General features: G+C 38.1%; 2 protein-coding genes across 5 annotated transcripts; both read right to left on the bottom strand.

The window, feature by feature from the left end:
* Positions 1-3,150: 3,150 nt before the first annotated feature.
* On the bottom strand, positions 3,151-12,557 carry GPR75 (G protein-coupled receptor 75). 4 transcript variants are annotated; one of them, XM_070379585.1, is made up of 2 exons: positions 12,126-12,557; positions 3,151-7,389 (listed from the first exon to the last, which is right to left on the bottom strand). In XM_070379585.1, the coding sequence occupies exons 1-2, from the start codon at positions 12,219-12,221 to the stop codon at positions 5,746-5,748; spliced, it is 1,740 nt and encodes a 579-aa protein (XP_070235686.1). In that variant the 5' UTR covers positions 12,222-12,557; the 3' UTR covers positions 3,151-5,745. The 4 variants fall into 4 exon arrangements, with proteins under 4 accessions (XP_070235686.1, XP_070235685.1, XP_070235688.1 ...); XM_070379584.1 differs by having other exon boundaries at positions 12,185-12,557; XM_070379587.1 differs by having other exon boundaries at positions 3,151-7,462; positions 12,185-12,319.
* Positions 12,558-15,686: 3,129 nt separating this feature from the next.
* PSME4 (proteasome activator subunit 4) lies at positions 15,687-115,992 on the bottom strand. Its single transcript, XM_014482025.2, has 47 exons — positions 115,729-115,992; positions 94,304-94,444; positions 92,827-92,943; positions 81,162-81,206; positions 79,287-79,436; positions 77,935-77,998; positions 76,827-76,901; positions 75,533-75,655; positions 72,765-72,857; positions 71,777-72,042; positions 69,073-69,259; positions 68,225-68,314; positions 67,448-67,512; positions 66,945-67,095; positions 65,693-65,791; positions 65,399-65,468; positions 64,864-64,931; positions 64,045-64,260; positions 63,434-63,591; positions 62,098-62,193; positions 54,578-54,633; positions 53,631-53,687; positions 53,372-53,427; positions 53,178-53,276; positions 48,959-49,021; positions 48,588-48,683; positions 47,149-47,280; positions 45,446-45,655; positions 43,964-44,100; positions 43,072-43,125; positions 42,811-42,940; positions 42,123-42,204; positions 40,698-40,851; positions 39,614-39,683; positions 38,965-39,090; positions 38,285-38,437; positions 36,145-36,249; positions 35,509-35,600; positions 34,527-34,658; positions 33,756-33,964; positions 32,496-32,581; positions 24,863-24,991; positions 23,652-23,807; positions 21,712-21,874; positions 18,481-18,614; positions 17,640-17,778; positions 15,687-17,211 (listed from the first exon to the last, which is right to left on the bottom strand). The coding sequence occupies exons 1-46, from the start codon at positions 115,968-115,970 to the stop codon at positions 17,644-17,646; spliced, it is 5,532 nt and encodes a 1,843-aa protein (XP_014337511.2). The 5' UTR covers positions 115,971-115,992; the 3' UTR covers positions 15,687-17,211; positions 17,640-17,643.
* Positions 115,993-121,896: the final 5,904 nt, after the last annotated feature.

Genomic DNA, 121,896 nt, shown 5'->3' with positions numbered 1-121,896 from the left:
CAAAAACTTCACCAGTGTATCTCAAGTTCCTGGCACAGAGTATTCATTAAATATCCACTGAATGAATGAATACTGGTATTACTTTACTATTTGGATGTTCTCTTTATCAATATTAATTCTCTTCTTTAATATGGGTTTGCTTTCAGTTCTTCTCTGCTATTAATGTTGTAATGCTCTTCTTTTTGTTCATCAAAGCATGATCTACTTTTCCTATCTTTTAATTTTTACATCAGTTTATCTTACGTTTATCTATTCCAAGCAACAAATTTTGCATATCTTACTTTATCTTATGACTGTGCCATGCGACTTGTGGGAATTGTAGTTCCCCAAACTGGGATTGAATCCAGGCCCTCAGCAATGCAAGTGCAGAGTCCCAACCACTGGACTGCCAGGGAAAGAGAAAGTGAAGTCGCTCGTGTCTGACTCTGAGACCCCATGGACTGTAGCCTACCAGGCTCCTCCCTCCATGAGATTTTCCAGGCAAGAATACTGGAGTGGGTTGCCATTTCTTCTCCAGGAGGCCTTCCCGACCCAGGGTTTGAACCCGGGTCTCCCACATTGTAGGCAGACGCTTTACCATCTGAGCCACTGGACTGTCAGGGAACTCCCTGCATATCATTTATAATTCAAGGACCTTTGTCTTTTGTAAGCAACATAAGGCATTTACATTTTTTTGCTGTCTTATTTCTGTAATCCTGCTTTATGTTCCTTAAGTTTTGTTTTCTTAGTATTTCCTTCCCTCCACTATTTTATAAAAGTTATTTATTTTCTCAGAGGAAGGGATAAGAAGTAGGGAATGGTGGAAGAAGTTACGACTTCCTGATCAAAAGCTAGTAAGGCCTGGGACTTCCCTGGTGATCCAGTGGTTAAGAATCTGTCTTCCAATCTAGGAGATGTGGGCCGATCCCTGATCAGGGAACTAAGACCCCACATGCTGTGTGGCAACTAAGCCTGCACATCACAACTAGAGAGAAGCCCATGCACTGCAATGAAGAGCCACACTCTGCACTTAAGACCCAACACGGCCAAAAATAAAGAAAGAAAGAAGCAAGGCAGGCCTATATTAGCTCCCATGTCTTCTTCCTTATGATACATTTCCACCAAATTCCTGTTCTTAACCCCATTTTTCCTGCTGCTTTCTATATGTGTTTGTTGGTTTGGGAGCTGGACCCTACAGGCCTATAAGGCCTGTGCTTGCCCAGCTTCAAGGCTGAAGAGCCAGGAGTCAGCAGCAGAGACTCAGTGTGTGACAGGCCGGGACCTGGGACCTTTGCTGCAATGTTTGCACCTGGACAAACGTCTCCTCGAACAATATAATACAAAGAAACTGTAAGGGACTAAACGTAACTGCGTGCATGCACAATTCAGGCAAATTCTGGACAAAAATACAAAAAGTCCAAAAAGAAAACCCAACTGCTGCTTCTGGAGAGCTGGGAGTAAAAACAAGGTTTCAGTCCCCACGGACAGAGGAGCCTGGTGGGCTACAATCTGTGGGGTCACAGAGTCGGACATGACTTAGCAAAAAAAAGAAAACAAAACAACCAGGGTGTATCGGGACAAAAAGCAAGGTACTGTGCATGCCCCCTGGACTCAACACCAATAAAGAGGTGAGCAAAACACCTAAGCCACCGCTATGGCCTGACCTCTGGACTACCCCTACCCTCACCCCATATAAGAAACCAGCTCTCCTCACCTCTGGGAGTGAGCAAGGGAACTGTTACTTATTTTCTCTCCCCACTACTGTGACAGGCCTCTTATCAATTTGTGTTGACTAGGGAAGGCCAAGAACCCTGGTCAGTATTAAATGGTTTAATGGATCATGGGGACTGAAGCAAGGTCCTGGAGTGACACCCCACCATGGGCAGCGGTGAGCAGGCAGGACAAGACGGCAGTCTACGCCAGAGCGCAGGGAGATGACCAGTGATGGGGGATTTGACATCAGGTGGGCTCATTAGTTACCAGGGAAACTAGTGGACAGGCACACCACTCACTGCCTCTTTCACAGAAACAATCACCAGCTGGGGCCTGGAGCAAGCCTACTGTAGGAAGGTTAGCCATGTACACAGGGTGCTGGTAGGGCAGGCACAGGATGTACAAGCAGCAAGAGAGCAGCCCTCTTGAGTGGCCTGACCATTCAGTGGTAAACTTTACAATCTCATCCTTATGTTACAGAATATAAAGTTGAGATTTTTCACTGAACTAGAAAAGTTCATTGCAAGAATGAGGGTAGTTGTTTGGACTTTGCATCTTTCCTGTGGAGGAGAGAAGCATGCTTTTGTTTAAATGAGAGCAGTTGTGAGTGGCGCTGTTCTTGCTGGTGTTCTTTGAACGTACAGCTAAAGGAGTGGCTATAAATGTTGAGCACCAAAAAGATGGACCCTTGAGGATGGAGTGGATTGGAACTCATGATCTTTCCTGAACCTCCTTTCAGTTTACCTTTTTTAGTGTAACCACACTTTCCAGATTCTCGGAACCTCAGGTTTTAAAGGCAAGTTGGGTTCTGCCAACTAAAGGTCCAGTGCCAATTTTTTTCTGAGCACTGCTTTGACGTTCAGCATTTGCTTTGGAGGTGTCAGCGAGATTGGCTGTAAAGGCAGTGGCAGTGTAGCAGCCAGTGTCCTTGAAGTCCAAGGTCCAAGGAAATCTCCTGAATCCCTCCCTTCCTGGCTATAGCAGAAGGAGCAGCTCTGCTGGCTATTGGTAGCATTTATTTGGAATTTTCCTGAAGACCCATTGTCAAAGAGCCTTGACCTTCTAATGATTGAGAAGACATCTGACTTCCTATATTCAGTCCTTTTCTTCTTAAACTAATGTTTCCTGATTCTTAAAATCAAACCCTGATTGATAAACTGAAATATCCAGAATTCTATATCTTTTACCAGATTCATGTCATTTCAGAGAAGTGTTTGAAATGTTTAGTCAGAACTTTTCCCTCTAGGTGATAAACCTAGTTTAGTAAATAATTAACCTTTGGAGCTAATTATTCCCAGTTATTCTAAGTATAAATGCATGCTACAAAATGTGGTCAAACAAGCTATTTCGTCTTTTAAGGAAAAGAACTTTCTCAGAGTTTCAACACAGCTATTCTCTGATGGTTTTTAAGTGATTGGACAGGAACATAAAAGTATTGCAATCTGATTTTCAGAAATGTCAGGATTTTCATTATTTTTATTTTCCAAACATCAGTTTAAAAGAACATTAAAAGCATCAGTAATACAAATCTGGCTTAATGGTTAACATCAGAACAATTATAAAATGTTTGAATCACATCTTTGCATCACAATAAAGCATCAAGAGAACTAATTAATATGCCCTGCTTAATTAGTCATATAAGTGAATTCTCATTACTTTTATAAAAGTTTTCATTTTAGCCCTTATGGAGAAGTTATATATGCCTATTTATATCTTTATCTCCAGGTAGATATAGATATGGCTAGACATATATAACTTATGAAGAGACAAGTTACATATTCCTACCTCTATATCTATATCTACATATACCTACATATAGACATAGATATAGAGATATAAAGAATCTAGCCCACTATGTACTTCATGCAAGTTAAATCCATAATTTCTTGATGAGCATAAGGAGACTGAAACCTCATATGCACATGCTTAATTTTCTTTATGCTATGATTTTTACCTGCCAAACATGGGTCAAAATCATCTCAAACTCAAAAGTCACAAAGGAAACCTGTAATTTTTAGTTTTACAAGTACAATAGAAAATTTTTAAAAATATCTTTTAGTGAGTCACATTTGAAATGCTTGGCCAAAAAGAGATTCATACCTTAAAAAGTATGAAATAGCTTCTTGATTAATGTTATTACTTAAAAGCTGTTAGGCTTACTGAAATAAATACCAGGTTCTGAATTTAGATAAATGTTTAATTTCTAATTTGCCACCATTCTTCAAATGATCTTGGGAGAGGATATTAGATTTCCTAATTCTTTGTTAAAAAGAGGTTATATACCAACCTATTTCATGGTAATATTAACAAATGAAAACAGAGTTGTATTAAAAATATAAAAGCACAGTTGAAATAGGTCATAGTGACTTCCAAAAATAGCATTCAATTACCAAAAAAAAAAGTGAGAGTGGATATTTTTTCTTCTGTTATAAAATTTAATAGTAAAAATAAAGGATAGAAGGGAGAGAGGGAAGGGAAGGAGAGAGTCCTAAAAATCGAATTTAAAAACAAAATAAAATCCATATCTCATACTTAAACCTTGGAAATAGAAATGACTGGTTGATACTGGAAGGTCAGAATTATTAGACGAGACTGAGGAGAGTTCTAATTGAGTATTAACTATCTTCTCCATGCCTCTCATAATCTCTGATTTTAGGAACAGCATGGGAGAGGATGCTATAACCTGAACACCTTTCATCCAAAGGGACAAAGTGCCTTCCAATCTGTAGTAACAGTTCCTGAATATAGCAATTTATAAAGATAGGTTTTGTATCTTGATGCTCATCTTTTCTAGAAGCTATAGTTCCAAAATCGTACTGAGTTCAAAAATCAACTACATCATGAAAACATTTTTACATTAAAAAAATAAGTTTACAGTTGTTATGCTAGGCATCACTGAGTATATAATAAAATTAGTTTTAAGTGTAGAAATACTGAATCTATTTCCCCTTACTGCCCATTTCCAGTTTAAGATTCACGGGAGAGAAGTAACACAATTAGTTTGAAAACAGATCATCTTAAGAATTTTTCTACCATGGTAATATATAAACAAAGATCAAAAAAATTTTTTCTAAATAGTTATTTAGATACTCTTTGTCAGGTTGTGAACAAACCATCCTCACACAGAAGGAAAGCATAAGTTGAAACACCCCCATTTCATCCTTACACCTTCTTAGACAATAATTAAAGATTGTCTAACACATACAACAGTCTAGCCCACTTCCCACATAACAGAACAGCACCCTAATGAGATGACCACAGTTAGCGCCTACTCTCCCAGGAAGAGCATCACTCTACTATAGATGCAGTCCTCTTCACTAAGTTTCTTGGGTAAGATCATTCTGAAATAGAATAATTCATTTTTAGCAAGAAAAAACGGATTTCTTTTTGAAAGAACTATACAGCTACTCAGCTGACACAAAAGAATAATATCTATAATTAGAAATGGTAATAATCATAGTACTTTATTCTTAGATGACTGTCTTATGAAAAGAAAGTAACTAATGCTTGTGCATTTTTGGTAAATATAGCTAAAAATAATACATTTCTGATTTAACAATGTATTATTTATTCCAATAAGCCTGCTACCAAAAAAGAAAAATATTGACCCCATTTGAACGCTTCAAAGGATTAAAATTTATAATCCAGTTAATAAAAATAATACCTCAGTAAAGATGATACCTTCATAGTCTTTAAAAAATCCAGCTCATACTTCAAAGAATCATAACATTGGCTCAAATGATCATAATCAGTTCCTTCCCTACTTTAATACAGTAGCAAAACCATTCCCTGGCATCTATTTAAAAATTTAGTACAAAAGATTGGAGTACAGGTCAGGTGTAAAATAATAAACTTTTTCATCAACTCTTAAAATGTCAAGAAACTGCAAAGCAAACCAAGAGATGCCAATACTTCAGATAAAAGATAGTCCTAAGTGTCAACTGTCTAGGTTGTTTAAGTTTTGATGTACCTCTGGTCTCCCAAAATTTTTAAAAAATCAATTAGTATCAGAAACCAAAACAGTTTATATAAGATTCGCTAGCCTCCACGACTCTAAACAGAGGGGACTGGAATCTGCTTGGCTGATGTGCTGTCATATTCTTGCATTAAATCATTAGTGGTGTGATAATGCATGGCAATATATGAATTGGCAAACCCAAAGGAGTTTACTGGCTGTAAGTTATGTGGGATGCTCTCCTCCTGGGATGGGCTGCTGTTGTAGATACTGTAGTACGGCTCAATTCGAGTGTTGATGGGGGTAGAGCTGCTCTGACCATAGTGTTGATGTCCAGCAGACATCTTAGGACTGACCACACTTTCCTTTGAGTGACTTGGGCCACAGGCCTGGTCCACAAATTTCTTCTGGGGCTTTGGAGACAACATGTAGGCAGAATTCGTTTCATGATGGGAGGATTTGTTTCTGTTGACTTCGAGGTTCCCTTTTCCCATGGCACGAAGTCGGGTCTTCTGTTTGCAGCAGAAAAAACCCAGGCCGATGTACTGGAGGCACCACAGCACTTTCCTTCTCAGCCCTGCACTGTTCCGAGAGTATATAAAAGGGTTTAATCCTGACTTGAGAAATATAAGCGTAAACCCCAACAGTTCAAACTGGTAAAGGATGAAGCTTCCATTGCTGGACAGAACCACCTGCACCAAGGAAATCCCCAGCGGAAGACAGCACACCAGGACCGAGAGCACAATGATCACACAGGTGACCACTGCCCTGGAGTCCTTAGCCGTGGACAGATTGACAGCCGATACCAGCTGCAGCCGGCTGGCCGCAGGGGTCGGCAGCTGGTTGGGACTCTTGGTGTATCCGTGGGTCTGAACGTGCTGCAGTTTGTTGTAATTCTGGTTCCTGTACAGAGCCGGCACGGTACACTGGATAGGCTCGCCACCTCCCTTCACAGGGGCCCCCATGAAAGGCTGTGGTCTGGAAGCGTCAACAGTGATCACAGCGGGGCACTTTCTGACTTGAGCATTCTTCCGCAGTGTCTGAGCGATCATAACGTAGGACACGAAGACCACCGCCACACAAAAGGTGAAGTCGACCACGTAGAGAGACAGGATGGCTTTCCCTTCTCCGGCGATCAGACTGGACATGGGAAGGCAGAGGTGCGACTTGCTGGTTTTCAGGGTGGCCAAGGTGGCGAGGGTGAAACTGGTGGTCCAGAGGAGCAGAGTGAGGAGCAAGGTGCAGGGGAAGGAGGCCGTGCGGTTGGGCTGCTTCCCCAACACCATGCGGAGCCGGTGCAGGGCAATCACCGCCACTGTCTTGAGGGACATGATGATGAAGCCCGAGCTGGTGAGGTGGAAGGTGAAGCAGAAAGTGTCCGGTATGCCACTGGCTGAGCTGAAGAACAACACGAAGGTGAACATGGGGGCTGTCACGCCACAAATGAAGAGGTCACAGAAGGACAGGTTCAGGATCATGAAATCAAAGTTGGTTCTGAATTTCCTGAAGGCCGGATCGAAGAAGGACAAGAAGACAATGAAGTTGCCGTAAGAGCCCAGGCAGAAGATGACTGCGAGCAGAAAGGTACAGGTGACCAAGGTGGCCGTGTGGACGGGTTCCTGGAGACCCTCCTGGATACTGGTACTGTTCCCTCCCTGGGCGTGAGGCACGTGGAGCAGGGTGGTGTTGGGCACATCCTGAAGGTGGCCTGTTGAGTTCATCTTCAGAGACGACTCTTCCTTCTGTGGGAAGGCAGTCAGGGCCTCAACTCACAGACGAGCGACGACTGACAAAAGGGGCCCAAGGCAGAAAAGCCTGCGCACGAAAATGCATCCCCAGAAACAGAAAGGAATGAATGGAGACAGCAGAGCGATCTCGTGATCTTTTACAAAAGCACTAGGCTTTTTCAGCTCTGACCCAGTGCCCAGAAAGCATTTCTCCTCCCAAAGCCCCACACAGAAAAGACATAGGTACCTTGAAATATATTTATCCAGCTAAGTTTAGGTTTTAGGACACAGGGGTTTTCAAACTAGTTTAAGCATCAGCTGGAGAGCAGGTTAAAAAGAGAAAACAAGATACTGAGGCCTCGCCCCCTTGAGATTGTAATTAAAGGGTGAGTGTGCAGACGTTACCTTCAGAAATTCTGATACCAGACATTGGACACCAAGAATATAACCTCTCTACCAAAGAGATCACAGTCTAGTTGGAGCAGATCAATCTATGTAATTACAACCAAATGTGGCAAATCAGTTGATGGCAGTGAAGTGTGGAGAGAAGGGGGGATTGATCCAGGCCAGGGAGGAGGCTGAGACAGGCTAAGGGGGTCTTCATGAGGAGGGGCTAGGTGGGTGAAAGGTGAGGGGTATGGAGTGGGGGACAGACAGGCTGGGAGAAGGGAGCAGATCTTCACAGCAGGACTGAGGCAAGAAACAGCATGTGCTTGACATATAAGCAAGAGTGAAAGTCACTCAGTCATGTCCAACTCTGTGCTTTGCCCATGGACTGTAGCCTGCCAGGCTCATCTGTTCATGGAATTCTTCAAGCAAGAATACTGGAGTGGGTTGCCATGCCCTTCTCCAGGGGATCTTCCCAACCCAGGGATTGAACCCAGGTCTCCTGTACTACAGGCAGATTCTTTACCGTCCGAGCCACCGGAGAAACCCATAAGCAAGAGGGTACCACTGAAGCATACTGTGGCCTTTTACAAAACTTCCACACATCACTAACAAATCCAATTTATTTCTCTAGGAAGAATCTTTTATTTTCCATTATTTATATTTTCTCCCTGCTTGTGATTTCTTGGCCAACTCCATATTCTCCTCTGAAAAAGAACTTTGTGTAGGACTATATAAATGGAAGTAATGAATGATGTCAGAATTATATTTGAGATTTTTACCAGTTTGCTCTGTAAACTCTATATAAATGTGAGTTATCATGATCCCAGCAGGAATATCCTCATGATGAAGCAGGATGCATACATTCACCCAGTACACGCATTCACCCAGTTTATATCTACGTGTGTACTCTCTGCCAGCTTTCCATCAGGTACTCTGGGTGCATAGATGAGCACGACACGGCATCTACTTCTTTTTTTTTTTTTTTTAGCATCTACTTCTAAAGCATAATTTATTTTTCATTTTGGTCTTTTAACTTTCTCTTCCCATCTTGCAATGAGATTTAAAATACCTTCACACAGTCTTTTGTTGTTCAAAATCGCAAAGCCCCATTGGCCTGATGTCCACCCTTCTCCCAAAGATGCTTCCAGTGGTACATCCAAAGAACTTGGCAACAAAAAAGAATGTGCTTTAATTCATCATTTTAAGAATAACCAATGGTACTGGGGAGGTCCATGGGTGATGTTCAGAATATTTAACCACCAGCTCAAGCTGAGTCCCAGGGCCTCCAGCGAAGCCAGGGGTAAATCCTTTAGTTGCTGAATCATGGGGTGCAGAGGAAGGGGCCAGATCAGTGAGGGATTACTGGGGACCACCCAATACAGAAGTCTCCCAGCATTCAGCAGTAGGTACACCTGTGCCAGCCTCAGACACATTTCAGTCCTGGGGAGATCCAGAAAACTAACTGGTGTCCTTCATGAAGGAAGAAGATAACCTCTTCTATATTCTCAATGGTCAAAAGGTACAGATCATGAAAATATCATGTATTTCTCCACTGGGAAGTAGGACCAACTTTTCTGTACTTCCCTTGTAAGAGTTCTATGGGAGAGAAGAACTAGTCCTGATCTTTAGTTTCCTGATGATTAGAATTAAATAATAATAATAATGGACAGCTTATTGTTTTCACTTAAAGACTGTGTGCCTGTTTCTGAACACTTTATAATACCTGTGTAGTGAAAGAAAAAAAAACTTTTACTGTTAAGTTTTTGTTAATTGGAAGATTGGGGTTAACCAATGAAAAAGGAAGTAGAAGAGAAAATCCAATTTGTAGAAGCAGAAAGGTGATACTCCTGTTTATAGAAAATTCCCCTGACTCTGAAGAGGGAAGCAGGAATTTGGTTTGGGAATATTAAAAGGATAAAGTCTGGAATTAGGATGCTAAGAGAAATATCGAGTGAGTGATAATAAAGGACAGGGTGGGCTTCCCTGGTGGCTCAGTGGTAAAGACTCTGCCTGACAGTGCAGAAGACATGGGTTCAATTCCTGGTCCAAGAAAATCCCACATGCCTCGGAACAACTAAGCCTGTGTGCCCCAACTGTTGAGCCTGCGTTCTAGAGCCTGGGAGCCACAACTACTGAGCCCATGTGCTGCAACTCCTGCAGCCTGTGCACTCTAGAGCCCGTGCTCCACCAGCGAAGCCATCACAGGGAGAAGCCCATGCACCACAACGAGAGAGTAACCTCTGCTCTCTGCAACTAGAGAAAAACCCCATGCAGCAACAAAGATCCAGCACGGCCATAAATAAATAAATAAATGAAAATTATTAAAAAAAAAAAAAGAAGTGGTTGATGGAAGTTATGAAGAGTCCAGGCTGGGAGACATTTGGAAAGGGGAAAATAGAATGATGAAGCATCAACATTAGCCAAAGATAAGAGGCAGAAGGAAAAAAAAGTTTTGGAGGAGTTGAGGGGCAACTTTTACTTTCTCTCCAATTATAATTTTTTCAATAGATTGATAGAAGAATTCTGAGTCAGGAATTCTGGGGCAGTATCATCATTAGTATGTTCCCTTTACTAAGTGCTTGTGATGTGCCGGGCACTGCTCCCAGTGCTCCACACTATTGACTTATCAGATCGTCACAACCCTAAGACAGACAGTATAACTTATCTCTGTTTTACAGATGAGGAAACTGAGGCAGAGAGAGCACCTATCTTAAAGAGGCAGAGCATGGATTTGAACCTAAGCAGTTACTCTCTAAAGGCTGCACACCACCAAGCTAAACAAAATAGCAATCAAGGCAGGGAGTCCCAGGTCAGAAGACAGTTACAGCAGCTATAATGCATTGGGTGGTTATTGCATGCCAGAGACTTCTACTAGAAGCTTTACATAGGTTATCAACTTTATTTTATTCTCATTATAATCCTATGAAGTAGGTATTGCAATTCCTTCCCAACTCAAAGTTCCATGTACATATCTGTATATATATTTGCATGTACCTTTTTGGCGAGGTTGAAAAATTATTGTTTGGTATAAGGTAATTATAAATCACTCTGATTTGGGATAATTAGGAAAAAAAGGAAGGAATCAGAGACAGGGAAGAGAAAAGAGAAAAAGAAGAAGACATATCAGAAGTAAAGGTTTTGGCAGAGAAACTTTTGAAGTAATAAGGAAGTGAGGGGAAAGTAAACCTATGTCTTAGTACTAACTTTTGAGACTTTAAGAAAAAGGAGGCTGAGATAACAATTTGGGACAAAGCTATGCTGGCAGAATTATAAAACTCAGTTATTTGGGGTGGGGTGTAAATGAATGCATCTGCTACTTATTCCTAAATATTAAATAGAGGTTACCAACATTCTTTTCAATGCAAGCATACAAGCTACTCTTTATCTCTGGGAGCATAAATAGGGCCTGGAAGAAGATGCAATAAAAACAATAAAATCAGAAAACTTTTAAGTTGGAACATCAGTCTTAAGAAGAAGGCATATTGGACATAATAAAAAGGAATGAAATCATATCATACGCATCTTATTACAACTAAGGAGGAGAGACCCTCAAGTAACTAGTAAGCGAGGACTAGTAAGTGAAAATGTACATCAATGATTTTGCATTATGATATGTGTGAAGAGCCTCTGATAATTTAGTGTGTTATCTTAATAGTTTAGTACATATTCAAACATTTTACATGAGCTTCTACAAGTCAACTCATGATCTGGTTTCTTCCAACTCTCCGCACCCCCCAGCCCCGCACCAAATAATGCCTTCAATTCCTCCAGGGCAGGCATTTTCAGACTCTAACCCTCACAAGAGAACAAGGTTTTGTACTACTGTTATTACTCCCACTGGATTTGTATTGAGATATCTGGAAAACGGCAGGGAAGTCAGATGACTTGTCCAAGGTCACTAAGATTCAAGCCAGACTTATCTGCGTTTCAGAGGCCATGCTCTTTCTCCCCACTAAACTACTTTTGAAGCCCGGAGCGGCTGATGGGGTCGGGTCGGGTCGGTTGGTGAGGGAGATGGGAGGCTGTGGAGCATCCTCCTGAGGATGAGGCTGGACTAGGAGACTGCTGGGAGGGCATGGCGACCCCGATTGGGCACTTGAGATGGGTAGGGGCTCCGGGGCTGGAGAAGGTTATGGAGGAGGGCCTAGGCCAGTCTAGGGAAGCATGTAAAGGATTCTGGAAAGGGTCGGTGAGGTGAGGAGGGTTCAGGCAGGGTATGGGTGGTGGAGGAGGGGTTCCACAGGCCCCGCGGGGCCCGGGGACGCGCAAGGCAGGAGCGAGATGGTTTCTCCGCAGGCCTCGCCAGGAGCGCAGGTGCGCGGCGGCCGGGCCCGAACCCACGCGGCTGCTGGCTCCCTTACCCGGCGGCCCTCCCGGTGCCCGCGGGGTCGTCCTCCTCCGGGGGCCCGCGGCCTCTCACCTGCCTGGTGGCCGCAGCGCCGCCCCTCCTCCTCCATCTCGCAGCCCAGACCCCAGCTTCGCCCGCCGCCCCGGCGGATGCCGAGCTGGAGGCATCATGGCCATCGCCGCCGCCTCCGCGCATCCCGGGAGCCGCGGCGAGCCGGGGCGCGGAGGCGCAGTCACGGAGACGCCGAGGGCGCCGCCCCCTCCGCTGGACACTCGGGCTCTGTGCCCCGCCTGCCCCCGCGCCCTGACCGCCTCGCTGGCCTCTTGGTGCACCGGGGCCGGCAGCTCCCGCCGCCGCGACCTCCGTGCCCCGCGCCGCGCGGTCTCAGGAGCGCCGTTTTGCCGCTCGGGAAGTGGGGGCTCCCTGAGGCTGGCAAGAGCTGACATACGGAGGAAGAGGGGGGCGGGCTGGGTGGAGAGGAGGGCAAAGGTGGGGGCGCCGATAGCACACAGCGTGACCCATGGGGGGCCTTGGCCTTAGAGAGTGAAGACCGTGGACAAGGCGGGGTGGCGGCTTCACGTCGGTCTTAGCGGGGTCCAGGGCCTTCCCTTGGCTTCTGGCCGGCCCGCCGCCGCCCACCTCTCCCCATTCCTGGTGCTTCCAAGTGCGCCTGCCTAGCTCCTCTCTACGCTGCAGCTAATACTTTGCTCCTAGATTAAACTGGCGTCCCCTTCCAGGGTGGTACCTGGAGACCCAGAATTTGTAAATCACGTCATTGTAACAGACTTCAAGTCAAACCAACTTTAACATTTTTTTTTTCCTTCTCTCAGCTCACTGGGAGGGAAGTATCTATTAGGAAACAAAAGCAAATTGCAAAAGTACCCATGCAAATGGGTAGGAAATGGGCAAAAGCCAAGAAATCATGGACATCACTTAATGCCATGTTGAATGTAAAACATCTTGAAAAGCCATGTATGCAAAACTAGATAAGCTAGTTTTAGTAAGAAAGAACAGGAACCAAAAAAGTAACCAACCTCCCATCCTACAGTCCAGTGTGTCCAAAATAATGAACTCATTATGTGGGTTGTAGTCTCAAGAGCAAACAAGTAGCATTCCCAAGTATGTTTGCTACTGGGAGACAAAAGGAAGAGGGTTAAGCCCTTTTTTGCTTGCATGCCAGCCTGCTAACTAGGATCTTGAAAATTCCATCAAGCGAAGTACTTAGGGTATTGCCATTGAAACTCTTTATTTTGGCTAACGGTTATCTTTTAAAACAGAACTGTTTGGTACCAGCAAGTACCAAAGAATTTGATTTATGTGTATAATGTATTTTCCCTAAGTCACCGCCCCCCAACTCTGCTTTCATCAAAAGAAAAATCAAGAGGGCTGGATAATTTATGAGGTAGATATTCTGTCCAGGAGTTGATTGTGCTATCAGAATTTACAAATAACTTCAAGGAAAATTTCCAATTCCCACAAAACTACTCCCCTACCACTTGCAGCAATTCTAATCTATGTTGTAATAGTGACCTCAGAGGCTAGAAATAATCGACCAAAAAACATCGTTTAGTATTTAGAGTGGAATTGCCATTCAAAGTGGAAACTAACCTAATGTTACACTCCTCTCCATATAAATTAGCTATTGCATAATTCCCAGCTCGTTTCCCGGCATGTGGCCATATGACAGAAGGATAATGCAATAGGTCTTGGCGAGAATGCCACGAGTTACACTTAGGGGAAAAATTATCTCATACTGGACACACACACAGTCATAAGTTGTAAAAGATCAGACGGTCTAGAAGAGAGAATCTGGAATCACCAGTTCCAAAACTAGTATCAACAAGACTAAAGCTACTATAATTATGTCTACAGAATGTACCAGCAGTGTGTCAAATGGGAAAGGACACTGGCTTCACAGTCAGAAAGTGGAAAATCTACAAATAAACAAGCAGGGCTGACTAAAAATATGTTAAGATAGGGACAGACTATCAGTTTGCAGGGAAACTACCATTCTGGTACACATTGACAATGGAAACTGACACGTGCGCTTTGAGGAAAGAACATCAGAGCCCTAAAAATGTTTAAATTCATGACCCACAAATCTCACTCCTTGGAATTTATCCTAAGGAAATACTTGAATATAAGAAAGTTTTAAGCATGAAGGTATGAAAATGTTCACTGTGGTGTGATCTGCAGCAGAGAAAGCTGAAAACCTTGATGTTCAACTATGATGGAATACTCCAGTTATGTTAACAGGACAGGTGGCCTTTGGCCACAAAAACAAAGACTACAGAAAGTTAATTTTTCCAGTAAGACAAAATACCTCACTGGTCTTTTCTGGCCACATTACTGATCATTCACAGTAAGAGAAGTAGGTAAATTTTCCTCCCAAATTTTGAAACACAACTTGCAAAGTCTTTCTTTTTTAAAGTATGCATTTGGAAACTAAAGACGATTTATTGGCTCTTACAACATTAAAAATGCAGGCTTTCTCTTTCCCTTACTTCTACCTACCACTCGCCCCACCCCAAACTGGCCTTAACTAAGTTTTCCAGGCCCAATCAGCAGTTTGGTCTGCCTTCACACACCTTTCCCCAAAGTCTTAACACTCAGTTCAGTTCAGTCGCTCAGTCGTGTCCAACTCTTTGCGACCCCATGAATTGCAGCAGTCCAGGCCTCCCTGTCCAACGCTGGCCTTCCCTTAAAATGGTTCCTGCTGTCATTCTCCATCTTTTTGAATGCAGCATATTTAGACAACAGTTGCCATTCATCCCTTTTCTCCCGCTCCTCCTTTTCATTCCTGAGGTCACTGACAGAACGTTTAGGAGATAAGTAATTCCTAATATAAGCAGTTAAGGTATCAAAGTAATAAGCAACTGCTAAACCTGGTATTAGAATCACTGGGGGCATTTTAAAAACTCATTAAGGTACCTTGATTTTAGGTCTCGAACGGGCCTTCGGGGTCTTCACCAGTGGTTCTCAATCATGGCCACACAACTGAAGCATTGACGGAACTTTTAAAAAACACTGATACCTGAGTCCCAACCAGAAAAACTCTGATTGAGGGCCACAGTGGGTACCTAGTAGGTTGTATTTTTAAAATTTCCCCACTTTAGGAATCTCACCTAAATACAGCTTAGCTAGGACAAAACTGAAGTGGTCAATATAACATAAAGCCTCACTGCTCAAAGTATGATTTCAGGACCAGGTATCAGTATCATAAGCTGGGAGTATGAACTGAAATTCACATTCTAGGCCCATCAATCTGAGAATCAATCACCCAGATAAGTGTTGTCGAACTTTCCATGCTGACAACACTCATGTGCCTACTGAACAGGGTAACCACTAGCCCCAAGTGGCTAATGAACGTGTGAAATGTGGCTATTGAGACTGAGTAAGTTTTACTTTAAATGTAAACAGTCACATGTGGCTACGAGCTGGGCAGGTCTGATCTAGATGATTCACTCTGGTCAGAGGGCATGAATTTATAGTTCCAGATTTATGAATGCAAAAGGAATTCAGTCACCGGCTCCAGAACTGTCTTCTCCTTGTAATGAAGACCAAAAACCAGGTGTTAAAAACAGTCCATTTATTGGGTTTTAAACTAGTTACACAATTGAAATAATCAGGTTGGCACTACTCTATACAGGGATTACGCCTGTGTATGCTGACACTTAAATACTGTACCAGGACCTCTGCTGTGCTTAGGCCTGTAACAAGTCATTCAGCAAGTAGATACTAAAAAATATACCGTAGTGTTCCTTTAAGGAAGACTGTACAGGGTGTGCTGCAAGATGACATTCACCACCTTGTGAAGTACTTCAACCTAGAAGATACCTTGCATTCTATAAACTGGTCACAGGCAAACACGTGGTGTTCGCATTTAGAGATACACACAAAAAAGTTACATAAAAATTCAGACATTCTAAGGATAAATGAACTCAAACAAACCCACACCTCAGCTTTTGGAGCATGAAAAGATAAAGAAAATAATTTAAAAACACACAAAAAATGCCATTCAATTGGTACAAAAGCCAAAAGTCACTATAATAAAGAGCTACATGTGAATCTTTACAAGTTAATTACACAATGGTGTTTTGTAAGAGGTTGCATCTGTACAAAGTCTTGCCAATGCTGTCTCTACAGTTTATACAGTCTTTTACATCTATGTAACATTTATTAAACAAGTCAATTAAATATTAAGACTTATTAGTCTCTCAACGATTCTGCAGGCCAAAAAAAAGGGCAGGGGGAGGGAGAAAAAGATCACAGAATTTCCGCAAACGCAGCAGTCTTCCATTAGCCAAGTATAACAGTTTTCAAAGAGGGTCAAACAATATTTGTAAAGAATACAGGTAAAAATCATTCAGTCAGGGTTTTTATTGTTGTTGCTGTTTATTTTCAAAACCACACACTTGTATACATACATAACAATCAATCAAAAATTTATTCACCAAACCCCTGGTTTTTCAGCAACTGCTCTTCTATTCAGCACCAAAAACTCCAGTCTGTGGGAGACACGTGGACACAGGCTTCACTTCTGTGTCTGGGTCGAGCAATCCATCAGGTCCTTGGCTGAGTTCGAGACTTGCCCTCTTTTCTTTCCCTCTTCATGGCTCTCCAGGCCCAGGGCTCTCAACGCTTCAGATTTATGGCTCACAGCCCTACCACCATCTAAACTCAACAGCCATTTGGAAAGAATTCAAAATAATTTGAGATGAATGAAATGACAGGACCTGTGTTACAGATGGGCATTCTCCATTCCAAGTAAATGGTTTCATAATGAGTTCCTAGACTCTGTCTGGTCTTGTATGTCATGATCATACTGGGTAATTATTTCTAGTCTGAAACATTGTGGCTTTGTCAGATGCCTCAAAGAAAAAGTGATCAATATACTGGAAATACTTCCGGACAAGTTAGGAAATCAAATGGCAGCTGAGAACCTGTGGAATTCGGACTAATTAGACCAGACAAAGAAACCACCAAAACGATGAGAACTCAACAGTGGCAGAGTTTTTAAACCTGCAGAAAACCACCACAGATGGTACCTGAGGATCTGGAATTTTTGATGAAAAGAGCTCGAAGTGAGGACTACTCATCTGTATCAAGGAAGAAAAAGGGCGGGGGGGGGGCGGGCGGGGAGAAGCTTCAGTTAGACAACAGAACATCCAACTCAAAGAGGCAAATAAATGAAATATTTTTTCATCCTATTTCAATAGAAAGGCTTCTGGGTCCTACCTCTTTAATACAGAATGGATAACAAATACTTAAGAACCGAGATGAAATATTTTCACAACTGTAGAACCCAGAATCCCTAGGACAACCCAAAATGGCCAGGCCCCACTCAGAGGCAATTATGAGTAAGAGCTCTTTTCTTCTATTTAACCATAAGCCCGTAAAAGCTGTCACATCAATTCTCTGCTTAATACCTAAAGCAGAGAAAAAAAAGTATAAAATTCTCCGGGAACTTCCACTGGGTCACAGCAAAAGTCGTGAAAACAGACTTTTGTATGCTTCGCTGCCTCACCTTTCTATGCATAATAGCAGGGTGACACAAGGAGATCGGTGAGAACGAGCAGCTGGTCGTCCGTGAATTGCTGTTTGTGTTCTTGCCAGTTGTCATGGTGTGTCCTTCGGAAATTGGATAATGTCTTTTTTACAGTCATCTGTAGGATAAGCAACCCACATACATTTCACTTTAACCTCTCCAGGATTATGTTCAGGATACCTTTAAGTAACAATCCTTCGGGACTTCAGATCTTACACTTCACCAAGCGCTACACAACCAATAAACCAAACTTACCTCAAAAAGCCACCACGATTATTTCTTTAGAATTGGTACTAGCTTCACTTTGGGACAAATGACTAGAACTCATACCACATTGTTAAATCAGTTTCAATATATAGTTAATATATACTTAGTCAAAGTGAAAAGAACAAAGTCATTGGTCTTTCAAGTTGTTTAATGTAGGAACACAGGTGTTCAGTAAATAATACCATCACATTTTCCTATTTAACATTAGCCTTTGGTTAGATACTTCCTAGGTATAAAATGCAAGCGAAACAGAAGTATAAAATTTAAATATCCTGACAATACTGGCAATACACTTTGCTTCCACTGGACTGGGAAGGGCAGAAGACATGGTAATTTTCTTGCTAACAAAAGATCTCAAATATAGAAAACAGTGGGGTCTCTGCAAGACTTTAGTAACTACTGACGAGCAGACTTGGCTCTGGCAGAGGCAGTAGTAGTAACCTCATCGAAGATGACGGCCCAGAGTATACAGAAAATTATTAGTCTAAATGGTTTCTTAGAAAATTATCACTGTTAATATATGTGCAAAGAAACCAACAAGGGAGAATTTTACCTCGATTGGCTGAGGGTCATTCAGATGTGCACTGAGATTCATAAGGAGCTGGGGCATCCAGGTGGGAACATCATAAGGACTAGAAAGAACACATGCACCCAGTCCCAGCACCCCAGCATGGCGTTTCACCAACTCTGCAAAGAAAAAAGCATTTATATAAACAGATATGTACAGGACTCTATTGTACTTGCTACAGTGAGATAAATTAGTTTTCAATTATGCTAGTTGTTTCCAATGTGTGAATTTCTACCTTTAAATGACCCTGGATATGCACACATTATCAAAAACATGCTTTTAAGCCTAAATTAAAACATCCTGCATCCTATATTTTATAGGCTCTCTATTCTTTCTTTTCAGTGATACAAGTTAAAGTGTTTTCAAATTCTCAGTACAGACCTAAAAATACTTTGGTACTTAATTATTAAAAACAAAGTGTTCAACTTAAAAAAAACTAGAATTTATTGTATGCTGGTATTTCATTTGGACAGAGGAGTCTGGTGGAATACAGTCCATGGGGTCACTAAGAGTCAGACACAACTGAGCGACTAACACTTTCACTGTTATGTTATTGGAAATTCCCGTTAGGTAACTATATGACATAATTAAAACCCTGCTAGACAAAGAGAACAGACTTGTGTTTTTGGGGGGAGAGAGAAGATTGGATTCTGGGATTACCAAAGGGAAACAACTGAATACAGGACAGATCAACACTAGGGTCCCCCTGTACAGTGTGGGGAACTATATTCAACACCCAATGACAAACCATAATGAAAAAGAATATGAAGAAAAAATATATACAACTGAGTGATGGGATTCCAGTTGAGCTCTTTCAAATCCTAAAAGAGGATGCTGCCAGCAAATCTGGAAAACTCAGCAGTGGCCACAGGACTGGAAAAGGTCAGTTTTCATTCCAATCCCAAAGAAAGGCAATGTCAAAGAATGCTCAAATTGCCGCACAACTGCACTCATCTCACACGCTAGTAAAGTAATGCTCGAAATTCTCCAAGCCAGGCTTCAGCAATATGTGAACCGTGAACTTCCTGATGTTCAAGCTGGTTTTAGAAAAGGCAGAGGAACCAGAGATCAAACTGCCAACATCCGCTGGATCCTCAAAAAAGCAAGAGCGTTCCAGAAAAACATCTACTTCTGCTTTATTGACTATGCCAAAGCCTTTGACTGTGTGGATCACAATAAACTGTGGGAAATTCTGAAAGAGATGGGAATCCCAGACCACCTGACCTGCCTCTTGAGAAACCTGTATGCAGGTCAGGAAGCAACTGTTAGAACTGGACATGGAACAACAGACTGGTTCCAAATAGGAAAAGGAGTATGTCAAGGCTGTATATTGTCACCCTGCTTATTTAACGTATACGCAGAGTACATCATGAGAAACGCTGGACTGGAAGAAGCACAAGCTGGAATCAAGATTGCCGGGAGAAATACCAATAACCTCAGATAAGCAGATGGCACCACCCTTATGGCAGAAAGGAAAGAACTAAAGAGCCTCTTGATGAAAGTGAAAGAGGAGAGTGAAAAAGTTGGCTTAAAGCTCAACACTGAGAAAACTAAGATCATGGCATCCAGTCCCACTGCTCCATGGCAAATAGATGAGGAAACAGTGGAAACAGTGTCAGACTTTATTTTTTTGGGCTCCAGAATCACTGCAGCCATGAAATTAAGATACTTATTCCTTGGAAGGAAAGTTATGACCAACCTAGACAGCACATTAAAAAGCAGAGATGTTACTTTGCCAACAAAGGTCTGTCTAGTCAATGCTATGGGTTTTCCAGTAGTCATGTATGGATGTGAGAGCTGGACTATAAAGAAAGCTGAGCACCGAAGAATTGATGCTTTTGAACTGTGGTGTTGGAGAAGACTCTTGAGAGTCCCTTGGACTGCAAGGAGATCCAACCAGTCCATCTGAAAGGAAATTAGTCCTAAGTGTTCACTGGAAAGACTGATGTTGAAGCTGAAACTCCAATACTTTGGCCACCTGATGGGAAGAGCTAACTCACTGGAAAAGACCCTGATGCTAGAAAAGATTGAAGGCAGGAGGAAAAGGGAACAACAGAGGATGAGATGGTTAGATGGCATCACCAACTCAATGGACAAGAGTGTGGGTAAACTCTGTGAGTTGGTGATGGACAGGGAGGCCTGGTGTGCTGCAGTCCATGGGGTCGCAGAGTCGGACACAACTGAGCGACTGAACTGAACTGAGTTACTTTGCTGTATAGAAAAAATTAACACAACATTCTAAATTAACTATACTTCAATAACATAGATCAGATGCTTTTTGGCTATGACATTTAAATTTCTCTTTAAACATGACATAGTCAATCAGATCTCATTGTCTTGTTTACCTTGATGCTCAATTAGAGTGCAAGCTTCTATAGAATGAGTCTTCTCACACTTTCACCAAATGCCTAGTGAAGTAATGATATTCCCCTCTCCAAATGAAATCAAGAATTGGTTTGTCTACTTAGTTTCTTCTCTAAGTGTGTGTGTGCTATGTGTGCTAAGTTGCTTCCGTCGTGTCCAACTCTTTGAGACCTTATGGACAGTAGCCCACCAGGCTCCTCTGTCCATGGGACTCTTCACACAAGAATAATGGAGTGGGTTGCCATGCCCTCCTCCAGGGATCTTCCTGACCCAGGAATTGAACCCGTGTCTCTTATGTCTCACTGGCAGATGAATTCTTTACTACTAGCACCACACATAAGTTGTAAATTCTAAAAACAAATATTTTAACCCTCAAAAATAACTAATTCTGGATACCTCTCTTTATAAAGCAATTTCAGGTGAGTGGGTACAGACTTGATTTACTCTAATAGCTGTATGCAGCAGTGTACACATTCCTTCGTACCTTTCTCAATTTTAGCTTTTATATCCCAGGTCTTCCCTTCTATATATGCAAAGCTTCTCAAAAGCAGCTATTCCTGGTACCTAGCATGCTGCTAAGTTGCTTCAGTCGTGTCCGACTCTGTGCGACCCCAGAGACGGCAGCCCACCAGGCTCCCCGTCCCTGGGATTCTCCAGGCAAGAACACTGGAGTGGGTTGCCATTTCCTTCTCCAATGCATGAAAGTGAAAAGTGAAAGTGAAGTCGCTCAGTCGTGTCCGACTCTAGCGACCCCATGGACTGCAGCCCACCAGGCTCCTACAAGCATCCAATAAATATTTGTTGAGCAAGCCCAGTTAATTCCCAAAAGGTATTTTCTACCAGTATTGTTACCTGCAGAAGGAATCGTATCTCCTACAAAACCAGGGTCACGCTTCCTTTTCTTCGGTAGTTTTGTTTTGCAAAGTTGCTCAAAATGAATCTGCATAGGACTGTCCATGGTAAGGAAGTTACACTGTAACAGACCACTTAAGGTGGTAGCAGCCATTTCTCTAACCTGTAGAGATAATCACTTCCATTAGACTTGAGATCCTAAGCCTGGGGAGGTGGGGAGGGTGGTGTGGGAAGTGGGGTGGGGACTTTCCCTGATATTTGTATTCAAACTGTGTGAATGCTCTTTTGCAGTTTCTTAATGGAGAATCCATCAGGCTCTTAAAGGGTCCTGGCCTCAAAACAGATGAGTCACTAACACCAGGCTTACAGAAAGTAAACGCTTACCCATGCTATAAAAAATTTTCCGTACATTCTTTTCCCACTGACTGAGTTTTTCTTATCTGGAGTTTAACTGTAAAAGCAGTGCCAGAGCCTGACATTAAAATAAAACTTTCCTAGACTCTACATCCCTTAAAACAACTGCCGTTGTTATTTTCATTGGTAATAAAGACACAGGATAATTTCTATAATTGGCATACACAGTAGAGATTTATATCCGTTTTAATTCTTACAAACTTCATAGGCTGTTTTAAGACTATAAATACAGTCTATAGAAATACTAATAGTTTTTTCAAATTGAAGTGGGAACTCAAGTTTTGGGAAGACAAAAAAAAAGCTGTAAAAAGTTATACACATCACAATAGTTTCTCCTAAACAGTTGTAAGGAAAGGCAGTAATAATTTGAAAAAATGCTTTGCCACTTATTCCTTCAAAACATTTTTTCTTCAATTTTTCAGTGTGACAGTTTGGGGGTACTTAACATATTCTTTGCTATTTTCATTATAATATATGAAATACATTATAAAATTTTTTATTTCATACTTGGTTGCATAGAGTAACAGCTAAGTTTAAGCCTACTACATGGAATAAAATATAAACATAATCTATAAAAGTGTTCTAAAACAAGATTCAGAAAACAGTCCATTTTGCTATAATATCTAAAGGTAGGAAACACTGTCCTTGGAGATTTCCACCTTTCCATTTCTATTCTTTAATGAAAAAAAAAACAAAAAACAAACCCTCTAAAACAATTTACAGAGAGCTGCAAATATTTTAACTGGAGCTTGTCAGAGTTACGGCTACGGTGTAAGTACTCAGTAACTCGACACATCTGCTCCAAAGGACACAAGCAAGCTGGAATGCAAAATTAATAGGTTTCCAGTCCCAGTTTCCTATAGATACAAATGTATTTTCAGTGCTCTCAAATAAAATATATATAATCACTGGGAGTGCTCCACTATATGGAAAACCCATAAAGTCCACAAAATAAAATAAACAAAAATTTCACAAAACTTTCAATTACTTTTTCTTAACCTAAGGCCAATTTAGAAAGTTACGTCTTATTCCATAATTATCACATCATGCTTTTCTTGCATTAGGCTGATGTGAACTAACATGGTCTTTTTGTACAAATATTAATGTTTCCTTAGCAAAAGCTGACTTCGATTTCTCTACCAAGGAAAATAAACAGGGATAACAATCTTTTCTTAAATCTACTGAATAATAGCACCTATGTGTAGATTTTCATTCTCTTGAAACTGCTCTCATACACATACCCATTAGCCCTTTAAAAATCAGTAAAATAAGTAGAGCGTTATCATTTGCAATTTCATAGATCAGAAGACTTTGGTTCATCAGTGTTATCTGCCCAACTGCAAAGAGAAGCCAGAACAAGAATGTGTCCAGTGTTTGTTTACACTTGGGGTATCAAAAGTAATTACAAAGGGCTATGTTAAAATTAAAGTTGCTTTACATATTAGTGTGTAAATACTCTTTTAGAGGCACCAAAATGCTTTCTTTAAATTTATTCAAATTTCAGTTTGCTATAACTTAAATTTTACCTCTAGCTGTTCATCCTCCAAAAGACTTATAACCAGCCACCTGATGTCTTTAACTGCATCTTCATTGTTTAGGAAAATAAAGAGGTTATAAAACACCATGGTCTGGAGGTAGGTCAGCACTGTGTATCTAGCATGCCAAGAACTGCTTCTTGCTGTCTGTGAATGAGAAATTAGTAGAAATGACCAGAACATGAGATGACAGTGGCATTATCCACAAATAATAGAAATTTGCAATGTAACTCTACTTTTACAAGTACAGCCAGAGCAAGCTCATCTTGTATTTCCTTCTAAACAAAAGGGCACACAAGCTGTCTCAGGTGAAGTTATGTATTCTGAATATACGAATGAGAGTGAAAGGAAAGGAACACATGGATGAAAGTCAATTTTAGAAGAGTTATTTATAATTAATGACTTAACTCCTCCAAGGGCTGCATATTATTGTATTTTACTTTTGATAGTAGTAGGTAGGGTAGTTAAAGCAAACAAAATGGAGAACTACTATAGTCTACTGCATAAAAAAATACCATTTGAGGCTATTAAAAAATATCTTTCAGTTGTAATCAAACTTAAAAATCTGAAAACTGAGGGAAAGTGTCCATTTTCTATATAACACACATAATAACTGGGTAAAGCTGAGCACAGAGTCACTAAAAATGCAGCTATGGGACTTCCGTGGTGGTTAAGACTCTGAGCTTCCACTGCCGGGGGTGCAGGTTTGATCCCTGGCTGGGGAACTAAGATCCCACAGATCCCACATGCCATGCAGTGTGGCCAAAAAAAAAAGAAAATTTAAATTAAAAAAAATAAATAAATAAAAATGCCAGAAAATAGACACTCACTTAGGTCTTTTTACCACAAATCAGAAAACAGAAATGAATAAAATAAAGGGGAAATGGTAAAAGAGAATGCTCACCCCCACCCCAATAAGCACTTTGTATCCAAGGTGTTCCAAGAATTAGCTCCTTATGTATACAGAAAACATGGGGGTTGAGTGACCTGCACAAAGTCACAGACGTTGGTGGCAAAGCCATGTACAGATTCTAAATCTGTTTCTTTGGCTGACATATGTCTTCTCTCATGCTAAAAGAAGATTCACAATGAATGCAAATAGCAGGTATTGTGTGTGTGTATCACAGGTGACTCTGTGAAATTCTTAGAATGGTAAACCAAAATTCTAACCAAAGATACAAGTTTCTGATATACACTCTTACTTGATTTAGCACCTGAAGTACCAAAGGCACTTGATGAGGGTAAAGCAACCCCTGAGACATTAGTGATAAACATAACTTTGCATCTCTTTTCAGTTCATCATAGCTATTGTCATTTTCCACTGGGGCAATCTAGAGAACAACAAGAACAAAACAAAACAAAGACATAAATTAAAAAACAGCCAGTAAGTACAAAGGCATCCTTACATGAAAGAAATCACATTTTTAACAACTTCTACAGAAAAAACAAACATATACAAAACTAAAGAACAGTTTAATGAATTCCCATGAATCAACCAATTCTTCAACAATGACAAATTCATGGCTATTCCTTTCATTTTCTGCTCCCCTATTGTCCCCCCTCCCTCAATTATTTGAAACAAATACCAAACATATTTCATCCATAAGTATTTTATTTTTATCACTGAAAGACAAAGTCTCTTATTTAAAAAACATGTCATGAAATTATACGTAAAAACTCATTACAGCTAAAATATGTTCAGTAGTGCTCAAATTTCTCCAAGTATTTCATACATGTTATCACAATTACTTTGGGGGAATCTGGTTCAACATAATAACCATACAACACTGCATTTGGAATGTCTGTTAATATTTAAGAAGAATCTATAAATTTCCTCTACCCGCTTTCAAAATTCCTTTCTTTTAAAACAAGGGGGATGGGGCAGGTCCTTTGTTTTTACAGTCTCCCTTATTATGACCCCCTTTCCTGACTACATTCCTTTGCGGCATCCACTGGCTCTAGTTTGTCCTATAAAGAAGCCATTAGATCCAGAGGTCTGATTTTATTCAAGTCTGACTGGGCACAATATAAGTATTAATAGTACTGTGTATTTCCTTCACTTACATCCAGTTTTCTCTTTTTGCGATGAACTATTATAAAAACATAAGTTTCCAAAATAGTGACACTCATTCCTTCTTCGTTGTTGCCTAGAATGCTTTATGGGCTTCTCTGGTGACTAGTGGTAAAGAATTCACCTGCTGATGCAGGAGACATGCGTTCAATCCCTGGATCAGGGAGATCGGAGATCCCCTGGAGAAGGAAACGGCTACCCACTCCAAGATTCTGCCTGGGAAATTCCATGGTCAGAGGAGCCTGGCGGGCTACAGTCCATGGGGGTGCAAAAGAATTGGACATGACTTAGCAACTAAACAACAGTGGAATGTTTTATACAAAAACCTCTTTCTTACTCAGAATGACTTCCCTAACCTCCAGATGTGAAAAATGAAACAATTTTTTAAAGTATCATTAAGAACCAATGCATTTCAACAAATTTGATGGTTTTAACCCACTGTGGTTACTCTTTTTTATAGAGCTCAAACTGGCTCCAAGTCCTTTGAACAACTACAGCATCCTTGGTTTCTGGTATGACAAGATGACCTAGGTTTATTCTGTACATTTCTCGGTTCAAACCATATTTTTTAAAGAGAAAGAGATCATGTATTAGCACACTTTTTCTTTTGAGTATCTGAATCTTGAAGAGAAAGATGCAAGGAGACAGCACCCTGAAGAGACTATTAGATGCTGTTACCCAGGTCTTCAGAGCTGCTGTGGTTCCTACTCTGTTCTTAAGCTGTTACTTCCATTCTACGAACTATGCAGGTATCTCTGAGTAATTGAGCTAATTTACTAGTTTTGTTGGCACAGTCACTTAGTTTCTAATGCTTACAACCAAAATACAAAATAAGAATACAATGGTATAAAAAAGGAATGATCCTAATCTTTCTTTTGCGTTATCATACAAATTTATTATTTTTAGTGTATCAGATCAGATTCAACTGCCATTAAACTGTGCTAACCTGTAGAAAGTGCTGCTCCCTTAAGATGGAAACACGTCCCCTCTCTCGCCCTGACCATTAGCATTTGAGCTCTTGATTATTCCAAGTTAAAGTCTGGTTAAAGACTTGTAACAGACATTTTACACTGTGCTCTCTAGGTCACAGGCACTATCTTATTTCCACCTCGTGAGGGATACTGCTATTATTCACACTACATAGAAGAAGATAACCTTAGATGTTCAGTAGCTTGTCTAAAATCACCAAAAAACAGCGCCTGTCACAGAAAGGATTTTAAACGAGATCTCTATTCAAAGCCTGTGCTCTGTTAGTTATTCTTGGTTAAAAATCCTCTTCTCTCATTCTGAAGCAAAATGGAGAATCTTAAAGTAGAATACACAAATAACTGAAACTTGCACCTTGTATTTCCAAGGGTTATTTTGGGGAAGGGGGGTATAAAACTGCTTTTCATGGGACAGGAAAAACAATAGTTCATTTAGAATCAAATAAATACCTCAAATATGTCCAAAACAAAACTACTGATCTCATCTCCACTATTTCTGTGCTCCTCCTACAGTTTAGTCAATGGTATAGTCCCCTCTTTATCTTTACTCTGTACATCTCATCTGTCTACACAATAATGCTGTTCATCTGTGCTGTGAGACCTGCATAACCCGGACCCCTTTTACCATGAAGACCTAAAAGAGGTTCTCAACCTCAATATTTGTATACTGAGGTCACGTGTTAGGCCCGTTACTAGCAAACTATGCAGTACAGTATTCTAGTGATTTACAGTTTTTATAAATTTCAAGTGGATTCAAACCATCCTATCAATCTCATTCTCATACACTATTTGCTTGCTGACTTTTTCTCTGAGTGAAGAAAAGGGGTGGAACTCCAGCTGGTCTAACATTCATTGCATATTACCCACTAACAAAACTATAAGCTCATATTCCATACCCACTGTGAAAGGCAGTGGAAAAAACTTGAAGCACCACTGCCCTAAAGACAAATCAAATCTACACCAAGGACTCACAAGTTACAAAGGCATATATATACATATACTAATAGCCACCGTCCACTTTTACATAGAGAAGACCCCAAAGGTATTCTGGGCATCAGGCCCTACAGGGCACTTTAAAAAGTATTTTAGTAGTGAATCCTTTGAAAATTACCAGGAGTGTTATCTTTTGGAATCTCCTAAAGACAAAACCAGAGAAGGCAATGGCACCCCACTCCAGTACTCTTGCCTGCAAAATCCCATGGATGGAGGAGCCTGGTAGGCTGCAGTCCATGGGGTCGCTAAGAGTCTGACACAACTGAGCGACTTCACTTTCACTTTTCACTTTCATGCACTGAAGAAGGAAATGGCAACCCACTCCAGTGTTCTTGCCTGGAGAATCCCAGGGACGGGGGAGCCTGGTGGGCTGCTGTCTATGGGGTTGCACAGAGTCGGACACGACTGAAGCGACTTAGCAGCAGCAGCAGCAGCAGCAGCAGCAAAGACAAAACACACTGTGGCAGATCAGAAGTTTAGCATGCCATTTGCTTATAAATAGTAACAAGGGCCCTGGTTCTTAAACAGCAACAACTGGACTGACCAGTAGCTATCACATAGTGGTGATATTTGTACTAAGCCTTCCCAATCTGCAATAAGACTATACTTATCCACAACCAACCACAGCATCACTATCAACTATAATTCTGGAAACTACTACATTAATCTTAGTTTACCAGCTTCAATCACTGAGTGGATGAATGATTAAAAACACCTCAGGTTGTATCTTACAGCAAATAAAACTTCAATATGATCAATGGAGACAGGTTACTTTCTGCAAGTGTTCGTTAGAACCAACGATATACAGTGCCATTCAACATTATAAAATAAATACAATATGCACGCACGTTAAGTCACTTTAGTCGTGTCCGACTCTTTGCAATCCCCATGGACTGTAGCCTGCCAAGCTCCTCTGTCCAAGGAGTTCTCCAGGCAAGAGTACTGGAGTGGGTTGCATTCCTTTCTCCAGGGAATCTTCCTGACCCAAGGATTGAACCCGGGTCTCCCACATTGCAGGCAGGCTCTTTACCATCTGAGCCACCAGGGAAACCCAAATACAATATACTGAACATTTTGATTTTTGGATTTATTACACATTGAATTAAAAAGTCAGAAACAGTTATATTCAAAAATGCCACTGTAACTTTCTTTTAAGCAAGCAGTATTTTCCTAAACTATTATTACTTGCAAATTGGCTCTCAGTGAAACAATATTCTGTCTTTAGACTTTTCACATTAACTGTCAAAATCTTACTCTTACCTAATATTAAAAAGATAATTTCAACAAATATTTAACTCAACGGCACAGGAGCGGCAGCTGCGACAGCGCAGGAATGGCTGAGAGAAGCTACCCCACGTCCAAGGTCGGGGCGGCAACCGAGAGGAGCTACCCTACGTCCAAGGTCAGGGCGGCAGCCAAGAGGACCTACCCCACATCCAAGGTAAGGAGCAGTGGCTGTGCTTTGCTGGAGCAGCCCTGAAGAGATACCCCATGTTCAAGGTAAGAGAAACCCAAGTAAGATGGTAGGCACTGAGAGAGGGCATCAGAGGGCAGACAGACTGAAAACACGATCACAGAAAACTAGCCAATCTGATCACATGGACCACAGCCTTGTCTAACTCAATGAAACTAAGCCATGCCCTGTGGGGCCACCCAAGATAGATAGGTCATGGTGGAGAGGTCTGACAGAATGTGGTCCACTGGAGAAGGGAATGGCAACCCACTTCAGTATTCTTGCCTTGAGAATCTCATGAACAGTATGAAAAGGCAAAAAGACAGGATGCTGAAAGATGAACTCCCCAGGTCTGTAACTGCCCAATATGCTACTGGAGATCAGTGGAGAAATAACTCCAGAAAGAATGAAGGGATGGAGGCAAAGCAAAAATTACACCCAGTTGTGGATGAGACTGGTGATAGAAGCAAGGTTTGACGCTGTAAACAGCAATATTGCATAAGAACCTGGAATGTCAGGTCCATGAATCAAGGCTAATTGGAAGTGGTCAAACAGGAGATGGCAAGAGTGAACACTGACATTCTAGGAATCAGCGAACTAAGATGGACTAGAATGGGTGAATTTAACTCAGACGACCATTGTATCTACTACTGTGGGCAGGAATCCCTTAGAAGAAACGAAGTAGCCATCACAGTCAACAAAAGAGTCTGAAATGCAGTATTTGGATGCAACCTCAAAAACGACAGAATGACCTCTGTTCATTTCCAAGGCAAACCATTCAATATCACGGTAATCCAAGTCTAAGCCTCTACCAGTAACGCTGAAGAAGCTGAAGTTAAACGGTTCTATGAAGACCTATAAGACCTTTTAGAATACCCAAAAAAGATGTCCTTTTCATTAGAGGGGACTGGAACGAAAAAGTAAGAAGTCAAGAAACTGCTGGAGTAACAGGCAAATATGGCGTTGGAGTACAAAATGAAGCAGGGCAAAGGCTAATAGAGTTCTGCCAAGAGAACACACTGGTCATAGCAAACACCCTCTTCCAACAACACAAGAGAAGACTACACATGGACATCACCAGATGGTCAATACCGACATCAGATTGATTATATTCTTTGCAGCCAAAGATGGAGAAGCTCTATACAGGCAGCAAAAGCAAGACCGGGAGCTGACTGTGGCTCAGATCATGAACTCCTTATTGCCAAATTCAGACTTACATTGAAGAAAGTGGGGAAAACTACCAGACCATTCAGGTATGACCTAAATCAAATCCCTTATGATTACACAGTGGAAGTGAGAAATAGATTTAAGGGACTAGATCTGATAGAGTGCCTGATGAACTATGAACGGAGGTTCGAGACATTGTACAGGAGACAGGAATCAAGACCATCCCCAAAATATACCCATTTGAATGCAGAGTTCCAAAGAATAGAAAGGAGAGTAAGAAAGCCTCCCTCAGTGATCAATGCAAAGAAATAGAGGAAAACAATAGAATGGGAAAGACTAGAGATCTCGTCAATAAAATTAGATACCAAGGGAACATTTCATGCAAAGATGGACTCAATAAAGGACAGAAATGGTATGGACCTAACAGAAGCAGAAGATATTAAGAAGAGGTGGCAAGAATACACAGAAGAACTGTACAAAACCCAGATAATCACGATGGTGTCATCACTCACACTCACCTAGAGCCAGACATCCTGGAATGTGAAGTCAAGTGGACCTCAGGAAGCATCATTACGAACAAAGCTAGTGGAGGTGATGGAATTCCAGTTGAGCTATTTCAAATCCTGAATGATGATGCTGTGAAAGTGCTGCACTCAATATGCCAGCAAATTTGGAAAACTCAGCAGTGGCCACAGGACTGGAAAAGGTCAGTCTACATTCCAATCCCAAAGAAAGGCAATGCCAAAGAATGCTCAAACACAACTGCACTCATCTCACATGCTAGTAAAGTAATGCTCAAAATTTTCTAAGCCAGGCTTCAGCAATACATGAACCATGAACTTCCAGATGTTCAAGCTGGTTTTAGAAAAGGCAGAGGAACCAGAGATCAAATTGCCAACATCCACTGGATCATGGAAAAAGCAAGAGAGTTCCAGAAAAACATCTATTTCTGCTTTACTGACTATGCCAAAGCCTTTGACTGTGTGGATCAGAATAAACTGTGGGAAATTCTGAAAAAGATGGGAATACCAGACCACCTGACCTGCCTCTTGAGAAACCTGTATACAGGTCAGGAAGCAACAGTTACTGGACACGGAACAATAGACTGGTTCCAAATAGGAAAAGGAGTACATCAAGGCTGTATATTGTCACCCGGCCTATTTAACTTATATGCAGAGTACATCATGAGACATGCTGGGCTGGAGGAAGCACAAGCTGGAATCAAGATTGCTGGGAGAAATATCAATAACCTCAGATATGCAGATGACACCACCCCTATGGCAGAAAGTTAAGAAGAACTACAGAGCCTCTTGATGAAAGTGAAAGAGGAGAGTGAAACAGCAGGCTTAAAGCTCAACATTCAGAATACTAAGATCATAGCATCCAGGCCCATCACTCCATGGCAAATAGATGGGGAAACAGTGGAAACAGTGGCTGACTTTATTTTTTGGGGCTCCAAAATCACTGCAGATGGTGACTACAGCCATGAAATTAAAGGATGCTTACTCCTTGGAAGGAAAGTCATGACCAACCTAGACAGCATATTAAAAAGCAGAGACATTACTTTGTCAACAAAGGTCCGTCTAGTCGAGGCTGTGGTTTTTCCAGTGGTCATGTATGATGTGACAGTTGGATTATAAAGAAAGCTGAGCACCGAAGAACTGATGCTTTTGAACTGTGGTGTTGGAAAAGACTTGAGAGTCCCTTGGACTGCAAGGAGATCTAACCAGTCCATCCTAAAGGAGATCAGTCCTGGGTGTTTATTGGAAGGACTGGTGTTGAAGCTGAAGCTCCAATACTTTGGCCACCTGATGAAGTGCTGACTCATTTGAAAAGACCCTGATGCTGGGAAAGATTGAGTGCAGGAGGAAAAGGGGACGACAGAGGATGAGACTGTTAGATGGTATCACCAACTCAATGGACATGGGTTTAGGTGGACTCCGGGAGTTGGTGACTGACAGGGAGGCCTGGCATGCTGTGTTCATGGGGTCGCAAAGAGTCGGAAATGACTGAATGATTGAACTGATCACCTAATGATTTTCCCGTGATGACTTTTTTTAGAGATGTACACAAATCATACAGCCTGAAAACTTATCAACCCTCTGATAATAATTTCTTTTGAAGGTCAAAAGGGGATGCAGCTTTAATTTCAGACATAAACTTACCTTAAAGAACAAAGGCAGAAGCTGAAGTTGTTCTGCGACTGCTGTAGAGAATGATCTTCCTGCACTTGCCATCAGCCATTTCAAAACTTATGGAAACAAAAACAAAGAGTCAGTCTTCACTACTGAGTTAGAGACTACATAAGGTAGAATAATTCTATGATATAGTGCAACCCAGAAAAGCACTGAGAGCTCTTCAATGTAAAGAAAGAGATCATCTGTGTTACTTCAGATTTGATCAGCAGTGTGACAGGATCCTAAACAAAGGTTATCAACCAATCCAGGGAACTGAAATCACTTTCAAAAGAATCAATCGGCTAGCTATAGATAACTATTTATCTACAAACAACCACATGAAGTACAGATGAAAACCAGCCTTCAAACATCCTCACAAAGCAAAAATGATAATGAAATTAGTTGTTTACACTCCTAGTAAAGATCTACAACTCAAAAACAACAAAACAACCTAATTCAAAACTGGGCAAAGACCTTGACATTTCTCCAAAGAAGAAACAAAAATGGAAATGAAAAGAAACAAAAATGAAAAATGAGGGCAATGTAAATCAAAATAAGATACCTTCTTCACACCTACTAGGAGAGCTATTGTCATAAAAACAGAAAACAAATGTTGGCCAAAAGGTGCAAAAGTTGAAATCTTTCTAATACTGCTGTTTGGAATATAAAATGATGAGGCCACTGTAGAAAATACCTTGGTGGCGCCTCAAAAAATTAAACATAGAATTACCCTATGGTATAGCAATTCTGCTTTCAATACCCAAAAGACATGAAAGCAGAGACTCAAATATAACTTTATATTAACATTCATAAAAATACTATTCATAATAGCCAGAAGGCATAAGCAACCTAAAAGTCTATGAATAGAAAAACACTGAAAACATTACACAAAGTGAAAAAAGCCAGACATAAAAGGAGAAATATTTTATGATTCTCCTTACATGAGATACCTAGAATAGGCATATTATAGAGACAGAAAGTAGATTGAAGGTTGTCTGAGGCTGAGGGAGGGGAGAATGAGGAGCTATTTTTTAACGGGTACAGAGCTTCAGTTTTGCAAGATGAAAAGAGTACAAAGATGGGTGAAAGTGATGGCCATACAATAATGTAAACTATTTGATGCCACTCAACTGTAAATGTTATATTATGTACATTTTACCATAATAATTAAAAAAAGAGAAAAAAGTCAGTAGGATAATCTAAAGTATCTGTTTTTAAAGGGGGTTTCTACTAACTTGAGCCACTCACTAGTTTTTAAGAGTTTAATGCCCTGGGTTCGTTCATCTTCTTCACCAATTCCATTTTCTTCCATAACATGGTTCTGAATTTCTTCATCTACATCCATGAGGGGTTTCAACTTCTCTAGAATTCGAGCAGTAAACTCAGGGACACGAGGTGATGCTGTTGGTGCAGTGTTTGGCAAAGAAACATCTATCATGAATATATAGGTCAGCACACTGTAAAATAAAATATATATAGTAAGAATAGATCCCACATTATGGATAAAACTAAGGTTCAAAAGTATGACCCAACCAAAGTAAATCTGCCCAGGACAATTCCTGGAGAGGAACTTGTGCCTACAACTTGTGCCTGTGCCTACAACTCTGAGGTATTAAAAACTGCAGTGTGGCAACCACTCCCCACTTGCTTGTGAGCACAATACCATTCTATTTTACATTCAGAAAGTGCAAGCGTAGTTGCTCAGTCAAGTCGGACTCTTTGGGACCCCAAGGACTGTAGCCCACAGGCTTCTCTGTCCATGGAATTCTCCAAGCAAGAATACTGAAGTGGATTGCCATTCCCCTCTCCAGGGGATTGTTCCAACCCAGGAATCGAACTGTGGTCTCCTTCCGTTCAGAGCCTCTCATCTAAGGTCCCACAATACAATATAAAACAAAATCTGAAGAAAAGTATATCACAAAACTCAACAGTAACATAAACAGTATGTATTATTTGACACCAAAATTTAATAAAAAGGACTCAAGAGGTATACCATACCACAGGGAAAATAATACCCACCTCCCTATTCTTTCCCTAACATTTTTGTAAACCTGGGTGAGTTTGGGCTCCAAATACTTCAGTAGTCTATGCAATAACTCAGGCACTCTCCACTCTTGCTGGGCAAGGCCGCCTTGGAGGACATAGAGTCGACTAAAAATCAAAACAAATGAGAGCTGGGTTAGTGCCCCTCTCCACCTTTGCCTGTCCCCCACTCCCCCACTCTGTGGCATGTGGGATTTTAGTTCCGTAGCCAGGGATCAAACCCATGCCCCTTCAGTGGAAGTACAGGGTCTTAACACTCGAACACAAGGGAAGTTCTGCCTTTACATGTTGACAGTCTGTATTCTACCTAAAACTGTTTCATTTTCAAGCTGACAGTATAGAACAGCATCTTTAGGAAGATTTTATTATTTTTTTCTACATCATTTTCTCTGTATTCCATTTCATCTCCACTACTATACAGACAAAAGAAACAGACTTTAGAATACTCACTGAGTTAATCTCTAAGCATTAGAAGTTTCCTTACTAATTAATATTAATAATAAATGACTTTTCTTATTAACAGGATTATCTAGATTTCCTTCTATTGTTCAGTAATTTGTTTTACAGCTCCTTATGCCCAAGTATATTTTTCCTTAAAAGGATTACTATCTTCTTTCCTAATAGGAAAGTGTAAAAAATTAGATCATGTGATAAGGAAGTTAGTAATATCATAATGGTACAAAAGAGCAGTCCTGACAGAAAAGATGTTAACAATAGAGTAGGCTGGACCTACTTTTTGTTTGAACTGCTCAGGCTGCCTTCATTTCTCCTACTTGTTCTCAAGTGAGAAATAACTCTACTTAGCATCATAGGTTGTATGTAAATGGACTATGGTCATCACTCAGAAGAACCGGGTTACGATATGTAGCTGTTAGAGGTGCAGAGCTTCACTTCCACTTCTACATCAAGAACAAAGATGTTATCTTTTGTTAACCTCCTCAGTTTCCTTCTTATTTACCATGCATCTACAAAGGATCCTCCTTCACCACTCAGTGGTGATTCCAACAGCAGTTCAAAAAGCCAATGAAGTTTCCGGGGATCTCTGCTTTCCTGTGTTGAAAACATAAAGTAGCAATTAAAACAGGGGCCATATAATTCTGCAAATAAATCAGACATCCTTACTTTAGAAATATAAACAAACCTAAGTCTTGAGGAAGAAAATCAAATTAAAACTTATGGGTGAGTCAAATCCAAATGTAGCTGATGTTAGGAAGAGCAACAGTGAGAAAACTGTCAGCTAATCAGACTGTTTTAAATCAAAGTATAACTGCTCTGCACGTTTCTGTTGTCAAAAATGACACCTATAACCTTGTATCATCTGGCTTTTACTATATATAAGTGACACTTCTAGGTATATGAGTTGGCTTGTCATTTAATCTAAAAATGCAATTATCATGGCAAAGAAGGTATAATTATTACTTAAGAGTTATCACTCAAGGCTTGTTTAAAAGGCTAAACAGCACCATCTCTCCAGTTATGTAAGAGGACAAAATTTCAGGATCAAGAAATATGAGATTTTACATATTTTGAGATAGGGTATGAAATAGTTTGAATAGATCATTAGTGAGACACAAAAATGAAGAGGAAAACTTACACAGGATGTTGCTATACAAGTTCCCCAGTCGTTGTAAGTTTCTACTGTAATGTTGGACAATGCTGTTCGAAGTAGAGGACATAGAAGTTCCCAAAGCTTCTCCACCTACTCAAATAAAATATAGAAGTTAACGATACTCAGAACACTTTTCTTAAACTATCTGTTCCTGCAAACCCACACATACAAATACACAAACTGATCTTTCCTTTATTTCTTAAAAGACCCAAAGAATTGAAGAAGGTATCATGATACATGAAAACATGGCCAGATAATACGGCAATTTCCTCCCCTCTTCCCCCCGCAAAAAAAAAAAAGAAAAGAGGAGACAACTTATATGGTTCTGTACAAAATCTCTCCTACTATTGAGAAGTTATCTATTCAAATGTCTGAATAACATAGTACATTGAGCTAAAACAAAACCTCAGTCATCTCTGTATTTTGCATGCTTACAGTCACAGGATTGAATTCTAATACAGGAACCAATGACATTTCAATACAATTTAGTATTACCTGAAAGCATCATCTTTACATTCCAAGTTTTGGGTTATTATAAATAGCATTTAAAAATGTGTTCCAGTTACACAGGCAGTGAATATATGGGTCTAAACACTGAACTGCTTCTCATAGTTTAGTGAGAGCACAAATATCCTTGACAAAATGCAGATTCTGATTAATTAGCTCAGGATGGGTCTTGAGATCCTACTTTTCTAATAAACTCCCAAGTGATGCTTAAGCTACAGGTCCATGAACCCTACTTTAGTCAAAAGGACCTATGTTAAGACAAATGGGGAAGAGATGGTTTGTGATAAAATTTCCAGTTTAGCATTAGACTCTGAATAAAAAGGAAAACAAGCTATATTTTATAACAACTAAAAAGGAAAGGAGCTGTATTCTGGGATTGAGGTAACTCAAAAATGATAGAGAAAGGATGACAAGGCTACATATTAACATATTTACATAAAACTGCTTCATGATATGCCAGGAAAATGGCAATGTTACAATCTAACAAATTCTTTTATTTAATACATGATTTGAATAAGTATAAAATAATATATTAATATATTAAAAAGTGTTCATAATCCTCCTACGTGTAATTAAGTATGAATGTTTTCAGGCATTCTGAACATTTTACCAGGTTACTTTCAGTCTAGTGCATTTTGCTAGGAAAGAAACTAACCTTGAGGTGGATATGTAAAACTTAATCTTACAATTCAAAAGAGGGATACTCAAAACAAGGCTGTCAAATTCAAAACCATCTACAAGACCAAATGAGTAAAGCAGCACAGAGGCTAAGAGAAAAGACTTCAGGAGAAGCTAGAGAGCGCCTCATGAAGGGAGACGCTCATGCACAGCCCCAGCCAACTGATACAGTGCAGCAACATGGGAGCAGGGTTCCAGGAGCTTCCTGTTTTTCAAGAGAAACTAAAGTTCTTTTTGCATGACATACCTGGATGGAAAATAATTCAAATTGTAAAAGATATTCAGTGCCACCTACAGAACATGACTCTGTGACCTATACTCTAAAGCAATGGAGAGTCAAAAGTGAAAGCCGCTCAGTCGTGTCTGACTCTTTGAGACCACTTGGACTATACAGTCCATGGAATTCTCCAGGCCAGATTACTGGAGTGGGTAGCCTTTCCCTTCTCCAGGGGATCTTCCCAACCCAGGGATCAAACCCAGGTCTCCCGCATTGCAGGCAGATTCTTTACGAACTGAGCTATCAGGGAAGAAAAGCAATATGGAGTCAAGCATTTAATCTTTTAGGTGCTAATATCATTTTTTTTTTAAAGATGCGTGTCTCCTCGGTGCAGCAGTGAAAATGTTTTGATAAACACATACTCTGCTGTCCATTTTGGAGGGCATGGGCACCGCAGGCTGACCCCGTGGAGATGAGATAAGCACACAGGACCACTGGCTGCTCCACTGCTGTTCCCACCACCATCCCCGTCAGACACCTGTCCGACCACCTGCCGCCTCACTCCCTCAGCAGGACTGCTGGCCCCAAGGTGGCACTTGAACACAGGCAGAGGGGCAGAGGAGGCTGAGGGGACTAATCCAGGTGTTAATACCCAATGCGTTGGGAATTGCTACACAAATGGACAATGCAACTTTAAGAAATGTGGTCCACAAATTACATCACCTTTTCAAATGTCCAATGCTTAGAGCCTCTGATTAAGCCAGCTATAATTTCTGCAACACATCGCTGGGTGCTCTCATGTGAATCTGCAACCAAACGTTCTAAATGGGGCTTCAGAACTGGGAGGAAGGCATCATCAAAATTTCTGAATATACCCTATGCAAATAAAGAAAAAGTTCTTCAGTACTCAAATGACTACATCTCCATTATAACATGCTCATATTTGTTTACTATATTACTACTGTGCTTAAAATAATCCATGTTCTCACCTTAGAACTTAACTGCTTTAACAATGTAAGTTAAAATGATAAAACCACTTGTCATTTGCCACATCACATTAAAATATAATCAATGAAATAAAACTTAATAATCTTTCTGATCTTACAAATATCACACACACCTCAAGAAAAATCAAACAAATATGAAATGCATACAGTCTTGTGGGTTTTGGTATTTTATCTCTACTGCTAATTACAAATATTAGAGATAAACACTAAAAAGCCTGGTTTTTTGAATCCTAAACCTTAAGCCAAGATGAATACGACAGGCATTACTTCTAAAGTAATTTTAAATAAAGGTAACAGGTGACTAAACTCAAACTTTGATCAAATACTTTAGAACTCACAAACCTACAAACTGAGAATCACTAAGCTTTATGAAAAGGGTATATAAATAACAGTTACCTTAAAGAGGCAAAAACGTCGAGGATTAAATTTATCTTTTCCTTTTCTGTCTTCTAAAGATAGAAAGGTAATTAACTGTTCGACAAATTTAGGATCAGAAAAATGATCAAATATAATCTGTTCTGCCTTAAAATTGGAAAAAAAAAAAAAGAACATTCAGGGATTAAAATTTATTCAAAATTATTTCCATATTTATAAACTACCATAAGTTAAAAGTAAACTTTGTTCAGAATTACAGAAGCTACAGCATAAACGTAACTGAGGAAGACATAAATTTAAAATTCTTCAAAATGATAAAGAAGTTCTATGAAGACTGAGAGGTTCCAACTTAAATCTATAAATAATTATTTACTGATTACCCACCATTTATATGCAATAAAAAACTAAAAGTCAGTACCTAAGTGAGTGCTAATTAGGCAGTTGAGAGTGACTTAGAGACATAAGCCTTGTGACAGCTGGTCCTAAGAGAAGGGAGGAGGGTTGGGGCAGGGGGAGAAAGGGAGTATACATTTGCCAGCACTTACTGTACTACACTGCAGGACACAAATTTGGGGGAGAAAAACGTGAACTAAGTTCTAATAAATCAATAGCCAAAAGCAAGACGCATGTGAACCAGGTGTGTTCACAAATGGTGAAATTAGATGCTTACCTCTGTCAAATCCTCCCTGCTTCTGCCAAGCTTAGGTTGCTCCTCCACACCAGCATAAACAACCATATTCCTACACAGTAAGAGTTTGTATTGGTAACACACGTAGATAGACAACAACATTAGAGCTTCATGGATAAAAAGCATGAGATGTCCACCAGCAGACGAATGGGTAAGAAAGTTGTGGTACGTATACACAATGGAATATTATTCAGCCATTAAAAAGAATACATTTGAATCAGTTCTAATGAGGTGGATGAATTGGAGCCTACTATAGAGTGAAGTAAGTCAGAAAGAAAAACACCAATACAGTATACTAATGCATATATATGAAATTTAGAAAGATGGTAACAATGACCCTATATGCAAGACAGCAAAAGAGACACAGATGTATAAAACAGTCTTTTGGACTCTGTGGGAGAAGGCGAGGTTAGGATGATTTGAGAGAACAGCACTGAAACATGTATATTTTCATATGTGAAACAGATCGCCAGTCCAGGTTCGATGCATGAGACAGGGCGCTCAGGGCTGGTGCACTGGGATGACCCTGAGGGATGGGATGGGGAGGGAGGTGGGAGGGGGTTCAGGACGGGAACAGATGTACACCCATGGCTGATTCATGTCAATGTATGGCAAAAACCACTACAATATTATAAAGTAATTAGCCTCCAATTAAAATAAATTAAATAAAATACACAAAAAAATCTATCAGGTCGCGCATCCTAATAACATAGATTACTAGGGTCAATAAAAGACAAAGAAGTATTTCTTGGGGCTGGTTTAGACAGGTGTAGTATTTTTTTAATAGGCAAGAATATAATTCAAAGCAACTATTAACAAACTCCTTAGAAGTGTAAGGGTAGGACTAAGAAAGTCTAAGGGAAAGACAAGAATAGAGGCAGGATGAGGCACAGCACTGACAAGAACAAAGAAAAGAAGAGCGGAAAAGCTAGAGATTGTGTATCTTTGGTGACAGAGTGCCTATGCTTCAACAGCCTCAGAACGTCCACAGAAATCCAGATGACAAAACAAATTTTACTGAAGATAAGCTGTTCAGTAGTAAGGTGCGTGGCAAGCTGCAACTTACTGTGGCCAGGTGTAGTATCCCCAATGAGTTTTTTCCACAAAGCAACTTGACTCCCATTCTTTTTTAGTTCTTGGTATGCTTTTGCTATCATAATGCAACCAGTGGTTATCAGGCCTATCACCAGCAACAATCTGGGTGGGTTTAGGATATCCACCTAAGGAAAAGACAATTACATTTGATGAACTTCAAAATATCTGTGCAATAATTATTCTCAACAACCAATCCATAGTGCTAGTGTGACTTTATCTTCCTAACAAGATTCTACGAAAATTCAGTCAAGCAAAAAACCACATACATATGAAGCATTTCAAATCAGAAGAGGAAAAATGGGCTTATCATCTACTAAATGGTGCTGGGATAGTTATCTGAGGGGGGGAAAAAAAAATCAAGTTTGATCCGTACTTCATTCCTTTTACCAAAATTTAAAAAATTGTTAGGTTTGATTAATTCAATTAGGCTTGACTTAATTACAAAGCTCAAAGAATTCCCATGTATTCTTCAACCAGATGGCTTCAATTTTTACATTTCACCATGTGTACACTTTCACATTCTCTCTCTGTTCCAAAATAAAGATGGTGGCGCATAGCTAAACTCCCCTCCTAAAATGGGGTAGGGAGGAAAACTGAAGATAGCTGTTTGAATATCTCAGGAGTTACCAGAGATTAAAAAAAATTTGATAGTCAAATGATAAATTTGGTTAGGATTTGGCATGCTCACTGCCGAGGGCCTGGGTTCAATTACTGGTCGCAGAACTAAGATCCCAGAACTAAGCATGAGGTGCAGCCCCCCCAAAATATTTCCCCTTCCAAAATCAAATTAACTTTGCCCCTAAACACTTATTGATGAATTAATGGTAATGGTATTTAAGTCTGTGAAATACTGTTTGAGAAATAACTAGTACAACTGCTTAACTGGTGAGATAAATAAGAAGTAGATAATGTGTATCCAGAGTGTGTAAAAGGTACACATTTTACGTATTATGAAGACATAAAGAGCCATCTGTTTTATAAATATCGTTATCACTAGTTTTTACTAGGTCAACTGTTTTCCCTTTATAATATTATTTCATACTTAGAATTAAAATCTTCCTAGGGGCTTTCCCTGGTGTCCAGTGGCTAAGACTCTGTACTCCCAATGGAGGGAGTCTGGGTTTGATCCCTCGTCACAGAACTAGATCCTACATATCACAACTAAGAGTTTGCGTGCTGCAGCTGAACATCCAGCATGTTAAAACAAAGATCTTGCGTGCTACAACTAAGCTCTGGCACAGCCAAACAAATATCTTTTTTTAAGTAAAAAAAATCTCCTATACTTCTATACTTGGTACAGAAAAATATGTGGATCAAGAACTATAATTTATTCATTTCAAAGAAGCTTTCCAAGTCTGACTAAGAAGCACTATTCATCACATTTGGTAATACTTACTGATTTCATAGGGACTGATGGTCAGTTTTTTGTGGGTTCTTTTTAGCTGCTTAAGAATGCCAGCAACAGCTGAGATTGCCATCTAGAAAAGAAGCAGGTAAGGTACATTTTACATCTCTCAAAGGGTTGCTACCTTGACCCAAAGCAGAAGCTGAGTTTTGTTTCTCTCAAAAGCAGAGAAATACCTCACCCACTGACGGCACAGTCACGTGAGTGCTAACTCTGATTTGGGCTGAGTCGTTTGCAGTTCTTACTGTTGAACCCTCAACCCATGCAAGGCTCTGCCTAAACAACCTGTATCCTTTCTTTGTTCCTGCTTATTCTTCCTATCTCAGCCTAGACATTTCTTCCTAGGGATCTTTTCCCAATGTGCCAGGCCAGGTCACCCGCCTCAGATAGTTTTCAAGTAAAACCAAAAATCTTTATCCCTCAGACACCTTTTCCTTCCTGTAACATGTTATAATATACCTGTGGTTAATTTTTCAAAGTCAGGCTGTCCAATAACCTATAAACGTGTTTCCTGCTATATCCCCAGTGTTGAAATTCACAGCGTCTGAGAACACCTGTTCATGTATTTGTTGGATGAATTATTACCATCTCTGATCCAAGAGAGGTAGATTTCAAATCAATATACTTCAACATGTAAAAATTCTCAAACGCAAGATCATAGCTAAAATAAAATATGTACCTTTCGAACTACAATTGCATCATGGTTGAGATTCTCAACAAAAAAACGTATGGCACGAAGAGGCAACACTCTGTCATCTCTCAAGAGTAGAGACAAAAGCCCAATGCCTATATGCTCAAATTTCCAGGGCCTGAAAAGGGGAGAGTGGGAAAAAAATCAGAAAACACACTAATAGTCATTCATGGTCTTCAGGGTAGAAATCCCCTATAACATTGAAGATAAAAGCATTGGGAATTAAAAAAATACTTTTTTTGCACTTACAAATTTCTCTGCTCCACACCATCTAGCAAAGTGTTAACCAAATTTTCATAGTTCCTTAAAAAAAAAAAAAAAAAATTTCAGGTGAGCTACTATTTTAATACAATGCTAAGATGAATATCAAAAATGTAATTCAAATTCCTGCCAAATTCACCGTCCTCATTACCAGACTATAAAGGGTCTGATGAAAAATAAGCCAGAGTGAAGTAAGCAGACGGGTGACATGGAAATGAAAATAAGAAAAGAGAGGAAAAAGTAGAGAGAGAAAAAAAAAGTAGTGCTAGGTACACTGAGCAATTGAACTGTTCCTGGGTGGGCATTCAAAAGGAAATCCGTGAGTGGTGATCAGGAGTGGTCTACCTACACAACACCCAGGTATACATGAAGTAGACTATAAAGTTTTTTATTTATATAGAAATGCTGGGAAAAAAATTAATGAGTACATTTATAAGGCAAAGAAAATAATAAAGTTGAGAAAGCTCCTGCTTAAGTGTTACTGCTGAAGTACTTTGGTTCCAAAAATCTAAAAGCAATTTACTAATATCGTGATAACAAATTCATATAAATTTGATCAAAAGCTTACTACTGTAAGAGCTATGACAAGATAAATATTGAACTTAAATTTAAGATTTAATGAGTGGAATATGTATACTACAAGAAAAATCAATTCATGTTGAAAAAACATATGACATGATTATTTTAAGATGGTGTTTTTCTATCTCCATAGCTAAAAGTGACAAACAGATCTTCACAATAACTACTTAATATTTTGGTATCTCTTCAGTATTAATGTGTAAATTTCATTAGGTAGTTATAGTGCATCGCTATTTGAGAGACATTCACAACCTACTGTCTATAATGTTACACATTTGGATAAGCAGGCATTAATAATTACCTCAGGGCATCAACATTCCTCCCTTGTTGGCGTTTAAGTCCTTCTTTAATTTCTTCTGAGCTAAGCACTGTCTGGTTGATAGAGGGGTTTTTTGATTGTTGAAGTAATTCTGCTATTCCAACACATGACTCTGGAATCTTATTAAAAAGAAAAGCCAGGAAGAAAATGAAGTATGGACATACCGTGGATAAATCTTAACAACATTATGCTAAGTGACAGAAGCCAGATATAATTGGCCACAAATTGTATAATTCGATTTACATGTAATCTCCATAATAGGCAAATTAACAGAGAAAAAGAGCAAGTCAGTAGTTTCCAGAGCCTAGGGGTATGGGGACGGAGAAGGCGATGGCACCCCACTCCAGTACTCTTGCCTGGAGAACTCCATGGACAGAGGAGCCTGGTGGGCTGCAGTCCATGGGGTCGCGAAGAGTCGGACACGACTGAGTGACTTCACTTTCACTTTTCACTTTCATGCATTGGAGAAGGAAATGGCAACCCACTCCAGTGTTCTTGCCTGGAGAATCCCAGGGACGGGGGAGCCTGGCGGGCTGCCGTCTATGGGGTTGCACAGAGTTGGACACGACTAAAGCGACTTAGCAGCAGCAGCAGCAGCAGGGGTATGGGGAAATGGGAAGCAACTATTATTGGGTATAAGGTTTCTTTATTTGAGTAATTATAATGTTCCAGAATGAGAGTACTGATGGTTGTACAACCCTGAGAATAGACTATTGTGATTATAAGCACACAACTGTTTTGTTAAAAAGGTTTTTGTATGTGAGTTACATCTCAAGTTTAAAAAAAAATTTAAAAAGAAAGTATAATCTGACAGTTACAAATAGAGTATATTTTGCAAAAAAGGTATACATTTAGAGCAGAGGTTTTTAAAACTGAGGACAGATGTAAAACAAAATAATTTCAGAAAAGAGGGGGATTCAACTGTACTCACATCTCTTACCCATCCCCAATTCTGTTGGGTGTGTAAATAGGCATTTGAAAATTTTTAGATGATAATCTGCTCTGCATCTTCATCTTAGCTCTATTGAACCCGATACTTACTTTTTCATTTGTCAAATCATCCAATTTTAATCTTCACTATAAATTATGAACCCTGTAGTCAATCTTCTGTGACTTTGACTAGTGAAACTGACCTCCTAAAACAGAACCAACTTTCAGAAAAATGAGGCCATAGATATACAGGGAATAATGGCAAATACCAACAATGTAATCTACTTTGTGGCCTCTTGGTAGAAAACCACGCAGTTCTCTCCTGGCCATGCTTCAACTTTCTACTTCTCCCTGCCATTTACAGTAATGATCACTAAAGCATTAAAAGGAAAGAGAAATAAAATGCTTAAAAAAAAAAAAAAAAGAATCAAATGCCAAGAAAATGATTACTGAAAAATAGACAAGAAAAATCAGAGCATTTTAACAAAGCAGTGTTTGCACTAAAGTTTGAATTTAAAAAATGATTTTGCTTACTGTGAAGTCCAAGCCAATTGTTTCATATTGCCGATGAATCTTTTCTGCAAGATCATCAAACAGCCTCACTATCGATGGCTTTTCCAGGGACATTGCTTGGCTAAGCCCAGAAGAAACAATTGCTGGCCAAGTCTGTACAATACAGTCCCAATCATGAAGGTTTGCCAAGCATACACCACTGTGATTTCCAAGGAGACAATACAAGGCACCCTGCAGGGAAAAATGAAGTTGAAAACTAAGGCATGGTTTAGTTGTAGCCAACAAACCTACATGTGGTTTTCACATCTACTCAACACTGATTATTTAAATGCTTGGTATTGGTTAGTAAAACAGGTTCACACATTTAACATGTTAACTTAAGTGCAATCCAGTAATATTTTCTCTAAGTCATTTAACAGATGGTTAGCTCAAAGAACGGCTATTAGTATAGAAATGTAAAGATTTGCTTTTATTAGCTTCCATTCTAATTCTCTGCTACTACATTTATAAAGGCTGTGAAATCTGCCACTCTTTGCATTTTAGGGTATAATGCCTGGAGTACTTAAAAAAATAGTAGTTAAATCTGGTTGCCAAGGATCTCCCTAATTATATAAAAATTAGGTTACTTAATTATACTGCATACTTTTTATTAATACTAATAAGGTCCATATAGTCAAAGCTATTATTTTCCAGTAGTGATGCATGGATCTGAGAGTTGGCTGCCAAAGAATTGATGCTTTTGAACTGTGGTGCTGGAATAGACTCTTGAGTTCCTTGGGCTGCAAGGAGATTAAAGCAGTCAATTCTAAAGGAAATCAATCTTAAATATTCATTGGAAGGACTGATGCTGAAGCTGAAGCTCCAATAATTTGGCCATCTGATGCATAGAGCCAATTCATTAGAAGAGATCCTGATGCTGGGAAAGATAGAAGACAGAAGAAGGGGATGACAGAGGATGAGATAGTTGGGTGGCATCACTGACTCAAAGGACATGAGCATGAGAAGCTCTGGGAGAAGGTGAAGGACAGGGAAGCCTGCGTGCTGCAGTTCGTGGCGTCACAGTCAGACACAACTGAGTGACTGAACAACAACAAATAGGAGTTCAATTAATCAAAATGATTCTGATGACAGTAGATTCCTCTTTTTAAGGTACCCTATTTTAGTGAGGATGTCCTCAAAGGCTCAGCGAGCAAAGACTGCCTGCAATGCTGGATACACAGGAGATGCAGGTTCAATCCCTGGGTTGGGAAGATTCCCTTGAGGAGGAAATGGCAACCCACTCTAAATATTCTTGCCTGAGAAATACCATGGACAGAGGAGCCTAGTGGATTACACTTTATACGGTCGCAAAGAGTTAGACGTGACTAAGTATGCATGCATTTTAATAAAAAGAGACATTAGGATCAAATCATTTTATTTCCTGAACATTCACCATTCCAATCTGGCTTCTTAACCACCTTGGACTCTAATCCTCTTTAAGGTTCTTATAAGGTCACTGTAACTTCGATTTTACTGATTTCAGTTTCCAATTTTAATCTTACTTGACCTGTCTGATTTTGTCCATTTAAACTGCTCTCAACAACATATCACCCAGTGAATTAGACTGTCTATATCCGTCTTGAATTAGATACCTGCCTTGGGGGTCAGCAATTCCATCACTGTGAAATTCTTTCAACTTTTCTCCACAGCTGAAAAATTTTGCAGTAAAAACAAAAACACTGTACCTTGAACTGCTGTTGAGTGACATCTTGTCTATCAGGTCGTAAGAACCCCAAAACCAAGGGAATGATATCTCTGCAACAGAAGTTATACGCTCCCAAGGCAGCAAAAAATGTTTGCTGGGCCTTATTTCTGACCTAAAGAAAGAGTAATGAACAGACGCTTATTAAATGGCAGGAAAACGACAAAAAAAATTCCATATGAATGTTTAAAACAAAGCAGTAGTAATTTACATGCTGTTGTAATAACAGAAAAATATACCAAAGCACATAACAAAAATGAGTAAATAATCATCTTTTTATCAGAAGGAAAGCAAAGTACCACCAACTACATCCAAAGTTTAAGTTACACTCATTCAATCATTTTTGGTAAAAGAGAGACTGAATGGAACTGATATGCATTTGTTCAGTAACATAATCAGCAGACTATTAAACTTTTTATTCTGAGTTATTCTTAATGAGAAAAGTCAGACTGTCTTTTGTGTCTACATGAGGAAAATCAAAGACTTTCCAAAACACAAAACAACTTAAACTTTTTAATGCAAACCTTAGGTATAGGCCACATATTTTGAACCCAAACAAAAGATTCAGTATAAATTCATAACCCATGAACTAAATTACATTACTAAATGTAATGAACAACAGCTCATTATAGTAAAAAGCAATACACTGTACATTTTTCAAACTTTTAAAAATAATACTTCAGGCAAAATCTCTGGGTTAGACTGGTTTCCTAATTTACAGACTCACTGGCTATTTATAAATCTCTTATGAATTTTTGGTCCTATGCTACCTAAAAAGGATGCACCCCACAATTCACATGGTATCAGCTTCCTAAACTCGGGCATAATGGCATGGAAGAATTATATGGTCTTCAAAGGCTGGTATTCATAATATGATTTAAGTGGTATCAACATTACACTAGCTACATTAGCATTATCTACTTTAGTTATATTTTTCAAAAAAAAATTTGAGAAGCAATTATAAACAGCAAAAATAAATGTTATTCTAAAAAGAGAAGCAAAACTAATTTGAATATATTTGTAATTTAAAACAAACTTTTGGTGCTAATAAATTATTTAAATCCCCTTGTTAAAATGGGGATACTTAATTTTTTAAAAAAACTTTTTATTCTATATTAGAGTGTAGCTGATTAACAGTGTTGTGACAGTTTTAGGTACACAGCAAAGGCACTCAGCCATACACGTACATGTATCCATTCCCCTCCAAAACTTCCCTCCCATCCGTTCTGCCACCTAACACTGAGCAGAGTTCCACGTCTTTTACAGTAGGTCCTTGTTGGTTATCCATTTTAAACACAGCAGTGTACACATGACATTCCCAAACTCCCTAACTATCCCTTCCTTAAAATGGGGATACTTTAGATGGAGTGTTACAAAATGGGTAAGAGGGGGACAGGCCCAGAGTGTGTGGACTAGCCTTACCTGACTGTATGAACTTGTAGATAAACGAAGAAGATCTCTAATCATCTCTTGATGTATCTTCTTGTATTCGCAACCCTCAACAGTTAGTGTTCGCAGCTAAAAAAGAGACCAGTGTAAATCAAATCTCAGAGTTTTTAGTAAAAGTTCATTTAATTATGACATAACACCAATAATTAAATATGTATCTGAAAAAACTGTCATTTAAAAAAAGTCATCATGGTGAGTTCCTTGGTGGCCTAGTGGTTAGCATTCCAGGTTTTCACTGCTGTGGCTCAGGTTGAATCCCTAGCTGGTAAACTGAGGTCTCACAAGCCGCATGCAAGGCATGCCCCTCCCCGCAAAAGGTATCTTGATTTGAAAAAGCTATTTACCTCATGCTGCAACATTACTCTGTCAATCAATAGTGCTCTGATATGTTGTTTTTTCCCATGGAGCTGAAAAAAAGAGTAGCAAACACTTCAACATCTTCCATGAATGCCTCAACAATGGGGTCCTCTGAATCCCTTAACAAAAGATTAGCTCAAAGAAGGTACAGGAAGGGCTTGTGGGCAGTATTTTGTAGGTATTTCACTTATACTAAAATAATATGAGACATATTTAAAAATATATTATTAATTTTATGGCTAATTATAGGAATATTCCCTTTAAATAGCTCATCCAACACTCACTTTTTCTGATGATTTATTAACAAATCCATGTGTGGGAGAGCAGTGCAGCTGGTCTTTATTCACCCAAATACAATACTAATACTATAAATACAACACCAGCCCCTAAAAAAAGTTGACTCTATTACATTTATAAATAGCCTTTCTGGGTAATTGTATATGTTTACTACGGAATATAACATCCTTTACTTTTGTAAAAATTATCTTTAAAATTTTCCCCTACCCTCAATCTTCTACCCAGTCACTAAAGGAAGAAGTCTGGAACCCAGATTCCTCTTTATCTCATTGGTTATTAGTTCAGTTCAGTTCAGTCACTCAGTTGTGTCCAACTCTTTGCGACCCCATAAATTGCAGCACGCCAGGCCTCCCTGTCCATCACCAACTCCCAGAGTTCACTCAGACTCATGTCCATCGAGCCGGTGATGCCATCCAGCCATCTCATCCTCTGTCGTCCCCTTCTCCTCCTGCCCTCAATCCCTCCCAGCATCAGAGTCTTTTCCAATGAGTCAACTCTTCACATGAGGTGGCCAAAGTACTGGACTTTTCAGCTTTAGCATCATTCCTTCCAATGAAATCCCAGGACTGATCTCCTTCAGAATGGACTGGTTGGATCTCCTTGCAGTCCGAGGGACTCTCAAGAGTCTTCTCCAACACCACAGTTCAAAAGCATCAATTCTTTGGCACTCAGCTTTCTTCACAGTCCAACTCTCACATCCATACATGACCACAGGAAAAACCATAGCCTTGACTAGATGGACCTTTGTTGGCAAAGTCATGTCTCTGCTTTTCAATATGCTATCTAGGTTGGTCATAACTTTTCCTCCAAGGAGTAAGCGTCTTTTAATTTCATGGCTGTAGTCACCATCTGCAGTGATTTTGGAGCCCAGAAAAATAAAGTCTGACACTGTTTCCCCATCTATTTCCCATGAAGTGATGGGACCAGATACCATGATCTTCATTTTCTGAATTTTGAGCTTTAAGCCAACTTTTTCACTCTCCTCTTTCACTTTCATCAAGAGGCTTTTTAGTTCCTCTTCACTTTCTGCCATAAGGGTGGTGTCATCTGCGTATCTGAGGTTATTGATATTTCTCCCAGCAATCTTGATTCCAGCTTGTGCTTTTTCCAGCCCAGCGTTTCTCATGATGTACTCTGCATATAAGTTAAATAGGCCGGGTGACAATATACAGCTTTGACGTATTCCTTTTCCTATTTGGAACCAGTCTGTTGTTCCATGTCCTGTTCTAACTGTTGCTTCCTGACCTGCATACAGGTTTCTCAAGAGGCAGGTCAGGTGGTCTGATATTTCCATCTCTTTCACAATTTCCCACAGTTTATTCTGATCCACACAGTCAAAGCCTTTGGCATAGTCAATAAAGCAGAAATAGATGTTTTTCTGGAACTCTCTTCCTTTTTCCATGATCCAGTGGATATTGGCAATTTGATCTCTGGTTCCTCTGCCTTTTCTAAAACCAGCTTGAATATCTGGAATTTCATGGTTCACGTGTTGCTGAAGCCTGGCTTGGAGAATTTTCAGCATTACTTTACTAGCGTGTGAGATGAGTGCAATTGTGCAGTAGTTTGAGCATCTTTGGCATTGCCTTTCCTTGGGACTGGAATGAAAACTGACCTTTTCCAGTCCTGTGGCCACTGCTTAGTTTTCTAAATTTGCTGGCATATTGAGTGCAGCACTTTCACAGCATCATCTTTCAGGATTTGAAATAGCTCAACTGGAATTCCATCACCTCCACTATCTTTGTTCGTAGTGATGCTTTTTCTTTTTTTAATTTAAATTTATTTATTTTAATTATAGGCTAATTACTCTACAATATTGTATTGGTTTTGCCATACATCAACATGAATCCACCACGGGTGTACACGTGTTCCCAATCCTGAATGCCCCTCCCACCTCGCTCCCCATCCCATCCTTCTGAGTCATCCCAGTGCACCAGCGTAGTGATGCTTTCTAAGGCCCACTTGACTTCACATTCCAGGATGTCTGGCTCTAGGTCAGTGATCACACTGTGATTATCTTGGTTGTGAAGATCTTTTTTGTACAGTTCTTCTGTGTATTCTTGCCACCTCTTCTTAATATCTTCTGCTTCTGTTAGGTCCATACCATTTCTGTCCTTTATCGAGCCCATCTTTGCATGAAATGTTCCCTTGGTATCTCTAATTTCCTTGATGAGATCTCTAGTCTTTCCCATTCTGTTGTTTTCCTCTATTTCTTTGCATTGATGGCTGAAGAAGGCTTTCTTACCTCTCCTTGCTATTCTTTGGAACTCTGCATTCAGATGTTTATATCTTTCCTTTTCTCCTTTGCTTTTTGCTTCTCTTCTTTTCACAGCTATTTGTAAGGCCTCCCTAGACAGCCATTTTGCTTTTTTGCATTTCTTTTCCATGGGGATGGTCTTGATCCCTGTCTCCTGTACAATGTCATGAACCTCCGTCCATAGTTCATCAGGCACTCTATCTATCAGATCTAGGCCCTTAAATCTATTTCTCACTTCCACTGTATAATCATAAGGGATTTGATTCAGGTCATATCTGAATGGTCTAGTGGTTTTCCCTACTTTCTTCAATTTCAGTCTGAATTTGGCAATAAGGAGTTCATGATCTGAGCCACAGTCAGCTCCCGGTCTTGTTTTTGTTGACTATATAGAGCTTTTCCATCTTTGGCTGCAAAGAATATAATCAATCTGATTTTGGTGTTGACCATCTGGTGATGTCCATGTGTAGTCTTCTCTTGTGTTGTTGGAAGGGGGTGTTTGCTATGACCAGTGCATTTTCTTGGCAAAACTCTATTAGTCTTTGCCCTGCTTCATTCCGTATTCCAAGGCCAAATTTGCCTGTTACTCCAGGTGTTTCTTGACTTCCTACTTTTGCATTCCAGTCCCCTATAATGAAAAGGACATCTTTTTTGGGTGTTAGTTCTAAAAGGTCTTGTAGGTCTTCACAGAACCGTTCAACTTCAGCTTCTTCAGCGTTACTGGTTGGGGCATAGGCTTGGATTACTGTGATACTGACTGGTTATCAAGCCCCTGCCAATTCTTTCGTTTTCAAGTCCCCTTAACTCCACCCTAGCACAGGCTATGCTTTCCCATCTGAACTATTACTAAAGCCTCTTGACTTCCAGGCTTGTTTGCCTACTGCTTATTCTTACAGCAGTGGCAGAGCTTTTTAAAATCCACTGAATTTAATATTGATCCTTTCAATATTCACATCAGATCTACTTAAGAACTTTTAATGACTTCCCCACTGCTGAATGTAAAACTGGAGCACATTCTTGGGACAAAACTAGAACTGATCTAGTTTACCTCCTGCCACTCTTACCTACAACTAGTGTTCCCTAAGGCATGCCATGTTGGTACATCTCCCTGCCTTTCCCCATGTCAATCTCTTTGTTTAAAATAAGAAGTACCCCATGCCTAAACAACAAACTCGTAAACCTTTACAGTCTCAATTTCCAAAAAAAGTCTCCCAATGAAGAACTGTGCTATGATCATCAAATGGTTGATTTAAGTTATTCTTTCTTCCGTGCTTCCAGGAAATCTTATATTGATCTCTCCTGGAGAACCAATTAAGATTAAATAAAACACAATGCTTTAAATTCATGCCTATGGACAATTCCTACTTTTCATCCCCTTAGGTTCTTATATGATAGTGAGAATGCCGTTGCCAAGTTATCATACTCCAAATTGCCATTGAGAGTTCGGAGACTAGCACGGAAATTGACAGAAGAGGTTTCAGTAAAGTATATTTATTTCCAGGATCCTTTTGATTATACCAGGATATAGTATTTGAAAATCTACTATTTTTACTTACAGGGAAACTTCCTCTGTATGCTGAACAAATGCTAAATTAGGTGGTTATATCAGTATTATATACCTTTAAAATAAATTCTGAGTTTTAAGTGAAAATACTGACCCGATTTTCCATTGATTTCTTTACTAGGTTAAAGCTTTTCCAACGAGAGTCAAATTCATGCTTGTGAGATCCTTGGAACTGCAAAAGGTCACCAATAATCTGTGCCAAACAATTTCAGATTTTATATTTAATGAGTTGTCACATCAAATCTGGTCATATTAATAACCATGCAACTGTGTAAATAACAATTGTACCTTTATGATAAGAAATAAGGACTTGGTATCATCTTCTGAATTATTAAGTATGTGGTCTATAATAGGAGGAAAAGAATTTTTGTTAAAATATTTTAAATTACCATAGGACTCCTGATATACTAAAAAAGAACGGGGGAAAAAAAAACCCACCACCTGATATTCTCACCATTTATAATTTTTAAATGGTTAAGTAAAAGCACATATGCTATAAAATTTCTAAATACTTAGTAAAAAAAAATAAATACATGTATGTACTTACTAAGAAGTTTCCTTATGACCCTAGCAATTGTTTCTCGGTAGTTCTCTCTGGATAGATCTATTTTTAAAAAATGAGAAAAGGCATTTTACACACACTGAATGCAGCCCAGAGCTTTCAAGTTTATACTAACAGTTATGTCAAGAAGAGATAATGTATCCAGGAAGAAAATAAATGGGTCATGGAAAAGAATCTAAAAAAAGTAGATACATATGTGTAACAGATTCACTTTGCTGTACACTTCCAATTAATACAACACTGTAAATTAATTACAACTATATCTCCAATAAAAAAAATTTTTTTTAAATGAGTCTGTCTTTATCACAGTTGGTTAGTAGCTTGGCATGATACAGAATATCTTTTAAAACCTGCACAGTTACAAGAACCTGCTTATAAACCTTTATTATTAGGCAGGCAAGGAGGAGGGAGACAAAACTGTCTCTGCCAATATTTCAGAGGCTCTAGTCACTAATTACGGACCAAAAATGCATAAGATTCTTTAATCAGCTGTGGTGACCCAAATCAAACAAACAAAAATTACATTTAATTAATTAATATATGCAATGAACTCCAATGTTAATCCAGCAATAAGGAAGTGTTAAATTTATTAATGTTAGATTCAGAACATTAAATTAATGCTAAATGTTTTGCATAAATCGAATATATAAGGGTTTAGCTCAAGTATAAAATAACAATTCTAACCATAAGTGAGCATTACAATATATGGAAGTCTCCCTTTGCACATAGAAAGCATCTATCCTTTAATGGCTATTCTTTATATAATAATTTCCCACTTTCTCCAGAAAAAGCAAAGATAATATTGTGTAATTAATATTCATTTTACAGAGAGACTAGAAAAGTTGTAACTACAGAATTATCCCATCTTAACTCTTATAAAGTAACTGATAAAAATAATCCACACAGATTTACTCAGATTAGGATTCACATACCATATTCAAGTCCAGTATATAACTTTGTCTCTTCCAAAGACACCATACTTGGTACCCTGTATAAAGACAAGAATGCCTGTATTTATTAACAATACCAAAAAGGAGGTTTAAAGGGAAAAATGTCATTGCTAGAATGTTTAGATGATCATCTTTAACACAGATCTCTCATCTTCAACACTTCAATTCTTTACTCTAGCCTTCTGAAGACTAATGGTCTATCTGTTTCAGTAAGTACAGTATTATTCATCTTCAAAAAAATGTTAATTAAATATAATGACTTTTGGGGGGATTCACTGCCCAAATGAACATAACACTGATATTCAATATACAAGTGTAAAAGCTTAAGACTGATGATAAACATTTATACAAGAAAAAGTAAACTTTCAATGTTATAATAATGGTTAAAATAAACACCAAAAAAATCACCATCAAATTTTACTGTAAAATATACAGCAGACAAGCTTCTTTAGATAATCATTACTCTTCCTCTTACAACCAGCTAAAGTGATCTCTCCTAACATCTGCAATAAAATATCACTACTTCTGAAGATGTTCAGATGTAAAAATACTACATTCAAAGTCACATTTTAGGTACCTAAGGACAGATTCTACTGGGGAATATGAATTTTTATATCTGAAATATAAATTTTCTTTAATGAAAAACATTTTATTTCAAAATATGATTCAATTCAATAACTTTTTATAAACAAAGATTTTAATACTTTCTAGGAAAAGGAAGAAAGGAGCAAATTGCCAAGGAAATATGAGATAAGCATATCCTATATAGGCCTAATTAGTAATAAATAGAGGTTTTATAATTATTGCTTGTAATTCATGAACTACTACTTGTAAAGAAGAAAAACACTATTTTTAAATCAACACCCCCCACCGATACTGTATTTTTTTTTTTTTTAAGTTGAGCTAAGTTATCTCTATCCTAATAATTGGTTGCTATGGATTCTGGGATTTATCTAAATGGGTAAATAACATTAAGATTACTAAAACCCAATTATTTAACTATGTTCCTTGCTATGATGTAGTGCCTAGGACGGCAATAGTACTGTCTCAAGTTTCAAAACTAAATCTACAGAATATAAACAAAGAATGGTAATATTTCTTAATATAAAATGTTAATTTGCTTTTCAGAGAATTTCAAGTTCAAATTCAAATTCTTCTTAAAATCTTGTTTTCACTCCATAAAGTTTCAGCTTTTGGCAACAGCGTGCAAACTTGAACATTCTGTAAAAATGTGTATGATTGAAAAATATATATGCATAGAGTCTAGTCAGTAAAAAATAAGATCAGATTCTTTCACAGTGAACTTCAAGGGGAGTTCAATATCTTTACTGAAATTAGATTTCACCAAGAAAGAGAAAAGGCTGTGCTCAAAGAATAACAAGCATTAGGCATAAAACTGTTAATCCCCAACCCCACAGAGCAAGGGAAGTACTTGTCACAAGCTATCACAGGAGAACACAGGTCTCCTCCTTGCTGCTAATAAACGTAATACAACTGTACCTTGCCCACCCCATGCCTAGTACCACATAATATTGAACCAAGCATGCATTCTAATTATTGTCACAAAACTACTCTTAACAAATGAGTTTTTAAAAAGCAATCTCTATAATAAACTATCCTGAAAATTTTTGTACTGTATCAAACACACAACCAAACAAAAGGCTATCAGTTAGGAATCTGAAATATTTTTTTAATATGCCTTTCTGATTCTACTACTGCCAATTAGACTGCTGCTGCTAAGTCGCTTCAGTCGTGTCCGACTCTGTGCGACCCCATAGACGGCAGCCCACCAGGCTCCCCCGTCCCTGGGATTCTCCAGTCAAGAACACTGGAGTGGGTTGCTATTTTCTTCTCCAATGCATGAACGTGCATAGTGAAAGTGAAGTAGCTCAGTCGTGTCCGACTCTTCGCAACCCCCTGGACTACAACCTACCAGGCTCCTCTGTCCATAGGATTTTCAAGGCAAGAGTACTGGAGTGGGTTGCCATTGCCTTCTCCGAATTATACTGTAACCACATTTAAAAACAAGTCTCATCTAAGGGTCCCAATGCTAATTGTAAAAATCCATGTGTCACTCTGAACTGTTTCCCTATCAGAAAATTGAAAAAATACTATCACTTATTAAACAATTATTTAAAAACATATCAACCTGTATGGGATTTTAAAATATTTAAGTAGTTTATTTAAATTAAAATGGCTTCAGCTTTTACTTTTAAAACCTGAATTAAAACACATCTTACATATCTCAAGTGCATAGAAGGCATCTGTTTAGACATATATTTCAGCTTTATCTGTTTTTATCCATCTCAAGTTTCTTTTATGCTTATTTATCTAAGATTCAGCTTTAATTGATCTCTTATTTAACAAATTAATTAAACTGTACTGACAACTTTGACACTGAATGTTTCTCAGTACAAATATTTATATTAAATATTTCTTCTGATCTTTCTTTAAAAGAAGAATTTTCTAAAAGAAATCTCTCTCCATTACTCATAAGACTCGTATCTCTTTGTGGCTACTACATTTTAAGTCTATGTGTGCTGGGCTGTACTCTCCCATACTTAAAACTGCTCTTGTAACTTTTAGTTATGTACATAATCTTTGCCAAGTAGATTTAAAGTGCCATCAACAATTATAGATCTGCATTCTGACTAAATACTGTAGTAACAATACATATAATTTAAATCAAATACCATGACTCCTCCACCTCAAGTGAAATTCATTCTACTCATTCATTGGTTCATTTTTACAAACAGTAATATAAAAATAAAATTCTGACAAACTCAACACAGCGTATTATAAATAATATTAACTATACAATAATAATCAAGTTAAATCAGGTTCACAGCAACTACACAGTACCACCAAGCCACCTAATTTGTAACAAAATGTGTTTAACATTTGCACCACTTAAAAAACAAAGTTTTCTACAACGATGTTATTTGTACCACAGGATGACAATCTTTAGATCTGATTAGAGTAGAACTATCAAAATAATCACTGGTGGGAAAGAAAGGATGATGAAAAAGGAAGAAATGACCAATAACATAAAAACAAAATATACAATACAAATCAAATACGCAAATGGAAGCTAGCTGAACTGTCACAGAACAACTGCAAACAATAATTCTTCCTGTCTGTAAGTGGAAGAACAGCTTACCCTTCCCCAAATCCCTCCCCTCCCAAATGAAAACAAACATAAAAGGTATAAAAGCCAAGCCCCTAACAGATCTTTTTTTTCCCCTCAAGGTAACAAGTGTTTCACAACAGACAACTGACCTATTTCTGTGTTCTGTTATCCTGTTCAATCCTGGGCACCGGCAATAGCTATAAACACAAATGAAAGGCTGGCTCTTGCTCTACCATGTGAAACGGTTTGCCAAGTAAAGAGAACCTTACATACCGCTAGGTTTAAAATGAACTCGGAGCCTAAGAACTACTTCCATGTCTGACACACAAATTTTTAAAAATCAATGAAAACAGTCAGAAGGTGAAATAAGGAGAAAACAGGGTTACTCACCGTGGAGTAGTAACTGTTTCCTTTTCTGTGTGCAGCTCCCCCAGCAGAGCTGGGTAGTTTCCTGGAGGTGCCAAGAGAGGTTAGCTAGCCCTGCCCCTCAGCGCATAACAACACATCCTTTCACATATTCATGAAATGGTCTCAACTCTTAGACCTTAAGTATGAATTTTTTTCTTTCCAGTAAAAAGTTAGTAAAAGCTGAGATCCTAAGAATGATTTAACTAAGAATGACTTAACAGATCTATCAGAGAAAAGGGGGCACAAAGTAAAGAAGAAATATTTGAGATGAAAAATGATGACTCCTCTACCTTGAGTAACCCTGTTTTTACAGATGTTAGTTTTTTGCGTCCTGCGATAGCTGGTTAGACCTAAAAGAGTCTAAAAGAATGGACTGCAAAAGGAGAAATTAATGACGATTTGAGGATTAAAGGCAAGTATCCAAAATTCCTATATGACCCTGAAAAGACATAATCCAATTTCCACACCTTTAAAGGCAGAACTATGAGTATAAATTATATCACAGGTATTTCTATGACATCATTAACTAAAGGTTCCAAGAGCAAAATAGAGAGGTCACATTTTAAGATTAATTCAGTAACCTTGGTATCTGACAAACTGTTAAAATTTCACACTGAACTAAAATAATTTACTCTTAATTACCCTCAAAGGCCCTTATTTCATCCATCCTTTGAAACAGTAAAATTTATAGTATGTACAAGATACTTAGTAACCTTTTAATGCAAAAGGCCAAAAAGTACAATGGAGATACCATTAGGTATGTAATTAATACTTAGGACAATCAACTCATCTCATCTAAGCTTTTCATTTTTTTCAGTCTCTATAATTACACAGCACAGAAAATTGTTTTTCACATGTGGTAGCTATTTCCCTCAACAATGGGGTTTTGAGACCATCCCATATACTTTATCAGGAACTAAGAGTTCCTTACAGGAAAATTCAGAACTAAACTCATGGTTTTTTATTTGCCAGCAGACTAATACTACTAATACATGTGCAAGACAAACTTAATAATAAGTGATCTGACAAAAAATAATTAAAGCAGCTAGAATATTTTACCTGAGATTTATGTAAAAAAAAAAAAAAAAATGTAAGGTTAATTTTTTTAAAAAAGAACTGAGCTGCTAGGTGCTTCCAAAAATTGGTCTGGTATTTCAGAAAATGCATTATGTCCTACAATAGCACAGCCAATTACCACAGTCACTCTTGACATTAACAGGAGTGACTTCCTCAGACATCTCAGGCATTACACTAAAGCACTGGTCACCGTTACGTGTTTCCTTTTCTCCCCAACTAGGTACATTTTATTCTATCTCCTTTGGAGTAACTCATGTCCAAAATAGAGAGTTCTTTTCATCTCCTAGTTTCCAACTGACCTGCTACTGATCATCTCCAAGAATTATGCTGCAGATCTTCTTCCTTCACACTAGGCAGTATGATTTACCATCACAACAATGCACCATCAACTGACACTATTTGATTAGCTCTTTCAAATCAATTTACACTGAAGAGATTTTAATAATTATTGACTGTACTACGATAAGCGTTTTAGAAATTTAAAAGGCCAACTTTGTTTTATTATACTTTGGTGAAAACTATCTTACTATCTGCAAAAAAAAGGTGAAATGTTATATAAAGTCAATGTAAAAACTCACACATTGCCAAAATAAATTAAAATTTCAGACGAAGGTGATCCCAGTTAGAAGTTGGTTTAAAAAAAAAAGAATTCTGTTACAAACTAATTCAAGCCCAGGGAAGACTTTACAAACTCTCTTTTCTTACAATTCAAAGGCAAAGAAATGCTCATTCATCTCTGACTGTCCTTTGTATAATCATGACCCTGAGTAGGGTATGTAACTACAAAGAACCCTAAATATGTGTATCATTCAAGGATTAAAATGACTGAAGTTTTCCTTGTTTTATATTTTATTTCATTACTATGTGCTATTAAATATACAAGAAAACATTTTATATTTAAAATCAAAACATTAAAATATATATAAACATATTTATATTAACATAATTTTGTATTACTTCATTATATTTTATTATGTTAAATTTTTACTCTAAGTGAAAATTCTAAAATACAACATGTTGAACAAATATTTATTTATTTATTCATGGTTGTGTTGGGTCTTAGTTATGGCACAAGAGCTCTTGGGTGCGGCGTGAAGGCTCTCTAGGTAAGAAACATGGGTTCTGCAGCCCCGTGGCAAGCGTGATCTCGGTTCCCCAGCCAAGGATGGATCCCACGTCCCCTTAATTGGAAGGCAGATTCTTAACCCCTGGATCATCTGGGAAGTCCCTAAACACCACACTTTTAAGTCTAAATTATCTTTCCTGGAAAAAAAACCTATAAAGGGATACTCGTGTCAATTTTATAGCTTATAATGTACAGTAAAGGGGGTCTTAATACACTTTTTATAATTAGGCACTGTTGTCCTTATTGAAAATGCATTTCATTATATACAAATCTAACTAGCTTTGTAATAACCAAATATATGGAACTTTTGTCCTGACGCACATTAGTCGGAGAGGATAAAGACTTTGCTTCCTTTTACTAACATAGAGCACTTGGCTCTATGCTGATATGGACTTCAACCGAAACCTCGAAGCCTCTTGAGCTGACCCTTCAGAAATGTATCCTAATCATCATTCAATACTAAAGAGTCCTCTAATTACATACACAAAAGGTACATGCCTTTGTTCTTTGACAAACTATTGAATTAAAGGACCACCCTTCTCCACATGTTTAAGCAGAACTAAGTTTACTGATATAATCAATTGATGTGTGAAGCAGCTTTTTGGTACGCCTTAGCCTTAAGTTATGTTCTCACTATATTATATATTGTTAAAGAGCATCAGGAAAATCAAAACCATTTCTGTAGGTCTCTCACTTTAAAACAGTGTTTAGAATCTCTTGAAAAAGTGAATTTTGGTAAAGTTGCTCTTATATCAAACTATAAAGCTTGATAAAAAACAAAAGTTCTTTAAAAGAATTCAGTAAATTTCTAGACAAACTTAAAATTGATTTCCTTACCTGAAATGACCCTCCTTCTCCCTCTTAAATCTAATGAGTAATTTAAAAAGTTCAGTACCTAGAAACAGTTTTTAGATAAGTGAAATAAGTGGGAATTATGAATAAAGTATGACTCCAAATGACTAATTATGTAGGAAACAGAAAGACAAGCAAGCCATTTTAAAACCCCTCCTTGAAGCTTAAGATTCTTGTTGCAAAATCAACAAATGATTCTCCCCTTGTGTTCTTCTCAGAGGGCAAGGGTTCCTTCCTTATTTTTGTGTGATTTTCAGTAACTTTCTCAGCAATAAGATATTGGAGTTCAGAGAAAATGATCTAAGATGGGATGCTGAGACTAGCATCTACATACTTGGTAAGTGACCTACAAGTTGGATATTGCTGATTTCATTTTAATTTTTTCAACTTAAATGGTAGTACTGACAATGGGCTAAATCAAGGCATTCATTCAAAATAATACTCTGAAAAGCACTTAAATTAATAAAAGCAACTTGGTGGGTCTCAAAGGTTCAACATCCATGAAAAACAGAGAACAAATTGTTATTAAAAATAAACTACCCCAGGTTTTTTGCTACAAAATCCTTACCAGTGGTAGACAAAAAAAAAGTGCTTTTCTTTCTTTTAAAAAAGAATTTATCTCAATTAACTCAGTAACCTAACAGACTTAATAGCTGTAAGTTGATATTTTATAACTGATTATCACTAGAAGTTATTTGATCCTAGTACCATATGCAAAACCTGAATAAAGCCCTAAAGTTTATAGACCTAAACTGTGCTCAGTTATTTTTAGCCTAACATTGACAAAAAGGTTAAAGTTATACAGAAACAAACCAATAACAGAACCAGTGACTCATTATGTGACTAAGTCTTAAAATATATGCCAAATGGCAAAACAGCAAAATATATAAAATAGTTATCTTTACTTACAAGTTAGTAACCGGCTCTCCTTTCAATGGAGGTAGGAGGTTTCCTGAGCCAATTAAACAGTTGTGGACTATAGTCAGACTCTGCAGAACATCATCTCTAGAAGAAATAAAAACCATTTTCATATTTGAGAAGACTCCAAATCTCTATTTAACAAAAAGCCTTGCAGAGTCTAAGGTGAAGTACAAGAACTTTTTTATCAAGTGGGAATATACAAAATTAAGCCATAAAAATGATGAACATTTTCAGTTTACCCACTTAATAGTACAAGATAATCAAACAGATATTTACTGATAATATCAGACCTACTTACATTTAAATAATCTAAATAGTCACAAGTAACAACAACTGCTTGCCCTTTGTGAAGCAATTCTGAATCTAATTCCCTGTTTATCCAAAGATCACAACCATTAACAAAAGGGAAAACTATTATAGAAGATTCCCTACTACAGTCTATCTTTTAAAATGGATGAAATAGGGCATGGCAAGCCACTCCAGTATTCCTGCCTGAAGAATCCCCACGGACAGAGAAGCCTGGAGGGCTACAGTCCATGGGGTTGCACAGAGTTAGACACGACTGAAGTGACTTAAGACAGGGACTGCTCTGGCGGTCCAGGTTAGGACACAGCACTTTCACTGCTGAGGGCCCAGGTTCAATTCCTGGTCAGGGAACTAAGATCCCACAAGCCATACAGCAAGGCCAAAATTTTAAAACAGACTAGGTAAACATTTACTCCAAAAAGCAGTTCAGAGTAACACACAGCTGACATAAGTCAATTATACTTCTTCCTCTTCCAAGCCCATTCCTAGTGGATTCGCTTATTAAAAATCTCTTGTTATTTGATACATACTAATTTTCTTACTATATATAAAGCAGTCTCAAATAACTGTTTGTTATTAAAGCTCTTTGGGACAGAAAAAAAAAAAAATCGCAGGGATATTTCTCTAGGTAATAGTAATACCAAAATATGAATGTCTAAAAAGAAATGAGCCAGTAAAAGCTACAGTGAATCTAGAAAAACAGGCATTTCCTTACAAAGCAGGCATATTCATACACACTTCCCAAAATATGCACAAGTGAAAATGCTAAGCAGAAGGCACTAAAAGCAAACTAGAAAAAACTCCGAGCTTTCCTATTTCAGATCTTTAATTATGAGAAACTTTCTGTTGCTAAACTATAAACCATCTTAAATGATTTTCTAATCACATTTATGGGAGGCATCCAAAACACACCTTGAAAATGAATACATCTGATATGCCACAGAGAGAGGGAGAAGTGTGAAAAGAATGTTTTAGTCCACAACTATATACCACTAACTGATTATAAAGGAAAACTAACCTAGACATTTCGAGTTCTCCATCCCCACAACGCTGGAGTTTGATGAGCTCAGGCTGAAGGAAAGAGTCCAACAGATAGAAGGCGAAAGCCACCTCTTCAGAAGAAGGAACATGCCACTGGATTCCCAAATTCCACAAGTCCCCTGGTTTACCCCAGTCCTACAAGATAGCATTTAACCAGCAATTTGAGAAGCTGAGGTGGGGGGAGGCGGGAAACACACACACATAATTTCAAAGGCTTAAAAGAAAATGTATAAGCAAACCAAACCTAAGGCAACAAATGCACACCAAAAAAACATTAGACATCACATGATTCCTTCATTATCATTCCTAAAAAAGGCCTCCCTGAAGAGCCACTCAAATGTGAGTTTACTGAAACAGTCACAGTAAGTTTCTGTGAGGCTATTATTGCACTCTGCCCTCAAGTTACATCTCACTTTTCAAGTTTAAAACATTTTAATTATAGTTTTAGTAATCTATGTTAAAAATAAAGAAATTTTTTTTTTAAAAAAGCAACACATTTGTACACAACAGGGGAAAAACCCACACTTTGAATCCCTTAGAAAAATAACCCAATATATTCTGGAATCCTAGATTATTGAAAATGCTTGCCTTGATAGGAAAGTATTCAGAAGGAGGCTTGTCAAAGCCGCCTGGCACACTGCAGTACTCGGTAGGGTAGATAAGTGTAGTAGAACGAAGAAGGTGATGCAAAAGGTTACAAGACAGAGTGTAACCCTGCTTACAGGTTAAATGTAGGGTTCTTTGGAGAATCTTTACAAGCTGCTCCCTATAAAGAAGCAACTTCTTCCCATCCACTCGAGTAATCTAGGAAGAAAACATTTGAAGATACTCTGTTTAGAAGATCAGGAATCAATATTTAAAGTCTATGTTTGGCTACTAAAGTTGTCTAAAATAGTGACAATGTTTCTTAAAATGGATTTAATTAATTTTAAGATTGTCATTTTAATTATATTCTAACAATGAATCTTTCTTAACATCAAAAACACATTTTCTGTGTTTAGGCTCTTAAGTGCCATAGTAACGTCCTTTTCAAGAGTGTACCCCCTGAAGAGACAAAACTTAATTGGATTTCTCTGTTCTTTGGTTCCTGAACTAAATTGTACAGGAAACTGAAGTTTGATTGATGGCCAAATTTAAAATATGGGGAAGGGGAAGATGCTAAATCTGATAAACTTTTCAATTAATGAGTTATCCACATTAGAGTAAAAAACATTAGGCATGAAGTAGTCAACCATTATCATACTCCTTTCAAAACAAGAAAATGGGATTATCTGCTTTTTGTAGTCAGATTCAAGTCTTTCTAACTTTACATGTTTGAAAGTCAATTTTTCAAAAACAGAGGATACATCCTCAGAGCAACTCAACATTTTCACAGAAATATTTTCTTATTCCACAGATTTACAATACCTCAGACAAAAGTTGAAGATTCCATAGTAACTCCTTATCTAGCTCTTCTTCATTTAACACATCATCATCTAAAAACAGCAAAATAGTATCAGTGGGGAAAAAAAACAACATCCAATGAAATCCATCATTTAAAAATATTTATATTTAATACTTCTAATAGCTGAGAAAAGTCTGTTTTAGGAAGCTTTTCATTCTTTCGTTGTTAAGCTGGGCCTGCTCCAGCGGAGGTGGAAACTCAATTTTCAAAAGATAAGCACACCAACCAGGACTCCTGCCCCTTCACGTCTCACAAAATACCTTTTATTTTTATGGCAACCTCTGAATGGTTCTTGTATGTATGAAAACATTAATTTAATAGGGTAAAATTTCTAAGCTACCTGTCAATCTGGATGATAACCTTGTTTTAAGCAATTTCACCCCAAACTGCAAAATTAAAACACCGCACAGCTTAGAGAATCTGTTTTCATCAATAGAGTTGTAGACACCAAGAAAAAGTTCCAAAATCATAAATATAGATAATAACCTTAAGACTTACTCATTGTAAGCTGAGTTATAACACCGCAGCAGTGGGGAACAAATAGCTTCAAAGATTCCTCTGGGCAGCACTGAAAACATATTTGTTTGTATAAGTCAGTTTTTTTTGAGAGGCACAAATATTTAACAGTCACAAGTACACACCAGCACTATTTTCAGAGACAAATAAGGGCTGTAAGCAGGTATGAAAGAAATATGTGTATTTTAAGAATGACAAGCATGTCTAAAATAATTAACCACATAAAACTGCTGGCTACTGATTCATTACTTCATCGGTCCAAAAACCCCAACTCACCTTGACTGCAGCACGGCACATGTCTGCCACCATGCGTCCTGCGACTCTTGTTTCAAATATATGTGAAATAGAAAAATTAAAAACCTTCTGAAGGGCCACCTATTAAAAGATAATGTAAAAATGAAAATGTCTAACTAGCATTTTTTAAAAAATGAAACATCTTTTTAAACATGAAAGAAAATGTTACTCAGACTATACTAAAAAATAATCAAGTAGGAAAAATTTAACCACCTGAATATATAAAGATTTAATAATATTACATTCAGGTCTATAGAACAGCCTTTGTACAAGACCCTAATGTGACCAAAACACTTGAGGCACAAGATTTTATTTGCTATAGAAATGCTGAACACAAAACTAAAGCTGCTGGAAGCAAATGCAATTTAATTATCTTGCTGATCAATTTAAAACAGAGGGAATATTGAGGAGTATCTAATATTTAGTTTGTTATTCTGACAACTACAAACTGTAAGTATTTCTCTCTCCTCTAAATGATGTGAAGCATTCTACTTAATTTCACAATTAGATAATTTTAATTACTGAATGAAGGAATTAGCTCTAGACATGGATTGACAAGGCTGAAAATTATAAACAACTCCTTTCAGAAGACTCTGGTTAAATAAGAGATTATTTATGTTAACTTCTTTATACTAACATAATCTTAGTAAACATCTCATGCAGCTGTAAGGCAGTTTAGCTTTCAACAAGGACAAACACTGTATAATGATAATCTCAGATGGAGAAAGAACAAACAGAAATGGAAACAAAGTAAAAGGAATAAAAATATATAAAGTTTCTTCACAGTCAACTCTTGTTATGTGTAGTAGTTATGCTCTACAAAATTGCTGTGGGCACTGAATTAGCAAATACTGAACCAAAGTTCTTAGCGGAAACACAGGATTAAGTTCCCATAAGCCTCTCATTACATTTTCATCAACTGATGGATACATAATTTTATGTTTCTGTTTGAAGATGCCTTTTTTAACATATATTTATTGTTATTATTTCGGCCATACCACACAGCATGTGGGATCTTAGTTGCCCACTGGGGACTGAACGCATGCTCCATGCAGCGGAAGCATGGAGTCGTAACTATCCAACTGCCAGGAATTCCTCATCTTTTTCAAATTTTCAGATGGAAAGGAAGGAGAAGCTGGTGTGATATGCACACAAGTAACCTGAAGTTCAATTTTTAAAACATCAAATAAAAATACAAGTTGGAATTTAGCTCTCTGCAGCAATGCACTCTTACCATAAATATTTCTTTGGAACATTGTGTGAGGATTGTACTAAACGTAGAAGACAGACCTAATTCGACCAAACTCTCCAAGTGAGTCATTTTCTCAGTCTCTGTCTCTTCTCTTGTTTGCTCCAACGTGCTACTTTCTATGAGTCCAAAGCATCTAAATAACCCAAAGAAAATAAAATTTTAGCAACTAAAAACTGGCTTAACTTTTTTGGATGATTTGATTAGATAAATCTCTATTGTCAAGATAATGCAAATGATAGGTATTTCATTTGTACATGGCTCACAAATCAATTGTCCCTTTGTTACCTCAGAAGAAGCACCACCCTTGCATAGTAATTAAGTACAGGTTGCAATGCAGAGCAAGGCTAAAGTCTGCTGAGACAGGACATTGTTATTTTTTAATATCTATCAGATATTAAATAGATCTATTTAAAAGATTTAAAAGATAATATCAGATATTTAAAAGATAATATCAGATATTAAATAGATCTGAGGTACTTGCTTACCTGTCCATAAACTGTAAGACGAAATCCTCAAATTCAGCTGTGGCAGAACAAAGTTCTCGCTCTACCTGTAATATGTCAATGTGCAGAAAATTTTCAAATAGGCTTTCATTTTTTCCCCCAGAATAAAACTCAACTATAGTCTACAAAATATGTCTAATACTACATTATTACACTGAGCACTGTGAGAAACAGCACCAAATTCCCCTATCAACTTAGAATAACTCATCTACTTCCCAGGAACCAAAATAAGTAGTAATTAACATATTTTGTAAGGGCCAAAAACAGAAGTTCAGGCAGCCATATTTTAAAAATCAGTAACGGTTTTCAAACTGATTGTGCATGTATAAAGGATTATCTCACTAGCTAACCATCTAAATGCCAAAAGTAAGGTAATAACATACATGTCACAAAGAAAATAGTTCTGAAAAAACCAGACAGTAATGATGCTAATTTCCTCAACAGATTTATTCCTAACATAAAATGGAAAAACAAAATGCCATCACCTTTTGCTTAACAAGACAAAAAGTTGAAATACACCATTTCATTTGTTTACTGGAATAGCCTATTTTCACCCACCCTCTTTGGTGGGTGCTCTGCAGACTATCCTACCAGTGATGACCCGGCCCTCCATTCATATCATTCTAGTCACAAAACAGTAATTTTAATTTGTCAGCACCTCTGCAAAGCTGCTTTTAAACTTTCAAGTATTACTATTCATATACAGTAGGAATTAGAACTCAGCTGACCAATCTTTTTACAAGCAGAAAGCATCCTTACTTCTGTGAGGTCATTCCTTTCCTGCAGTACAGATGAGCAATCTACTAAAGGCACCAGGGTGGAAAATGTTGCTATAAACTGGAATGTGATCTATGGAAAGACGCAAAAGAGCAAACATTAATTACACAGAGTTCTAATTCCAAAGTACACATATACCATAAGCTACTATCAAGTGCCAAAGAAATTATTCTGAGGGAAATACCACAACAATTTTTCTGAAAGCTTTTTGCTTAGAACTGAACATTTTAAGGTTCCTCACAATTAACTAGCTGTTAACTGAGTAATGAAGTTGTACTAAATTTATTTTCATACAGTTATTTATTAGATTTAAGCACAAAGTTCTCTAACCTTTGGTCACTAAGAAGTTACTTGGCTTCCCACCAAAAATGTAATATTAACTAAGTGCAGATAGAAAATGCTAATGGAGAAGCTGGAGACCAGGGAAGAGGGAAGATGAACAATATGTAAGTCAGGTTTGTATATTAAGGGAATCTAGCAGTTCACACCCAGTAATTTTTATCATGCTCCTTGTGACCAGTGCAAAGAGAAGTACAAATAATCATATGCTATCATTTTTAATGGACCTGCTTACACAGAAGAGGAAATCTATAATAAGTTTAAAACACTGTATGATCATAAATGCATTCAAGTTACGGGAAATGACTTAACCTAAGGAAGACCTGATATAGGTCAACTAAGTGTTCATGGATATAAGCTTGGGCATCTACAGGTATAATTCTGCTACCATTAAGAAATTTTACACTTTACTGTGTTCTAAAGAATATCTGAAGAAAAAGTAACAGGATATCCACTTACACAATTAACACTTACACAGCAAACATGCTCACCATGCATTTACTGAAGTCATTCGGGTCCACCCCCGGCAACGCTCTCATCAGCAGAGGTAGCATGTGTGTTGGACCTTCAGGAAACCACCTGCCCCCGGACACCAGACTGCGGGCTACTCCAATGACACAACTTAGAGTAGCTGTGAGCTGGTGGGGTTCTGTTAAAGTCTCTAGTGCAGGATATGTTCTGCAGTTTGAAAACAGAATTAAAAACATTTTCCATGACAGATAAACATATGTAACACATTAAACAATTTTACTAAATTCATAAACTGCATTTTGGATTAAAGGTTTGTCCGCTAGCAGAGTATTCTGAGTGAACATTTGCTTTCAAGGTTAACAGAATCACAGAAATAAAGGAAAGGTACATGTTTCCCTAATTCCCTGACATCTCACCACAGTTCCTCATGCCGATTCCACAGTGTAAATAATATTAGCTGGTAGATTTCTGTATTCTTTCAGCATCTTAACCCGTTCCCACATTCCAACAGGACTGCATCTAATCTAATCATCAGTGATTATTAGAAATCAGCAATAACACACAACTATTCCACTCTTCCCTTTTAAAGGAAAAAACAATCTTACTAAAATGTTCAAGTGTTTCCTATCTTATACTTTAAAAAAGGATTGTGTTCTAAAGTTGGAAATCAGTTCTCAAAAACAGAAGAGAATATTCTTAACAGTAGAGTGAATAAAACAGGGGGACTAAGACAGATGCAATCTTTGATCACTAAGTCAGTATTTAAGAACTAAGAACACTCACTCTATGGTTCAGTGATTTCACTTTTGAGACTCTCTCCTACAAGGGAAAAAAGTCCGAAATGTACTCAGTTTAAGTTCTTCTTAATAGAAAAGGTAAATAAATAATAAGGAAATTTCTAAATAAAGTAGGAAAAAAGGATTTCTAACTAGAATTAAAAAATATAACCAAACCTATGTTTATTTTAAAAGATGAATAAAACAAGCCAAAAATGCTTTAGCAGAGGTGTCTTCAGGAGATGTAAAATCAAGTGTCTAAAATTTTTTACTTTTTAAAAGACTTTAACTTGGAGATTCCCTAGCAGTCCAGTGGTTAGGACTCGATGCTTTCATTGCCTTGGTGGCCCAGATTCAATTTTTGGTCAGGAAACTAAGATCCCACAAAGCATGTGGTGTGGTTAAAAAAAAAAAAAAAAAAAAAAAGGTTTCTGTTTTTCTAAAAGAGAAAAAAAAAATCTACAAAAAATGCTAGCCAAGCCACTTCTAAACAGGACAAAATTAAAACTGAGTCTCAAAAAGTATCATTGCATTGCCAATTTTGTCAATTTAGCATCTTGGTTGAGATTAAATTTGTCCAAAAATTAACTACTAAAGAAAAACGTGACAGATAATCGTATTTGTATTTATAATCTTTGTTCCTTCAACTAAAAATTTATCTCACCAGTCATAATTCACCACCTGGAAAAACAATGAAATGAGGCAAAACAAAGGGAAAGCAAAGGAATACCAAAACACCTCAGAGTTCAAAATTTTAATTCTGCAAACAACTGAAGTCATCCCTTGAGGCAAGTCTCTCCTCTCCAAAGAAAATCAGGGGACTCGCCACGGACCAAGAGCTCCTGCTGCCACGTGGAGACCAAGCGGCAATGAAGAGTGAAGGCTGAAGATAGAGCAGAAACTGCCTAACTTTCTCATCCCATTTCCTAATTAAGTTGGACACACTCGAAGTTTCAATGCCCTAAGACATGTACACAAAAAGACAGAGGAGGTTGGAATAGTGACACCCAACTTAAGTATTTATGGCAAAGAAGACAGGGCAAGACAGCACAAGCAACTCCAATTACAAATAATGGAGCCTCATTTTGGTAGGATACCCTTCGCCAAGTAAACGTCACCAATTTTTCTTTCTCAACAGTGAGTCAGAAAACAGGCTGTCATCTGCGTGCTGCCAGTAAGGACCTTGGACAAATCTGAGTCTTAGGAAACTCAAGCCATTAGATTCCTCTGGGCTCCAAAATCTAACATTCTTCTGCTTTTAACAAAGCCATTTAGAGAAGAATCCTAAACCTGAAGTTCAGGCAGCAAAGAATGAATAAAAGAAAGCTTAAGCAATCTGCTCATGAACACTCAAGACCACTGAGAGTGGCTCTCTCCTGTGAAGCACACCAAGCTTGTATTATGACAGCCACGAGGCAAATGGAGAACTATTTTTGTTACTATTCCAACATACAAAACAAAATGAATACAATGAAATTGACACAGTAGAAATAATTCACACAAAGTTATACATACAATACATGAAAATAATAAAGCTAAACAAATTTTCTTCTCTATCACTGACCCTAAGAAGCAGACATCCAGAATTATTGTCACTGCCATGTTCTCAATATTTAGTGACACTCACATTTTGTGAAACAAAACAGCCAGAGGTTTATTTATGAGCAAAAACTTCAATAACTAAAATGAGCACTTAAGTCAAAATATTTTACATAAGTCAAAATATTCATTTCATGTCAATTTTTTCTCGTCAATAAATCTTTATCAAGTTACCAATCATTAGGTTAAAATATCTTGTTTCCTCTCTAGAAACAGGAATAAGTACCAAGATAGCAAAACAAGCCACAGAAAAGAAAAGAAAGCCAAGCTGAAGAGTAGAAGAGACAGATAACCAGAGTAACAGTGAACACAGCTGAGGCTTCAAGGAAACATGTGAATCTACACTTACCTTTCAAGTACAGGGGGTATTACTAACTCCGGTCTCATGAGTGCAAGGTTCTGCAGAGCCTGGGCTGCTTCTAAACTACCAGTTTTGCTAAACATAGCCAAGAGGACAGGCTGAATAATGCATTGTACAAAGTCTGTAACATCTTGATCTGTAAGCTTATGGCTATCAGGCACAGGAGTTAACCAAGAAGGTTTCTTGTATCTTTCACGATGTAATCTTCTAACAACACTGTTTGGCAACCGCTGAAGTAGTTTCATTAACTTGTTCTGGGGACACAGAAGCAGAAGGTCCTAGGTAGGTTGTCGTTCTCACAGAGATACTCACAGTTCCTCTCTACTGTCCCAAGTAAAAATTTTTCAAATAACAGCTTGTATAATAATTTTTAAATACAACCTATCTTTTTATTTTTTTAATTTTATTGAAGTATAGTTGATTTATAATGCTGTTAATTTCTGCTGTACAGCCAAGTGACTCAGTTATACACATATATTCCTTTTCATATTCTTTTCCTTTACGGTTTATCACAGGACATTAAATATAGTCACCTGTGCTACACTAGGACCTTGTTGTTTAACAGTTTGTATAATCTTATTACAAAGAACCTGTATGGTCTAACTAGGTAGAATAAAATACTCTTACCGATTAATCATCGATAATAATAAACACTTTCAAATTTCAGTTTTAATTTCTAGCATCACATGAGTCTTTCATTACTTGAAAAGCCATAACCCAGCAACTTAAAAAAAAAGCATACACACAATAAAACCGAAAAGATGATTCCACTGTTTTGTGGCATTCTGTCACCAGTTACTAGTATTTATTTCTATATGTTCTATAAACACGGCACCTTAATGTAAACATAATCATGCTCACACAGGAAAAGCTTAGTTGAACGACAGAAAATGTACACAATAGGCAAGTAGTCACATGTGACTATATCTTAAAATAAAATTCCAAGCCGTCAGAGTAAAACATGAACATTACTCACCAGCCAGCGGCCATTATTTGAAGGATGGTAAAAAGATGTGATGCTGTTAAACAAACCAGCCAAGTGCTTTTGCACTAGCTTACTTGGTCCACCCTGTTCAGATAAAAGAGCAGCAACATTAGTACCCACGTAATTCTGTAAAATTCAAGGGGTGAACAGGCCCAGGCCTATACACAAATCACTAACGTGGTTCACATTCATCCTGCTGGCAAAAACCAGTTCTACCTCTGAATAAAAGTCAGACGCAATTCCCAGATGAATTTCATACAAGTCAATTCAAGACAGTCTACTAAAAATAAGGGCAACTTATTGAAATCGAATTATAAAATGGAAAAGATATCTTTCAATTCAGAGTTAACAGTATCTTTTACTGTTTGCAGTTAAATAACTTTTGCAGCTAAGGTATTCATCTTAAAATAACCAAGTATGCCACAGTAAGCATAAAAAGCATTCCTTAAATGACTGAAGAAGTGAAGAATTTCTCATTGCAGGAAATATAGATTTAGACAAATGCATTCGCATATTTATTAGTACTTCTAAATGTTTAAAGTGATTAAACTTGTTATATTTGACCATATTTTGACTCAAAAGAAAAAGATTTTTTTTTCTTAATCTATTACCAAAACAAACACACAAAACAACCAACCAAAAGCAATATAACTAGGGTTGCAGAGGGAGGGGGAAAGGAGAAAAAGGCTAACATTCACTTTACCAAGTTGAACAACCTTGGGAATACAGGACTAAAATATAATAATAAAGGCCTTGAAACTGTCTGTTTCAAGATGATCTTTTTCAAGAAACAGCACAGATTCATAATGTATGCAAATATCAAGTCACTGTGTCACATACTCAAAACTAACATAGTATTATACATCAACTATATTTCAGTTAAAAAAAGAATCAGCACAGACCTAAAGTAGACTATCCAGTTACACCAGGAGCATTTCTTTCTGCTGAAATGAAACCCACACTCACATTTCCCAATTTAGATCAAACTATTGAGACCATAATTCCATAGCAAAATACCAACAAAATTTTCAAACTTCTAACAGTAATTAGCATTGTTGACTTTTAATTATATTAAATATTCATATTTAACAGAAAATGAAGCTGCCAATACAAACAATTGTGTGAGCAACAGTAACTAAAATGATACCAATCACTATCTAATCCTGTGGCCCCTAAAGTCCAAGTTTCAACTCACTGCTTAAAAAAGATAATAAGTATCCAAATGTTTTTGCTCTTACAGAATATCAGAAAGAAAATGGAATTTCCCCTCTGTTTAATAATAAAATAACAACCAAAAAAAGAAAAGCTTGAAAGTTTCTTTTCTTTTAATCTTACAATGAAATTTACTATCTAAACTTCTGAGTTTCTCTGCTGGCTCTGTGGTAAAGAATCTGCCTGCCAATGCAGAAAATACAGGTTCGATCCCAGACCTGGGAAGACCCCATATGATCTGGAGCAACTAAGCCCGTGTGCCACAACTATTTAGCCTGTGCTCTAAAGTCCGGGAGCCACAACTCCTGAAGCGCATGCGCCCTAAAATCTATGCCCCACCACAAGAGAAGCCACCAAGGGAGAAGCCCGCACACTGCAGCTGGAGAGCAGACCCCACAGCTACGAAAACCCAGCACAGGCAAAAATAATATTAAATAATTTAAGAGCCGAACTTCTCACAACCATTCTGTCTTTTCAACAAAAACAGCCAACTGAGCAGTGCAACCAGGGAGAAAATAGCAAACACAGAACAATATCAAGTTATCACATGCTGCTGCTGCTAAGTCGCTTCAGTCATGTCCGATTCTGTGCGACCCCAGAGATGACAGCCCACCAGGCTCCCCCGTCCCTGGGATTCTCCAGGCAAGAACACTGGAGTGGGTTGCCATTTCCTTCTCCAATGCATGAAAGTGAAAAGTGAAAGTGAAGTCGCTCAGTCGTGTCTGACTCTTAGCGACCCCATGGACTGCAGCCTACCAGGCTCCTCCGTCCATGGGATTTTCCAGGCAAGAGTACTGGAGTGGGGTGCCATTGCCTTCTCCAGTATCACATGCAGAATAATTCAAAAAGGAGATAACTGTGAGGCAATATGAATGAAAACTTAGAGAATTATGGTATAAAAGTTGTTCTAATACTCTTATATGAAAGATGATATAAAAAGGTAGATTGTATTTTTACTTCTCTTCAATGATGTCAGAAAAATAATCCTTTATGCTTCTCTCCCTTCACTAAAATTATTTTGTCAACAAGCTTTGTGTTCAGTGTAATGTTTTATGTGAACACTGACAATAAATGCATTAATACTGAGAATATGCTAAACTCTGCTTTCAAATCTCACCTTCACCAATTTGACTTGGGAAAGCTCTTTTACCCACGACTCTGGTTCTCAGTCTGTAAAACTGTTACAGACATTCTGAATCTCTTGAAACTCTGCCCCCCTACTTAGAGTATAACTGACCTACAACACTGTTAGTTCTCGTACATAACATAGTGATTTGATTGTTCTATACATTACAAAACGATCATTATAATCAAAACTCTGAACTTCTGACCCTTACTTTAAAGGTCCATTATTTAAGGAGATTTATAAATGGTACATTATGACTACATTCTGAGTCTGAGAAACATAAGTTTACTGCATCAGAAAATATCCAAGAATCAAATGACCAACTAAGCCACTAATTTAGACTTATGCAATTATGCAGAATTTCTGTATGGTTAACCCCAAATTTATAGGAACTATATAAAACAAACAATGTACTACAAACCATCATGGCAGTGATCCATACTACAGCATGTCCTATATCATAAGCATTTGTTAAAAATCTTGGAACTAACACTTGACTGCTTCCCACTGGGAGGTTCAAGCTTCTCAGAATTCTTGTAAATACCTTTAAAAATAAAAAAAGAATTAAGGATAACTATTGACAAATAGAAAGTAATTCGTTCATTAAATAACCTACGTGTTGTATATTGGTGTTACGGTATATATTTTCATTTGATTGGTTTTTATGACATATTGTTTGGTAATCTGCTTTATTCCTTAGGAATTCATATAAATAACTGTATACCTTTTTAAAATGACACTGAGGTCACAGGCATGCAGTTACGAAGCACTCATATTCAGGTACCCCAAAACAGGCCAGTGGCACATAGTTAAGCATAAAAAGGCAAACAGTAGGTAAGTGTAATTCAATGTGAAATATTTTGACTACTTTCTGCCTCTCTAAATGCGCACAAAATTATTCTTCCTATGCTTTCATTCCAAGCCAAGGATGCACAAAAATATTTTCTAGCTGATTTCTCTACCTCTTTCAACTTTAAGACTTGATTTTCCTCTAAGAATCTGCATTTTAATCAGTCATGTAATATCTTAATACAATTAGATTTATATTTAAAACATAATTAAATATGTCAAATATGGGGGCTAAAGGTGGGAGAAATTTACTTCTCTATCTTAGTTTCTACTGGCTGGCAACAGAGGAAGGCAGCACAAGCACAGGCACTTGGAGCATTTGCCTTCCGCTGCTCCCCAGCCCTGTTCTAGTCCCCGTGTGCACCAGAACCAACCACAGCCCGACCACGCTCCTCCTGAAGCTCCAAGGTGATTCCCTGCATGGTAAACAATACCCAAGATGCAACACCCCTAGAGACATTGTCCAGCTTTACTTACTCTAGGAAGGTATACAATGTGATTTTAAAAGTGGGGAGTACTCTAGAAGAACTAACAATATAGTACAAAAAATTCACTGGAAGGGACCAATGTATGACACCTTGAATAATATTCTTAGTACTTTATCAATTACTCACTCTGAAACTTCAAGAGTTCATGCCCTCCATTGGTAAGACAAAAAAAAAAATCAAACATTTATGATAGCTTGATATGATCTAATTACTTTCTGAAAAGAAATGACCCATCCTTATAAATTACTTATGTTTTTACTAACAATCAAAGCATTTGATTTTTCTGTGGTGCTAGAAATCAGCAACCACACACACTTCTCCTTAAAGATATGAAGATGATGTCAGTGCTATTGTACTTGTTCAAATGTTCTTACTTACCTTTGGTACATATGGATCCCAGTCTATGTATCCTATATTATCCGTAGCCAATCGAGCAAAGAGATTTACTAGTTGCTGAAAGTAAACAAAAAAGAAAGACAGTTAAGTAAATACATTTGTTGTTTTTAGGGGTCACAGTCACATCTTTTATCCATTTGTTCTTTTCAGAACAATTGTTATTGGCACAACTGAATTTAATATTTATATCTCAGTCTTTTCAAATCTCCAAATTTAGGTCCTGATTCTCATCACCCATATAAAATCAAATGCAGCTGAAATGCTTATTTTTTAAAAAAGGAGATGACAAAGCATCATCCACAGTGCAGAAAACAGGTAAAGAAGCTTTTAATCAAATACACGTAGAAAACATCCACCAGGTGTCCAGCACCACACGAATGGGGGTCCAACAGGGCCTTCCTCTTCACCTACTTCACAGTACATGCGTATACTTCCAGATGGTGATAAAACCAAAATAAAGAAATGTCTAGTTCTCTTGCTGCTAAGTCGCTTCAGTCGTGTCTGACTCTGTGCGACCCCATAGACAGCAGTCCACCAGGCTCCCCCGTCCCTGGGATTCTCCAGGCAAGAACACTGGAGTGGGTTGCCATTTCCTTCTTCAATGCATGAAAGTGAAAAGTGAAAGTGAAGTTGCTCAGTTGTGTCCGACTCTAGCAACCCCATGGACTGCAGCCTACCAGGCTCCTCCATCCATGGGATTTTCTAGGCAAAAGTACTGGAGTGGGGTGCCATTAGAATACAGCAAATACAATTCTAAAAAACTGATTACAACATCGCTAGTAGCCAATTTTAAGGAACTGAGAAGGGGACAAGGACAGATGAGATGGTTGGATGGCATCACCAACTCAATGGACATGAGCTTGAGCAAGCTCCAGGAGTTGGTGATAGGACAGAGAAGCCTGGCTTGCTGCAGTCCATGGGGTCGCAGAGTCAGACACGACTGAGTGACGTAAGTGACAGAGAAGCCTGGCTTGCTGCAGTCCATGGGGTCGCAGAGTCAGACACGACTGAGTGACGTAAGTTACTTATCAAATGATCTGATAGTTACTTCCAAACTAAAATGTATATAAGAAAAAAATGGGATACTCACCCCCTCCCACTGTGGGAGATTTTGCACTGAAACCCAAAGGCCAATTAATTCATCAAACCAAAGTCTGAAAAGAAAAATGTTATGAATAGCAAGTGATTTACAGAAAGTGGTTTAAAGCCAGGTATCTTTTGTATTTTTTTTTAATCTATTTTTCTTACTGATACTATACCACCTAGAAAAAATAACACTGAAAGTTACAAACTTAATGGAACAAAAGATTACTTTTGTCTGAATATTCCCTTTTCAATTTATTTAAGCTAAAAGGAATAATCTCATCAAATTTCTACTTCATTGCTAAATAACTGTCTGTCCCTATCTAACACTGTTAAGCTTCTCCTTCCTCTCCATGCCCTTCTCCTTTAATGCTTTCCTTTTACTACCTGTTCCTGCAACTCTCCCTTACTCTTTTCTTTAATAGGCCAACTAGTAATTACACCATTAACTAGCACTACAGTAATAGTTCCATAAAAGAAATGAGTCACAAAGTGTTAGAAGCAGTTAAATTAAAGTGGGAAAAAATATCTCAAAGTAAAGAAAGTGAAGAGAATACAGGGGCAAAAACACACTTGAATATTAACAAATTTTCACAAATGTCAAAGAAATTAAAAGTTTTTAGAAGTTTGTAATTAAAACTAAAATTTCATAAATATATAGCTAGATACAAAATTTCTGACTTGACAGATATAAAAGATGTGACATCTCACTATAGAAAACATAGAAAAGAGAGATGGTGGGAGGGCCAAGCATAATAGCCCTTCCACCCATAATATACTGATATGTTCTATTATCCTTCTAGTTTTTTTTTACACCTGTTACTTTTTTCATAAAAGTACAACCTAAGTATTTTTCATTCTAGGGTTTATTATATACCTGCAGTTATGAGAGAGAGAGACCCAAGAAAAACTATACTACATGATGAGAGTTAAAATCGAGGTTTAGAAAAATATTTTTCCCTTCCCTAAACTCTATGCAATGTAACCTTTCCATCACTGCCTATTTATTGAAATTTTCAATTCCTTTTTGCAGTTATCATTCTTCCTTTCCCAATATCTTTGAAAGCCCACATCTTATGTGGCTTGATATATAAATGCCTTATTTTCTCTTTATGTGCAAACCGATATTTAATTGTTTTAGCTTTCACACACATTTCAAGTGTAAGAAACATAATGCTTGAGTTGGTAATTTCTTTTTTACTTATTACTGTACTAGTTTGCCTACATACATACATATATATATGTATATGTGCATGTGTGCATACATACACATATGCATTCCCTACTATATTCTAGAATCTATCGATACACATACACACACATATATATATATATATATATATATATATACACACTTACTTAAAACCTTTATGATGAAGTTCTGGAGGAAGGGAGGTAGGAAGAAATATTTCAAAATAAGTGATGGCCTTTTGCATTGTTACATCAAAAGGACACATTAAAGGCCGCCATTCTTCTAGCATCTCAGCTGTGGCATCTGCTGGAAAATACCTAATAAAAAAGAAAGTTTTCATGTATTTGGTCATTGACTAAAAGCTCTACATCATTATATGACTGACAAAAAAGGGGGAGAAGGGGAATGTACTCATAAGATAATATCACACATTACCAATGTCAAGTTAGCTGACAAGAAACACACATTTTTACAATTCTAAAATAAACAGCCTGTCACACTTAAGTTAGATAAGGTAAATTTTCTTCTTGTCTTTGGACCTGGAAAAATGCTATAAAGCTGATAAATCTCAGATTCAAATCACCTACAAATTTAAAACATGATTGCTGTTATTTTTTTCTTCCTGTGTGCTATATAACAGCAATAAGAAAAAAAAAATCCTGTCACAGGGAACCCAGTCTATATAAGAAACAGATAATCAGCAAAGTGAGAAAGAATATCAGCCCAGGAACCTCTTGGCACCTAAGGAACAAACCATTTACCCTCACTAGACCCTGAGTTCCCCTGTGTGTAAGAAACGACTGAGCTAGATGATCTGGTCCTACAGGCTCTAACATTCTAAAACCCTAAGACATGGGCAGGAGCATCCCTGGGGCACGGAAGATTCAGAAAAATAAAAGCGGAAGTGTACAGACAAACACAAAATGAAGACAAGGGATAATGAGGACCCATTATCCATTTGGGTATGGAACGGATACCCAAATGGGGAGGCAACTGGGGTTTAAAATAATGACAAGCATCTTAAAATTTCAGATTTGAATATGGGCCAAAAAAAGGAAACCCTTTCAAATACACTTGGAGGTTTGGCCTATACATTGTATTATTAATCTTATTATATCTTTATATCTCTGTGTTACTAGAATCACACTTCACTGCCTATCTTCAGAGATCTTATACACTGAATCCTCTTCCTAATTTTTCATAGTCAACTGTCAGCCAAGTAACCCAGAATAAAAGCTTGGCATTCTACAAATTACCTAAGAACCTAAAAACCAGTAAATACCTCAATGACGATCAAATTTCACAAAATAACAATGCTCACTAGTAGCTTATCGAATAACTTAGGTTAGTTCTTAAGCTTCTTAAAAAGGAGACATTCTATATCTTGAAAATAGATTTGTCCAAGACTGAGTAGTATAGTAGGTCAGCAACAAAATCTGATCTATAAACTAATTTCAACTCTTATAATAAGCATATGATAAATACACAAATTTCCATTCAAAAGAATTCACTGCATTCATAGCAGAAGTACATGTCTTAGAACAGCCTGATAAATAAGAATGAAAAAATAGTTCAAGACCATACATCTAGACTTTAATTAAACTAAATTCTATCCACATTTATCTTTAAACATCAGAATATGGGATATTCAAAGTCAAACATTCTACTGAAATGAAAAAAAAAAACATATGGGCCATCTTCTTATTATTCATATTTATATAATACCTACAGGCTCATTTTGGAAAATAATTTTGACTTGAGTAACAATATTCCAGGGATATCTTTCAAATGAAGCCAGTTATACACACATTATTGCATTCTTACTTTCTAATGGGTGACTGACACCCACACCACTTAAACCTTTCTGAATTTATAAATGAAATCTGAAAAGTTCAGTTCAAGAGTTGGAAATAATATTGTGCTCAGTGACTAACATCACAACGTCACTATTTATATCTTTAATTTCCTTTTCAAGGCATACTAGAGATGGGGAAAAGTCCACAGAAACAATAAGAAGATTTATAAATTGAGAAGCTACTTACGGTCGGCAGCTCTTCACGAGTGTTTTGAGAACATTTTCTACAGAACTGGGGGGAAAAAGCCATTTGGTAAATTAGGTTGGTACATTTTAAGAACAGACATAATTCAATTAATAAATATCTCTAAGATACACAGTTATATATTATCTGTGTACACGCAATAACTAATCCTTCTCTTTCATATGCATAAAAGTCTAATGACTACCTAAATGCTGTAATCTACTCTTTCCTTTGTCTTCGTTTTGTTCATTCTATACAATGAACGAAAGGGAAGAAAACTGGAAAAAGGGCAAATCATCTTCAATCTTTACAAAGTGGGCAGCAATGACCATACTTATCAACACATCAAGAAGTATGCTCAGAGGCTTTCAAACAAACAGCAAAGTCTAGAGTGCTTCTATCAGCAGCTGCCAGAGACTAGTTTTCTGTATCCTACTGGTGAGAATTTTACAACCCTCCAAGGCACGTTATTGCCAGGAACAATTATCAAAATAACAACAGCCACCTTTTTGACCAGCTACTTAAAAAGTTAGCTGATGAATATTAAAGGCTGTAATTTATTTTCCAACTTGTAGGTGGTTCAAGTGACTTTAGTAAAGCAAAATAAACACTGGTATATGAACTTATAAATAACACTTCTATTTTAATGAAAAGTCTAGTGTGTACTAGTTTAAACACACATCACCAGAATGGAATACTTAAAATATTAACTAGGCCACAGTCAAAAGAGGTCAAATACAAATCAACAAAACAAAGAGTGATTTCGAACTGGAATTTTAAAATAAATCTGTGCCTACTTATACTGTGATGTATACAAGTAAAAATAAAGCTAGTCCCTAAATCTCAAAAGAACAAATTATGGGGGAAAGAGGTAACTTTTAGGCAGTGCTTCCACCTGACACTTTCTCATTAAGCTTCTTGGAATTCTTAAGTCCAGAAGTCTATCCAACGTCTCTGAAAGCTTAAGAACTAATCTTAAGAAATTCTTCAGGAAATTCTAAGGAATAACACAAACCAAACTCAGCACAAGTAATCAATGTAGTATATAACCGAGAAAGAAAACTACTAACTTCATTACTTGAAGCAGTAAGAATCTTCTTTAATTTCAAAAGTAAATATTTAGAGCAAAATTAACTGAAGAGGAAACTGGGCTACTAATTACATGAGGTAATTCTAAAATAAAGAAGATGACCACATGGCTAGAGAGCCATCGTGGAGCATTTTCTGATTATCAAAGAGAGATATTAACTTCTCTCACATAAAAAAACTCACCAATTCAGAAACAGTTTAATTGAGGGAACATCTAAGCTTGCCTTTTTTTTTTTTTTTTTTAAAAGGTGGGGAGAGGGGGGCAAACTTCTCTCCAACTACATTTACAACTCCCTGAAGACCACAACTATGATTTTTACTCCTGGGCATTTCTGAAGGGCTTATAACAAGGCTGTGTTCATTTACATATATACATATATTACTAATATATTTATATATTTATTCATTTACAAAGCTCTATAAACCTTTTCTATCAGGGCAATAAATAAAAGCATGGATCTTTGGACCTTCTTTTAGTTTGGACTGAAGACCCCCACTGAGAAACAAATTTTAGAACTCATAGATAAGATGTGAAGGTCCATCAGGTTACAAACAAAACAAGAGATCAATTTAAATATAGATTTAAAAAAAAGGTAATTCTAAAAAAAAAATATTCTAAAATGGTAAACTTACGATTCAAGGAAATAAGCAGAAGATCTATAATTCTACACTTCCTAATGTCTGTTTTCATGTTAACTTTACATTTATTTTTAACTATTTCTGTGGCAGTATTTCTATTTGATAGTACAACACAGAAAACCTGCTATGCTTACTGGTATTCTACCAACAAACTTTCATATAATATGAAAAATGATTCTAGAAAACCAGTCACAAAAGGCTGCATAGCTCTACTTTCTCCACTTCCCCTCACGCTTCAGAAGAACAGGTGGTTAATTGTAAGACTTGATAGCTGTCACTTCACTCACTAGAGGAATGGGGTGTGTGGGAATGTGATTCAGTTCGTCTAAATGAAGTCTAATTCAACCCCTCCTTATATATAAGCCTGTGCCAATGGATTTATGCTCTTTATCCAGAAAAGGGTACAATCTCTCTAACCTGTGATATCTGTATAGTGACCTTTTGTGATTCTTGTAATCTCTCAAGATGAAGGGAACAATGTTTCTGTTTAAAAATAAAATAAAAGGTTAAGGCTAGATGCTACTAGATTATACTTCACTAATTTTTAGAGGGAGTGAATAATCACTAAAGTTTTCCCAACTGTTGGAAATTTCTAATGTTAAAGTGACAACAATTCAAAACACTTCTTTTTTTTTAATCAATCTAAAGGGATCTAACAGAGGAACTAAGCTTTGGGTGGGTTTTCTCAAACCCTCTTCCCTCTTAGTAAAGGCATGTTAGGTTGGAAAGAAAGCCACAGTATATCATGTAATGAATGGTTCACAGCTTGGGCTCAGAGTCAGACAGATTTGAAGGTGAACACTTGTCCAACTATCTACTAGGAGAGAAATATTATATAACCTCATATCTGTATAAGAGAAGTAATACCTACCTCTCAAGGCTTTTACAAAAATTAAACAAGATAATGTAAAGAAAGCAGTTACCTGGCCCAGAATTAAGCACAATAAACGTTAACTATAATTATTTCATATTTAGCCAACATAAATTATATTTTCAATCTCAAGAACTAAAATTTTGTACTAATTTTGCTTTTACACTTGTTCTACTGCCTCTGAGTAGCTATTAATTTATATTTAGGAAATGGCATCAAAATAGTAAAGTCTTCCCCCAACTGCCACCCTATTTATCAGGGCAGAACGTAAGTTCCTGTCCCAATTCTTGAGCTCTTGTCCCAGTTTCAACAAATGATTCTGTGTGAATTTTTCTTTTTGGGAAGCAAGTTCCTTATGATTCCTTATGTTAATAAAGTAAATGCCAAATATGTAGCCGAGAAGCCTGAGGAAAGCCAAAAGCTTTGGCCTCGAGTTACTGAGATAGTGGACTTATATAAATCTGGACAATGTTCATGACGAAATCAAAGAAATGTACAGCAAATGATATAGTCAAAATGAGAGTAGTATGGACTGCCCATGGCCAGAAGAACATTCAGCTTCACTTCACAATTCTTGAGCTAAAAATTAACTTCAGAGTAATCAGACTGGCTTTCTTATAAATGAACTAGGAAACTGTAACCCTGGTATATTCTACATACCTCTCCTTCAACCTCCCTGTAACTTAATACATCCATTGTTTCCTGTTTTTCCTAAATCAAACAAATGTACCATCAGTTAGTCAAACACTAGCCATCTCAAAGCTAATCTTTTAAAATCTAACACTGCTTATCAGCAAGTAGTCATCCATCACAGCCACTTCACACAAAATTTTGTTGTTGTTCAGTCGCCAAGTCGTATCTGACTCCTCGTGACCCCATGACTGCAGCATGCCAGGCCTCCCTGTTCATCACCATCTCTCAGAGTTTGCCTAGGTTTATGTCCATTGAATCTGTGAAGTCATCCAACCATCTCATCATCTGCCATCTTCTCCTTTCCTTAGTGAGCTGCCTACATTTGTAACTTGTAATATGCTACTCCAATTAAGTGCATGGAACACTGTTTCATGACATAAAACCATGACCCGAAGATTCAAATGCTTCTTTTATGAAGTAAACAATAAACAGCTCTTAAGTTGCTAGTATTAAGTTCACAGCTACCTAGATCTTCCCCAATTTTAATTTTTCTATTGAATAATAATAAACAAAACCCCTACAAATTGTTTATCCAGTAGGAAGTAAGACAGATGAGAATAAAAAGGGTATCTTGCCCCTGAGGCAAAAGGAAAGGAGGACAAAGAGGGAAAGGAAGCAAAGGAGAAGGAGGAGGATGGGACAGAGAAGACCAAGGGAAAAGAGAAGCAAGTTTATAATCCTTGTTCCAAACAATGGAACCAGCTTTTAAAATCATGTTGAAATGCATGGCATTCTAAGCAGTGGTTTCAGTAAAGACAAATACATAAGGCACAGGAGTTTAAGACTTGAAAGACAAACAGTTAACAAATGAAGCAACCTTTCACTTTTGATTACTAAAATAGTATTCTAAAAATAGTTATGAACACATGCAGTCAGCTGACAGAACTGTTTCAAAATGTGTCAGAATACATCTAAGACGAAAGTACTCAAAACAAAATACCAATTCCAAAAGCATGTCATATTAAAGGGTTCTTTAAGAAATTTTCTAAAATAAAATGTTTATAAAAAGTCACACTTCTATCCCTTGTTTATGAACACTTGCTATTCTACTGTATTATTGATAAATAGAATCTTAAGTGGAAAGTACGTTTTTAAATGTTTTCAGTGACCCCACATCTTAGAAATTCAGTGGACAGAGACTATCCATGAGGAACCAAAAGTACTGTTATCTGGCTCTCCAAATAGTATCTCTAATATTTCTGCATAAGAACCAAGACCATTAGATTCCTCTGGTATTAAAAATCCAGGTAAATGTGATGAAGAAAAGTCCAAGAACCAATGAATTAAAAAATCTTTCAAAGTTAATTGTTATAACTTTATACAGTGTGACCTGAATGGAAATACTGTAACAGGTTCTCCTTTGCAGAGAAGTAAAATATGATAATAACAGTAAAAAGATTACAAGAAATGAGAGACAATGAATAAAAGAATTATAGTCCTGAAAAACTGTTTTTAAGTATAATTTTCTACCTTGTTTTTTAAACAGAAGACACATTAAGCTTCACATTTTGTCCTACAGTGCGGCCTCTCACCAAGAAAGTGCCCCCTCAAAAGTAGTTCCCAGTATTATCTCTGATTCCTTAAAACTGGAACAATAATCACCAGTTTTAAAAAGAGGTGCATCAACAGAGCTGCACTTCACAATGTGTGCTCCTTTTAGTGGAAGCATACAGCCCGGCATGTAAGTACTTCAAGCCACTAGGCCAATATAGCTCATCTTCTTGGAGCATCAACTTTAGTTAAGAGATACATAGGGAAGAAATTTTTACTTATGAAAACATGACTTAATAATGAATGTTTATTAGGCCAATATAGCTCATCTTCTTGGAGCATCAACTTTAGTTAAGAGATACATAGGGAAGAAATTTTTACTTATGAAAACATGACTTAATAATGAATGTTTATTAGGCCAATAGAGCTCATCTTCTTGGAGCATCAACTTCAGTTAAGAGATACATAGGGAAGAAATTTTTACTTATGAAAACATGACTTAATAATGAATGTTTAAGATAAAATGTAAAAATTCCAAGAAATTTCTCATACCATACCTCTTAGGAAACCTCTTTGGGGAAAGGATAGGAGGTATTAAATGGACAGTCTGAGATGCATAGGAACAGGAAGAATACTAGTTTGGAAACTAAAAGACCTGCATCTTACAGAATTAAAAACAGAAAAAAAGAAAGTGCTGGACTAGTGGTAAGAAAACAGGAAGGGCTGATTTATGAGGCAGGAAACTTTAACTTGCATGGAAGCAAGAAAAGAGAAAACAAATCCCTAAGACTTTAACCACATGCAGGGAGCATTCTGGAAATGTTAAGGGACATTTTTGATTATCACAATTAGTAGGGAGGACTCATTGAAACTTTAGTGATTAAAGCCATGTATACCAGATATCCGGCAATTCACGGAACAGCCAAACTCAACAAAAAATTATTATTGCAAGACTTTCAAATATCTCAATACATGGTCATATAGATTAAAACTTTTTGAACATAAAAGATAACTGTTTTAACGTTAACTATTTTTCACAGTTTATTAACAGACATCGAATCTCTAGGAATACAACTAACATATAAATTGAAGGAAGTCTGTACTTTGTTTTGCTGAAAATTTTACCTAAGGTTATTCATGATTTCTAAAGAAAAAAATTACAGCATAATGACAGTTCTGCTGCCACATCTGATTTGCCGAAACCAAATCCTTGAGCATATACTGCTGCTACTGCTAAGTCACGTCAGTCGTATCCGACTCTGTGTGACCTCATAGACGGCAGATTTGCATATAAATATTCCCTGGTAGCTCAGACGGTAAAGCATCTGCCTACAATGCTGGAGACCTGGATTCAATCCCTGGGTCGGGAAGATCCCCTGGAGAAGGAAATGGCAACCCACTCCAGTATTCATGCCTGGAAAATCCCATGGACCAAGGAGCCTGGTGGGCAACAGTCCATGGGGTCACAAAGAGTCGGACACGACTGAGTGACTTCACTACATGTAACTAATATTAATGATTAAGTCTTAGAACCAAGTATCATTGGCAGTTAGTGATATATAAAAAATGAGGACATCACAGAACTTCATTAATAGTTTGTTGTTGAAATGCGTCATGTTTTTTTGGACTGTCATCTTTTTTGGATAGGGCACAAAAGGCTATTCATGCTGTAAAAATCGCACACTGACATTATTTATGTTGGCAAAAGTCAACTGCACAAATTTTATATGGCTTCATATACTAATGTGTCTTTTCTCAATTCATCCTTTGCCTCTATTTCTTTCACATGTAATAATGTTCAAAAATAATCTTTGGAAATACTAGTAACTATCCCACATAATTACATAAAGAATCACTGTGACACTATGTTATAAATAGGGGCTTCGCTGGGGGTTCAGACTGTGAAGAATGTGTCTGCAATGCGAGAGACCAGAGTTTGATCTCTGGATTGAGAAGATCCCCTGGAGAAGGGAATGACTACCCACTCTGGTATTCCTGCCTGGAGAATTCCGTGGACAGAGGAGCTTTGTGGGCTACAGTCTATGGGGTCACAAAGAGTCAGACATGACTGAGCAACTAACACTCTTTTTTTCACTATGTTATAAATAAGGTCAGCTCACCTGCCAGAGTATCTTACTTCCTTTTTTCCCAGGCAGTAGTCTGAAGTTAAAAGTTATTTCTCTCTCTCTCATCAGATGTATGATCTGTTATTTTGTATCCTAGTACTAAATTTTATTTTAATGTCCACTAAAATACTGCTCTTACCTTTTCTTGTACTTCTGATACAGAATGTTTTGACCTTTTTTACTTATAAATTCAAACTTACTCATTATAAATAGATGTAAAATCTGAATACCATACTGTTTTACAGTGTAATAGTGCATACATGTTTGAAATACAGATTGCTTCATGTAAACTTTGTTGTTGTTCAGTTATTAAGCTGTGTTTGACTCTTTGCAATCCATGGACTGTAGCACATTGGCTCCTCTGTCCTCCACTATCTCCCAGAGTTTGCTCAAATTCATGTCCATTGAGTCGGTGATGTTATTTAACTATCTCATTCTCTGCCACCCTCTTCTTTTGCTTTCAATCTTTCCCACCATCAGGGTCTTTTCCAATGAGTCGGCTCTTTGCATCAGGTAGCCAAAGTATTAGAGCTTCAGCTTCAGCATCAGACCTTCCAAAGAATATTCAGGACTGATTTCCTTTAGAATTGACTGGTTTGATCTTTGCTGTTCAAGGGATTCTCAAGAGTCTTCTCCAGCACTACAATTCAAAAGCACCAATTTTTGACACTCAGCCTTCTTTATGGTCCAACTCTCACATCTGTACATAACTACTGGAAAAATCATACCTTTGACTAGATGTACCTTTTTCGGCAAAGTAATGTTTCTGCTTTTTAATACGCTGTCTAGGTTTGTCATAGCTTTCTTTCCAAGGAGCACGTCTTTTAATTTCACGGCTGCAGTCACCATCTGCAGTGATTTTGGAGTCCAAGAAAATAAAGTCTGTCACTGCCTCCACTTTTTCCCCTTCTATTTGCCATGAAGTGATAGGGTCAGATGACATGATCTTCATTTTTCGAATGTTGAGATTCAAGCCAGCATTTTCACTCTACTCTTTCACCTTCATCAAGAGGCTCTTTAGCTCTTCACTTTCTGCCATTAGAGTGGTATCTTCTGCATATCTGAGGTTACTGGTATTTCTCCCAGCAATCTTGATTCCAGCTTGTTCTTCATCCAGCCTGGCATTGACACAATGTATTCTGCACATAAGTTAAATAAGCAGGTTGACAATATACAGCCTTTTCATACTCTTCTCTCAATTTTGAACCAGTCAGTATTCCATGTCCAGTTCTATCTGCTGCTTCTTGACCTGCATACAGGTTTCACAGGAAGCAGGTAAGGTGGTCTGGTATTCACATCTCTTTAAGAATTTTCCAGTTTGTTGTGATCCACACAAAGGCTTTATTTAGCATAGTCAATGAAGCAGAAGTAGATGTTTTTCTGGAACTCTCACTTTTTCGATGATCCAACAGATGTTGGCAATTTGATCTCTAGTTCCTCTGCCTTTTCTAAATCCAGCTTATACATCTGAAAGCTCTTTGCTCACATACTGATAAAGCCTAACTTGAAGGATTTTGAGCATAACCCTGCTAGTATGTGAAATGAGCCTAACTGTACAGTAGCTTGACAATTTTTTGGCACTGCCCTTCTTTGGAATGAAAAATGACCTTTTCCAGTCCTATGGACACTGAAAAGTTTTCCAAATTTACTGACATAATGAGTGTAGCACCTTAACAGGATCATCTTTTAGGATTTTAAATGGCTCAACTGGAATTCCATCACCTTCACTAGCATTGTTCATAGTGATGCTTTCTAAGGTCCACTTGACTTTATACTCCAGGATGTTCGGCTCTAGGTGACTGACCATACCATGGTGGTTATTAGGGTCTTTGACCTTTTTTGTATAGTTCTTCTGTGTATTCTTGCCACCTCTTCTTCATCTCTTCTGTTTCTATTAGGTCCTCACCTTTTCTTTCCTTTACCATGCCCTTCCTTGTATGAAATGTTCCCTTGATATCTCCAAGTTTCTTGAAGATATCTCTAGTCTTTCCCATTCTATTGTTTTCCTTTATTTCTCTGCACTGTTCATTTAAGAAGGCCTTCTTATTTCTCCTTCCTAGTCTCTGGAACTCTGCATTCAATTGGGATATCTTTCCCTTTATTTCTTTTCCCATTATTTCTTTTTTGGTTAAAACATAATTTATATTTATTTTTGAGTGTAGAAAGGTCATGTTACTTATGAATTTCACTTTGGAATAGTTATCTATAGAATACAACAGGAGTTGCTGAGTCTATTTGAGTCAAGAGTCATGGCTTTAAAGCAAAAGATTTTGGCAAAGACTCGATGTCTCCTCAAAATACCAAGAACAGTTAAGGTGAAACTTTTAAGGAAGGTTTCCATAACAACAGGGATAATGTGAAGTTAAGGAAATAACTTGGTAATTAGTACCAAGATGAATGGGAAGAACTACAAACAATACCTAACACTAACAGTTATAAGCTTTAACAAAATTTCCAGGAAAACAGTGGCATTGCTGGAGAGGAAAGCCACAGGTATTCATGAATAACCATATAATACTAAAAAAAAAAAAAAAAGTGGCTGCCTCTGGAAAGTTACACCTGTCAGGACAGTGGCTGCCTCTGGAATGTTACACCTGTCAGGACAGGAGGTATGACACTTGGTTATAAAGAAGCAAGTAAAAGAACTACTGAAAAAGGAGAAATTACTGAAGGAATTGCTTTCTCTCCCACATGATTTATCAAACACTTTCAGAGGTAGTCAAAAAATCAGCCAGGAAAATTTCAGAAAGATAACTGATTTGAACACAGTTTAAAGGTTTCTGAAATCTATGAAATGGTGATTCTAATCAAAAGTTCAATGGGCTCGTATTTTAAGGTCTAGTCAATCCAGTCTGTGCCACGCTCCTTCCAGCAGAAATAAAACTCAAAAGTAATCCTTCATGTTAAATTTTGAGTTTTCATAATAAATATTAGTAAAAACACATTTGGACATTTTACCATTTAGTTTTATGACAGGTTTTGCCATTTTTATCACTGAAATGGGTTTCTTTGTTTTAACACATGGAGTCTTCAGGATATAAATGCCTTCTGACCATTATATTTGTGACCACTGTCCAAAAAGAGTTAGGGCCTAAGTTCACAATTACCTATATTTATTTACTCTTTTCATTAAATCATTTCACTATTTACCTATGACATGAATATCTTTTAGAGTCTGCCATTTGCCGTCATTTTCCAAATAAATTCACTTAAGACTGCTGACTTAAGTGAAGCCTAATAATTAAATGCACTGACCTGGGTAGGCATGTAAACATGTCTAGGACTGAGAGAAAAAAGAAAGAAGTAAATGTTTAAAGATTTAATTTATAAAAGAGAGAAAGAAAAAATACAGGCATATAAAATGATGTTCTTCAGGAAATGAGTACATATATATATAAAACAAACTACTCTAGATAATAAAAGGAAATAGCTATTAAAAGTTCAAGAAAAGATTTCCTAAAAATAAACCTCAATTACAAATTCAAGTAAAACATGCAAAGATTAAGAAATTTAAGGGGTAGATCACAACCGGACAAATTGTTAACAGGGATAAATGACACTGTGCAGTCAAGTCTGAAATCACTATTATTCAAAACAGGACAGATCATCACACTGTGCTCTGTAAAGGTTCTGAATAAAATATAAAACGTACCAAAATGAGAGATCTGGAAGAGTCAAGATGTATGCACAAGAAGCCATAAACACCCAGAGATTTATAATCTTGGAATGTCTAAACATTACTAGGAAATTATATAAACCAAGGAGCACATTTGACCGTGCTCTGAAACTGATGCTTCTTTAACTATAAGTGTTTGTGCTCTGGGATGTGGGTCCCCCTGGAATAGGCAAAGCTCCTCTCTGAAGCATTCATTTTAGCTGAAGAATTAAAACACATGTGGATATACTATGAAGAATGCCAAATGTGCATTACTTTTAGTGACAAAATACTAGATTTCAAACAAAAATCTCTCGTTTTCTTTGGCAGGTATGCTGATGAACTTTAGTTGTTAAGAAATACAGTGGTGGGAAATTCTTAACTGCAGTTTCAGATATAAGTTCAGTTCAGTTCAGTGGCTCAGTCGTATCCAACTCTTTGCAATCCCATGGACTGCAGCACACCAGGCCTCCCTGTCTATCACCAACTCCCAGAGCTTATTCAAACTCAAGTCCATTGAGTCAGCGATGCCACCCAACCATTTCATCCTGCCGTTCCTTTCTCCTCTTGCCTTCAATCTTTCCCAGCATCAGAGTCTTCTCCAATGAATCAGTTCTTCACATGAGGTGGCCAAAGTACTGGAGTTTCAGCTTCAGCATCAGACCTTCCAATGAATATTCAGGACTGATTTCCTTTAAGATGGACTGGTTGGATCTCCTTGCAGTCCAAGGGACTCTCATGACTCTTCTCCAACATCACAGTTCAAAAGCATCAATTCTTCGGCACTCAGCTTTCTTTATAGTCCAATTCTCCAGCAGTCCATACATGACTACTGAAAAAACCACTGTTTTGACTAGATGGACCTTTGTTGGCAAAGTAATGTCTCTGCTTTTTAATATGCTGTCTAGGTTTGTCATAGCTCTTCTTCCAAGGAGCGTCTTTTAATTTCAAGAGGGCAATAAACGGTTTTAGGAGTCAAGTTACATAGAAATGAGCACATTAAAATGTATATTTGCTTGCTTATCTCAAGTAATCCAACATTTCTCAACTAGTATCAAGCCCCAAAAGTGCTCTCCCAAAAGTACTTTAAATGGAAATACTTACTTAGGAAACCAATTTAATCCCAGGTGTTCTGTCTTGGAATATAATATTCTTTCCACCATGTCATAAAGTGGTCGCCAAGGTAACTCCAAATCATCTCTTGAAAGAAGTTCCTTTTTCCTAATTAAAGAAAGAGTGTGCACATTACACACTATACAGGGCAGGCAGTTGTTAAATGCTGCTGTCATCACAGTGGGTTTTGCTTTCCCCCATCCTCAGCCATTCACTGGTAAAACACGTCAGTAGGAAGAACAACGCACAGGACTTTTGCTGCTGCTCAAACCTCAAAGGGCACCACATAAAAAGAGGCATTACACAGCCATTATGGAGAACAGTGTGGAGATTCCTTACAAAACTGGAAATAGACCTGCCCTATGACCCAGAAATCCCACTGCTGGGCATACACACTGAGAAAACCAGAACTGAAAGAGACATGGGTACCCCAATGTTCATTGCAGCACTGTTTACCATAGCTAGGACATGGAAGCAACCTAGATGTCCATCAGCAGATGAATGGATAAGAAAGCTGTGGTACATATACACAGTGGACTATTACTCAGCTACTAAAAAGAATGCATTTGAATCAGCTCTAATGAGGTGGATGAAACTGGAGCCTATTATACAGAGTGAAGTAAGTCAGAAAGAAAAATACCAATACAGTATATTAACGCATATATAAGGAATTTAGAAAGATGGTAACAATGACACTATATGTGAGACTGCAAAAGAGATACAAAGAACAGACTTTTGGACTCTGTGGCAGAAGGCAAGGGTGGGATGATTTGAGATAACAGCATTGAAATGTATATTATTGTATGTGAAATAGATCACCAGTCCAAGTTTGATGCATGAAACAGGGCACTCAAAGTCGGCGCACTGGGACAACCCTGAGGGGTGGGATGGGGAGGGACGCGAGAGCGGGGTTCAGGATAGGGGACCTGAACCCTATAGGGACATAGACACCCATGACTGATTCATGTCAATGTATGGCAAAAACCATTCAATACTGTAAAGTAATTAGCCTCCAATTAAAATAAATTAATAATTGAAAAAAGAGGCATTACAATTTGTGCCACCATTACTGTAGATGAATTTCATACTTTCCCGTACTATCTATGGAGTACTCCCTGTTTCTGGAATTGTGCTTGGTGTCCAGGATAAGAAAAGAATAAATGATCCCTGTCTTCGCAAGGAACTTACAACTTACATAAGGGAAGCTAATTAGTATAAATGAAACAATCAGACAACATATAGTTCAGTGTGTGTGCTAGAGAAGAGAAGGCTTCATGGAGGAAAAAGAATTTTAGTTAAAAGGTTAATTAACACATGTAGTTTAAACTTATGATAAAGTCTTCTACAATCTTTCTCCAAAATGGTAACCTGTGACTTGGTCTTACCAAAGAACACTTGGCTTTCCTCATTCCCTTAAATCTTGAAGAAAGAAAAAAATCTTACCAGAAATTACAACAAATGGACTTACTTTAACAAGTTGATCAAGAGACGGGCAAATCCCTGCATCATGCTGATTTCCAGTTTTGGAATTGATACCAGCTCATATAATAACTTGATAAAAAGAACATGATCTTCTTTGCTAAATTTTCTCCCATAAAGTCGAATATATCTGGAAAAGAAAAATTGATACAGACTTTAAAAATAGATACATGGTGACACATTTTTGTTCACTGGGGCATTAGTCACATGCCCAAGGTGCAGAAGTAATGTAAATGTCCATCAACAGATGGATAAAGAAAATATGGGTGTGTATGTACACACACATACACACACACATATATATGTGTAGGAATATTATTCAGCCTTTAAGAAGAAGGCCATCACATGCTAAAACATAGATGGACCTTGAGGACATTATGCTAAGTGAAATAAGACATCAAAAAAAGTCAAATACTGGATGATTACCACTTATATGTAATATCTAAAGTAATCAAACTCACAGAAACAGAATGATGGTTGCCAGGGGCTGGAAAGGCAGAGACAGGGAGATAACAGGGTTTCAGTCATACAAGATGAAAAAGTCCTAGAGATCCGTGGCATAACAATGTACACACTTAACAATACCACATGCTGCTGCTGCTGCTAAGTCGCTTCAGTCGTGTCCAACTCTGTGACCCCATAGACGGGAACCCACCAGGCTCCCCCATCCCTGGGATTCTCCAGGCAAGAATACTGGAATGGGTTGCCATTTCCTTCTCCAATGCATGAAAGTGAAAAGAGAAAGTGAAGTCCCTCAGTCATGTCCGACTCTTAGTGACCCCATGGACTGCAGCCCACCAGGCTCCTCCATCCAGGGGATTTTCCAGGCAAGAGTACTGGAGTGGGGTGCCATTGCCTTCTCCAACATACTACACTTAAAAATTGTTAAGAGGGTAAATTTAAGAGCTTGCCACAATTAAAAACAATATGTATTGCTACACTTTAATTTCAAATGTCTTTGATGTTATTTTGTATCCATTCATCATTGTGCAGGAAAGATTTACTCTGGATTTTAATTGAGAGAGTACCAAATAAGTATTTTATTGACAAGAAACCTCTAATGATAACTGAATTCTCATCAACCTTTAATGACCTGCAATCCCATTCCTGGGCATGTATCCAGAGAAAAACATGATCTGAAAAGATACACACACTCCAATGTTCATTGCAGCACTGTTTACAATAGCCAAGACATGGAAGCAACTTAAATGTTCATCAACAGAGGAATGGATAAAGAAGATGTGGCACATATATACAATGGAATATTCCTCAGCCATTAAAAAGGATGAAGTAATGCTACTGCAGCAACATGGTGGACCTAGAGAGTGTCACACTGAGTGAAGTAAGTCAAATACAGGGGAAATCATGTATGACATCTCTTATATCTGGGATTTTTTAAAAAAACTGATACAAATGAACTTACTTACAAACAGGAAGAGACTCACAGACTTAAAAAAATGAACTTATGGTTGTGGGGAGGGACAGTCAGGGCCTTTGGGAAGGTCATGAACACACTGCTATATTCAAAATGGATAATCAAAGGACCTGCTGTATAAGCACGTGGCACTGTGCTCACTGTTACGTGCCAGCCTGGATGGGAGTGGAGTCTGGGGGAGAATGGGTATGTGTACATGCATGGCTGAGTCCCTCTGCTGTCCACCTGAAACAACCACAACACTGTTGATTGGCTATACCCCAATACAAAATAAAAAGTTTAAAGTTCGGGGGAAAAAAATTCTAATGACCAATTATAACACTGATGCTTTATTGTTGTATGGTCTTAACTGGCTTTTTGTCACAATAACCTGAAAAGAATCCCTCTGGACCTTTCCCTTATTAAACAATGCTCATTCAAGATAATAACCTATTTAAGGACTTACTGAAACTAATTTAAAACACCACATCAAAGCACAATAAAACAGAAGAAAAGAGTATAGACATAAAAGTTTACTGTTTTAACCACAAGAATCTTTGATGCAGGCTTACTAAGAATCTAAAACAATACAGCAAGTTATCTAACTTGTACTATTTGTTTCTAGACTCATAACTATAATAAAATTAAATTGCTACAAAAAGTACAGTTTTTAATCTCAAAATTGTACGTTTTCATTCTTTTTTTTAACTTTAGAGACTCAATGTAATCAAAAGTGTCAACTATAAGCAAACTGAAGGAAAAAGTGTCCCCAAAAGCAAGAATGACCATGGCATAGTTAAGGATTAACTACTTAGAAACCAAACTTAAACTTAGAACAAATTACTGGATGCCTAAAATCATAAAATCCTTTGAGGAAGACCATTCTACAGACAAATACACAAATCAAGAAAAAAGCATTAATATTCCTTATATGATTTTTAGCACTTCCCATTAACTATGATCAAATTAAACTCACATTTAATTTCTAAAGTGAGAATAACTGTTTTTCTTTTTCTAGAAAATCCTCAAAATTCTTGGTTCAGTAAAAGCACTCTTTATTTTCTCAGGCAGCTGCGTATTTATTCAGCTCTTGTCTGTCCATCCAAGGTATAATCCCATGATTTCACCTTAGTACTAGACATCTAACCAGTATAGGGTGAGCAGCAATGAGACCGGAGATGTTTTACCTTTCAGTGAATGTTTCTTAAGCACCTAGGCCAGGGAAAGTAACTGGGCTAATGAAGACAATACACAAAGACCCTAAGCCCAGGGCTGCCAGAGGTACTTCAAACTGCTGAAAAAGCCTGGTACAAACTCCTGAAGTCTCTCTCAATTTCACTCTAAATTGAGGAGTAAAAGCCAGAATCATCTAAATGCTACTTTCAAACGAAAACAAACCATATCCATAAGAAACAGTATATATCTTAAAGATAAAACAGAATTTTGCAAAGAAACATCTCTTGTTCCCAGTGGCTACCTCAGGCCTTGTCAGGGCTCCAAGTGCCCTTGTGGTTAGGCACTTACTCTCCCCTGTGGCTAAGACATTTCTGTGGAAAAACTGGAGAAACACTGCTCTAAGCCTTTGAAATAATTTACCTACAAGCACATCACTTTTGCTGCAGTATATAAATTGTGTAAAAATGAAGGACACAAAATTCATAAACTCCAAAATTCAATACTATGAAGAGACCAACAGGGGAATCCTCAGAGGAGCTAGGACTGCTAACAAAACCAAAAACTTTAGGGGGATTACTCACAAACTTATTTCCCCTGTTAACAGCAAATAGTTCTTCCCAACCAGAAAGTAATTCCTGTCTCAGAATTTATCAAAACACAGCCCAAGAATGCTACTTCTGAAAAGCACAGAGGTACTAAAAGAAAGTTAACTGGTCTTCATTAAAATCAGGAACTTCTATTCACAATTAAATACCATGAAAAGTGAAAGACAGTTCGAAGATACTTGGAATCAGGTATTTGGAACACATACCTACCTGATAAAGCATTCACTCAAACTGCATTAGAACTCCTACAAGTCAATAAGAAATAGCACAAACAAATAAAAAAAAAAAAATGGGCAAAAGACTCAGGTAGGCACTTCTGGAAAGCCAACATCCAGATGACTTGATGAGCACATGAAAAGACACTCAACATCATCACTCATCAGTAAATGCAAATTAAAACTACAATAGGGTACCACTTCACACCACCGTACTGGCTGAAATTAAAAAGCCCACAATACCCAGTTTTGGTGAGAATAGGACAAAACCACTTTTTATAGCCACTCTGGAAAACCTTGACATCACCTCATAAATGTTCACTAGACATTAGACTGTTTAAGACACACATTCCTGGGCTCTATCTTAAAATTGTATGTGTTAATCACTCAGTCGTGTCCGACTCTTTGCAACCCCATGGACTGTACCCTGCCAGGCTCCTCTGTCCATGGGATTCTCCAGGCAAGAATACTGGAGTGAGTTGCCATTCCCTTTCTCCAGGGAATCCTCCCAATCCAGGGATAGAACCCAAGTCTCCTGCACTGCAGGCAGATTTTTTACCATCTGAGCCACCAGAGAAGCCCATCAAAACTAGTCCATCAAAAATACCGGGAGTGGTAAATGCAATAAAGTTGCTTCTTTTTTCTTTCTTGAAAAAGGAAATTTAAAAAACTATTCAGAGTAGAGACTGAGAGTCTTCACTTAAAACTACTCTAGTTGTTTTTTCCTTATATTTATTCAAAAATTCTACTTTAGATTGTATTTAGAGACAGTCCATTCCCTTTTCCCAATTAATTTGCACATTAAATTTTAGGACTAAAAATTTCTATCAAAATACTTCAAAACCTTAATAACAGTCATGACTGAATTTTCAAATAGGATATTTTCTTAAACTATCCAGAATATATAGATGACAAGTCATTAGGTTCCATCCTCCCACAGGAGGAAAACACAGTAAAATCAGAAGCACTTTTCAACTGCTTCCTCCTCACAACCTTATAGTGTTATTAGTAAAACGCTTTATGTTTTAATCTCAAGTAAAGACAGCAGCATACCAGGAACAGTCATTATATAATCAAATGTGCAATGTTGTCACAGTTTTCTACTATACATCCTGAAGATAAGTTTACTATATATTTCTAGAAAATTTAAGTAAAAAGTATAAGATTATACAGTACTATTGACATGAACTAAGAATTAGAGCTTAACTAGAGGCTAAAAATAATTGGTTTTCAATACAGGCTTCGTCATTCATCAATTATTTTTCTTCAAGGTAATCACTTGGTTTCTAAGGTTCTAAATATATCCACAAATAAAAGTAAAATTAACATCATTTTAAAGCAACATTAAGACTGTGTTATTATAAAACATATAAGACATTTGGCAAAGAAATTTAATCTTAAGTAAGTGCTTTACTTTGGGTAGTCCTACTTAAAAGACAAAAAATGAAACTTTAACTTGAAATTTTAAAAGCCAGAATTTAAATACTGTCATTGAAAAGTACTTAAAAGCATTTGTGGATGATTTAAAAAAAAAAATCACATCCAGCAATATGCCCTAAATAAAAATTCAGAATATCAAAGTCAAAATACCAAAAATCTTTTCAATGCACATTTGCAATAATAAGTATTTCTTGGGGAAAAACCTAAAAGTCTGATAAAGGAATGATTTGTTAAATTCATTTGTTAAATAAATTTGTTAAATTTGTGGTTTGTGCCTTTAGACTACAGTGCAGTCATTTAAAATTGTTTTCAAAGAATTTTATAGACATCAAATGTAACATCATATAAAATATCATGATACAAAACATTCACAATATGTAACTAAACAAAAAGAAACATTCATGCATTAGGATTAAAAAATAAAACAAACACTAAAAATATTACTTCTTGATGATCATACTGATTCATGTTCTTCTGTATACCTCTGTTTATACAAACTGTTTTAAAGGAAACAGGCATTATCTATTATAATTAAAATTAACATGTAAAAATATTTCATATCAACTTCTGCTGTACAATGCTTATAACTAGGTAATTAATATTTCTGCATTTCTACTATTATCTTAATTAAAAGACCCTTTATCAAAGACTACTCAACTCCTACTTAAAAGGGCACAGGAGAGATTCCTTGGAGGTCCAGTGGTTAGGATTCAGCGCTTTTACTGCTGTGGTCCAAGTTCAATTCCTGGTGGGGGAAGTAAGATTTTTCAAGCAGCACAGTAGCCAAAGCAATTTTTTAAATAAATAAGAGCATAGGAGTCAAGTTGTTCTCATCAGCCAAAAGTGAGACCATAAATCACAATAAATGAAGTGAAGTTGCTCAGTCGTGTCTGACTCTTTGCGACCCCATGGACTGTAGCCTATCAGGGTCCTCTGTCCATGGGGTTCTCCAGGCAAGAATACTGGAGTGGGTTGCCATTTCCTTCTCCAGGGGATCTTCCCAACCCAGGGATTTGAACCCAGGGCCTCCCGCATTGCAGGCGGACGCTTTATCATCTGAGCCACCAGGGAAGCCCCATAAATCACAATAATTAACTGCAAAAGATGTTCAAATTAAGTTCATAAAGAATAAAAGGTATCACCATTTTGCAATCTATAACAGATGCAGGATGGCCACTAACATCACAAAAAGAGAACATCGGAGGTTACTCATCTCCTGATACAATTATACAATATCAACTATTATACAGTCCTGAAACAGAAAATTAAACTTTATGTGCTGAAGAACAGCAACAAAATCAATCAGTGTGTCTTTACCACTTCAATCTGACTTCCACTAAAGCAGAAGTGGAAATGTAATTAGAATTATATAATTAATAAAGCTGACTTTAAAAGACACAAATAAAAATTGTAAACTTACAGAAACTATGCCTTTTTTTCGATCTTTTTGTGGAACACCTATAAACACTGGTTGTAAAATACACTACAAACAAAACCTTACTTAATTCTAACATGTGGATATTACATTGGCCTGAGTCTGATTACAATAAAATGTAAATTAGAAAATATTAACCAAGTGTAATAACAAAAAGAAACCAAATCATTTAAAGGCATGCATATGAGTCAATTAAATAATCCCTTTCAGACTTAAGGTAGACTCCTCCATGAGGTACTTCCTTTAAAATCATATTCAGTCAATAATGACTATTCTTACTGTTATCAATCAGCATTATTCTGAATCTAGATTAAAAAGTAAACTAGGAAACAAAAATAATGATAATTGTTTCAGGAAAGGCAGAATAGTATGACTTCAATGCTATAATTATACCTAAAACATCTGAAAGTATTAGTCGCTCAGTCGTGTCCAGCTCTCTGGGACTCCATGGACTATATAGCCTGCCAGGCTCCTCTGTCCATGGAATTCTCCAGGCAAGAATACAGGGGTGGGTTGCCATTCCCTTTCTCCAGGGGATCTTCCCAATCCAGGGATCGAATCTGCATCTCCTGCATGGCAAGGGGATTCTTTATCATCTGAGCCACCAGGGAGCCCTGAAACAATCAACTAAAAAACCGCTTTTAGACTACATAAGAAAATTTGCAGAACAGTTTTTGTAAAAGTCAGCAGGCTTCCTGTATGGCTCCCAAATAAAAAAGAACAATAGTTGAATACTGCTCCATTCATAATACCAACAAATGATTAATTAGAAATATCTCTAAAGAAAAGTGCAAGAGTTAATTTTAACATAATAAAAACTACTAAAATGTAAAATATTTGAATAAAAAGTGAGGCATAACACGGAATTCTACTCAATACTCTATAATGGCCTATATGGGAAAAGAATCTAAAAAAGAGTGAATATATGTACAACTTACTTTGCTGTACAACTAACACAACAGTGTAAATCGACTATACTCCAAGAAAAACTTTTTAAAGAGACACCCACAAATGCAAAAAAAAAAAAATTGTAGACAACAGGAATTTTTTAAAATGTGTTTTAATACCTGACAGCTAGGGCTAAACGACAAGTATTTTATAGCCAGGAAAACTGAGATGATCAATGAAATCCTTGACCAACTCCAAAATTAATTTATTTCACACAGTAACTTCAACTCCTCCCTCTACCAAAAAAATAAATGTATATACTATCTCTACACCATATCAGCTCCAGTCTTTCTCTTCTGTTCCTAAATACAAGTCGCTCAGTCATGTCCAACTCTTTGCAACCCTATGGACTGCAGCCTGCCAGATTCCTCTGTCCACGGAATTCTCCAGGCCAGAATACTGAAGTGGGTAGCTGTTCCCTTCTCCAGGGGATCTTCCCAACCCAGGGATCGAACCCAGGTTTCCTGCACTGAAGGTGGGTTCTTTACCGTCTGAGCACCAGGGAACCGCTGTTCCGAAGGTGCCACGGAATAGAAAAAATTTAAAAAGGTAAAATTATCAGATAAACCTAAAGGAGAATTACTTTGACTTCATTCCATGACTAAGTCCTGAAATACATTATGTTAAAAATGTAGATATAGCTTCTCACTGCTAGAAACAGTAAATGAACAGATAAAATGAAAGGTTTCCTCATAAACCCACCTCTCCTCTTTTCACTCAATTATGTGTTTATTCAAAAAGCATTTCTAGAACAAATAACATGTACAGTATGACCCAAATTGTTCGTTTAGGTCAAACTCAAAATCAGATGTAAGGAGACATTTACCAGAAAACTAAGTAAGATACTGAAGGAGGGGCATAAATGCAGTTTATCGTTAGAATTTTGTGATTTTTTTTTAACCAAAAGTTTCATTATATATAAGTGATTACTGAACCCAATCTTGAAAGATTAGAGAGCTGTCATGACTCTGAATAGGGAACTAAAGTTTAGTATAATCTGAGCAGTTGGGGAAAGAGGTGGCAGGAGGCACAAAAGACAGCTCTAGGTAGCAAGAAAAGCAACCTTCTGTGACAAGAAGACACAGCTGGTGGGGTGGGAGGGAGGCTCGAGAGGGAGGGGATAAATATATACTTATGGTTGATTCATATTGTTGTACAAGAGAAAACAATACAACATTGTCAAGTGATTAAAAATAAATTAAAAAAAAAAGAAGACACAGCCAAAAGAACATTACTTGTTCTATTTCCCCTTCAAAAAAGTCAAACTGAGGATCAAGAAAAGGAATAGATTATCACAAACAGCCAAATAAGGATTTTAATTCCAAGTGACTGCTGCTTGGGACGAAGGCAACAAAGGTGCCATCTACAGGGGAGGATGTCTTACGTTTCCATGTTAAGTTGCTTTGCAACTCCCAACATTATAATCAACTCTGGATAGAGAGAACAGTTATGTATTTCAACACAATAGCCAAGCAAGCATGAACAAAATGGTTTTACAAGTTTGCTAAGAATTCAAACTGCTCTATGTCAGTCCCATGGGCAAGTCATTTAACCTTCAGTGCATGTGTATGAAACCTGGGTTTCCTCACAAGGCTATGGGGATAGATAACTGATTAACAGGCATGAAAGACAGTCTTTGATTTAACTATGCTAGAATGGGGCTCCAGGTACCAGCTGTTTTCTTGTAAGTTTCCCAGATGTCTCAGTATGCTTGAGAACCACTGCACCAATGGCACCCCACTCCAGTACTCTCGCCTGGAAAATCCCATGGACGGAGGAGCCTGGTGGGCTGCAGTCCATGGGGTCGCTAGGAGTCGGACACGACTGAGCGACTTCACTTTCACTTTTCACTTTCACGTATTGGAGAAGGAAATGGCAACCCACTCCAGTGTTCTTGCCTGGAGACTCCCAAGGACGGCCTAGCCTGGTGGGCTGCCGTCTGTGGTGTTGCACGGAGTCGGACACGACTGAAGCGACTTAGCAGCAGTAGCAGCACCTAAGCAGACTGATGGGAGCATAATTTATGCTTTTTAAAATCCACTTAAATCATTAAAAATATAAGACTAACACAATGTTTCAATTTATATTTCTCTACTTGTGAGGCTAAACGTATATTCTTAAGATAATTTGCCTTTAAAAAATATAAAAAATTAATACCTTAAAAAAAGGGGGGGGCAACCCAGAGAATAAATAATGAGTTAAGTTATAGATTATAAGACAATGTTCCTTCAACATCTATACTGAACCATGCTGGAAATCTGTGGATGGGACAATAAACCTATACATTTTCTTCCTTTTATTTTTTTAACCAACTATAAGTTGCATCCTTGAGAACTGAGAGGAAAATATTACTGGGGAGGAGGGGAGTTATTATTTTATCAGGAAAGCAATATATACTTATTTAAATGATTCAAATAGTGCAACAAGCATACAAATTTGAAAATTGTTGCCTATGACTGTTAATAGCCTAGATAATATCCTTCCAGACTTTATTTATATACAAATGTACATATGTATATACTTTTCAAAAACACAAATGTAATGATAATACAGATATTGTTTACTGCTTATTTATTTTTTTTTACTCAACGGAAGCTCAAACCACTGTTCAATGCCTATAAAATGTGGTGGCAGGGACCTCTGTATCACTAATATTTCACTCTCAGCTCTTAACAGAGATGAAACAAGGTGAACACTGAGAAACTTTTTTGCAACCAACTGTACAAGTACACCTTGAGAAATACAATGACTTAAGTATTGTAGCTCCTCCACGGCTAGTTCTATTTTTAAACCAAAAAACCTTCAAACTGACAATGAATATCTGACCAAGTTAAACAAACTGGTTTAACACACTGAGAGCAGGTTTCCAAAACCCTGAAAGCCATGTCTGTCATCAAGTGTAGCATAATACCTCTGATGGAAGGCACTAAAGGAACAAAGAGACCGGAGGTTTACTCTCCTCTTTACCCCCACCTACCACAGGCTGAATAACACACTGGAGCTTCAGCATATTATATGTCAGAGTTATGTCCTCTACCACTTACTAAAATTTACACAACAATCTCTAGTAAAGTCATTCACTATTAACACCTAATGATGCCTCTATTTTTCTCCCAGTTGCTTCTCTCTTGAAGCACAGAAGAGTGGCATTCATTTCTTGAAATGTTGTACTATCATTTAAGAGCCAGACATGGCAACAGGCAATGGAAACAAAAATAAATAACAAATGGCCCTACAGCATGCAGCCTAGAGAGAGGGACAGACAACTGATTATTTCAATATGATGGTCTGAGTACAGACTAACACGTGTGCTCAATTTGCTCCACCTCTGTTCCCACACATTAAACATCTTCCTCCAAATTCCTCCTTACCTAATCAAATCCTATCTCAAGGCTCAGCTGCAGTTTTCCCAGGTGATACAGCCCAGGCAGCTTTCCTTACTCTAGACATATGGTTAAGAGCAAAAGCCCTGTGGTCAGCAAGCAAATTGGCTGTTACATAACTTAAGATTCATTTCTTCAAAGGTAAAACTGAGATAATAAATGTCAGTCAGTGAAGTTGCTCAGTTGTGTCCAACTCTTTGCAATCCCATGGACTGTAGTCTACCAGGCTCCTCCATCCAGGGAATTTTCTAGGCAAGAGTACTGGAGTGGGTTGCCATTTCCTTCTCCAGGGGATCTTCCTGACCCGGGGATCGAACCCAGGTCTCCCACACTGCAGGCAGACGCTTTACCATTTGAAATACCAGGGAAGCTGAGATAATAAATGTACCTACAGTTAATTGTGAAAATCAAATGAAATAACAAATATAAAGCCTTTAGCATACTGCTGGCACATACTGAGCCCTCAACAGATGGTAGGTAGTATCTGTATCACTCATTTAACAATCTGTGGGGCTTCCCTGTGGCTCAGTTGGCAAAGAATCTGCCTGCAATGAAGGAGGGAAAGTGAAAGTGAAAGTTGCTCAGTCGTGTTCAACTCTGCAACCCCATGGACTGTCTATGGAATTCTCCAGGCCAGAATACTGGAGTGGGTAGCCTTTCCCTTCTCCAGGGGATCTTCCCAACCCAGAGATCGAACCCAGGTCTCCCGTATTGCGTGCGGATTCTTTACCAACTGAGCAATCAGGGAAGCAATGCAGGAGACCTGGGTTTAATTCCTAGGTCAGGAAGATCCCCTGATAAGGGAATGGCTACCCACTTCAGTGGTAATAGGGAATGCTCTCTTGTAAAATCCCTTGGGTTACTGATATTTTGGGGGCTTCCTTGGTGCCTCAGCGGTAAAGAATCTGCCTGCAATGTGGGAGACCTGGGTTCAATCCTTGGGTCAGGAAAATTCCCTGGAGGGGGACATAGCAATCCACTCCAGTAGTCTTGGTTGGAGAATCCCGTGGACGGAGAAGCCTGGCAGGCTACAGTCCACACGGTCACATAGAGTTGGACAGGACTGAGCATGCATGCTCGCACTGATATTTTTAAACTGTTGAGACTTTTTATTTTCATCTTTTGTATCTTGATAGCTCAATAAGTAGGTGTGGATTATATAGCTAAAGTATTGAAAGAAACTTGAAAAATGAGTAGCTTTCAAAATTTTTTGGCCACAATCCACAGTAATAAATATAGAATGTAGCATACACAAAAACATATGTATAATTGAAACAAAGGTCAGATCATTCACCTTTATTACTTCTAAAGTCACTCTAATAATTTTAGTCTAGTTCAACAAACCAAACCAAATCACACCCAAAGTGGTTGAGACCTACTAAACTGAATTCACAGGTCTTTGGTCATAACCCCAAATTTGGGTTAAAACACTTAAAAATGAACCTTTGGATGAAATATGATGAGAATTTCACGCAAAAAAAAAAAAAAAAAAAAAACCAGTGAAAAGGTCTTAGGATATCTGTCTGTTAAACTTTGAGTTTATTTTAAAAATCACACTTCTAAAATCATTCCTAGATTGTTAAATCACAACTTTTCTCCTGCTATACACCAAACAGGGACCTCTGTTTTGTATATGTTGACAGAACTTTGAGAACATTTTATTAACTAGGATCTCTGGAAATAACCTACCTTCCCTTAGAACACAAGCTATGCCAACTAAACTCTTCAGGAATGTGTCCAAAATACAAGCACTCATGAACATTCATAAAATTTCTTGCTATAAAAACTTCCTTCATCCCTGGCTTAAAAAAGGAAAATGTCATACAGAGAACTAGTGGTTACCAGTGGGGAAAGGTAAGAGGGAGGGGCAATATAGGAGGAGAGAATTAAGAAGTACAAACTATTATGTATAAAATAAGCTACAAGGACATACTGTACAATACAAGGAATATAACCAATATTTTACAGGATAAATGGATTCTTTTTATAAATGGATTTATAAATGGATTCCTTTGTGGCTAAGCTGGTAAAGAATCCACCTGCAATGTGGGAGACCTGGGTTCGATCCCTGGGTTGGGAAGATCCCTTGGAAAAGGGAAAGGCTATCCACTCCAGTATTCTGACCTGGAGAATTCCACGGACTGTATAGTCCAAGGGATCGCAAAGAGTCGGACACGACTGAGTGATTCTCGCTTCATAAATGGAGTACAGTCTTTAAAAATTGTGAATCATCTTGTATACCTGTAACATACATCGAAAATCAACTATACTTCAACTAAAAAAATTAAGTAGAAAGGAAAAAAGAGAATTGTCAGAAAATGAAATGAAACACCCACACTTAAAAACCCAAAGATTACTAACATTCTATTTAAGCTGCCTACCATTACAAGATTATAAAGCATTTTTAATAATTCTTAAGCAATTTCCAACTTACTTGCACTAAAATACTATTTTCACATCCATTTCACAGCTGCAATGGTGTTAAGGTTTTTTCTTAGAAAGGGAAAAGGCTTTTATTACATTTTCTTAACTCTAAAATTTAGGATCTAAGTATTATTATTATTTTTAAAGCCAAATTAGCATAAAAAGGTAATGACCATTACAAAATTTTATGGTTCATCTATCAAAAAATTGTAACAATACTCTAAATTTTTAAACACTAAATATTTAACAATAATGATAGCTTTATTTTTAAATGAGGATTTCAAAGTCCCTGATGCAACCGATACAATCTGCTCTCTTCTCTAAATAACTGTTAAAACCCATTCCCTTTACACTCCCTCTCCCTTTAGGTTACACCATTCTCTTCCTCAACCAAGATGGCTCCTTCCCTCCACTTCTTTGGTTAAATATACACTTTCTTTTGAACCCAATATTAAAATAGAAGTGAAGTGAAGTTGCTCAGTTGTGTCCGACTCTTTGCGACCCCATGGACAGTAGCCAAGCTCCTCCGTCCATGGGATTTTCTAGGCAAGAGTACTAGAGTGGGTTGCCGTTTTCCTTCTCCAGGGAATCTTCCCGACCCAGGGATCGAACCCAGGTCTCCCGCAGTGTAGACAGATGCTTTACCGTCTGAGCCACCAGGGAAGTCAATATTAAAACAGATGTGACCCCAAATTCATTTTTCTCCATTTTGACTGTCAAAGTAATAATTCATTACAAACTGCATAATGTTTTAGTTGACAACAAAACTGTTAATTCTAACATTACTGAGTACCTATGAATGTATATATGCTATCCAATATGCCGGGGGTGCAATGCTGCTGCTGCTGCTGCTAAGTCGCTTCAGTGTGTCTGACTCTGTGCGACCCCATAGACGGCAGCCCATCAGGCTCCCCCGTCCCTGGGATTCTCTAGGCAAGAACACTGGAGTGGGTTGCCATTGCCTTCTCCAATGCATGAAAGTGAAAAGAGAAAGTGAAGTCGCTCAGTCATGTCTGACTCCTAGCGACCCTATGGACTGCAGCCTACCAGGCTCCTCTGTCCATGGGATTTTCCAGGCAAGAGTACTGGAGTGGGTGCCATTGGCAGTGCGATGAAGGAGAGGTCAATATCAAAGACTCTGAGCCCAAAAGAGCTCACAGTAGAGGGAAGGTAGGTACACAAAGAACGTAAAAGCATGAATAAGGAATCACAAGAGAGTACACTAAAAGGGAAGAAATGCCTAGGCCGAATATGGAAGTAGCCAACTTTAGGATTCCAAATGGGAATATTTACAGGATGTGCTGCTTTTAACACTCAGAGGCCAGTCTCAATGAATGCAGAGGGTTTTGGTGGTTGTTTGCTAGATGTCGCTCTCATTATCATGTTCTCAGCTTGCTTTTCACATGGTACACATGAGATTTAGGTCTAAATTTCCTACAAAGGTTAGAGGGAAACACAGATTTGAATTTTATATTTAAAATTGGGGAGGGAGGTTCACTAGAAATGAATAGCATTTAACAGCAGAAAGAGAACCTCTAGGTTCTACAATGACAACAACAGGTTTAGAAGTCGTGCACTTATTCACTAGTAATAGCCCCTTAAAAAACATTAGGAATTTGCCTCTTTCACTTCAATTAAGACCATTTACTTCAAGACAATTTCATTTAATAAACACTTCATCAAGAGCACTTGAAGAAATTGTTTTTAAGTAATAAATTCAGATCTCAAAAGAAAACAAATGGTACTGTTCTACCAATTTTTTTCTAACTGCCTTTTTCAGTGTCTCAATGTAGGGCATGAAAAACATACTTGTCAAGAGTGTGAATTTTTAAGTAATGAGCTTAGCATTCATATTTTCTTCACCCTCCAATTTTTTGATGGAGTTATACCTTGCTTGCTCTGTTCTAAATGAACAAAAATGTGCACTAAAAGAAAAAGAACACTCTGGAACTTCCCTGGAGGGCAAAATTCTTTCACTGATATAATCCCATTGTCAAAAACAGTGCCCATCCCATACAAGGCACTCACAAAATAATTTGCTCAGACTCCTGCCTCTACTACTTTGCATCAGGCTGTGTATTAATGTATGAACCTCACAGTACAGCCAAAAGCAAAAAAGAGATAATTCAAGGCAGACCTTGTTACCCCAGGACTGATTCTATGTCTTCAAAGTTGAGGGGGAAAGAAAGATGTTACAATATGAAAACATTCATGAATGAACATTTCTTTTCTCTCTGTCCACAAGGTCTGTTTACAGTAAACCTTAAACAAAACCATGCAAATGAAATGGAAACTCAAGAGTAAAATCACAAATTCTACAAAAAAGTCAAATCAACTTCATGAGGCTGATCAACGTAAATTGTTACTTTTTTTAAAGTTTGAAAATGCCATTGGTATTGATTTTTTGTTCCATTCCTTCTCCCTTAAAGATATATACCAGAAATATTTATGAATGAAGAATATGCTTCAAAAAAAAAAAAAGGTCTAAGGGTGTGGTGGTAGGAGGAACATGATTGGCCCTGAGTTGATAACTGCTGAACATGGGTGATGGGTACACCTAGGTTCATTATATTATTCTTTCCTCTCTTGTGTATGTTTAGCATTTTTCCATAATAAAAAATACTTAAAGAAAAAAGTCAGACAACTATTCACATCAGAATCTGTCAATGACAAAGGAGCCAAAAATATACAATGGAGAAATGGCAATCTCTTTAACAAGTGGTGCTGGGAAAACTGGCCAACCACTTGTAAAAGAATGAAACTAGAACACTTTCTAACACTATACACAAAAATAAACTCAAAATGGATTAAAGAGCTAAATGTAAGACTAGAAACTATAAAACTCCTAGAGAAAAACATAGGCAAAACACTCTCTGACATAAATCATAGCAAGATCTTCTATGACCCTCTATGGAAATAAAAGCAAAAATAAACAAATGGAACCTAATTAAACTTAAAAGCTTTTGTACAATGAAGGAAACTATAAGCAAGGTGAAAAGACAGCCTTCAGAGTGGGAGAAAAAATAGCAATTGAAGCAACTGACAAAGAATTAATCTCAAAAATATACAAACAGCTCATGCACCTCAATACCAGAAAAATAAACGACCCAATCAAAAAATGGGCCAAAGAACTAAACAGACATTTCTCCAAAGAAGACACATAGATGGCTAACAAAAACATGAAAAGATGCTCAACATCACTCATTATCAGAGAAATGCAAATCAAAACCACAATAAGGTACCATCCCACCCTGGCCAGAATGGCTGCTATATTAAAAAGTCTACAAACAATAAATACTGGAAAGGGTGTGGAGAAAAAGGAACCCTCTTATACTGTTGGTGGGAATGCACACTAGTACAGCCACTATGGAGAACAGTGTGGAGATTCCTTAAAAAACTGTAAATAGAACTGCCATATGACCCAGCGATCCCACTGCTGGGCATACACACGGAGGAAGCCAAAACTGAAACAGACACAAGTACTCCAGTGTTCATCGCAGCACTGTTTACAATAGCTAGGACATGGAAGCAACCTAGATGTCCACTGGCAGACAAGTGGTAAGAAAGTTGTGGTACATATACACAGTGGAATATTACTCAGCTACTAAAAAGAACGCATTTGAATCAGTTCTAATGAGGTGGATGAAACTGGAGCCTATAATACAGAGTGAAGTAAGTCAGAAAGAAAAACACCAATACAGTATATTAACACATATAATATGGAATTTAGAAAGATGGTAACAACGACTGTATATGCAAGACAGCAAAAGAGACACAGATATAAAGAACAAACTTTTGGACTCTGTGGGAGAAGGCAAGGGTGGGATGATTTGAGAGAACAGCATTGAAACTTGTATATTACCATATGTGAAATAGATCAGCAGTCCAAGTTTGATGCATGAAACAGGGCACTCAAAGTCGGTGCACTGCGACAACCCAGAGGGTTGGGAGGGATGGGGGACACATGTACACCCGTGGCTGATTCGTGTCAATGTATTATAAAAACCACCACAATATTGTGAAGTAATTAGCCTCCAATTAAAATTAATTAATTAAAAAAATTTTAATGGGATTTGCCACTTGGCAAAATGTGACTTTAGCAAGCTATTTAATCTCTACTGGTGATAGTTTTTTTAAATCTTAACATGCTAAGTTCAATATACATGTAATCTAATAAAATGGAATGTTTCACTCTATCTTTAAAACTCAAAAAAAAAAAAAAAAAAAAAAAAGAACCTGTCAATGACAAATGAGACTCTGGCAGAAGCAGCCAGTTAGCTAGAGAAAAGAAAACTGACAAGACATGTTAAAAGAAAAATCCCTGGAAAATGGGAAGGGCCTCAAATATTTTTAAAAATCGATGTTTGACATTGCTATGAAAAATCAAACGTATGCCTATGTAGGGACAGGGGGTAAATGAGAACTCTGCACTTTCTGCTCAATTTTGCTCTGAACCTAAATCTGCTCTAAAGAATAGTATGTTAATTTAAAACAAAACAAAAACGTGAAAGATAACTCATCATACAACTTTAGCAGAAAAATTCTTGTCTCCAAAATCAATTAATTCATTTATTTTGTTTTTCCCTATGAACAATCAACTTTCTCACTACAAAATTTAGGGTCCTGTTTTGAGTGTGGCCATTTAATAACAAAGACAAACTTTTTTCTATTTCTATCACTTTCTCTAACTGGTTCTCACTGACGAATATGGCAATTTGCCAAGATTTCAAGATTCTTTTACAAATGAAAAGCTTATCTTTATTGTGTACTTCACAATTTCAATACTCAAATATTAGATATTCTGTTAAGTACATCATATTAATGGACAACTGAGATTTAGTGTTTAGCATTTTCTTCTTTCTTCTCCAACAGAGAGATGATGTGATTTGGGTGTTCCTGTGGTCATGAATTACTTTCCAGAGAGGAGGTTAATATATTTGATAATGTTTATCTTGACTAAACAAGTTCCCAGTGGTTATATAATCTAATTAAATACATGATTCAGTTTAATCCAATTCCTATCTAGTAAGGCTACATAATATTCTTAATAATAATTAACCATGGGAACTACAGTTTAATTAGCAAATGAAATGATTCTCAGTGTAATACAATCATTTCATTATAAAACTGCAGAAAATTGTAACATTTCCACTGAAACAAAGCATCTAAATTTGTTCTATAATACTCCAAATTCACATATTCTGCTAAAATAAAAATTCTACTTAAAAATAAGAAACACAAAAGAAATGATCGAAATTTGTGTTTAAAAAAAAAAAAAAGAAATTTGTGTTTAATATTTTGCTTTTATGAAACAGTCTGCTGCTAAGTTTAGGTTTGAAAAACCATTTCTAGTCTACACTCCCACTCTCCAGAAGAGGACTCTAAAGCTAAGAAGCGTTAAGCAAGACCAAGATGGCAACAGTAGCAAAGCCAGGTACAGATAAACCTCTTTTGCCTAGACTTCACTGCCTCTCAGGAAAAGTCCAAGAGGACAAGGAAGAAAAAGCAAACTTCAAGATTACCTTTCTTCAACTCCTTTCATTCTCCACATGGGCCAAACCAATTATTTACAGATATCTTTTGCTCAGTGTCCAGGAGGTGTCTTGACAGCTATGTTCCAAAGACCACTAGTTTGTACCTCTTTTCTCTGATTTGTTTCCTTGCTTCTTAAAAACTAGTCCCCTGATGTATTATGTCACACAATCTCTCCTCAACATGCAGTACTAATACTTTAAGCTGTCTGAACAAGAGACCTTGAATTATATCACGAGGACAATTTCTAAAATACACAGAAATAACTTTTCTTCACAGAGAACTGCTAAAGAGACCTGCAAGTCTTAAGAAGGCTTGAAAGGTAATTACAGCCATCAAAATAAAACAGAAAGTAAAAAAAAAAAAAAAAATTGGAGGGGAGAGTCTGAGTATTTCCTGAAGGAGAACTCTACCCAGTCCTGCAACACCAAGATTGGGGATGTACTGGTCGGGGATCCACTCCCAGTATCCCTGAACAGTATTTACATTCTGGGCTTCTTTGGGAATGCACTTGATCTGGGCAATTATTTCCAGTACTTTACAAACTGCTCCAACAGTCCTTGTAGAAAGATACACACTGGCTTATTTTAGGCTTTACAGGATAAAAAAAAAAAAATCATACCAGAGCAGGAATGTTTCTCAGGAATTATTTAGTCCATCTCCCTCACTTCTCTCACACGCATACTGACACACAATCACAGAGCTAGTGGGAGAAATTAGATTTTATTTTCACTACTACTTTCCATTTTTCTACAAAGTACTACGTATGGTCACTACTAAGGCAACTACCAGCGATCATCACATGTTTTGGCCTCATGTAGATGTAAACTTGTGCAACACACACAAGGCTTAAAAAACAAGCACAACTATAAGCAGGTCACCTTAACACGACAGGAGAAAAAAATACACCCAAGATTACAACATGTCCCACCAAGTTCAAAATGTCATAGCGCAATCCCAAGAATCAGCTTGCAGAATTTAAACAAGGTTCCAAAATAAAATTCTATCTACTAGCACTTCTTCCTGGTTAATTAAAAAATAAATGGTTTGAGGTTTGCAGGTTTTTAAGCCTTATAACTGCAATCTTGCCCTAAAGACCAAGGACTGTTCTCCACTGTATTTTTAGCCCTTTCCAGGTAAAGATACCTAACAAGCCCAAAACAATAAATATCCTGGCGTTAATTTGCAAAGCTTAGTAACAATTAAAATGTCAGAAAAAAAGTGCTTAACTATGCCTGTGTAGATTCTCAATATATCCAAACCTGATACAAATTCACACACTGGTCTATTTATACATCCTGATGCTAAAAGGAGCTGTTTGTGTCCCCAAAATGGTTATTCTCTGAAAAATCTAATCTAAGTGACTAAAATGAGGAATTACTGGAACTGACAAAATAACTTTATTTTTACAGTGCCCAAGTAATGCAAAAACCTAGGAAACTCACTTGAAAAAAACTATGAATTGTAATCATTTATAAAACATTCTTCTGTTGTGACTAAAAGTGATTCTTTTCCCTACCACAAACTTCTTTACACTTTAATCAAGAGAAGAGTTGTTAACCTTGACATTTTATGGTCACTCTTTGAAAAGGGCAAACTAACTGTTTTAGTTTTACTCCTTAACTTAAAAAGTAATTATTTCCACCACCACAGCCATTTAGGAATGAGAAATTTGTCAGAGGCTCCCTAATAATTGGCCGGTAAGAATCATCCTGTGAGGAAATGTAGAGAAGACTATTGCATTGCAAAACCCTGAGTCATCACCCAGTTCACTCAGCAGATCTGGGTAAACACTGGATAAGTGACTTATGTCTTGTGTGTTCACCCATCCATACCCACAAGCGTGATCATATAATGTTACCGGATTTTATGTACAGTTAACCAAACAAGATACAGCAAAATTCTCTTTTAAAAAAGTTCTTCTGACACAGTGAAGATGCCCACCTAGCAAATAAAGTCTCTAACCTTTCCCCCAATTGTATTTTACTCTGTTTACAGCCAGGTTATGCGCCCCCCCCCCCAAAGTAACAAAGAATAGAACTGAAACTGATTTAAGTGATCTATATTCATCTGAACAGCTCATAAACTAACACAAGCCCGATACTAATAACGCCCAGGACAACCTGACAGCTCTCTTCTCTGTTTTCCTTAGTATCGCACATTTCCAAAGGAAATGTCACACAGGAGTAACACACTTTTCCCGAGGTTCTCAGACTCGCCATTCTCAACATCAACGTCCGGTACACGGCCCAAGAACGCGCTTAGGGCTAATTTTAAATCAATCTTTTCAAGCAAACCCACAAAGCCTGAGAAAGCCCCCAAAAGCAGAACCTACAAGTTCCCTACGGCCTCCTTCCCATTCAGAAAGTTATCAGACACGAATTGAGAGATAGGAAGAGGCAGGGAACCGTAGGGGAAGAAAGAACCGGAGGCAACACCAGGAAAAGTCAAAAGTTGTTCGCCCGAATCCTCTGCTTCCTCCCGTCACCCGCAAAGGTTCAAGAACCCTAGGGGGACCGCCCATCTCTTTCCCTGGGGGTCCAGTGGCCTTCCGGCTCCCTGGGGCCCCGAATATCGGAAGACAACAACCCGAAACCTTGGGGAGAAGCACCTGCGAAGGACGTAGCGGGCTGGTGAGGACCGGGGAGATCCCGTGGGAAAGCGGCAGGGAGGCTCGAGTCGCGACTCTGGGGCTTACTGCACAGAAACGATCCGCCCGAACCGAGGCAGAGTCGGGGGGTGTCCAGCGGTCCGCTGCGGACAAAGAGCCTCCCCCCGACCGCGGACGCCCTCACACCGAGCCTTTGCCTCCGGCCCATCCTGCAAGCCCTGGCACACTTACGTGGAGAGTTTCCTGGTCCAGAAGAGGCCCCCAGGCCACAGCTCTTGGAGCTGCACCGCCCGGCCCAGGTTGCTTTTGATCTGGGCCAGCTGCAAGTCGGACTCGGCGTCCAGCCGCTCGGCGTAGGGCAGCAGCTTGTTGTAGACGATCTCCTTCTGCGGGACGAACCCTTGGGGGTCCGGACCCGGGCGCCCGCCCGGCTCCAGGGGATCCCTGCCGCCCGCCCGTTCGGCCGGCTCCATGAGACCAGGAACAGCCCCCTAACCCCCTCCCACCCTATCCCTCCCCGGCCCCCACCCCTCTCCGGGCTCCGCCTCCTCCGCGTCGTCGTCGCCCTGCGGCCGCCGGCGGCCCGTCGCCCTCGGCCCGATCGCTGGGCCCCCTCCCCTGGCCGGCTCGCTGCTGTCCCCGCGCGGTCCCGGGTTCGTTGGCGGCTGCAGCGGCCGCTCCGCCCGCCCCGCACCGGCTAAGCTGGTGACGCTGCACCACCCGGCCCGGAGGTTCCGGATGGGCCTCAGGTCACTTCCGGGGCGGGGCGGGGCGGGGCGACGGTGAGGGAGGAGGGGGCGGCGGCGGCGGCGGCGCGACGGTGGCGGCGGGAATCCTGGGTGCCGCGCCTTCCTCGCCGTGGGCCGGGCTCGAAGCCCCCACCCCAAGGTCTCACCGGCCGAGCGCGAGCTTGTCCCACCGGAAACACGAGGCTGAGTTCCAAGCTATTGTCCTTCCTTGCGTGGGGTCGCACGCGCTCCCTGCGATTGCCTCGCGAGCCCTAAGTCGCCGTGGCCTCGGTAGAGGCAAACAGACGGCGTAGTGCCCCACGCCGTTTATGGAAAAACCTAGGTACTCTGCCCACCCTACTTGTTGCTTATAGACTTTTTACCCTGTCCCCTCTAAACTCTCGTCTTTCTGGCGTTCTTCTGGCCGCCTTCGTTTCAGAAAAAGGAATTAAATATTCAACAAACATTAATTGAGCCACTGCTGTGTGTCAAACACTTTTAGGCCCTTGAGGTGCAAAGTTTCAGAACACCTGGTTTCTGCCTTCCAAGGACTTTACAGTAATGTGGAGCTGTTGACTAAGGAGTAAGCAATTACAAAACAGTATTGCTCTTAATGGCTAGATAAGTATAGGATGTCTTGAGAACATCTAAAGAGGACTTCAAACAGAACGGGGTGTCAGGTAGTTCTAGAAATGATACCTAAAGTTGAGCTTAAGGATTGAGTGCAAAATTTATTAGAAGAAAAAACAGCGTTCAAGAGGGAAGGGACATATACCTATGGCTGATTCATGTTGATGTTTGGCAGAAACGAACAGAATTATGCAAAGCATTATAGTTTAATTAAATAGGCAATTTAGAAAAAAAGAGCTGAGGAAGCAGCTCAGACTGCAGCCTTGCATTCTAGGAATTCAAAGTTCAAAATAAAGATTGCTTGCAGAGAGGGGACTGAAGAATGAGACTTCGAAGGACATGCTAAGGGGTTTAGAGAGCTGTATCTTAAAGGCAACAAGAAGCTGAAAAATTTTAAGCATAAGAGTGGTATGATTCTGAAGATTCTGAAGAATCACTCTGATTTTGTGTGGAGATGGATTAGAACAGACAGGGTCGGAAACTGGCAGATCCCTTAAGGAGATGTGACATAATGGTGGGCTGCATGTTGGTTGAAATGATTCAAGAGCTATTTCAGCAAGAATGGCCTGAGTTTCATAGTTGATAGGATATGAAGAGTGAAACAGAGAAAAAGTCAGGATGGTGTCAGATTTTTGGGTTGGGAAACAGATATAAAGCACAGCAGAAACATCAATGGAGGCAGAATGCCTAAGGAATTAGAAAATATTTTCATGTATGGATCAGGAGGGTCATCTAAAAGGGGATATAGCATATAGGTGAATTGGAGGGAATGAGATACAGAGTATTGTTAAAAGATAAATGGAGGCATAGTAAAAAATTTAAGGATTTACATGAGAAAAATTGATTGGAATTGGGCAACACCAAACCTGGAGCAGGGACAGAAGCCAGGGAATGACATAAAAAGTGCAGAAGCAAAGGAAGGAAATTATTTGATTGGCTACAGCTGAAAGCCTAGTTAGCTATCTTTGATTGTTGTCTTTAGTGTTTAGATTTCATAATCTTGAGGCATGTACACACTTAGACTTGGGTTTGCTTACATAGCCCACCAAGGCATTAGAGACACCTTGGTCTAATGGCCTCCTTGTTTAATTAATTTAATAGTATGAATAGAATAGAGCCCTTGACCACAGTGTTAAGGAACTCCATGTTTAGAGATGGATAGAGAGGAGAGATGGCACCCCACTCCAGTACTCTTGCCTAGAAAATCCCATGGACGGAGGAGCCTTTTAGGCTGTGGTCCATGGGGTTGTGAAGAGTCAGATACGACTGAGCGACTTCACTTTCACTTTTTACTTTCATGCACTGGAGAAGGAAATGGCAACCCACTCCAGTGTTCTTGCCTGGAGAATCCCAGGGACGGGGGAGCCTGGTGGGCTGCTGTCTCTGGGGTCGCACAGAGTCGAACACGACTGAAACGACTTAGCAGTAGCAGCAGCAGAGAGGAGAGAGACTGCAAAGAATACTCACAAGAAGCAGTCTGAGAGGTAAGTGTTCTAGGAAAGTGAGCTTTTTAAAAAACTGTTTCAGTTAGAGGAATTGGTTAATAATAGCAAAGGTGGCTGGGAGGTTAAATGAGATCAGAGAATGGCTTATTGGAGTTACTGATAAAGCAAATAACAGTTTCAGTGGAATATAGGAATGGAAAAAGCAGATTGCAATGATAAAGGATGAATGGAAAGTAAATAGAGACAGCCAAGGTGGACAACATTTTTTGATAGTTTGGGTGGGAAGAACAAGAGAAAAATAAGGTAGCTGGAATGAAAAGAATTTTTGAAAGTGGACTGTTTTGAAATATTGATGAGAAGGCACCAGTGGAGAGAGAGATTGAAAATAATGTGGGTGAAGATGCAGAGAGTGGGAGAGAGCATGGATTCACTGGCCTTTAGCAGTAAACCATCCTCTCCTGTTGGCAGAGGAGGAAAGCAGGGGAAAACAGGTGCAAAAGCAGAGGGGTTTGCAAATTTGGTGCCTGGAAGTTGGGGGTCTTTCTGGTGGTTTCTATTTATTTTTATTTTTGGTGAAGCAAGAAAATGACAGTGATGGGAGGAAGTGGTGGATAGGAGATTTGAGGTGTTGGGGAAAGGGTTTGGAGTCATCTTAGAATACAGAAAATTGACTGAAAAACCAGAATTGCTTGGTAGTTAAGGGTGGAAGCATGAATTTACCATTATCTGACTACATGACCCAGTGACTCCATTAGTGATCTATTATTTCTACAATAATGTTTAACAGTCCAGGATTATATGCTATACAGGCTGATATGATCGAATGACAAGCAAGAGGTTATATATGTTAGCAGTAGTGATGGTAGTGGTTTTAGCTGTCATTTCTTGAGCACTTCCCTCAGCCTGTGCTTTATCCTCTTTATCTCATTGAATAAGAAGAGATCTTGGAGTTGAGAATATTTGAAAGAGAATGGTTAACATCTAAATTGGTTGAAGTGTAAGAAGAGAGAAGAGGTGAAGCAGTGGTTCCAGGTGATCTCAGTTTCCCTGGGAATGGATGTCTGAACTGGAAAGATCAAAAGAATTATTGGAGCAAAAAAAGATGAAGTCCCTGTTATTCTATGTGAAGTTTAATAGAAAACACCATTCAGACCCCTTCAGGTGAGAAAGGTAGGAGACCTTAAGTTTCTCCAGAAGACCAAGGCTACTCATCATTAGAGATGGTATGCAAAGTCTGGAGTTAATTTTCTCTTCTCAGACCAACTCCCAAGCATTTTTTATCTCCTAGAGCTCAGGATACTCTGCCAAAGGATAACAACTCAGTATGCTTTCAGCCAGACCTTCCACAGAGGGAGACTCTGACTTCTTATCAGACTCCTCTAGGAAACAGACTGTGATCACTTTTCTTGGAAGACCTCGAAAGTGCAGTAGCCCTTCATGAAAAACATTCTAAAGAGAGAGGCTTCCCCTCAAGCTGGAGGATTTGGCAGGGATAATTATCATCAGATATTTATGACATGGATGTACTTGCTGGCCCACTACATGATCAACCACTTATTAGTGAACAAAAATGACAGGTTGTTAGTTTCACGCCTTCTCCTGCCTTGGTTTTTTCTGTATATGATGTATTTGGGACCAGGGGCAGGGGTATTTTGACAGGTATTAATAGATGAATCTCTGTTGTCAGAGCATAATACTTAGAAATATTTGAATTCTATTAGAAAGACTCTAATCAAATACCTAAACTCCTGTCGTGCAACAGTTATTAAAGTCACAAGATTATTGGATTTGAGAAATGAGGGGTTTTTTTTCCTCTAGTACCTATATGATTTTTAAGTTTTGAATTTTTGAGCCAAAAACCCTCTAATCCACCCATAATACCCATTTTACTAATTAGAGTATATTTAGAACTCAATTTTTAATAAGAAGGCAATCACAGCTAACAATGAATTTTCCCGTGATTATTTTAGTTGTTCTGTTTCTTGGACATTTTACCATTTCACTACAATGGAGTTTGCTGTAGGTTGTTTTTGTTTTTTTTTTTAATTTATCTTGCCGTGGATTTGTTTCATAAAAGATTATTATGGTTTACCAGGCATGCAAAATTTTCAGCTATTTTCACAATCATTTTGTTCCTCTTCTCTCCTTATCAGATCAGATCAGATCAGATCAGTCACTCAGTCGTGTCCGACTCTTTGCGACCCCATGAATCGCAGCACGCCAGGCCTCCCTGTCCATCACCAACTCCCGGAGTTCACTGAGACTCACGTCCATCGAGTCAATGATGCCATCCAGCCATCTCATCCTCTGTCGTCCCCTTCTCCTCCTGCCCCCAATCCCTCCCAGCATCAGAGTCTTTTCCAATGAGTCAACTCTTTGCATGAGGTGGCCAAAGTATTGGAGTTTGAGCCTCAGCATCAGTCCTTCCAATGAACACCCAGGATTGGTCTCCTTTAGGATGGACTGGTTGGATCTCCTTGTAGTCCAAGGGACTCTCCTTGTAGAATTCCATTAGACCTGTGTTGTACTTTTCATTCTGGTGTTAAATTTCTTACTCAATATTTTGCAAGTCTTTGTCTCTCTACCTCATTCCAGACAACTTTTCAGTTCAGTGGCTCAGTCATGTCCAACTCTTTGCGACCCCATGAATCGCAGCATGCCAGGCCTCCGTGTCCATCACCAACTCCTGGAGTTCACCCAAACTCATGTGCATTAAGTCAGTGATGCCATCCAGCCATGTCATCCTCTGTCGTCCCCTTCTCCTCCTGCCCCCAATCCCTCCCAGCATCAGAGTCTTTTCCAGTGAGTCAACTCTTTGCATGAGGTGGCCAAAGTATTGGAGTTTGAGCCTCAGCATCAGTCCTTCCAATGAACACCCAGGACTGGTCTCCTTTAGGATGGACTGGTTGGATCTCCTTGCAGTCCAAGGGACTCTCAAGAGTCTTCTCCAACACCACGCTTCAAAAGCATCAATTCTTCTGTACCCAGCTTTCTTTATAGTCCAACTCTCACATCCATAAATGACCACAGGAAAAACCATAGCCTTGACTAGACGAACCTTTGTTGGCAAAGTAATGTCTCTGCTTTTGAATATGCTATCTAGGTTGGTCATAACTTTCCTTCCAAGGAGTAAGCGTCTTTTAATTTCATGGCTGCAATCACCATCTGCAGTGATTTTGGAGCCCCCAAAAATAAAATCTGACACTGTTTCCACTGTTTCCCCATCTATTTCCCATGAAGTGATGGGACCAGATGTCATGATCTTAGTTTTGTGAATGTTGAGCTTTAACTTTATCATATCTATTACTTATAATTCTTACAACTTAGTTCACTTGTTTTTATTTTTTATTTTATTTTGTCTGTGCTGGGTCTTCATTGCGATGCACAAGCTTCTAGTTACAGTGAGCAGGCTTCTCTTGTCTCTTGTTGCAGAGCAAAGGCTGTAGGGCATGGTGGCTTCAGTAGTTGCTTTGCATGGGCTCTGTAGTTGTGGTACAGGGTCTAGTTGCCCCAAGGCACATGGGATCTTAGTTACCAGACAAGAGATCAAATCTGTGTCCCCTGCCTTGGAAAGCAGATTCTTAACCACTGGACCA

The sequence above is a fragment of the Bos mutus genome, chromosome 11 (assembly GCF_027580195.1).
Source record: "Bos mutus isolate GX-2022 chromosome 11, NWIPB_WYAK_1.1, whole genome shotgun sequence".
NCBI classification, from domain to species: domain Eukaryota; kingdom Metazoa; phylum Chordata; class Mammalia; order Artiodactyla; family Bovidae; genus Bos; species Bos mutus.
Note: the sequence above shows the minus strand (reverse complement) of the source record. Positions and strands in the feature narration are given on the sequence as shown.

Excerpts from the sequence above, each read along its gene's own strand:
- PSME4 (XM_014482025.2), bottom strand. The coding sequence starts at position 115,970 with ATGGAGCCGGCCGAACGGGCGGGCGGCAGGGATCCCCTGGAGCCGGGC. Across the intron at positions 63,592-64,044 it reads CTGAATACTTTCCTATCAAG|GACTGGGGTAAACCAGGGGA; the intron begins GCAAGCATTTTC and ends GCTATCTTGTAG. Across the intron at positions 35,601-36,144 it reads CTTGTATAGCAACATCCTGT|GAAAGCAGAGATCCCCGGAA; the intron begins GTAAGTTTTCCT and ends TTTTCAACACAG.
- GPR75 (XM_070379584.1), bottom strand. The coding sequence starts at position 12,307 with ATGCGCGGAGGCGGCGGCGATGGCCATGATGCCTCCAGCTCGGCATCC. Across the intron at positions 7,390-12,184 it reads GCGCTGCGGCCACCAGGCAG|AAGGAAGAGTCGTCTCTGAA; the intron begins GTGAGAGGCCGC and ends GCCTTCCCACAG.